The sequence below is a fragment of the Taudactylus pleione genome, unplaced genomic scaffold, assembly GCF_031769625.1.
Source record: "Taudactylus pleione unplaced genomic scaffold, aTauple2 ptg000095l, whole genome shotgun sequence".
NCBI classification, from domain to species: Eukaryota; Metazoa; Chordata; class Amphibia; order Anura; family Myobatrachidae; genus Taudactylus; species Taudactylus pleione.
In genome coordinates, this window is record NW_028284497.1 from 31174708 (window position 1) to 31318886 (window position 144179).

Genomic DNA, 144179 nt, shown 5'->3' on the forward strand with positions numbered 1-144179 from the left:
GGAACACTAGAGCCGCGGCAAAGGGTCCTCTAGTGAATGGACACCAGAGCTGCTGGAACCCGCAACTTCCGGACATGTGACTGGAATGTACTGTCATAGAAGACTAATGGAATGGATGGAACTTGTATTTAATATGACAAGTGATTCACTACTATAGTGTGGAGCTTGTAATAAATATAAGGAAGGATTACTATTTAGGTGTGAAAACTTTAATCCTTAATTCAGATTAGTTAATCACTTAAGGAGGGTATAAAAGAAGTTCCCATAAGACCATCCCCCATGCCTTGAAAAAGATCTGGGATTGCAGATCGAAATGCGTTGGTGAGGGGTGGACTTCTGGATTTGGCGCTCTGGACATTGTGAGACTATTTACCTTTGTTGGACTGTAAGGAACCAGACTTTGCAATCTATTAAGTTTTACCATCTGTCTTTAACTTATGTCCAGAAAACCAAACCCTTTAGTTGTTTGAGGATTATTTTTTAAAGAGTTGGATGTTTTAATCCAAGGTAATAAATGACTTTATACATTACCGTTTACCAATTTCTACCCAATTTGGAATGGGAGACTCCAAAAACGAAGGGAACAGTTGGAGGAGGACAGTAAGGACCAAATTCGGCCTATTCTCCTCCCTAAAGATACCATTGATGTGCAGGGCACCCCTTCTACTTACCATAAGTAGGGTACGCCATGTTCTTTTCCCATAGTAAAAATAGTTGTACATGAAGAATTTCCTTTGGTGAAAATAAAGATACCTTGATGCAATCATCACATCCACTTTTTTAGTGAGTGGGGTACGCTACTTCTTAGTAACCAATATAAAATTGATGTGAAAACCACATTTTATGACGAAATTGTTGAGATTGTGTTTGTTCCCTTTTTTTATATATATATATATATATATATATATAATATCTACCATCCTGAGAGTATCGCATAAGATTTGAATATTCAAGTGGGACAGACCATATGAAAATGTAAGTACTCTTCCACATTTTACTATTCATCAGCACCTTTGCACCTGCAGTCATTTGTTGTGTATTTTATTTATATTTCTGTGAAGGGCTTGTGATACCTTTTCACTCTGTTTGGTGATTAGGCAGCAGACGTTTTGAGCGCACGGAGGTGATTTCCACTCTTTTATCTACTTCATCTAATTAGTTTAAAAAATATGGAACAATATAGAATCATTGTTGTTTGTCCATTCGAATCTGATGTACTACATTTTGTTAAATAATTTCATTGTTTACAACAAGTGCTTGGCACTAGTACATTCCTTATTTAGGTATATGTAATCTCTTTGATTATTTTTAGCGCCCCCTTTCAGACTAACAGGGTGCCAATTAGGAGTTGCTGCTTCTATCTAATTCTTCAATAGTGTTCAGATTTTACATTAAGCGCACTCTAGGGGCATTCTTTGTATATATATATATATATATATATATATATATATATATATATATATATAAAATGTGATCTAGTAATGCCTTAACAACTGTGCATATATTGCAGTCGGTGTCACTGGAGAAAGGTACACACATTATAATATATATATGTATACACACACACACACACACATATATATATATATTATGACGCGTGTATATAATATGATGTGTGTATCTTGATTCAGCGACACCTACTGTAATATATGCACAGGATTGTTTGAGGGAGGGGCCCCAGACCAGTATCTTGCCTAGGGCACCGTGAGATCTAAATCCGGCTTTGATGCCATGGCGTGACTCAGTTGCACCAAGTGTCTTTTCATGTTACTTTTTTCCTTCAAATGCGTCTTATTCGCATTGTGATGTGAATCGGTAGCACAAGCAGCTCCTGTTGTTTAAAATGATATGCAGCATGCAGTGATCGCGCTGAGCGGAAAAAATTGTGGGTCCCACGGATCCCTCACTTTGAAGAGTTGGGGTCCTACTCCACCATGTTTGGGTCCCATCACATATTATGGGGGGTGAGGGCAGGCAGCAGTTGGGACAGTGCTGGGGACAGGTAGCAGTTGGGGAACAGGGGGTAAGGGCAAGCAGCAGTTGGAGTAGAGCTGGTGTAAAGGCAGGGAGAACTTGGGGCAGAGCTGGGGTTAGAGGGGAGTTAGGGCAGGCAGAGCTGGTGGCGGTAGGGAGGGGTAAGTGCAGACAGCAGTTGCAACAGTGCTTGGGTCAAGGATAGGGCTAGGGTCAGGTAGCGCTGGGGTTAGGAAGGGGGTAAGTGTGAACAGCTGGCGAAGTATTGGGGGCAAGGAAGATAAGGGGTAGGCAGTAGTAAGGTAGGGAGGGGACTAGGGTAGATAGCTGGGGTAGTATTAGGGGCAAGGGTTAGGTTAGGGACAGGCAGTGCTGGGGGTAAGCTGGGGGATGGGAAATACACATAGCTGCACAGTTGAGCTAGTGAATGAATGCATACAGTTACAGTCAGGGAGGATAAACACAGTTATATAGTCAGGATTGGGGGGGTGCACAGCGGGCCAGTAACAAGCCACAGGCAATATGTGCAAAATGAACATTGTTATTTTTTTTTTTGCAAAGTAAAACCAGCTATTGTCAAGTAACTAGAAATACAAAACCTGATAACATATGAATGACTGCTATTACATTACACAGCACCACCGATACCAACAGGCTGTCATTTGTGCAGGGTGTTAAAAAATTAGGAATTATTGAAGGGAAAGCTACATAACTATAATAACGCCTATGCCGCTCCCACCCCTGGGGTATACCTGTCACTGGAGACCGGTGGATCCGAGCCCTGCATAGGATTCAGGCTGTGCATCCAGCATGCACACACCGGAGACGTACTGCTGCGTAACCAAATTACCGGACATCAATGGAGGAGTCAACAGCAGCAGTATCCATGACAATGCCCCCGCGGGAGGAGAGCGCAGGCTGTGCTGCAGGGAGACGTGGAACGCACACAGCGGCCACCCGGAAGTGTGCACTGAGTTTTCTCAGAGGCTTCTTGTCTGAGCACTAGCGGGGAGCAGCAGCTGCAGAAGGCGAACACGGGGATTCTGGGAGCTGTAGTTCAACTTATCGCATCCATCTCCAGCCAGCTGGTCTGTGCCCAGTGGGGGAGGGGACGCTACCGGCAGGAATAGGTTGATGAGAATCTGCCGGAGTCAGTGATAATTGAGGCAATGCACACAGCATGTCCTGCAGGACCTGCTCAGTTTTAAAAACTGGGTCCCCAACTTCCTGTAGCGTGTAAAAATGCGCTATAGCGCGTATTTTGCAATCACTGAGCATGCCTATGTTTTGTGCTGGTCACAGAATATACAGCCATATCCAAAAGTTTTGAAAATGACACAAGTATTGGTTTTCACAATGTTTGCTGCTTCAGTGTTTTTAGGCCTTTTTGTCAGATGTTATTATGGTAATATTACAACCATTTAATAAGTGTCATAGGCTTTTATTGACAATTACATAAATTTTATGCAATAAGTAAATATTTGCAGTGTTGACCCTTCTTTTTCAAGACCTCTGCAATTCGCCCCCTGGCATGCTGTCAATCAACTTCTGGGCCACATACTGACTGATAGCCACCCATTCTTGCCTAATCAATGCTTGGAGTTTGTCAGAATTCGTCGGTTTTTGTTTGTCCACCCGCCTCTTGAGGATTGACCACAAGCTCTCAATGGAATTAAGGTCTGGGGGGTTTCCTGGACATGGACTCAACAATTCGATGTTTTGTCCCCCGAGCCACTTAGTTATAACTTTTGCCTTATGGCAAGATGCTCCATCATGCTGGAAAAGGCATTGTTCATCACCAAACTGTTCTTGGATGTTTGGGAGAAGTTGCTCTTGGGAAGATATTTTGGTACCATTCTTATGTGTTGCGCGACTTGTAGCACAAGGAGAATAGTATGTGGACACATCTGTAAGTACCCAAGTTTTTAATTTAACAAAACAAAACATTACATTACACAATAGCAAACTAACACCATACATTAATTTGTGCCACCTACACATATGACACTTTAAGCCAGTCTCTTTTCGGAACTTGCGAAATTGGCCGAGTTAGAGTGATTGCGTACACATTGGCACAATAGGAACGGATGCAAAATCCTGCCATGTTAGGCCAAGATGATCAAATCAAACACAAAATGCGATTGAAAATTAAGGATGGTTACAAATGATTACACCATCGATCAACACGAATGACAACAAATCGGCAGCTTAATAAATTCAGTAACCTGTTCGAAAAATGAAACATGAATACGGACGATGTTATCCGTGATTGATCTCGGCTGACATAGAATAGAAATCGACACCTTATTAAATTTACTCCTTACAGTCCAGGTTTTAAGTATATCATGCTTGTGCACTGATTGTATATCAAACTGACTGAGGTACTAATTAAGTCACCTGTGCTTAAGTATGGCTATCCTTAAAACCTGGACTGTTAGGGTGCCCTGAGGACCGGGTTTGGGAACCACTGAGTTAATTAAAGCTGTGACCACCCAGACATGCCCACATCACTTTTAACTTAAATACAAATAATTGTACATAACATTCCCTTTGACGTGACACCTAAAATATGGTTTGCTAACTTTTATCTGTTATTTTAGCTGCAATATGAGTTTATGTAAATATGATGCATTGTGATGTGGGATTCGTGAGATAACTCATATTTCTGATCCCACGTCTCCTAGGGATTTTCACATCGCTCCAAACCTGCGTGTCAATTTCAGACAGTTTTATATGATTTTGCTAGCTCCCAGCTATTATAGAAATATTAATTTTAGGTATAAAACTAGATCAACTATGTTGCAGCTTTGATCTCTGCTTATTTCTAATTACACCTGTGGGACGAGACTAAATGGATTACTGCCCTCTGGGTTTAGGAGACAGACTGACAGCCTGTCAGGAATGTCCTATCAGGTAATGGCACATTCCTCCTGACAGGGTTACCTGAATTTGCATATAGACTGACACCCCAGACAACCTGCTCAGGATTTCCTGAGGAATTAACATGCTAATGAAAACTTGGCCTGGCTCTTAATTCAATAAGATTTGATATTATGATGTGACTTAACAATAGGTATTCCTATGCCCTTTCGGTTACAAAATTTGTATCCTGTGCATCATTGGAATTAACTATATCTGTATGGGGCAGCAAACAGTACATCAACACAAAACATAACTTGCACTATCATAATATCTATATTCTCTACAGTCTGGTTGTTAGTCCCAAATGCATTAAGGCACAAGGACAGGTGAGTATATATCCTATGAATACCCTTATATCACTAAAGAGAAATGATCGCTGTCCAGACAATAATTGTGTTTCCAACGCACAAAAGTTCTTATTGTAATAAAAGTTACACGCTTTCATCTAGCACAATTAGCGCAAAGGCAATGAAATACAGAATACGATACAACCCAATACATACGCGTGCACACTGGTCCCAGCAAACAGTCATCAGTCCAGAAGTCTGTGGTCATCCAAGAAAAAATGGTTGTAGACTAGGACCAGCATGCAAGCTACAGTATATACCCACCCAGACAAAGGAACTAGATAACCGTTTCCATTGGATCTTGCTCGTGGACATTCTGGTATGATGCATGTCATTGGACGGTTCATATAGCATTACTAGGGGTATGTCCCAGTTCCTCAGACATTGCTTTGTGTGGTTTTCCCGCCGAAGAACTGGTTTAAACTAATAAATAAACATTTCATACATTTTCACATTCTAACCACTATTTTCAGATTGTTCATATCTTGCGAACACATGATGCGATTTCCTTGCGGGTCGAACTGGAAATCTGCAAACAAGCAGTGCATTAGAATGGTACCAAACATGACATGTTTACTAGCTTATGTACCTCAAATATCGTATACATTACATTTCACAACATGAATATTCGCTAATATAACCTCTAGTATAAATGTAGAGGAACCTTTTATGAGTGCGTGTATATTTGTGATTATATGCAAGTATGCGTTGTGTGTCTTCATGCAGCGTAAAAGGTGCGCTGTATGCAGGGGTTGTTCACAGCGCAAAATATGCGCTGTGTTTTTATTTACAATAGCAACTGTGTATGTGTGCATGCATTGTGGATACACATGCGATCGTTTAAGTATATATATATATTAATATACATATATATATAGCTTTAAACAGTAACTGGTTTTATTATTACTTCTGTCTGAACTACATTATCAGAGATGGCCTGCAGACACTTGATGGAATCACAATGTAATCAAAGGCCTCTCCAGCCTACTTGGAATGCAAGTTCGTTTAGGCATACAATGATAGTCAGACTTAAAGACAATGGTTAAGTTAAAACACTCGTCTGTACCTCACAGTATCTTTGTGTATTCCAAATACTAGCCCCAGACATGTCCACAAGACTTGCCTGTCAGCACTGAATATATAAAATCTTTAAATATATATATATATATATATATATATATGTGTATTCATGCACATTTATTATGTAAAGACTTTAACAGTGTGCAGTAACACGGCAGATGTACACGATGCTAAAATAGCGCCGTGCACAATATTATACTGACTACACCAAATGGCGTCGTGCAGACAACGCAAACATGGCATCTTCAGATATTTTTAAAGATCTGATCTCAGCCAATCATCCGGCTTCGACAATACTCACTAGTACAGGTCACGACTAAAGATAATTGAATGAGCCAGTATTCATACCCTTGCAGATTATATACAAGTAATGCATCTGTAGCAACCCTTTAAACAATATCATGCCAACCTTTTGTTGTTCTTATAGTAGGCTCCCAAGGCATAGAGTTTATCAATAGTTGTTTGAGATTAGGTTCTCTATGATAGGAGTTTACATTTTTTAAGCATGGAAGGGAATGCAGGATACTTTGACACTAGTTCTTTTGAATTGCATTTTAACACCCAATGTCTGTGTGTCATACGCAGGGGTGTAAAGAGGCCGGGCGGCCCCAGGTGATTTTTGCAGAGGCTGCGCACTGGGGAGTGGGGTGCTGTAAACCCATCAGCGCGGCGCAAAGCTGCGGGGGGGGGCGCTATCAGCGCGATCACTCCCCCTACAGGCATACTAGACTTCTGTGGCTGCTGCTCAGCAGCCGCGAGCAGTCTCCCACTGCAGCCGCAGCATACAGCAGCGGCTGTGATTTAAGAGGGAGGGGGGCGGTGCCAGACCCAGGCCCCTCCAGCACCACGGGCAATTAGAAACCGCCCCCCTCTTGGCGCCCCTGGTCATACATGGTAGTGAACATGACCATATCCCCAGTTTTCTGTTTAATGTTTGAAACTATATTGGGACAGCCTCTTATGTGCTTTCACAATAGTCCACATGTCACGCTCTGGACTTTTAGAACCACTTTCTTTCCTCTCTGGTGCCTGTTCAGGATAGCGCAGAGGTCCGCTCAAGCTGCACATCGCTCCCGGCTGGTGCTGAGGTCTGTTTGTGCTACTCCTGCCCCGTCCGCTCAGTGTCCTGTTACTGAGCATGGAGATGGGTCTGCGCAGCCTCTTGATCACAGCGTGTTTTCCCAGTATTATGGCACACAGGCTGCACGCCAGAGTTCCCTCCTAAACAAAAGTATGGGTGCAGCCATGTTGGAGTGTCACCTGACGTTCTTCCTCCACTCAGAGCACTGCTCCCAGACAAGCTGATCGCAGCATCCAATTCCTGGGGATCCCCCCCTATAAATTCAATATCCTGACTAGCCTCTGTGCCAGTACGTCGCTTCTTGCTGAAGTTACAGCTCAGTACTGAGCTCCCAGATACTCTGTATCTGGTTATATCCAGTTCCTATATCTGGTAAATAAGACTCCTATACCATCTTGCTCACCAGTCTGGTTTTTACCACTGAGACTTGTTCTTACAGCCACTATCGGTTCCAGATGATACCTCCAACTCGGTCTCATTTGATGCTTCCAACATTGGACTCTTATCAATTAAGTTCCTCAATTCATCAACAACAGACTCATATCAATTCCTCAATTCATTAACATCGGTCCCAACTGATCAAGTTCATCAATTAATTAACATCAATATATTCTTCAACATCGGTCCGAACTGATCAAGGCCCTGATTCAGAGCCGGACGCAATTAGCGCTCGCTCGTCCAGAAAATAGGGGTGGCTATTCAAATTAAACGTTCGCTCTTTGCGGTCTGTTCGCGCCTCTAGGTCTGAACGAGCGAACAAAACTTGCGGTCGTTTTTTGGGAAACTACGCCCCCTGGCCGCTCGCATCCTACGTCATGTCCGCTATTTATTAGTTTAATCGAGTACATCGACCAGGGTATGAGCTGCTCGCTAATCTTGTGGTTGGTTTTTGCTACCACAATTTTGCGAGCAGTTCTGGCTATAAAATAACCCAGTGACGTGGTCAATGACGCTGCTGTTTTAATTATGCACACCCATAAAACGCCCGTTTTGACCTTTAAGCACGCCTGCGATCGGATCTCCACTCCCCGTTTTCAAGCACCTTCCCCTGTTACCACCCACATACGCCTCTTTCTGTCACTCAAATTATCAGGCTCCGCTATTTTGCGAGCACATGAATTTCGACCGCAATGACTGGTTCGCGCATGCTTATAACGATCCGTACGCATGCGCAGTTGGGCAAACATCGCTCGGAGCGAACGAGCGGCCGCTTACGAGCGGCTCTGAATCAGGCCCCAAGTTCATAAATTCATTAACATCGGACTCGTATCAATTAAGTTCTTCAATTCTTCAACATCGGATTCAAATCCATCAAGTTCTTCAAATCATCAACATCGTTCTCAAACCGATCCAGCTTTCAATCCAGCATAATCTGTCCCAATCTGATTCTGCTCATTCATTCAGTATTATCATCTCCAGTCCTCATTCCAACCTGCTGTGAGGACTGGATTCTATTTCTGTCCTCGCCTTCGGGCCCATCATCCACTGCCATATCTCTATCTCCTCACTTTATTACATGAGGAAGTCCTGGCTCAAGCCACCCAAGTTCCTTCACGCATCTCTGATCTCCCCTTCAGCATCCCACCCTGTTCCTACCCAAACCAACCCTCAGGTGTGACACCACAACTGTTCTGGAGTAGTCTCCCTTGATAAATCTTGTTTTCATCTGCTCAATTTGTACTTCAGCTTGAAGTGATTCTGTATTATTTCTAAGTACTAGTAGCAGTGTCCCCCAGATGAATGACAAGGCAAGGACTTTACATTGAGTACATAAAAAATTTACTCATTATCCGATCTGGGAAACACTGCTAAGCTGATGGTGATATTTCCCAAAGCAAGCCTAGTGGGGAGGGGGGGGCTCACTCGGCAAGTTTTCATGCAACACATGGCGACCAAAACCAGTCTTGGTATAACCAAAAGTATAAAAAAGACCAGATTGCCGCACTGCACAACTGTTCCACTGAAATCCGTCCAGTGGTTCATGAGATTAGCCCGAACGAACACACAGGGGTAAATTTACTAAAGTGACAGTTTTTAGAAGTGGAGATGTTGCCCATAGCAACCAATTAGATTTTAGCTATTACCTTCTAGCAGGTGCCAGTTAAATAGAATCTGATTCGTTGCTATGGGCAACATCTCCAATTCTAAAAACTCTCACTTTCTTAAATATACTCCACAGACCCCAGAATCAGGAACTTTATTTTATATATAGAGAGATATATACTTTGAACAGCCATAACATTAAAAGCAATACCGATACCTCTGACAAAGCCGTGGGTGGAGACACGGGGAAACGCGTCAGTTGCATGTTGCTGATGTTTTACCACTGTGGATCTACCTGTGTCCCAGTGTCTGACAGCGTTCAGGCTGTGGTCCGGTTTTTATGTGTATATCTTTATTGGCATCTGCGTTGACTTTCCTACTATAGCGGCATCTCTGTGTGTGTGGTATATGGTCTGGCACCTGTCAGCGCCCACGGGCTTCTACAATCTATTCATCGTGAGCTAGTGCTGTGAGCACATGCAGCTGACGCTCCCTGCTGCTATAAACCTCCACAATTAGCGCTGCCATCTGGTGTTCATTGACACACAGAAGCCGGACCACCTACATGGTGGTGAACTGTGTGTTTTTTCACAGATTACAACCTCCTGTCCGGAACAACCTGCCCTGGATGTTTGCTATTGCCACCCTCACATCACCTTAATATCGGTCAGTCATCCAGGATGAATACAGATATACTGTACCTTTGTCATTTGTACTAAGGACCTGTTTGAACAAAATATACCATTAAAGATCATTTAGAGAAAGTTTATTTGTTAATTGGACTTCTCTTTATTGCACATTTGGACTGCTGGTAACTACCATTATTTATAGACACCATCATATATAGCACTATTGGTTTGTAATTGTGCTTATTATCTGCAGATTAGCATAGGTTAGTGGTTACTTTTTAAAATAACTGTTACTTTAATAAATTGTATCCTTATTGCACGCTTGCTTCAGATTATTATTTCAATTCATTCAGTACTGCTACTAGCGCTGTGAGCTTTTTATTATTTGTCTATTGGATTGGTCAGATTCCACATCTAGGGGGCTCACATCCCACTTCACAGCTGCAGGGCATTATTGATTTAGCACCTAAAAGAGGGTCTATTTCTTGTTTTATTGATAACAATAAAACCACCTGCCTAAAATTGTGTAGGTCCCCCTCCTGCCGCCAAACAGCTCAGATCCGTCAAGGCATGGACGCCACAAGAGCTCTGAAGTTGTTCTGTGGTACCTTGACGTTATCAGGTGGGGCCTCCATAGCTCGGACTTGTTCTTCAAGCACATCCCACATTTGCTCGATTTTATTGAGATTTGAGGAATTTGGAGGCCAAGTCAATACCTTGAAGTCTTTGTCATATTCCTCAAATCATTCCTGAACAATTTTTGCAGTGTGGCGGTGCGTATTATCCTGCTGAAAGAGGCCACTGCCATCAGGGAATACGTTGCCATGAAGGGATGTACTAAGTTTGCAACAATAATTAGGTAGGTGGTACGTGTCAAAGTAACATCCATATGAATGCCAGGACCTAAGGATTCCCAGCAGAACATTGTCCAGAGCATCACACTGCCTCCGTTGGCTTTCTTTATTCTCAAGGTGCATCATGGTGTCATCCCTTCCCCAGGTAAACGCACACGGGCATTCCAAATGATGTAAAATAAAACATAATTCATCTGACTAGGCCACCTTCTTCAAGCAGTGGACAAGGGTCAGCAGGGGCCCTCTGACCGATCTTTGGCTACACAGCCCCATACGCAGCAAGCTGTGATGCACTGTGTGTTCTGATACCTATCTATCATAGCCAGCATTAACTTTTTTCAATTTGTGCTACAGTAGCCCTTCTGTAGGATAGAACAAGTTGGCTAGCCTTCGCTCTTCACGTGCATCAATGAGCCTTGGGTGCTCATGACCCTGATTCCAGTTCACTGTTTGGCCTTTCTTGGACCACTTTTGGTTGATACTAACCACTGCATACCAAGAACACCCCACAAGACCTGCCATTTTGGAGATGCTCTGACCCAGTCATTTAGCCATCACAATATGGCCATTGTCAAAGCCACTCAGATCTTTACACTTGCCAATTTTTCCTGCTTCCAACACATCAACCTCAAGAACTGAATGTTCACTTACTGCCAAATATATCCCACTTGTTAGGTGCCATTGCAACAAATAATCAATGTTATTCACATCACTTGTCAGTGGTTTTAATATTAAGGCAGATCGCTGTGTATATATATATATATATATATATATGCACACACACATACACACACACATATATATATATATATATATATATATATATATACACACATATACATACATGCTATAAAATAAAGTCCCTGTTAGGCATCTGTCTGTTTGTTCGGGCTAATTTTGAGTTTGATGCAGTTTTCACTATTATATAGAGTATTTATGGAGGAAGGTTTAGGTGTATGAAACATTAATTTATGACAAAAGGGAGCCAGGAAGTGACTATTTTAATGAATCATTAATTTAAAAACCGGACGTCCGAGCACGCTGCCTAAACCGTTAAAGATATATCACGATTAACTTTATTTTATACCATTTATAGATTGATACATATTATCCGGTTTCTCCAGGAAAATTGATGTAAACCCTGTTTTCTGATACAAAATTCAGTTTCTCTCTGTTTTTCATTTATGTGAAAAACGATTCTTTAATTTCCAACCAGTCCAATTCCCGGTAAGAGTCTGCTTTGGCAGGACAATAAATAAAGCACAGGGACAGACACTCAACGTGGCTGGGGGTGACCTAAGTGGAGACTGTTTTTCCAATGGACAACTTTAAATGGCCCTTTTGCGTGTCACATAAAAATAAAATAATTTTGTGTTGATGTCAGGAGGAAAAATGACTAATGTTGTCTACAAGGCAATCTTGTAGGAGCTTGGCTAAAAAAGACAATCAGCGTAAATTTAAAATTTCTCCTTTGCGGGAAGGGGGGCTGGTATATATATATAACTCCAGTTATGGCGGCACTCAGGTTTACAAAGTACACATAGTCGCAGGTATCAATATCAACGTTTCGGTGCTCAATTTAATACACCATCATCAGGGCATAAACATACATTAAACATAGTGCATACCTTTATACCATCACCAACACCGCGTGCATGCCTCCGGCTTCCGGAACCCGGCGTGTCGCGCCCACTGATGACGTCAACACCCTCCGTCCATTGCCGTGGCTACCATTAAAACAAAAACAACACATGGTGTCATAGGGAATTAATGCGATCCCATCCTAAATTACCTGGATACATAGGGGGTCATTCAGACCCACTCGCAAGCGGCAGTACGCTCGCAAGTGGGTCGATGTTCCCCACTGCGCATGCGCACGACGGAGGGAGCTCCGTCGTGCGCATGCGCGAGACCCGGCGAGCGACGGGGAATCCTTCGCTCGGAGTCTCTCACCAAAGGGGGCGTGCTGTCGATGGTGACTGACAGCACGCCCCCTTTGGTGGGCGTGCCGAGTGCGTGCCTGTCAGACGGAGGCGTTCCCATTGGAACGCCTACCGTCTGAAGCCGGCCCCACTGACATCACTAGTGATGTCAGTGGGAGTGATTTTGGCTCTGATAGAGCCAAAATCACTCCAGGGCTTGTGGTTGAGAAACCCGACCGCAGGGTTTCACTCGCAAGTCCGATGGTCGCGATGGTCAAGACCATCGCGACCATCTTTTTGGATGCTCGTATATGCTGTGGGTGGTGACCCACAGCTATACGAGCGTCCAAGAGGACGCTCCATTTTAATGGAGGAGGGCCCTGATTCAGAGCGAGCGCTCTGGTCAGAGCGTCCGGCTCTGAATCAGGGCCATAGTAGCCACAGAATATAAATACCAGCAGAAGACATAAATACGGTTAAAAAAAATCACATTACTATAACTAATAAAGAGATTATTATAGAAATGCAGACATATGTGTTATATCCTGAAAACCAAACTCTACGGAATCAGGATATAACACATATGTCTGCATTTCTATAATAACCTCTGTATTAGTTATAGTAATGTGATTTTTTTAACCGTATTTATGTCTTCTGCTGGTATTTATATTCTGTGGGTACTATGGGGGTCATTCAGACCCGCTCGTGAGCGCAGGACGCTCGCAAGCGGGTCGATGTTCCCCCACTGTGCATGCGCACGACGGAGGGAGCTCCGTCGTGCGCATGCGCGAGACATGGCGAGCGACGGTCTCTCCATCGCTCCGAGTCTTGCACCACAGGGGGCGTGCTGTCGATGTTGATTGACAGCACGCCCCCTTTGGTGGGTGTGCCGGGGGCATGCCTGCCAGACGGAGGCGTTCCCATGGGAACGCCTACCGTCGAGGAGGGCCCTGATTCAGAGCGAGCGCTCTGGTCAGATCGTTCGGCTCTGAATCAGGCCCCATGTATCCAGGTAATTTAGGATGGGATCGCATTAATTCCTTATGAAACCATGTGTTGTTTTTGTTTTAAGGGTAGCCACGGCAACGAACGGAGGGTGTTGACGTCATCAGTGGGCGCGACACGCCGGGTTCCGGAAGCCGGAGGCATGCACGCGCTGTTGGTGATGGTATAAAGGTATGTACTATGTTTAATGTATGTTTATGTCCTGATGATGGTGTATTAAATTGAGCACCGAAACGTTGATATTGATACCTGCGACTATGTGTACTTTGTAAGCCTGAGTGCCGCCATAACTGTAGTTATTATTGATGTCTGTTTGGATATCGGTGGAGGGCACCTGGGATCATCATTATATACATGGGAGTGCCACCCGTTTGGAATGTATATATATATAATCCAAAAAATGTGTTTTTTTTTCTTTCTATAGCACCCCCACAACCTTCTCACCCTTTTCTCTAACACTCTTCCCCCTTTAATGTGTTTTGCTTTTTCTCCCACTACTGTCTCTCTTGCATCATGTCTTCACCCCTCCTGCGTCTTGCTATTTTCTCTCATCTCGCTCTCTTGCCCCCCAGTGTGGTTATCTCCTTCCCATTCCCTCTTTTCTTCTGTCTTTTTTTAGACTTCAGTATCTCCTCCTCCAAAGACCTATCTCGTTATACAAGTTGTTGTTGTGCTGACCTTACACTGGCTGCGTGTACTGTGCACATCACTGAGTTGGCCTGCACACGTGTGCATGGTGGACCTAACGCACATATTCACATGTCTGGATTGGGTTTTAAACTTTACAGAGGGCTATTGTAAATATTTTTTTTATTTGTTTAGGGGAAAGGGGACAGGTTTGCTGAATGCTCAAAGCATGTGGATGTTTTTGTAATAAGATTTGCACAATGCACATTTAGGGGTCAATCCTATTAGGTGCGAATTGCGAGTTGCGAATTTCACCTCAAATTCGCATAGCGATTCATTTTGCAATCAAATTAGCAACTCGCACTGAATCAGTCAGACTGAGGGCCTGATTCAGAGCCGGACGCTCTGACCAGAGCGCTCGCTCTGAATCATGGCCCTCCTACCTAAAAATTGTGCGGCCTCCTGGCCGCTCACATAGCTGTGGGTCACCATCGACAGCACGCCCCCTTTGGTGCGAGACCGATAGCGACAGCTTGGCTGTCACTATGTGGGTCTCGCGCATGTGCACAACGGAGCTCCCTCCGCCGTGCGCATGCGCATTAGGGCACCATCGACCCGCTTGCGAGCGCTCAGTGCTCCCGAGCGGGTCTGAATTAGGCCCTGAATTCGCAACTTTCCACTCGCACCTACCTGAGGGTGAAAGATGGAAAGGAAAATCTTTATTTTAAGGTTAAAATGTGGGGAAACTGGGCCTGATTCAGAGCTGGACGCTATTTGCGAAACATGCGCTCGCTATTTTTTAAAAAACGCCCCCTGGCCGCTCGCACCCTACGTCATCTCCGCTATTTATTAGATCAATCGAGTACATCGAAAGGCGTATGAACTGCTAGCAGTGCTTGTGGTACGATTTTCCTACCGCAATCATGCGAGCAGTTCAGGCTAAAAGACAACCAAGTGACGTGGTCAATGACGCTGCTTTGTTAATTATGCACACCCTTAAAACGCCCGTTTTGACCGTTTGGCACGCCTGCGTTCGGATCTCCACTCCCCGTTTTCAAGCACCTTCCCCTGTTACCACCCACAAACGCCACATTCTGTCACTCAAATTAGCAGGCATTCGCTATTTTGCGAGCACACAATTTCCGACCGCAATGATTGGTTCGCGCATGCGTATTACAACCCATACGCATGCGCAGTTGTGCGAACATCGCTCGGAGCGAACGAGCGGCCGCTTACGAGCGGCTCTGAATCAGGCCCACTGTGCTGAACCCCTTGGACATCCCCCCTAATGACCAATTAGGCAATTTGAAGTTTCTAATTATCTTATTTAGTCCAATAATTACATGTAATTTTTTGGGGTAAAAAAAAATGTCCTCAAATTACCCCCAAATCAACTTTTTCTTTAGTTTAGGCAATCCAAAGTTAATTACAATAATTTTTAGTTTAAAAATAATTGTTTTTATAATTTTTTTACATTTTTCAAGGTGCCCTTAAAGTACCCCAAAATCACCCTTTTTCCTATTTTTTTTTTTTTCATTTTTTGTTTGAGATTAAACGAATAAAGTTTGTTTTTTATCATTTTCTTGCACTAAAAAAAAAAAACACAAATCAGCCATTTGACACAATTTCAAAACCTACAGTAACTTCCTCATGGCCACAAACAGCCGTCTATGCAGTCCTGCTAATGAAATTATCTATTTTGGGGGGTCCAGGATGGTCTCCCTTATATTTTCATGCATTTCTTGCAAATCTCATTCGGCAGTCAATTCGCACCCCTCCGCTGCGAGTAGTGCGAATAGGCATATTTAATTGGATTGGAGAATTCTCTGTAGCGCGCTTCGCGGCGAAATGTGCGAGTTTAAAGAAACAAACTCGCTACTTTCAATTCGCACCTAATTGGATCGAGCCCTAAGTGTGATTATATCATTTTATCTGCACTTGATCTTATTACATAAATGTACTATTGTACTTTTTGTGACATCCTCCCTTTTTTTCTGTACAAATTGTTTTTGCTGTTTGCTGTTTGTTTCCCATTGATGGGAAGCAACTGATGGTAAATATAGGGAGTGCTGGGTACATTATGCACATGCATGGAAGCGGTCTTCACTTGTGCATACACAGAGCCGTCAATGGTCATCCCTAGACCAATAGTCATTAAATTTGAACATTACATAATTTTTTATGAGCAATTTTATTATATACTTTCTAATATAGCGTACAGCCTACTTGGAACATTTCTAATACTGTATCTCAGCAATTCTTAAACTGTGGGTTGCGAGTCCCCTGGACAGGCTGTCTCAAGGCCCAGTCATCACAGGGCTTCGACACAGCCGCCCTCCTTCTCAGGGGACCGCTGCTGCCCTGACCAGCAATGAGTTTTCCCCTGGGCAAGTCTGACGAGCCCAGGGGAAAACTCATTGCTTGTCTGAGCCGACAGGGAGTATGGTTGGACTGCTTTGAGAGACCTGCCCTTTACTTCAGGAAGGTGGGACTTACCCCCCAGTCTGTCTTGCAATTGCTTTTTTCCATGAAAACAATTGACGGCTGGTGCAACACCACCATGGTTAATAGGAACGCAGCAAGCCTGGCCGGCTGTCCATGTCTACCCAACCAGGCATCCCCCACCACTCACTGCGTCCGGTGAGTGTGACAACCTGGCCTCATCTCCAGACCCACGGTGACAACTTGAAGAGGTAAAGTGAAGGGGGGGGGGGGGGGGTCATAACGTTAATGAATATATAAGGAAGGACAAGGGACACAAGTTAAATATATATAGGGGGACAGGGGGCACAAATTAAATACAGTATATCTATTATATAAGGGGGACAGGTAGCACAACTTAAATATATATATAAGGAGCAGCAGTTGGCACAAACTAATTAAATATGTAAAGGGAGGGCAGGGGTATAATTTAATTAAACATGTAAGGGGCATGTGGCATAAATTAAAGCACACATTAAATATAAAAGTGGACAGATGGCACACATTAATTAAACACCCTCTGGCTCTTCCTAGTCACCTACTGCCTCCCTGTCATCTGCTGCCACTCCGTTACCCACTGCCTCTCCCTGCCACCATCTGCCTTTCCGTCACTCACTACCTCTCCCTGTCACCTTCTGCCCATCAGCCACTGACTCTCCCTGACACACACTGCTTTTCCGTCACCCACTGACTCTCCTGGCCACCCTCTGCCTCCCCGTCACCCACAGCATCTCCCTGCCACACTCTGCCTCTCCCTGTCACCCTTGCATTAGAGGTCACTTCACTTCTGTTTTGTCCATCTGCAGATCTACTGTGCATGTGCGGTCTTGTTGACGACGCACGTGTGGCGCCCATTCTGTGGTAATTTTCTGGGGTGCTGTAATCATTTTTATTGTCAGACGGGGGCCCAGAGGACAATAGTTAGAAAACTCCTGCAGGATCTGAAATATTTCTACAAATAGTGTGAAATCTACCTGTAGCATATCAATTACAGCAGGGGTATTCAAAATGTGGCCCTCCAGCTGCTGTGGAACTAAACATCCCAGCACAGCCTGACAGTTTTAGCATGCACTAATGGAAAAACTGTGGTAGGGAATGCTGGGATTTGTAGTTCCACAGAGACTGGCGAGCCACATGTTGAATACATATTTACCATAAAGTGCAAAAACTAATTATCTGAATCACAAAATAACTTTTTATCAACATGCTCCTTGTATATAATTTAAAGTGAAAATTAACAAGATTTAATGTTAAGATTGCATTGTAATTTCTTGTTTATGTCTGTATAATGGGAAAAAGCATTGCCTATACCAACAGAGTGCCTAATTCAGAGATTTACGCAATGCCTATATTTACGCAGATTGAACGATTTTTAGCAATTGCGCATGCATGAAAGCCTTACTTGGCACACGCAGCGAATGGTTTGAGATTATGCAGGCAAAGTGAGTGACAGGTAGCCAGCGTTTGGGGGAGATAATAGGGGGTGGCTAGATAAACGCAAGCATGTTGGGGTGGTGTATATGCCATTTCATGGGCATGCATAAATTAGCCAATGCGATCTCCTTCGCAGGATGAGAGCTCTCAGAGTGTCAGGAGACACGCAGTGTTTATGACAAGTCAGAGTTCAATCAAAAGCTGCGTGGCTGCCCAATTTGCATCGATGTTCTGCTGATGCACATTGTCGGACGGATATGAGAAGAAAGCAGTGGGCGTCCCTATGCTCGGGTAAGCTTTGGAAGACATTTGCATATTTTCGTTGAGATCCGTAAGGGTGCTCAGTTGCGATGGCATTAGCGCAAACCTAGGTATCAGGCCCAGATTCTATGTCACACGCAATGCGGATTTTTTTGGTACTGTGCATGCATCTAAGTTGTATGCTGCATGCGTCCCTTTGAGCGCATGACAGAAGAGCAGTTGTGATTGAGATGCACATTATTTGAAAAGTATTGGAAATGTGCTGGGAGTTCCTGGGTGGTGACTGGGATGTGGTTATTCAGACACATGAAAATGGTCTGTCTTACAGTATGGGCATTTGTCACTGAACTGGTTGCGCACACAGGCGCTTAACTGCTCACATTAAAGACCATACTAAAGTCAGAAAACCTGCACCTATCATTGGAATGGTGCAAGTTTCGATGGTGCCACCAATGGTGGTGTCTAAGGATGCAGCAAGTTGTATTACGTTTAAAGATGCTCAAAGTGGACATTTCAGTCCTTGCACATTCATACACACACTCGTACACCAGGCAAAGGGCATTTACTTGTATTTGCATATAGCTGCAGACGTAAGTGCAGCAAAAGCAGTAGCAGCAGTGTGCAACTGAGAATCAGACAGAGGCCCTCATTCAGAGCCGTACGCTCTGAGCAGAGCGCACGCTCTGAATGAGGGCCGCCCTCCATAATTATGGAGCGTCCTCCTGGACGCTCGTATAGCTGTGGGTCACCACCCACAGCCTATACGAGCGTGCAGTTTGATGGCCGCGATGGTCTTGACCATCGCCACTGCGAGCCGGAGCCTGCGGTTGAGTTTTTCAACCGAAAGGCCCGGAGTGATTTTGGCTCTATCAGAGCCAAAATCACTCCCACTGACATCACTAGTGATGTCAGTGGGCTGGCTTCTGACGGTAGGCGTTCCCTTGGGAACGCCCCCGTCTGGGAGGCACGCCCCCGGCATGCCCACCAAAGGGGGCGTACTGTCAATCAACATCGACAGCACGCCCCCTTTGATCAGACACAACGAGCGAAGGAAAGTCCTTCGCTCGTCGCGTCTGGCGCATGCGCACGACGGAGTTCCCGCCGTCGTGCGCATGCGCAGTGCACAACATCGACCCACTTGCGAGCGGACAGCCACTTGCGAATGGGTCTGAATCAGGCCCAGAGTGTGAAGTTAGGTAACCTATGAAAAGGCCAGTGAAGTACATCCCCACTTCTGTCAGGTTTTCTTTTTCCTAGCATTACAGCAGTACACCGATGATAAGGCTCTGCTTCAAGAAGTGGGCCGGGAACATTATGTTCACGTAAATAGGCAACCCTGCTGTTTTTGGTCAAACTGACACCTTTGCAAAAATCTTTCAACAATATTGTAATGGTAGCACTTCAGCAGGTAGACCGCATGCTATAAAATGACATATCAGTTGGATCAGGAAGCAGTTGGCATGCATGTCATGACAGTTGGTAGGCTGCAGGTCAGGCTATGAACTTGGTGCGATCACTGTGAATATTTAAAAGTGAAAACTTCAGTGCAAACCACTGCTATTTCCACACACCTCCCCTGGGGGGCGGCAGTGCTAGATCCACGTCACTGTTCGGACTTTACGACATCACCTGTGGGGCGGTTTCAAAGGCACAGAGGATACAAGCCGAAGCTCTTTGGTTGGCAGCAAGCTGTGTGGACAGGATGAACACCAGCTGCACTTAATGGCCTCTCTGACTGGCAGAGTGTCCCTAGCTTACAGTAAGTGTCTTCTTGTGACCACGGTAAGCAAATACACAATGGGGTTGGGAAAGGGTGTATGCTCAATGGGAACATGCACACAGTTGGCCTGATTCTGAGTCCAATGCAAGTGAAAACAAGGACATATCTTGCGAATATCTGATTGCGCATCACCGGAGCACTTACAGTGAAATGGGCAGGAACCATGCAGACACACATTACTGATTCTTCACCTGGGAGTGTAATGGGTGTTTAAACAGACTTCCGTGCTTATTGGTAGTGTATGAACACAGATGGGACATCTGTTTTTGACTTCATGGGATTGGTTCTGATACTCATTATTACAACTGTGGGCAGGTTGTATTCCACATGCCAACACATGTATATTCAACATATATTAGCAGTTTCTTGCATTAGTATAAGCTAGTAAGCAGGCTGCCAATGGATACACAGACATGCGGCTGCATATATGCATCCGACTCAGAATCAGCCCTAGTGGGGGGTAACTGTCCCCTGTAGGGGAATGGATGCTGCGGGACACATGAATGGGGGGGGCGCTTAGGTGTGCAGTGTTCTCCCCAGGCTGTTTTTTGCAGGTGCACCACCCGGCAACAAACAGCCTACCACCCGGCACTTTGGAAGCCTGCAAGTGGGGACAGTATCTCGGAGCTGTATAAAAAGGACCAGGTCCTACAGACTTTGCAGCTTTTTCAGAATGAGACGACTGGGCCTCTAATAAAAGAGAATTAATATATAAAATGTTATTTCAAGTTTAAACCATTATAAGGTCAGGGTTTAAAACATTTTTATTATTGTGAAGGCCTCCATCCAGCTACTTCTTGATGCCATCCGGCTGGAAAAATTTTCTGGGGAGAACACTGGTGTGCATGTTTTGCACAGTGGAGGAGGGTTGGGAAGTGTGCCCATTAGGAACACGTGGGGTTGGGCAATGCTCACAAAGCTCTGTGATGCGATACATCAACATTAAGGGCCGTATTCAATTGCCGTGGGAAAAGCCGTTCTTGGCGAAAAGTTTTCGCTGATGACGTCATTTCGCCTGTCGGAAACTTTCCGCCCAATTCAATTGCAATGACTTTTCGTCTAAACGGAAAGTCAATGCATTCAGATAGGCGGAAAATATTTGATTTGCCTCTGAAATGAGGCGGAAAAAAGTGCAGTTTTTGGGTGCAAAGTTGCGGGAAGGCCCGTGCAGTGTTAGGACAGTGCCCCAAAGGTAAACTGTGTCAAATTTTTTTTTTAAATAAATGATTAGAACACCCCCAAAAAGTACTTTTGTTTAGGAAGCGAAAAATTGTAAAGTTGGGGGACAAACATAAAAACTAGCGAAATAGCATCCAGGGGGGTCCCCAAATATGCCCCAGGTGGTTTTTCCATGATTTTTAAAACTTCACTTTAGCAACTTTTAACTATGCTAGCCCCCATTTTCAGGTACCCCAAATATGCTGGGACTTGTTATTTTGCTGAAAAAATATTGCAAAATGCTATTCTTCACCCCATATGCAAATACGCTAAATAACTCCTATTGAGACCATTTAAGTACCCCACATACCTTCAGCAGGGCTATTCAGGGGTCTCCATAGTGATCCCCCATGTCAATGCATCTTTTGGGGGGTGTCACGCTGATTACCCCAAATCTGCCAGCACTTTTTGCCTATCTAAGTTTCGCTGCGACACGTTCTCGCTTCTTTGCAATTGAATAGGGCGAATCACGGGGACGAGCATGATTATTTTCCGGGGGCAAAACTGGCGATGATGGCGGAAAGTCCGGGACTTTTTGCAGGCAATTGAATATGGGAATAAAAATCAAACCTCTGAAATTGCAGTTTGCAGAGGTTTGATCGCATTTTCCATAGCTTTCTGGAGCTTGGACCCAGTAGATCAGGGATGGGGAACCTCAGCCCAGGGGGCCATATAAGGCCCGCAGAATCATTTGGTCTAGCCCATTGAGCTTTCTTTTGCTAGCCTCATCTGAATAGCAGGTTACCTAGATTGGCACCCTGCAGCCAGAATCTATGCAGCAGTGCCATCTGGAGCGTCCTTAGGTCATTTCATACGGTCACACTGCTACCCTTACACTTCCCAGAGCATCCTCAGGATGCTCCAGGCATTGCTGTAATCACCGGCGATTGTGACCTCACCCCCGTGTGGCATCACACATAGGGGGCATGGCCTGCACTGGGCCCACAAATAATGTTATGTATACCAAAAAGGCCCTCAGGAGAAAAAAGGTTCCCGACCCCTGCAGTAGATGATGCATCTATAGCTGGCATTGCCTAGAAGCCTATGGGCTTCTTTTCTGAACTTTTCCCAGAGGGATCCAATTGCATTTGCATAAATGTACATGCACACAGTGTAACTAAATGCCGGTATGCATGCAATCAAAGGCGGGATGGCAACTTAAGGGGAAGTGAAAGTAGACTACAGGGTGGAGTAAGGAATAATTGGTTATTCGCATCATTCCCATTATACAAAAGAAAAAAGAGAAGCCCCTGTTGCAGTGTTCACTATTGTATTACTGAGGCTGGCAGGTCTTACTCCTGGGGGTAAATTTACTAAAGTGAGTGTTTTTAGAAGTGGAGATGTTGCCCATAGCAACCAATCAGATTCTAGCTATTATCTTCTAGAACAGTGTTGGCTAACCTTGACACTCCAGCTGTTATGGAACTACATAACCCAGCATGCACTGCTACAGTTTTGCTATTAGGGCATGCTAAAACAGTGGCAGGGCATGCTGGGATATATAGTTCCACAACAGCTGGAGTGTCAAGGTTAGCCAACACTGTTCTAGAAGGTGCTAGGTAAATGTTAAGTCGAATCTGATTGGTTGCTATGAGCAACATCTCCACTTCTAAAAACTCTCACTTTAGTAAATACACCCCCTGGTGTCTCAGCGCAGTTACTACTGTATGACACCACCCATACTACTCTGCTTGCTGGTTCACAAACACAGTGCATGTAAAGACACTGCTGCATTGATTCATGTTTACACTAACCCTTCCTTCCTGCATGCAATGGGGCAGCGGTGACAGTGGCGCACATGCGCACAGCGGCGGCTGGGGATAAGGAGGACGCGCAGACGCCGGGAGCTCTTCCTGTGTCACCAGCTGCGTCCTTCCGGGTGGAAAAATCCGAAGTGGACGATGAAGGGGGGCAGATAAAAGCCGGCTGGGAGAGGAAGGGCAGTGGGGCTGATAGGCAACTGAGCGGCGGAGGATTGGCCCGGTTAGTGCGCTGCTCCGTTGTGATTGTTGACGCTGTGCTTTAGGTTTCCAGGTTGTTGCTCTCTCTCTGCCTGCGCCGCAGCGTCCCGGTGTCTCTGTCCTGGCTGCTGCCCTTTGTTGTTTGCTCCCGGGTGGTCTGTATCAGGCACGGGCTCCCTGCAGTCGGGACAGTGAGTGGCTGCCCGGTCCCTCGGGTGCCGCCGCCGCTGCTACTGGTCCCGGGCTATGAGCACCCAGGACTCTCATCGACGCAAACTACCTTCCTGCAAACCAGTTTTCCTGTATACCTGCTCTACATTTAATTCCTTGCAGATCCTAATAAATAACTATTCTGTTCTTCTGGGCCAATGGTCCCCAAACTCGCTCCTCAAGGCACCCGAACAGTCGAGGTTTTAAGGAGATCTGTGCTCAAGCACAGGTGATTTAATTAGCACCTCTGTTTGATTATATCACCTGGGCACAAGCATGGATATCCTTAAAACCTGAACTGCTAAGGTACCTTGTGGAGTAAGTTTGGGAAATCATGTTCTGGGTGATGCATAGTATCCTGGTTTTACCCCAAGTAACCGCTTTACACAGGACAGACAGCAATTATATTTCAAGCATTTGTATGGCTCTTTTTATATTCTGTGACATTTTAAAAATCAACTTAACATCATGTTGACAAATAAGTCTTCATTGTGCAGCATCGATAAACATTCTGCCTGCTTTGTCTGAGATTGAGATGTTTGTCTTCTTTATAACAATGACTAATTTCTGTGGTATAAAGTCATCTTAATAATGGATATATTCTAGGTGAAACTCCTTTTATCTCCCAGGGTGTGTGATTTGTGGCTGCAGCAAGAACAGCTGGCATCATTGACCCCTGAGGAGCAGGAAACTCGTACAATAGGAAATGTTGCAATGTAAAGCGGCCATACATGGTGTGATTATAAGTTGGTAAGATGTGTTGTACGATTGCCCTTGAAATTCTCCATGCGATGTGGTCAAAAGGTGTAGGATTGATTGTTACAATGTAAGAATGTAAGCTCTCATGAGCAGGGCCATCTACCCTCTTGTGCTTCTCCTTACTATAGTGTCATTTACTTCTTACTCACCACTAGGGCACCTAACACTTGGTTGCTTATCTAGGTGATATGGTCACTAATGTAGCAATATATATTATCCATGTCCTGTATTGTATTGTTCTGTAAGTCACTTGTATACAATTTGTTTTTGTACTTTGTAAGGCGCTGTGGAACACTTGTGGCGCCATATAAATGCTAATAATAATAATACGGTAATGTATTACATTGTACACAATAAATCGTAATCTTACGGTTTTGCAATAAGATCTACGATCCAGCTATACAACTGCGGGGATGTGCATCGGCATCGTAAACCCACAGAAACACACTATGTGCACGATCGTTACGATTGATTGAAATCGTGCAAAAAAATTGCAGAGAGTATGGGCCGCTTAAGTCATTTATTTACTGTGATGCTTAGCTGTGCATGTTGTGGTAAAATATGGTAATGTTGCATTACCAATTTTCCTGTGAACATTAATGGTGGTCATGAAGTATCACTGGGGGCGATTCAATGCGAATTGAATAGCGCTGGGAGCGAGCTCCCGGAGCTATTCAGTGCGCTGTGGTCGGAGCATGCCGGTTATCGCGGTCAATGCGCCTTAACAATGACGTTAAGGTGCGGTAACCGGCATTCTCTGACCAAAGTGCCGGGCGCTTGGCTGTTAGCGCCGCGCTATGTAGAAAAACAGCTGCGCACCTGGCACTTTGGTCGGATTTCTCTTCGCATCCCCAGGGGGGTGCAAGAAGAAATCCTTAGTGCGCCCAAACAGCACGGTGTATTGAATAGCTGCGGGAGTTCCTCCCGTCGCTATTCAATAGCGCGTTTAATTGAATTCCCCCCACTGTTTGAACATCACTTTGTGGCTAATTCAATTGTTTCCTAAGGGGCAGATTCAATTAGCTGTGGTGTTTACCACGGGCAGATAACCTCAAGCTTTAATGCCTGTAGTCATTCAATTCTAAACCTTTTTCCTCCCGTGATAAACCTGTAGTGTCTGGGTTAATGCACTTACAGAGGCCATGGTAAGGGTTGAAAGCTCTTACCGCAGATCTCTGCTTGCACCTCAGGAGGGTGTGATCAGAAATTCACAATTTAAATTAGAAATGAAGAGATGTTGCTCCAGGGATGAGTACCAATTGCCTGCACTGTAATCTCACGACCTGAATTTTACATAATTTTATCCACCCATGAAGTAAAATTCAATATGTTGCTTGACTCCATTTATACCCCTTTCACATCGCAAACCTGGCTCTGACCTGGGATTTTGAACACTGGTCCAACCTGGGTCAGACCCCTTTTCACACTGGACCTTCGACCAGGGTTATTCCTGGGTTGGCCCTGTTCACACTAAACGCGGGTCAGCCCTGTAAAATCCTATGGATGTAATTAAAAAAAATTACTTTTTCAGGCTCACAAAGATAAGATCACAAAAGGGAACACAAGGGAGGGATGGGGACTGCTCACAGCATTGCGGGAATCATGGCTGATGGATTACCACTGTGTAGCTCTGAGTTCGAGTGTTTGCTTCAGCCAGTGAGAGCATGATGCTGCTTCTGGCAGCATAGTGTACAGTTCACTTCATCACTCCAATTAGCCATCACTGTAGTGACAGTTGTGTTTTAACCCCATTGCCTCTGCTGTTGTCTGCAGTGTACTACCTGTGTGTCTGGCTGCTGACATCAAGTGAGACCCAGGAACATCCAATCAGTGTTTGCTCAGTCCCAGGTTGGATAACCCGGGTAGGGCCAGTTCACACTGCACTTCAACACGGCTTGTTCCCGTGTTCAACCCTGCTCGATTGCACGGTTGAAATGCCAGGTTGCTCGCCCTGGGAATTTGGTGGTGCATTCACACTGTACCTCTACCTGGGTCGATCCGGCAATATCCCGGGTTATATTTGCAATGTGAAATGGTTACTGCTTGCATACAGTGCACATAAGAACTCAATGTTTATCTATGCATTTTTAAGTGGATTTATGCTGTTTCTTTTACTTTTTTTTTTTTTTTGTTTACATGCAATGTTTCAGGGCAGCCAATACAGTTGAAAAAATCCATTTCTCTCGATGTATTGCGAACACGGCCATCTGCCATTAACGGTTTACTTCTGTGCTTAACAGGAGTTTGGCTTGAATGTGATGAAAGTGTTTTTTTTTTTTATTCTGGTAGGTCTGAGAGATGCATGTTGGTAAAAACATTTTTCAGCACATATCGAATGCATAAAGAAACTCGTGGTTATGGTGTTCCTGCTTGCATCTTTAGGTGTGCTAAAGTATATTAAATACCAGTATGTACCTCACCTTAGGAGCCAGGAAAAATTTATATAATTAAAGTTGTACAAAAAGGGGCCTGATATGCAGCCATGAAGTCAACACTGCTTTGCTACTATGTGGTATGGTAGCTGATGGATCCCCTTCAGTAAATGTACCCTAACAGCATGTTACTGTCTGTCATTGGTTACTATTCACGTGGACATAGAGTGGGAATAGTAACCGAGAGAAGCGAGCCACCATGCCTGAAGCATGACGAGCGAAGAGAGGGTATATATTTCTTCTTTTGGTGGTCTTTATGGGCATGGAAACGCACTTCCTCCCACTCTCCACGTCACTTCCAGGTAAATCTACTGAAGGGGATCTATACACCACCGGTACCTTCATACCTGGAAACATTTTGATGTTAATTCATGTTTGTAACATAGTGCAATAATTATACATGCATACATATTTACAATGTTAAATATTTTTTAAAGGGTTGGCAATCCTATAAATATAGATGAGCAGTTCAGTTTTGTCTCTGATCTTCCCACCAATTTCGGGTCTCAGGACCATGATGTTTTGCCTTTCTCTTAGATCTGAGCCAAGACTGAACCGCTCATCTTAATATATAAAAACAAATATCCTGACTCATTTGGTTCTAGTTCCAGCCTAAGCACCTGGACATAGAAACTTGACATTTGGAGAGTATATTCCTTCCATGACCAAAGCACCCGACAAGCAGGGATTTTTTTTGAAATTCGACTTCTATGAAAAGGGGTAAAATGTTTCCTCTCTACTGGGGTGATTGGGTGACAAAGCAACATGGCCCAAGTGCTGTGGGGACTGTAAGCTCATTGTCTGGGACGAGAATACCATGCTGCGTTTTGAGGCACTGAGCATAACCCTTAAAGACATCAGGGGTAATATGATTGGGGGTGTCGTCGTGCTGCTAGCTGGAGACTTCCGGCAGATTGCCAGTAGTACCGAGAGGAACTCAAGCTCACGAAATTAAGGCATGCGTCAGGGCATCATACGTGATTCCTCATCTGCAAACTCACAGGAAGAACATGGGGAGCCCACTTGAGGGGCGATGTCTCTGCTGGGCAATTCTCCAAACTCCTCTTACTTAAAATAGAGGATGGAGAGTATTCTGTGTCTGAAGGAAAGGTGACCGTACCTGCAGACCTATGCTCAGTAGTGTAGACCATAGCAGACCTCGAGCCAGGATATACCCTAATATTGCCGATTATCCAAATAAACGTCCATAGCTGTGCAAGCGTGCCATTCTGACAAACAAAAACTCTACTGTCATTAATGACGCTCTACTTCAGTTGTTTGAAGGGGCAGAAATGGAGTACAGGTCTGTTGTCTCTGTAGTGCAAATAGATGACGCTGTCCACTACCCTGTGGAGTTCCTAATTACCCTCCACAGGAATGTCATTGAGGCCAGTGTTCACTGGCTGTGTTCAGTGCGGAAGTGGGTACTCATAACTCATACCATCAGAGTATCCCTTAAGTTCAAGAGGCTGCAGTTCCCCCTGAAGGTCAGCTTTACAATGACCATCAACCAGTCTTGGGGGCAGCCGCTGAAGATGGCAAGAATTGACTTGAGGGAGGACTGCTTCTCATATTCTACATGGCCTGCTCCAGAATGAACTCACCCAGCTGCCTGGTGATCCTAGCACCTGAGGAGAGAACCACCAATGTGGCTTACAAATAAATCCTTAAGTAGAGATAAACATTTACATACTGGCTATAACCCACCTTCAGTCCATTCACATTTAAAATTTAAATGGATACTACCACGCTCCTTTATCCCAGAGGCAATAAAATGAACTAAATAAAGCCTCATACACACGGGACGATGTGCTGTATGAAAGTTATTGGTGAAAGATTTCCCTTGAACTTTCTGTAGTGCAGGACATATTATATATGGTGTACACACTGATGGATATCTTTCAGTGAAGTCATCCTGCCACATCTCTGAACATGAACTTCTTGACTATATTGTCCAAATTGGCCTGCATGTACAGACGACCAAAGATATCGTTATTGTCCAGCGGGAGCGCGCATCGTTGGTCATTCATTGCATACACACGGAACGATATATCGTTGAACTATATTGTTATCGTTCAAAGACATAGTCTCGTGTGTATGCCACTTATATGCTTAAGTTAAAATGGGATGAAGGAAATAGTAAATATCTAAGGTCTTCCTGGTTGAAACCGGGCACATCAGCTATCTCAAATAAATCATTTTGTAGGCTAGAGGGCAATTTGGTGCGATTATCTCGCACCTACGAGTATGTGTAGCTACACTGCCGTTCAAACGTTTGGGGTCACTTAGAAATTTCCTTATTTGTGAAAGAAAAACACTTTTTTTTTTTTTCAATGAACATAACATTAAATTAATCAGAAATACACTCTCCTACATTGTTAATGTGGCAAATTACTATACTAGCTGCAAACGTCTGGTTTTTAAAGGAATATCTACATAGGTGTATAGAGGCCCATTTCCAGCAACCATCACTCCAGTGTTCTAATGCTACATTGCGTTTGCAAAGCGCATTAGAAGACTAATGGATGATTAGAAAACCCTTGAAAACTCTTGTGCAATTATGTTAGCACAGCAGAAAACTGGTTTGCTCATTAGAGAGGCTATAAAACTGGCCTTGCTTTGAGCTAGTTGAGTGTCTGGAGCATCTCATTTGTGGGTTCGATTATACTCTCCAAATGGCCAGTAAGAGAGAACTTTTATGTGAAACTCGACAGTCTATTCTTGTTCTTAGAAATGAAGGCTATTCCATGTGAGAAATTGCCAAGAAACTGAACGTTTCCTACAACTATGTGTACTACTCCCTTCAGAGAAGAGCACAAACCGGCTCTAACCAAAGTAGAAAGAGAAGTGGGAGGCCCCGGTGCACGACGACAAGTACATTAGAGTCTCTAGTTTGAGAAATAGATGCCTCACAAGTCCTCAACTGGCATCTTCATTAAATGGTACCCTCAAAACGCCAGTGTCAATGTCTACAGTGAAGAGGCGACTCCGGGATGCTGGCCTTCTAGGCAGAGTGGCAAAGAAAGCCATATCTGACACTGGCCAATAAAAGGAAAATATTTAATATGGGCAAAAGAACAGACATTGGACAGAGGAAGATTGAAAAAAAGTGTTCTGGATAGATGAATCAAAGTTTGAGGTGTTTGGATCACACAGAAGAACATTTGTGAGACGCAGAACAAGTGAAAAGATGCTGGAAGAGTGCCTGACGCCATCTGTTAAGCATGGTGGAGGTAATGTGATAGTCTGGGGCTGTTTTGGTGCTGTTAAAGTGGGAGATTTGTACAAGGTTAAAGGGATTTTGAATAAGGAAGGCTATCACTCCATTTTGCAACGCCATGCCCTACCCTGTGGACAGCGCTTGATTGGAGCCAATTTCCACCTCCAACAGGACAATGACCCAAAGTACACCTTCAAATTATGCAAGAACTATTTAGGGAAGAAGCAGGCAGCTGGTATTCTGTCTGTAATGGAGTGGCCAGCGCAGTCACCAGATCTCAACCCCCATTGAGCTGTTGTGGGAGCAGCTTGACCGTATGGTACGGAGGAAGTGCCCATCAAGCCAATCCAACTTGTGGGAGGTGCTTCAGGAAGCGTGGGGTGAAATTTCTTCAGATTACCTCAACAAATTAACAGCTAGAATGCCAAAGGTCTGCAATGCTGCAAAAGGAGCATTCTTTGACGAAAGCAAAGTTTGAAGGACAAAATTATTTCAAATAAAAATCATTATTTCTAACCTTGCCAATGTCTTGATTATATGTTCTATTCATTTTGCAACTACTTTCATAAATAGTCAGTTTTCATGTAAAACACGAAATTGTCTGGGTGACCCCAAACTTTTGAATGGTAGTGCATATGCCGCACTTGCGGTACCACTGTACTCAGATTGAGTTGCGAGCAAAAATGTGCAAGTCCAAGCTGCAAGGGGGGAAAGGTCAGATGCTGTTTTCGGCATTTACACGTACCAGCAACTTGTACCCCATGCATGTGGGTGCGAGATGGCACCTAATTGAGTTTTCCTCCTAGTGTAAAGTGTTGGAAAGAAAACTCTGCAAACTGAGATTTTTGTACAAATTAATATACATATAAAGTAGATAAATCTGTCCCTTTACAACTATGGGATCAAACCAATTGGGTGCGAATTGCGTAGTCAGTTGTGTGTGTGTTGTGTTTTTTTTTTTTTTTTTTGTTTTTTTTTGAATTTGCATAGTGAATTAATTTTGCAGTCCAATTAGCAACTCGCATTGGATCAGTCAGACTGAATTCTCATCTTTCCATTCACACCTACATGAGGGTGAGAGATGGAAAGGAAAATCTTTATTTTACAGTTAAAATGTCAGGACACTGTGCTGACACACCCCCTAATGCCTAATTAGGCAGTTGGAAGCTTCCAATTAGTTTAATTAGTCCAATGTTTTGTTTTTGGGGGGGGGGGTAAAAAAAATTGTCCTCAAATTTACCCCAAAATCAACTTTTTCGTTAGTAATTACATTTGGGTTGCTTAAACTATTTTATTTGGAATTTTTTATATATATATAATATATATATACACACATATACATATACTTTTTGTTTAACTCGTTTGAGATTAAACGGGTTGGTTTTTTTTATATAATATATATATTTTTTTAATTTCTTGAATTTTTAAAATAAGTCACAACTCAGCCATTTGATACCATTTGAAAACCTACAGTACTTTCCTAATGCCCACAAACAGCCTTCTTTAGGGTCCTGCTAACAAAATTATCCATTTTGGAGGGGTCCAGGATGGTCTCCCCACTTTTTCATGCACTTCTCTCAAATCTCATTTGTCAGTCAATTTTCACCCCTCCACTGCGAGTAGTGCGAATAGGCATTTTTAATTGGATTGGAGAATTTTCGGGAGCGCACTTCGATGCGCAGTCTGCGAGTTTTAAGAAACCAACTTGCTACTCACAATTCACACCTAACTGGATTGACCCCAATGTTCTAACAATAACTTGTATGCTGTATATGAACACTTCTGGTTTTCTATTCTAGTCAGATTTACTTAAAATGGCACAGTTCTTTTCTTGCTCTGGGCAGTATGTTTTTATACAAATTTGTTTTTTTCAGACCACAAGACGAGTACAAACTTTGTGGCGATGTCAGGAGGTTGCACCAACTACTGAAAATAGGGGATAAAATAGATACTTTGTTTTTTTTTTTTGTAGGAATAAATGGTTTTAATGTTAAAATGTGTTTTCAAACAATTGTATTTGCAATCATGCCTTTAGATTTGTCTATTCTGTGAGGTATGGGATGTTTGTATTTCTTGTGATCTGTAACATATCTGTGACTTAAGGGTTTATTAATAGTAGTTTTTTTATTTTAGGTTTTTGCCGTGTGACTTAAGCTGTGTACACTCTAGACTATCAGGGGTATTCAATTTGTAGCGAAAATTTTGGAATCAGCGATAAATTATCGCTGATGTCATTTTTGCAGGTTTTCAGTTATTCCCGCTATTCAATTTCAAAGACTTTTTTCGCAGGTTCGAAAAGTCTTTGAAGAAAAACGGGGATAACTTTTCACCACTGAATAGGTAGCGAAAAAAAGTGCAGAATTGGGGTTTAGGGGTGCAGGCTTAAAAAAAAAAAAAAAAAAATAGCCTGCACCCCTGGGAATGACATTTTAATAACTGTCAAAAAAAAAGTGTAAAAAATAAAATAGGGACACCCCAAAAAATTGATTTAAAAATTGGGGTAAAAAAAAAACGGAAGAAAATGTTTAAAAATGGGTAAAAAGGTTCAGGGCTATTCTGCAAGTATGCGGCAGGTGTTTTCTAGAATGGGCTATTAGCGGCAGGTGCATTTTTGCAGATTTAAAAAAAAAAAAAAATAATTACTTTAGGGACATAAAAATATGCTAGTACCCAATTTCATGTACCCCAAATTTGATGGGACCACTTACAAAAACGAAAAAAATTACCTAAGTGCTCTTCTGCATCACTTCAATGTCGGGAAAAAAAAAAACCTAACGTGGCTATTTGAAAACCCCGACTTTCATTTGCAGGCTAAAACGGGGGTACCTATAGTGATCCCTCCCATGTTTTGACAGCTTTAGGGGGGTCCTACAATTCCAGGTAAATCCATGTGTTTTTGTTTTTTTTCGCCGGCTCCCGTTTTCTTAGCTTTTTAATTGAATACGGGGATAAAGCGGGCTCGCGCCCGATACTTTATCCCAGGAAAAGCTCAGATGTGGAGCAAAAAGCCCAGCATGGACTTTTCGCTCCCATATGGAATACCTCTCTATGTATATTGTGCACATCGTCTAGTGTGTACTCCCGCGCGTTGTCTGCAACAATGCCAAATGCATCATGGCCCCCACCGATGGCAGCATCGGTAAGTGTGTATGCACTTGCCGATGCTGGCACCCCGTCTGGTCTCGTCGCTTACGGGGTCAGTACACTCTAGACACTGTCTAGTGCACAGGTTCACAAACTCTGTCCTCAGGACCCCACACAGTGCAGGTTTTCCATGTCTCAGAATCACAAGTGAAATAATTAGCTCCACCTGTGAATCTTTTAAAATGTCAGCCAGTAATGAATACACCAGTGCACTTGCTGGGTGACCTGAAAAACATGACCTGAGTACAGAGTTTAAGAACCACTGGTCTAGTGTGTTGCTACCTTAGATGCACAATCAGGTGTGTTTTTGTATTTAATAGTGATGCTTTAATCTAGCAATGAACTCCAAAAAAAAAAAAAAACTGCTTTGAAAATCACCCCGTATTCAATTAGAAGCGAAAAGCTGTTTTCGGCGGATAAAGTATCGCGGATCGGGGCTTTTTGCTTGGCCTGATCTTATCTCCGTATTCAATTCCAGCCAGTTTTCGCCTACGCGGAAAGTCAATGCAATGTAATAGGCGAAAAAGATTTACCTCTGAATAGCAGGAGAAAAGAAGCCCAAAATTGTTATTTTGGGCTGCAAAGGTGGGGAAACCACTCAAAACCCTTGGGACAGCCCCCCAAAGGACAACTAGCGTTCCCGCTAGGCTGTTTTAGCGGGGCGCAGCGCCCTGCCCTCTTTCTGGAAGGCAAAAAGCGCCTTGCCCTCCAGAAGGAGGCAAAAAGCTCCCTGCCCTAACAGCCTGCGGGAAGCGTCTACACCCGCGGGTCGCAGTTTCCCGCGGGTGAAGAAATGTGCGGTGACCCGGTCACCGCCCGAGAATAGACGCCGGGCGCATGCGCCCGGCATCTATTCTTCCTGTCTGCAGGGCTTGGGGGCTGCCCGGCGTGTCCGTAAGTGCCGGGCACGCCCCCAAGAGTGACGAAAAGGGGACGCGTCTTATAGGCACGCCCCCTTTTCGATGACCACGCCCCTTCTCGGTCGCGCGCCTTCGGAGCGCGCACGGTCATGCCCTCTCTAGCTTCGGCGCCCTGCCTCCAGCTTGAGCTAGAGGGAACACTAGACAACTGCGTCAAAAAATCCAGGGAAAAACACCTTTTTGGGGGGTTCAGGCTGATTTCCCCTATTCTGACAGCACTTTCCATTTGTTTTGACTTCGCGGCTTGCTGTTTTTGCGTGGTTTGGAATTGAATATGGCAACTAGCGGGGCCGCGCGCGATAAGTTTCTGCCTCCAAAACACACTATGTTTGCAAAGTCCGGCAGGCAAAACTTTTTCGCGGACGCAAAACTAATTGAATACCACCCTTGGAGATGTGTAAATCTTGCTAGTGCCTGTACTTGTTTCTGTATTATATTATGTTGGTCATTATGTAGACAATCACTTATGTTAATTTTATTATCTATCTTTCTATTCCAATAGTAAACTGTTTGGCTAATATTTGCCACACTTCATACAGAAATCATGATGTTTAAAACCAAATGGTGAATAACCAGAAAACAACAATTTACTGCATATTGTAGATGAGCTGTGTGATCTTTGAATGAAGAACATTTATATTTATACAGAAGTTGTTCAATGGATAGTGTGTTAGAAATCTTCCAGGTCACAGAGTTGCATCAACAACAAAAAAATCTTATTTGTCCTTTCTAATCGTAATATGCTTAACAGATGAAAAAGCCACATGCGTGTTAAGAAATAAAGTATAAAAACATCTTGGTGGCCTAAGTAATGCTATGTGCACAAGCTTGCTGCCACCCATATCAAGTAATTAGACTGATTTTAATCTGCAGTATAAATATGACATCACCTGGCTGCAATTTGTTTGTATGTTGCCTATGTAAAAAGTGCATAGATCTGAGCAAGCTTCTTATTTTATGTCTCTCCTTCTAGGTATGAGCTAAGTCTGAACGTGTGAAAATGGGAGATGCTGCCAAGCAAGTCAGAGGCAGGGGAATAATGGATGAGGATGACTTTAAGAGAAGTCCTGTCAAGCCGTCTTATTTTGGCCATGATTGCTATGGAAAGAAGCCCGAAAGAGACTCTCCGAAGCCGAAAACAATCACCATAATTTACAACAGCAAACCCAGGAACGGGCCACATCAGAATGCTGTAAAAAGTTTCAGCCCTGGTGGGCGAGAGGGCACTAATCATAGGGATAGCGTCAAACAAGAGCAGCGAAGCCATTCTGATAACTGGAGGGAACGCAGACAGCAGACTTATAATCGATCCCAGAACAATTCAACTAATGAACCAGGAGATGGCGGTAGACGGCAGGACTTTGGGGAGAGACGTAATCCAGCTGGAAGAAGGCAAAATCACAAAGATGGAGATTTTCATGGTGTTCATCCTGAAGTCTCTGGTAATTTCACTTTATTATATATTGACGTTTACACACTGTGACTATGGGGCAGATGCATCAAGCCGTTGCTTGTCCACTCTTTAGGTGGCATGGTACATCTCCACCCTTTATATTTTAGTTGCTGCAAAAGTCTTTCACAGCTCAGAGGGGAAGTCTTTACTTCCTCCAATTGTAATTGTATTATAATCTTCTCTATCCCGGCGGTCATTATCCCGACACTGGCAGCATGACAAGGTTAGGTCGGGTAAGTACCCTAACCCCAGTACTTACCGTCGGGATGCTGGCGCTGGGGTTCTGATGCATTAGTGTGTGTGTGTGTGTGTATATATAGTTACACTTAAGATGGATCGAATAAACCGCATTTTGCCATGGCGTTTGAGGGGCTACACATCAAAAGTTATTAGACATACTGAACTGAAATTTGGTAGGTCCATGTAAAACACTCTGTGCTGCATGCCAAGTTACAGGGTAAAAAATGTTTGTTTTGGAAGGCATAACCCAGGGCAGAGAATGACTATAGACTAGGGGTTTGTTTTGTTGGCTAGATCTTGTTTTAGTTTAGGGCTTTTGGGGGTTAAGGTTTGCAAAATTTATTTAATTTTTTTTATTTGGTAACATATGCCCCATGTTAAAGATAGGGATTTTCATAATGTTACACATGTTCGCTCCTTTCCGAGACAGACATGAGACGTCTGCACTGCAGCTGTCTGTCTGCTCCTGGGTACTCCTAATGCTTTGTTTAGACAATCCTGCGTATTCGGTGGAATAGGGTAGCAAGCACACTTACAGTGGTGTCCTCATACATCTAAACTCAATACGCTACGCAGTGTGACTTGCCTGGCATGAGTGAGCCACCAGGTCCTGTGCGCTCTGTTTGCGTCGGGCACCTTTTTGCCGAATATGCATTTAAGACGCAATGTGATGCAACTATGATGCACCAGCAGACTGTGCTGATTAATTTCATATGTGACACTTGTATAACTGTGTGCACCTGAGTCTGTATATGAAGAACATGGATTGAAAAAAGCTGGAACCACTACATTGTAGCACTAGGATATACAGGTGTCACATATCAAATTAGTACAGTCTGTTGGTGCGTCCTTGTCGCATTGCATTAGATGCCTTTTCAGTGGAGACGCAAAAAAAATGCAGAGAAGGGCTTTTTGGCAAGAATGCAGCACAGATGGACCCCCACTTGCTCTGTTAACTGGCCAGAGTGTATTCTGGAGCAGAGACATGCGAGAAAGCACACTCCTCCCCTTGCTCTGCTGATTGGCCGGAGCATGACCTGGATCTTTTTTTTTTTTTTTACCCCCTCTGTCATTGCGCGTGACACCAGGGACCAACTTATGAGACATTAAGGTGTCCTGACACAGGCTCCTTTAGAGCAGTGCTTCTCAAACTAAGTATAGAAAAATGGGAAGCTGCTTTATGAAACTACGGGGTCTATGTACTAAGCCTTGGTGAGAGAAAATGTACCAGCTCCTAAAACTGGCTACACACTGACGGCTATATCGTCCATTCAATTAAATGGGCAATGTATCTGTAGTGCATCGGCGGGTGTGTACAGATGTCTGTGAACAACGTTATTCAGACATATCGCATCTGCCCTGCAGCACAGCCGATGCCAATATATCTTGCGGGTATATTGGCATGTCTGGCTGTGTACAGGAGACCCACCAACCGCCCGTACACTTCCTGCAGGGACCCACCGGTCACTGACATCTCAACTGTGCGGCCAAATTCAAATGCCCCACCAGTTTTGATGTCTACGCTGTCAGTGTAGACAATCGCCATAATGGTTGGTAAGTGTAAGTTGGTAAGTGTATGCACTTGGCAATCGTTCGATGGGTCGGTGGGCTGTTGTTGTACCCAGTTTAACTGTCACTTTACAAGCTGTGTTTGAAAAATTACAGGAGCTGATTGGTTGCTACTTTATTTCCACCCCCTTTATCTCTCTCCAAGGCTTGGTACATAGACCCCTTTATTTCTTTAAAGACAATTCTTCATTCCAATGTGGCTATTGCTTTTGCTCTTAAAAATAAGAATGAGGGGGAGATATTTAAGGCATTTCCCCGTGGAATTATTACAGTACATCCTCCTTGCAGTAGAGTATGGAGGTTTCCTTACTTCAATATTTCTTTAGGTGCTTGCACTATATCCATATTGTCGCCGCTAAACCTCAGTTTCCATTGTTATATTGAAAAAAAATATATATATCATACAAACTCGGCACTCACATGCTTTTCAAACTGCAACTCCTTTGAACATAGGGAATGTTGGTTCCAAAATATTGCAATAATTTGTTAAGCTGGCCACCGCTTCACGGTCATTCCCATCTAGCCAGTCCCTACACTGATTCTCAGATAAATGAACTTGATCTGCCATCTTGGCCTCAAGCTTGCATACATTTTAAACAGAAAACTGGGTCCTGCCTTAAAGAGACAGGACCACACCCAGGGCTATCAGTTAATAAGCACCTGGAAAAAGAAAAAAGTTTGTCTTACATTTGAAAAACAGGGTGCCCTAGCAAGTGTGACCACAAAATTTAAATAAACGACAGGCTCAATCCACAGCACTCGACCATCTGGGGTGCCCTTGGTATGTGACCACACCATCTACATAAAAAATATATAAAATATCTTACAAACTCGGCACTCACATGCTTTTCAAACCAACTCCTGAAGCGGTGGCCAGCTTAACAAATTATCGCAATATTTTGGAACCAACATTCCCTATGTTCAAAGGAGTTGCAGTTTGAAAAGCATGTGAGTGCCGAGTTTGTATGATATTTTTTATGTAGATGGTGTGGTCACATACCAAGGGCACCCCAGATGGTCGAGTGCCGTGGATTGAGCCTGTCGTGTGTGTGTGTGTATTTTGATATATTATTTTTTTGTACTCTTCCATCATTTCTAGTTCAACAGTCTCCCTTTCTTGTTCACTTCTCCAAGGATGACATTAAAGAGCTGGTAGTTCTTAGGACTGTTGTCAGAAAACAGGGGATAATATACGGGGGAGGGAGTACACACATTATTTCGACAGTCACAATGTTGACAGCGACCTGTCGAAATGACAATGCAATGCCATTATTCCAACGCGGTTGTACTGCTACATAAAGGATTTTAACAGTGCAGGCGTTGTAACGTTAAAGTTATGCCTCAGTTAAAATGCTTTACGTAGCATTACAACAGTGTTGGTATAATTACACTGTCGAAAGAAATAAAAATTAACCACTGTATGGCCTTTAATTTGGACTTGTAATGGCAAAGTCTAGAATTCTTCTTCAGACATACAACCATCAATGCGGTGAAATACTTAACAGGTAAATGTTTTTCATTTGTATTGATGAAACAACCAATCTAGTGCCTACTTAATAAAATTGTCAAAGGGTACAATAGACATGGCAAAAAACAGTGAAGAAGGAAGCCTTGTCTAATTTCAGCATTTAGCTTCTCTTCAGTTGTAGCAAATGGTGCCAATAAGAAATTGTCAGTCTCCTAGGAATGTTCTGATCCACTGTAGGTTTTCTTTGGAAAATGCTGCGTGAGACCTGTTCAACTAGACCAGGGGTGGCCAATCCATGGCTCTCGAGCCGCATGAGGTTCTTTTGAGCTTCTAATGCTGCTCCAAGGCTCGCGGCTTGGCAGCCCCCAATTATTACTGAGAATACTGGTCTCTGAAGACATCAGAGACTAAAGAAGCTTCTGATCGCATCAGAGGCCAGTGTTCCCAGTAATGCAGTGCGCGGTCATGACATCAGCTGCTATGTGAGGAGCCCGCGCATCTGCTGGATCCAGTTAGATCCTGCAGAAGCAGCAGCGACGGCGGGACTCTGGAGCCCTGACAACGTGGAGCGATGCCAGCATGAAGGTAAGTTTCTTCGTAGCGGGGAGGGGGAGCTAGTGCTGGGGGCACAGCTACAAGGGACATTGCAGAAGAGGCACAACTACAGAGGGCATTGCACAATGGGCACAGATACAGGGGCATTGCTTAAGGGCCACAACTACTGGGGGCAATTGCTTAATGGGCACAGCTACAGGGGCATTGCACAATGGCCACAGCTACTGGGGGAATTGCTTAATGGGCACAACTACAGGAGGGCACTGCATATGGGGCACAGCATAATAGACACTGGCATTCTCAATGTATATTATGTGAACGTGGCTATTTCTATGTTGATCTGGCTTTTTCTTTCACTTCAACAGTGAAAAATGTATATTGGGAAGGTTAAGTAAAATGTGTTTTTTCAATGTCCTAGGCTCGCCCCTAGCGTGGCTAAAAACGAGAGTGTGACACAAGGTCACGCTCCTGCGAATGTCAGACCAAAGGCCTGCGCACAAAAATGGGGAGTGGCCTTGACAGCTAGGCCACACACCATTTTTTTTTCAGCGCGCCTGCTATCTGCTCTTTCGTTTGACTACATATCTTTTTTGGCTCTTTGCCTCCGACTGGTTGGCCACCCCTGAACTAGACCTACTCGATTGGGGATTACAAGTCCCTCTCTAAATGAAGTTCTCAAACATACGAATGTCTGTTCATTTTTGCTTACCATGGGCTCCTCTACTTGCGGAAGTGACCTAAGAGTATAGTTACAGAATGGGAAATGACTGAACCCAAATATTCTAGAAATTACTGTAAAATATTATATCCTTCTTTGTGTTGGATGTAGCTGGCAAAAGCCACAAAAAAAGCATATTCTCAATATGCAACAAGTCCTTTGATAACAGCGCACTCCCTCCCACACTGGATTGTTTGACCAGCCCGATCAGCGGAAAACTGGGAGTGGTAAGATCCTGGGATGAGAAGCACATTCCCCCTATTAATTAATCACAATACCGCTTCACCCAGTAGGGGCTGTTAATCAATAATACGAAGGCCCGTATTCAATTTGAGCCGGGCCGTGATAATTTAACGCGGCCCAGACTTAATGCTGCCTTCGCCTGTTTTGTAGGCGTTAAAGTATCGTGTACGGGCCCGCGTATCCCCGTATTCAATTTGAAAGTAGGCGAAAACGGGACCCGCCGTTACTTTGATCGGCGTTAAAAAAAAAAAAAAATATCAAAAAAATAAATAAAAATTGAATTTTCGGGAAAAAATCCTAGGCCCCCCCCCCCCCTCCTAAAGATGTCCATACATGGGGGATCACTATGGGTACCCCCATTTTTGGCTGCAAAAGAAAGTCAGGTTTTGAAATAGCCGCGGCAGGTGTGTGTTTTTTTTTTTTTTTTTCCCGACTTTGAAGAACTGATGCAGAAGAGCATTTAGTTTTTTTTTTTTGTTTTTTTTTAGTTTTTAAAAATGGTCCTATCAAATCTGGGGTACATGAAAATGGGTACTAGCATATTTTTAAGTCCCAAAACTCATTATTTTTTTTTTTTTTTAAATTTGTGCAAAAACGCACCTGCCACTACTATTTGAAACCCTGACTTCCTTCAGGAGTTAAAAATGGGGGTACCCATAGTGATCCCCCAAGTCTACACATCTTTAGGGTGGTCCCTAGAATATTTCCCGAAAATTCCCGTTTTGTGTAACCCCCCCCCCCCCCCCCAAAAGCCAAGCCAGCTCCAGGCTTGCCAGCCAGTGGTGGTGTTTAAAAATATGCGGAACAAAATGTGTAGGGTTCCACCGTATTTTAGAAACCAATCCAAGGCTGCAGGGACCAGTTCTAGTTTTAAATATAGGGGTAAAAAAAAAACGTGGGGATCTCCATGTATTTAAGACAAGCACCAGACCCAACCGACCTGGGTGTAATGCCACAGCCCGGAGACCTAATCACCAGGGCTCCAGGTCCAAAGCATTAGCACCCCAAATCGGTCAGCGCAAGCCGGTGATCTCGGGGGAGTCGGGGACCTCTCAAAGAGCCCCCCGACCACCACAGGCTTACGCTGTAAACCTGGCTTGGTGGGTATGGAGGTAATGGGGAGGGGGGGGGTGCAAATGATGTAAAACTATAAGTGCCAGCATGCCTGTCATTTTGCACTTGTGGAACAACAAGTGCCAGCAGACATGCGGAACCTGTAACTTCACTGTAAAATAAATGGTTAAAAAAAGACAAAACACACACACCGTGACCGTATAACTTTATTACACACCCCTACCCATTCACACATACTTACCTATACCAGATGTATCTGTCCCCTTTTCCAGTAGAATATCCTTAATACATGGCTCTGCAAAGAAAAATTCATACTCTCCTATAGCCTGGCGCTGGTCTCCGCAGTAATCCGGGTAACTGGCAAAACAAAAAAAACGAGTATACACGACCCACGCAACAGCTATCAGTATGTGTGTTGCCACACATACTGATAGCTCCCGAATGCCAGCTGCTGTATGCAGAACAAATTGAAGCAGTAGAAGTCCTAAGGGCAGATTCAGTAGTTTGCCACATGGCTGTTACTAATGGGCGCCCGATGGAGCAATTCAATTGTTGCCCCAGTCGGCTGCGAATGGCTGGTGCCTTCAAGATTTCAGCTTGCGCCTGCTGACAAGCAGAAATCTGTGAAAAGCTCTGGTTTTGGGCGTCCAAATGACTCTTTGGGTGTGCTAATCAGGACTTTAGACTGGTTTAGTTGTGTTATGCTGCTAAACCTGGTCTATTTGGGTGCGCAATAAGGCATGGCCGTATAAAAAAACATTGAATATCGCCCCTGATCTCCCGTCACCTTTAGATGGTCAGGCGAGATTTAACAATTGAATCGCACATACAGGGGTGCCTCTGGTTTGGCTGCATCAACCATGTTCTGCAGTGCCTTGTGGAATGCTTCTGTAACAGCCTTGCCCTGCCGCCTCAGTCAGATCTGCTGCATCAGGCACAGCATGCACATACCAGCTCAAATGCTTTCTGAAGGTGTGGAAATTGAGCAGTAATTGTGAAGATGCAAAGGAAGGAGTCTCGGAAAAAAAATTGTAGTCTAGATTTGTCAATTTACCATAGGATTTAAAACCCTTTTAATTCTGAGGTATAAATCTAAATTATCTTGATTACTTCAGTATGAGTTAGACAAGGGTCCCTGCTACCCTGAAGGCTATATACCTTTTTCTGAACATGTATATAAATAAAGTGCTGTTGCAAAATAATCATTGATTAATACCTAACATAGTGTATTCATTTCATATCCATCAGGAGATAATGCTTCCAGACATTGATTACATACCTTGAGTATTTGGAGTGCAAGACATACCCCTCACTACAGAAAGGAATCAGTCAGTCCCTTTCCTGCTCACAGCCTGATGAGTAGTACAAGGGTATTGAGCCACCCTTCAAGATTGGTCGAATGGGTAAAGAATTTCCCTGGTGCATAGGAACTGGAGAAAAGAAACCATATAGTGTACATTGTTGGAGTAATTCTATCTCTGTTAGTCAATGATTCAAATCTGTTTTGGTGAGACAATTAAGAAAGATTAATGCTGGCCATACACTAGTACGACCAGCATAAGATGAGATTCATCTTACGATTTCCCCTGAACTCCCTGGCAGTCCCGGCTGCACGATTGACACACGATGTACATACGATCTCGCGATACGATCTATCTGCAGTTTAGGAGGGAAGCTCATTGAAAGAACACACACTACTTCAAAGTGTAACTCAAGTTACGCTGGTCGGACACACGATGCATCGCATGCACAAATACATGACATGATCTGCATACTATTAGGATAGATAAGGGCTACACATCAGATCAATCAATACGTTGTAAGAGCGGCGGGAGCACGCATCTGATCGTATCCTACCTAAATACTACACGATTCATCGTAAGACTCGCCTAAAATCGGGCAATCTGCCTGAAATCGCATTAGGGCCATGTGAAATAATGACAAACCTAAGAAGAATTTTATCCATAATGTCTAAATTACACTCCGTTTTTTAAAGGTGGAAAGAATGTATAATTCCCCACTAGTATTCTTTGTTAAAAATTTCCGATTGATTTTATTTAACCATTTCCAACCTCCTCGGGATGACTACTGTGATCAGGATTATTTCCAACCGCATCAATGGCTGTTATCTGCATCTTCATTCATTCCATTCATGCATTTGTCATCCCTCCAAGGATTGGTGTCAAAACTATCTTAAAAACTGCATACCAATTATGACAATAGTGTCCCTCTTATGTTACATTCACAATTAGGTAGATCTACTTTCTGTTCATTAAATGGAGCGGTCTGTCTATTAGGGAAGCTCTGGAATCTATGTATTGTCCCAAATTATCGCATACTTATTTTTGTATCCTGTAATTGATGGCATTATTCTGTGTCGGTTGTTTGGGAGAAAATGTATGCAGTCTATAAAGATTTCTGACTAGGATTGCTTGTGAGTACAGTTCATAAAGAGATCATCACATTCGCAGCATTTTCTGCGACCCTTCCAAGGGAGGGGACTGCAAGGTAAAGGTATCAAGTTATAAAAACTGTTATGGCGCATACACACGGTCAGATCTTTCTTCAGATCTGAACGATAACGATTTAAAAAATCGTTCATATCTCAAGGAAAATCTGACACATCTCTCAGATGAACGATGCGCGTTCCCGATGGTCAGATAACGATATCTGACATCTGATGTGTTTGCAGTCAGACTTGGACGATTCTATTAATTTTAATGCAGTCAAAAATCGTTCAAATCTTTGGTAAAATCGTTCAATCGTTTGACAAATCTGTACCTGGTTAAACTCAGGTGGTCAATTGGTTATGGTCCATTTCTTCACTTTACCCAGCACCAGATTTCCTCTACAAATGTGTTTTTTGTTTTTTAAGAAACCTGTATGAATACACTACATGATTGAAATACTGTTTTGTTTGGTTTAAGATGACTCTGGTTAGTTTTAAGTTTTGATTTGTAAAGGGTAATAAAGCCAGGAGAATATGAATGTATGCATTGTTGGCTTTGAGATCTAATCTTGGTGGCAGCAGTGTTTAGCTAGGTACACATTATACAATTTTAAATGAATTGTTTATTGTGTGCGCTTTGTAGTGTGTATGGAGATTGTCCAATCCTACATTAAAAAGTCAACAATGATTTGAAGTCCAGGTGATCGTTTCAAACAAAGCAATTATTGTTTAGTATGTATGCTCCACATCTGGAGTTATCAGGATCGTTGGGGTGGTTTTAAATGTTATGCATAGTGTTGTCTCCCTACTGTATATCTGATACTTTATATAGTACACTTTATCTGGTGCATTTCATTTAGTGCTTATTAATCTAGACTGCATAGCAATCTCTGTGGGTATAGATTTATTCTGCAAAGCACTATTCCTATTCTTTATGCCTAAATGCCTTCAACAGCTTATTAGTTAGCACTGCATTTTGTTTTCCTTTCATTGCATGCCACAGTTAGTGTGAACTACAGTCTCCCTCACTGTCTACTTTAAGTGCCCTCTGCGGGTGTTGCACGATTAAAATGAACGCTAACGTTATCAATGTTATCGTTCATATCGTGCATTTTTCGGTGCATCCAACCCACCAATGACCTGCGATACGTGGGCATGCATCGCCCGTGCATGCAGGCCAAACTTGTTGATACCGACCAGGTTACTATAGGGTCGTTGGTGTGCTAGTTGATCGATATCGATCATCCGGGAGATCATTCAACGATATTGTTATCGTTGACAATCGTCCCGTGTGTATGCACAATTAGGTCATTCTGCCAGAGCTGACCCTGAGAAGGGTGCTTCAGTACATTTTGGTCCCTTTCCTGCAAAAAAGTGTCAGGATAAGTTTTTGTGGTGCTCTGGACCACAGTTTTCTCGGTGATGCCTGCTCCACCAAGGAGAATCTGTCGGGTCCCCAGGTAGCAGGCCCTCTGCTAGAGCCAGGCGATGTTGGAGCTGTCAAATCAATTGGCCTTATCCAGACAGTCCCCTCTAATTTCAACTTCTACTGGGCCCTCTCTTTTGTCCAGTGCACCACCTGTGTTGAACCTCCCTGGGTGCAGTGTTTGTCTCAATCTGTTCAGGGTCTTGTTCAGGTTTCAAATTCTTTGCAACACATTCTGGACCCTGCAGCCCCCTAGTTAGGAAAGATGACCTGTATAACAAGGCACTCATTTCAGAAACCCTCTGAGCTGAAGAGATGGTCAGGAGGAACAATTTCCCACAGAACTATTTGCGGTTGCTACTTTATCTCTCTCCAAGGCTTAGTACATCTCCCCCTTTATCAGGTGGGAACCAGTATCCCATTTTCTTAGGAAACCTAGCAGTATATTTTGCGGAGACAGTAACCTGAATAGATTAACATTAAGTTACTTGGTGCCTGCGTATTCTGTTGCGCTTTACAATTAGGAACAACACAGTAGTAAAACGAGACTAGATAATAGACAAAGAGGTTGGATTGCTCTGCTTGCAAGCTTACAATCCTATAGATCTTAATAGAAAAATCAGTATGAAATTGGCACTGAAATTGCTTGCTGTAGCTGTTCACCCCCATTTCTCTGTAAACGTCCATACGTTTAACTTGTGGCAATTTTTACTTTTATCAAGATGGCATAGTTATCCAATAGACAGACTACCTATATCTGTGTCCGGCGGAGTGTGATGGTTTTGCTTTTGGGTTTTTTTTTTTCATTTTTTTTTTTCATATTATCGTATTATCCATTAATAGCATAGTAATTTGCTTTCTCTTCAGACTTTAAATAGTCCATTAAAACCAAACTGACTGGTTTTGTAAGCTGTCCAAATATGCTATTAATACTGATCATAAAGTTATGGCTATTTTATCACTTAAATTGCATAATGTACCACCTTACCTACAGATTCACTGACACAGGTGAAAGTAAAGCATGAGAGACCTCAACATCAGTCAGAGAAAGATGAGGATGACTGTCTGGAAAGCCCAATCGTAGATGAGTCTGCGTTGTCCAAAAAGGAGCTGCTAGGACTGCAGCAAGCTGAAGAGCGCTTGAAGCGGGACTGTATTTACAGGTTGAAACGGGTAAGAACTTTACACCAAATATATTCTTCAATCCCCCAGCGTCTCTTCTAGCGTTTCTATGAATAGATGAGACTTAATACTTTGTTCTAGATCCTGAAACCTAACTCTGAAATGTTATACAGCAGTTTTTCATCATTAAACCTAGATCCTATTAATTACAGGCCTATTTTTAGATTGTGCTTGTCTGGTGTATGAAATGCAAACCATACAGTGTGGGTTTGAAGTTTTTGTCCACCTTATTCTGTTTTGAAATGTAGGTCCATCTAAAGGTGTGTATCCACTACACGAGAAAAAATCGCTCATTTGTTGTGCTGTAATTTGTCAAACGACCAGCGATGAGCGCTCTCGCTGGTCGTTGGCATTTGTCATCGCCTGAACATGCAGGCCAACCTCTCGATATCGATAGGTTGTGCATATTAGGGGATGAGGGTGGGTGGCTGCACTGTACGACATTGTTCAGTGTGGGCACATTATCCACTGCACAGGATGATGAACAATTGCATGATTACAATGTTGTAATCATACTGTTGTGTAGTGGATACGCACCTTAAGACTAGGTTTGAGTCATTGACAAAGTACAGGACAAACACGCAGGAGCAGACTAATCCAATAGTACAGTGTTTACGGAGATCCTGTGCAACAAATAAACAAAGTGCCTAGCAGCTGTATCTAGCAAAGGATTCTGCATTATTTTTAGTAGAAAACACCTATTGCAGTGTAGTTGCATGTGATTTTTATTTATTTTTCCTCCTCTTCTTAAGCGTCCTCGAAAGTATCCTACAGCTGTGTATACTTGCAAGCTCTGTGATGCCCTTGTTGACTCTATAGCATCTGCTCATAAACACATCAAAGAAAAGAGACACAAGAGAAATTTAAAGGTGAGTTTGGTCTTAAATCTTTGCTACCTATGTAGATAAATCCAAATCAATCACTGTAATGACCCTCTATTTTTTTTTTTTTGTAGCTTTGTTAAAACAAACTTGCATCTTTCTCTAACTTATGTTAGACATAGAGACTTTTAAATGTTCACCAATAAACAGCTGGCTTTTAGTTTTGCACTTAGCCAATATGTGCAATAAAGTAAGAGTCTGGTGTAAGATTTTACCAAAATGGCACATGCTTATACACGTTGCATAATTACATTTTAAAACACCCTTTGCCATTCTACTGGTGGTGTGTTCAGTCATCCGGATCCACTTTTTCTTTGATTCCGATCTATCACTACGCAATCTGTTTTAATTAATCAACAGCCCAAGCTCATTAGTGTATGTCAGACCCTTGCATTACTGAGATCTCAGGAGACGGAATCAACACACATCAGTCTTTGTTTCAAGATTCCCTCTGGCTATATTTGCGTGTCGTACAATAATATAAAGCAGTGTTCTTACTTTGCAACATATCAGAATATTCACACATTATATCTCACTACAGCAGTCATTGTTGGCATTCATTACATTATTATCTGTAAATGTGGGAGTGTTAGGGGGGGGGTAAGGATACAGTCTTATTCATAACACTATCTGCATGTTTATACATTTCAAGGTTCTTCAGCTCAAAGTTCAGCAGAAATCAGTTTCTGTAATATTATACATTTAAAGCTATGAATACTTAAAGGCACACACCATCTTGTGACAAGATGGAGTCTTATGTGGATAGCTTAATAACAGATTTATCAGTTGTCATGCTGTCTTGAATGGCATATATCTTACAATGACTTGGCTTACATTGACTAACTTACAAATGTTTTGTGACTGCAAGTTTAATGTGAAAGGTATTTGTACAGTTGTTGATTATAAGTTGAGACTGATTGTCCTGCAGGAAAAAAGGGAAGAGGAATTGCTGACTACTCTACCACCACCAACACTGCCACAGATACAAGCAATAGATATTGCCATTAGTAAAATAGTTAAAGACAATGGCTTGCATGAAGAAGACCTGGCTAAGAGACTGTCCATTCTAACTGCCATGGAAACTCTCATTAAAGAGAAACTTCCAGGTACAGTATAATCAGTCTATAGTTTCCACATCCAGCCCACACCTTTCTCCCTTGTTACAGAGGGGTGTTTGTGTGCTATGTATTTTTTATTTTTTTTCTCGTGTATGTATAAATTTGCTTTTTCTTTTCCAGAGTGCTCTCTGAGGCTTTATGGATCCTCCTGCAGCAGAATGGGTTTTACAAATTCAGACCTGAACATAGATATTCAGTTTCCTGCCAATGTAAGTTTATAACTCCTTACTCCATTAAAATTGATGAGCTATTTACACTGTCTAAATTGTAATAAAATAACTGACCAGCTTCTTAGGCAAGTGTTTTACTTGCTGCATATTAATGAAGAGGTGTTGTACACAGATTAAGGTGTTCTTTTCTGTCTGGTGGTGGAGGCAGCAATTTTCTTGTGTATTAATCAATAGTTCTGAGAATGCACCTCATCAATTTACTGTGGAATGTGATCTAATGGATCCATTGGTTCATGCTACAAGGTGGCTATAGGTTCAGGGACACTTCTTCCAAGTGACAAAGTTGGTATTTAAGTACTCTATCTTTATAATGCTCCACAACTAAATACTTTTGAGAATTAATAATTTAATGTATAAACTCTCATATCATCCAACTATTGAATTGCTGTATTACAGTATTTATACAGTAGTCGTAACATTGTCATAATTAACTTAAAGTGGACATGTAAGTGCTATAATACCAGACACAGTCCCTGAATAGTCTGTTCTCCAGTCACTGTTGGGGCCTTGATGCCATTAACTGGGGTTAAGCTTCATTAACACTTAGGGCTCAATTCAGTTAGGTGCGAACGGCGAGTAGAGTTTTTCTTGAAACTCTCACACTTGGCATCGATGCGCGCTCCCAAGAGGTCTCCAATCCAAGTAAAAATGCCTATTCACACTACTCGCAACAGACTGGTGCGAATTGACAAGCAAATGAGAAATGCATTCAAATGCGGGGAGACTATCCTGGACCCCCCAAAACGGATAATTTTGTTAGCAGGGCCGTATAGAAGGCTGTTTGTGGGCATTGGGAAGGTACTGTAGGTTTTCAAATGGTGTCAAATGGCTGAAGTGTTTTGTTTTTGTTTTTTTTGTTTGTTTTTTTTTACATGTAAAAAAAAAAAAAATTAAAAGGTTATTTTGGGAAACTGAGTGCACATTGGAAAAAAAAAAAACAAAGTTAGAAAACAATTTTTCAACTAAAAAATTATTGTAATTAAACCCCAAGTGCCTAAACTAACGAAAAAGTTGATTTTTGGAGTAATTTTGAGAACTTTTTTTTTACCCCCAAAAATAACATATAAGTATTGGGCTAATTGGAAACTTCCAATTGCCTAATTAGTCAATAGGGGGGGTGTCCAAGGGTTTCAGCACAGTGTCATTTTAACCTTAAAGAAACACTGACTCTTAATGTGCCTGTGGCACAGGAGGCAACAGGTTTGGGCTGTTTTTTTTTTTTTTTTTTTAAATGTGTATTTATATAAATTTTTACTTTTAAAAGGTGCATTGCTGGTGTCTGTGAGGACAAGAGAGCATTGCCAGGCCCCTTTCCAATTCTGGGAGTGGGTTCTGCTCCACCCCTGCCTTTCAATTTTACATTCTTATAAACTGAACTGGCACAGCTCACACTTCAGTAGCAATCTATGTACAGTACTCCCGTTATTATTTTATTTAATAGATAAACGCTTCCCAGGGCTGCCATCAAAAATTGTGGGGTCTGGGACTGACAAAATTGGCAGGGCACCCCTTCCCCCACTAAATGGTTATCCAGCAAGATCTCCCTTGTGTCCGTACAGCCAGCCCCCCCCCCGTGTGTGTGTGTGTGTGTCCGTACAGCCAGCCCCCCCCGTGTGTGTGTCCGTACAGCCAGCCCCCCCCGTGTGTGTGTCCGTACAGCCAGCCCCCCCCGTGTGTGTGTCCGTACAGCCAGCCCCCCCCGTGTGTGTGTCCGTACAGCCAGCCCCCCCCGTGTGTGTCCGTACAGCCAGCCCCCCCCGTGTGTGTGTCCGTACAGCCAGCCCCCCCGTGTGTGTGTCCGTACAGCCAGCCCCCCCGTGTGTGTGTCCGTACAGCCAGCCCCCCCCGTGTGTGTGTCCGTACAGCCAGCCCCCCCCGTGTGTGTGTCCGTACAGCCAGCCCCCCCCCGTGTGTGTGTCCGTACAGCCAGCCCCCCCCGTGTGTGTGTCCGTACAGCCAGCCCCCCCCGTGTGTGTGTCCGTACAGCCAGCCCCCCCCGTGTGTGTGTCCGTACAGCCAGCCCCCTTCTCCACTTTCACAAGCACAGCACGTTTAACCTTACCATCTGCCGCTCTGCTGAGTCCCGGCCCCCAAACACTGACGCGCCTGCATGTGTTCTCGGGTAGCCGAAGCAAGACTGTTAGAGCCGCGGCGGGTCCTAGTGCCCGCCGACTCAACTTATTCTGACGGAGGCAGCAGCGCTGCTGCTGCTCAATGACAAAGGAGTGGATCAGGCTCTCCCCTTTCTGCCAGGTGTCCGGGACTCCAGTCCCAGCAGCCAGCCCCGATCCCCCGATGGCGGCCCTGACTCTTCCTCTCCATATTTATATAGCCACCCAACAAGATGGTAAGCCATTGAAGGTGCCACCATCCTGCTAGTATTTGCAGGAGCGTATCATCACTACTGACCCAGCTGTATGTACGATCTAAGGATGCTTACCAATATACCCACTTGCACAAGCAACACTGTCCTCCTTTTAAAATAATTCTATTATAGATTGGTGAATCCCTCCCATATCTTACATTGCTAATCTAATGAAATATATTGTTCTGCCAGACCACAAGTTGATCAATCCCCACCCATATAGAATTTAGGACGTAGTGTGAAAAGGCTAAATCCATTAGCTGGGCGGCCCTGGTTGAAGTATCATGCGTTTGTTTTTGCTTCATATTTCGGAAATCTATTCATGCAACTATGAGCAATGTTTTCTTTTTTGTGTTATGTGCAGAAACCTAATTTATTACTAGATTCTTGCAGCTAATTGAATCTTCCCCAAAGACTGATAAGTGTCCTGAGCCTCTAATAAGGCATATACATAGCGCGCCTATAGGTTCCAAAGCCTAATGCCATCTAAGATGGCATTAGCTGATGGAGCCACGTGAGCTTTGTAAATGTTACAATATAAGTGCCCCCCATAGACAGTCATAGCGGCTGCTTTTGGCAACAAGGAAATCACAGCAGATATCTCCGATATATTTGCTGCGGTACCCCTGTAATACTGTACATGAAGGGGATGCTTACATTTTGCAGGTATCCCTGAAAACTTAAATTTTTGGTTTATTTCCTGTAAAATTTGTTTAATATGCTGATAATACACAAAATGCTCTATATTTCATTGAGCATAATCTATTGGATTTTGATATTTTCACTTTTTGCATTTTTGCTTGTTTTCCAGATGACTCAACCAGATGTTCTTTTGTTAGTTCAAGAAAGTCTGAAACAAAGTGGTAAGACTACATTGCGGTCTTTCATATGTGCAGCATTGACCAAACAATTAGCCCATATTGGAACACTTCATAAAGTATACTCCTTTTACTGCTGAAACAGACCTTTGAATGATGTTCACCTCTTATAAATTACTCTCTTAGGCTGGGTGATTCATTTTTTTTTTTATTATTTTTTTTTCTTAAGTGGTCTGTTATAGTACCTATATTATTGTTTGGTTACTGTTTATCTAAAATGTACCTAAAGTGCAAATATAAGCCATTTTTTTAGTGTGTGTTATATTCTCCTCAGTAGCCATAACTCATTGTAATATTTTTTTCTTTCATTTAGTTTTTCACTCTCTTGTACAGCTGGATGAGAGGGTATATCTTTGGCCCCATACAGCCCACTAGATACGTAAAAAAAGGATTTTGCACAGTTATGAGTATGGCTGTATCCCGTTCAGAGACTCTGTATATATTCTGTAGTCTAAACCAAGAAAAATGAGGGAGCGCTCATTGTGCACCACATCACTAGGTTACTGAATGTCAGAGAAATATTTGTGCAGACTTGCAGTTCACATAACATGTGCTTCCCGGAATAATCAGTATGTCTTTCAGCTTGAATGAAGAAGCAGGACCACAGACTGTATTCAATTTACAAATAAAAATGTCACTCTATGTACCAATAAATTGGTAGCACTTCACCAGACCAAATGTGGGAGGTCACCCAACACATTTTGTCAGGTGTATTTTAAAACAAGTATATTTATTGATCATGTTTGCGTTCCAAAATAAAACATCCAAAATAAGGCTAAGATTAATGGATTACTCACATATAAATGTAAGGACCTATTGCGAGAGAGATGTCAACCAAATTCATGCACGCTTAAAATACATTTTATTCGGTGACCTATTGATATGGTGTACTATGAGAACTCCTTTGTACTTGTTTTAGATTGTTGTGAAAAAACCCTCTTGTGTGCATTGCTACAAGGAGATGCTAGCTGTTAAGGACTATATTGTTTGTATAATAAGGGCATTGTTGCACTAGAAAGGGTCATTTCTTATATTCCATAGTACACAAGAGTGATCACAATGACGGCATTTTTTTTTTTCTTTGGCTGAAAAATTAGGGTGCAATGAAATATTTTGAAAAGAAAAATCTAAGGCAAAATTGTTAACAGGAGCTTGCATTCCTAAATTAAATGCCATGGTTAAGTGGGAGTTTGTATCATGACTCTCATACATCATGTGAATGTGCGCACTCAAGAAATGCAAGATTCAGTTAGGTATGCCAATTTGTGGTACTTGTGAAAGCTGAGTTAAGTTCATGGGTAAATATTGAGGAAATCAACCTGGACCACTGAGATAGCAGAACCATATAGAAGCTGTAAGTGGCCATAAGGAGAGTATTTTTAATACGATTATGGAAAAAATGCTCTTTAGCTCCCATCTGCATGGTCTAAAACCCCTCTCCCATCTATACATCACCTCCACATACCTGTGACACATTAAACCATTGATTTTTTTTTTTTTTTTTTTGTAAGAGTAATTCACCTGGAAACTGACATGTCTTTATTAGCCAAATTCTATTTAAACCCTCCAACTGCATGATTATTCATTAGTTCGGGTATATCAGAGGTTCTGTACTGTCCTGACATTTTCACCTTTTTAAAATAAAAATGTTCCCTACCTTTTAACCTGCTCAGGGGGGTGCGCACAAAAATGTGATTTTTGGAATGGAATTGTGAGTTTGTGATGAGAATCCAACTCGCACCTAATAGAATCAATGTAAATTCTTCCTTGATTTAAAATGAGAGAACTTTTGCTGTACAGTATGGGGTTTTTTTTAGTACCATTTTTGTTTAAAAGAATAGTACAGTGTATTGGTTGAATCAATAATTTACTTTCTGATCATCTTTACAAATTTCTTCTTTTAGATTTGTTCATAGACTTTGATGCTGATTTCCACGCCAGGGTGCCTGTAATAGTCTGCAGAGACAAGCAAAGGTCTGAGCAGTAGTTTCACAACACACTTTGGTTTTGGCAATGTCCAGATTAAAATAACCTTAATTGACTGTGTATGTGCGTTCTTCTAGTAGGTAATCAGTGGGGGCTCCGGTGATTTTTATTTTATTTTTTTTCTCCCCCTTATCCTCTTTCGGACGAAGTAGGATATTTCTCCCGAAAACCCTAAGATTCATGATAAGTTCACGGACCTATGTGTTTTCGCCATTTTCAGGGGCAAAAAATTGCACTATTCGTGAATCTTTTCCTCTGGACAGATCAGGTTCGGGGCTAATTGGATATCTCTTAAGCTGGCCACACACTAGACCAACTTCCATCCAACCATCCAACTTGTTGATTGGTTGGAATGAAAATCTGGTAAGGAATGAAAGCAAATGACAATCAGCAATTTGCTCCCAAATGCCGGAAGATGGACAAAAACTGTTGTTGTAAACAAATTGTTTAGATCAAACATTTAACAAACTTGTCTGAATGACCATTTTCATCTGTTTTCTGGCATTTAGGAGCAAATTGCTGATCTGGTAACGTATGGGAGTAAATGCTGACTTTTCATTCCAACTGATCAACTAGTTGGCTGGTTGGATGAAAGTTGTTCTAGTGTGTGGCCAGCTTTAGACTGTGCTGCAGCCCCCACCCTCTGGAGCCGCCACTGGTCATCATACCGAGTTACCATAATGCTGTATTCTGACATTCCACTGTAACCTTTTAATGAATAACCAAGTAACAAGCAGGTTGTTTCATAAGATATAGCAAACATTTAAGCATGTTTAGACAATTTGGAGCTGAGATTTTTAGGTTCATATATGTGTAGATATATATGTATGTGTGCTACTATTATTGCTTAATGTGATGCCAGCAGAATGGGCGCTGGCAACTTGTCTATTTAATCTGAAGCTATCCTCTGTACTACATTCAGTTTATACAAATTACTAGCTTTTGAGTAAACGTGTATAAAGTTTGGCAGCCTGAAATGCGTACCTAAAACTCCATGTGTCATTCCTTCCATTAGTGGCCTTCTATGTAAAGTGAGTGCAGGCAATGAAAACGCTTGTCTTACCACCAACCTCCTGGCTACATTGGGCACATTAGAGTCAAGGCTCCTGCCACTTGTGGTGGCACTCCGCTACTGGGCAAAGGTAAATATTGTTATACGCCAACTTGAGGTTTCTCTACATGGTTACAAAATGTTTCTTCGGCTTTAGTTTCTCTTGTTAATCTATGTATTACATATTTGGTAACCATGTTTGTAATATATTTCTGCAGTAGAATATTCTAAATTAAACCAAGGGAAATGATTACACAGATTTTTATAAACTGCATTTATAATGTAAGAATGGTCATACAGTACATAAGTTTAAAAAATAAAATACTGTGATGTGCTAAATTTGTGATGACCGCTGAACTACATGTATATGACCTGCACATTGTATTACTGCTCTAGAGTCCCCTCAAACGTAATAGGAGTGAATTTCAATTTGAATGGTTCTCCTTTTGCATTAAGCTGATCACATGTAACAACTAGAGGGGCCACTGTAGCCTACTAATTACTATACTGTATTATTCAGCACACTTGGAATATAGATGACTTGAGGCTTCGAAGCCTGTCTCCTCAATCCTAGCCAGTCTAGGAGAACACATGGACATTCACTGAATTGATATTACAATTTTAACACAAACAAATCAAAACATCCATTAACAGGATACAAATATATTGGTGTTTGTATAAATATAATAACATTACATTGACTCACTTATTGAGAACACTGAGAGGGTGTTTCAAGCAAGGAACACGTTTATTGAATGTGCTTGGTACCCCCTCTACTAGCATTTGAGGACAGCAGGAGCACCTCTGACCATGAGAGAATGTGGCATCATTGTGAGTGTCAAATGAGTGTAATGGAGGGTACACACTGTCACACTTTCTGGAAGATATGAATGATTGTAATAATCATTACATCGTTCATATCGTTGGCATGCATCGATTAACGATGCGCATGTCAGATAACTATATCGGATATCGACTGTTTGCAGTCAGATTTGGACAATATCATTAATTTAAATACTGTCAGAAATTGTTGGTAAAATCGTTCACATTGTTGATCTAGTAAGTCTGACCGTGTATGCACCAGAAGAACTTTTTTGTTTTGCACATTGGCCTCAGATTTATGGGGAAATGTAAAAATCCCTTTGAGTTGCACTAAATCATTGTTTTGTCTACAGCTGTGTTGTATTGACAGACCTGAAGAAGGTGGCTTACCACCATATGTGGCAGCTCTCATGGTTGTGTTCTTCCTTCAGCAAAGAAAGGAACCTATTCTTCCTGTCTATCTGGGGACATGGGTAGGTGCAACAAACTCCTTTTGTCTAAAATCATGTTGTATTAAACATTGCAAGAAATAAAATGTTTGTGTAAGAACATATAGTATGGACGTCAGAATAAACCCAGCTGAGTAGAACGTTTTAATAATCCTGGTTTCTGCTTCTGTGGATGAGCTACTGTATCTACGGGATTCTCATCTGCCTTGTCTGGGTGTAGTAGATTTTATTGTTTTAATACTTTGAAAATTAGAGTTATACACTATGATTGTTTGGGGTTTTTTCTCAACTAAAATTATTTTTTTACTTAAAGCTTAGCCTGTTTTTAGCACTAGTGCATGACCACAAGTGCATCTAACATTTATAGATGCAAGACTTCCTAGGCTTGTGAGTATTTCTCAGAATTAAGGTTGTGTGAAATATGGGGACTATGTTTGTAATATAGTATTTTCTTTTGTACATGAGCTCTTTGAGTAAAAGGGAATTTGAATCTGCACTCCCTGATGTGGATCCTACTTGGCAAGCCCACCACAATGAACACACAACTTATTTTCTTGGTGCAGTCCATAGCAGCAGCTCATTCTCCTCCTTGTCTGATGGGTAGTAATGGTGAAGTGTATTGGGATGCCAGGTCTTTATGTGGATACTTTAGAGTTTGACATCTCTTTTGAAACTCCACATCCTCCTGGGATTTGCAGATGCAACTGTCTAAATATTTTTTTATTTTTTCCCTTTGTCTGCCTGTTGGAGGGACAGTTGCAAACATTTTTACCTACTCCAATTTGCCTTCTCTCCAGTTCAGGATGGAATACTGTGCACAGCATGTGATGAGGAGGACAAACTCCTGCACTCACCTGCGCAGCAATGGTGAGGTAGAGAACAATAAATCAGGAGGTATAATTATTATACTTTCCTTTTGATGTGCTTAACTCTGTCTGGCTCCGGTTGTTTAGTACATATGGAAAATTTAGAAATGGGTCTACATAGTGTATTACCATAAAAAATAAAAAAATTAATAGAATTCACACAAATCAAAAATGGTTATGTAAGAACCACATACAAATAGAACACAGTAAAAACTGTACAAATTGAGGCACTTGTAATTAATAGTGCAATGGAGAGGTATAGGTACTCTTTACCATAAAGTCTCCCACGATGGCATAGGGTGCAGGCAGAGGGATCCCAATTCCACTCTTCGTGTCTAACTGGCATCAATCGTAACAGTCCAGGTATTTCAGTATAGCAGCAAATGATTGGTTAGAACTGCGCTCTGCTGTATGGGCAGATGGGATGTGAGATGTATTGTTTGTGTCGGGGTGCTGCACCTTCCTAAAAGCAGGAGTACCGGGTCCTGTGTAACGATATAATGGGGTAGAGGGTGCGGAGGGTGCGCTCGCCCTATGGGTGTAATGCTGGAGTAATAGTGTGTTGTGGTCTTTTGTGTTCGATGTTTGTGGAGTGATGGGGTGTAGGGAGGGAAGGGGGTCTAATGGACTGGAGGTGGTGGGTGAGGAAATGAAGACAGTGGCAGAAATGGGGGCCAAAGGGTTTATTGATCACCACTCCACCTGCTAGACCCAGGCGACCACGCACCGCCCCCTGGGAGCAACCAACACCAGCTCCACTCACAGCTGTTCGTCCAGCAGCAATCCCTAAGCGATCCACACCAGCAGGCACCGGGAACAGAACGCCAGCAACGCGGTGCACCAAGCCCCACAGTGCACCAGCAAGCCACTACCACACACAGAGCTTCCTCCAACCGCTGACACCGCAGCAGCCATCCAACACCGCATCTGCAAAAGGAAACTAACACCAGCTACCAGCAGCCCAAGCCTTTTTCACCAACAAATCCTACCGGTAGGTAAGTGACTCCGAGACTTATACCCCTGCGTGGGACGCCGCCAGGGTGTACATCCACAACCGCCAGACCCGCTGCCAACCCACCACTCCCCTCCCCCCCGAGACATCCTAAGACTGTTGACCAAAGGTCCAGCAGGGGTAACGTGCCGGTCTATTGAACTGCACGGAAAGGAGCCCCCTAAAAGGGTCCACTCACCTCCCCAGTCTCCACCCACACACACCCCCAAGTGGATCGCTCACCCCACCTGGGTGCCTGGGACCGAACAGGATTAGTACTGTTTTTTCCAATAAACCCTTTGGCCCCCATTTCTGCCACTGTCTTCATTTCCTCACCCACCACCTCCAGTCCATTAGACCCCCTTCCCTCCCTACACCCCATCACTCCACAAACAACATCGAACACAAAAGACCACAACACACTATTACTCCAGCATTACACCCATAGGGCGAGCGCACCCTCCGCACCCTCTACCCCATTTCAGTATAGCAGCAGTCAGTAGGTCCAATGCATTTCGAGCTCCTTGCTCTTCAGCAAATGTTTAAAATGTTAAAAGCTTTTGTCTGTATGTGCACAATACATCATTGGAGAAGCGTCGGGCAGGCTGAAAAGGGATCTAGAAAAGCGCTCTCCTTTCTCTAGCCTTAGTGCACAGTCCCTTGCCCGTGGAGCTAAGAAGTTATGGGTGTATCTCGCACATAAGAACAGTCCTCCGTAAGGAATTGGTACAGGTGGGGGAAAAACCTACGTATTGGCTAAGAATGGAATGCATTCATCCATTTAGGAATTACGAAATGCAAAAATAGTTTTGGGCCTGATTCATCATAGATCGCAATTGCCATTCTGAATACGGGCTTGATGCAGCGTCTCCCCTCCCATACAAGAGAGGATGTGTGCTGACAATCTGCCCATCAACAGGGCTTGAGCGGAGTTTTCCCTAATCCTGGGAAGTACTAAAGTTCTGCAGAGCATGGAGAAGGAGGGGGGACGGAGCTTCCAATGCTGCACTAGCCCCCCCCCCTCCTACAGCAGCCCCAGCACCGTGTGTTTGCAACACAATATAGCCTGTGCTGGCGTGCATATTTTGCACAGATTATCACACTTCGGCCCTCCTCGAGTTTCTGCGTGTGAAGGATACCTCTGCTTCAGTTACAGACCTTCCTAGATCGCTTGTTTCAAGTTCTTTCGGACCAGTCCTGTATCTCGACTTTTGCAAGGTCTCCATTGCTTTCTTGTCTGCGCCTTCAATTCTAGAGAAGGCCTTCGTCACCTCTCTCCAGTGGTGCATTCTTGCGGCAGACAGTGCTGGGCTCCCTACCGAGCTTGGTCTCAACGGTTTGTTCGGTGCCATTAAGGGCCCGTTAAGTTGATCAGGCTCTACTCGTGGGAGTACCAGTGCGTAATCCTCCAAACTTGGACGGGTTGCTCGGCATCCCTCTTGTCTCGGGTTCTCGTTCTGTCTGTCAGCACTCGTCACTCTCAATGGGTGGAGGCTTTCCGTTCTCCTCCTTCAGGGCCAGTCCTTGGTCCTTCCGGATTGGCTCTTTGATATCGGACACGAGTCTCCTTGGTTGAGGTGCCTTGAAATTGCTTTTTTTCAGCTCCGGGGAGCATCCAATCACCGCTGGCAGCTTTTCAACCAATAGTCACCGACACATTCTCCTCACTACAGCTCCCAGAATCTCCATTGTTTGCGGCTCCCCCTCCCCTCTGTGTCCGCGTTCTGCAGCGTGCCGTGCCGCCCACTCCTCTGTCTATTAGACAGACTGTCACACTTCCTCCTATGCCCCCTGTGCTCCCTGCTCACATAGCCACACTCCGGCCCCTCTCACACACTCTGCTGCCGCAGCCAGTCTTTCACTGTGCCTCAGTGGGGAACTCCGCCACAGACACCCCTCCCTCTTCCTTGGGTCAGTGTCAGACCGAGGCAGGGAAATTGTTGGCTGTAGGCGGGAGAGGATGTCTGCCGTGGTGCAGAACACTTCAGACCTGTTGGTGCTGTAGAAACAGGTGAACACAGTGCTGGTGGCAAGGTGCAACCTGAAAGTCCCTAGTGTTACTCATTGGCCGGCTGTGTAGCTCTTCCCCTAGTATTACTGGTTGGCTGTGTGCCCCCCCACTAATCCTGACTGTTTAACTGTGCATGCCTTCACTATCCCCAACTGTGTAGCTGTATTTCCCATTTACCATGACTGCTAACACTGTGCTGCCCCCACCTTACCCCCAGCATTGCCTGTCCCTAACCTCCTCCTTATCCCCAATAATGCCCCAGCTGTCTACTCTTGTACCCTCCCTACACGCAGCAGTCCCTAACTTCCTCCTTGCCACCAGTACTGCCCCAGCTATCTACACTTGCCGCCTCCCTACACCCAGCACTGCCTGTCCCTAACCACCTCCTTGCCCCAGCTGCTATCTATCCTTACTCTCTCTCTACCCTTAGTACAGCCTGCCCCTCACCTCTTCCTTGCCCCAGCTGCAATCTACCCTTGCCCCCTTACTACCCCCATCACTACCTGCCCCTAGCACTTTCACAATTACGGTCTGCATTTATCCCTCCCTGCCCCAAGCTCTGCCTGCCCGAACTCCCTATCTAGCCCCAGCTTTACCCCTACTGCTGATTATTCTTAACCCCCTCTATCCCAACTGCTAACTGCCCCAGCTCTGTCCAAACTGCCCTCACCCCCCCCCCGCCCCCATAATATGCAATGGGATCCAAAAACAATGGAGTAGGACCCCGATTCTTGAAAGTGAGGAGTCCCTGGGACCCACAATTGTTTTTCCGCTCACCGCGATCACTGGTGGAGGTAGCCCGAAGTCTTTCCGTCATGTAGACCTTTGTTCAGACTCTTATCAGTGGTGGTCATACCGATAGTGGAGAAATTGGACAGCGGACTTCCTCAGCAGAACCACATTTCTCCCTGGGTTGTGGTATCTCCTCCGGTGGTCTTCCTAGCATTCGTTCAGATGTGAGGCCTGCCGTATGGGGATCATATGGCCACTTGACACGTTTTCGAGGCTACACAACTGTAATGATCTAGCTCTGCTAGTCGTGCTGAGCTCTGCAGATTTCCTTGGACACGTCGTCTTTGGTATGGCGCACTGTTCTCTGTGGGTTCTTTAGGACGCGCATGAACATGGTTGGCCAGCTATTCAGCACACCAGGGTGTGTTGGATCTGCTCGGTCATCACTCATTGAAGCCTATTCTGGTGCAGGGCTACCTCCACCAGACCGGTTGTCAGCGCCTTCTGCCAGGGTGGCGGCGATCAGTGCAACGCGGGAGTTCAGCAGCGCAGGACAGTCATGCGCCTGTCTGGTCCCCTGTCCGCAATTTTGCTAATTTTTTATTACGGTTTTCAGGTTTTTTTTCTTCTCCGGTGACACCCACTTTGGGTGTACAGTTTCTCCAGTCAGGCAGCCTGAGTGTTCACTCCCCTGGGGGTGGCTGTTGAATGTCCCATTGTCCAGTGTTCCCCAACTCCGCTTAAGAGAAAAGGGTTCAACGGTAAATTTACCAAAAATCCTATTTTGGAGATGAGCATCCTCTTAGAGACCACATGTATAGGAAGATGGAATGCATTTTCAAAAAGCATATTTCTACAGAAATCACATTGAAATGTGATAGTGGCTAGATTTTGGGGAGGTACACTCCATGTAGATATTGCAGAGAAATTAATTTACAGTTTGGAAATTATACAAAGGCATGGAAAAGCTTATTTACAGTGCATCCGGAAAGTATTCGCAACGCTTCACTTTTCCCACATTTTATGATACAGCCTTATTTCAAAATGGAATAAATTAATTTTTGTCCTCACAATTCTACACACAATACCCCATAATGACAACGTGTAAAGGCTTTTTTTTTTTTTTTTTTGTGCAAATGAAATAAAAATAAGTATTCCCAACCTTTGCTCAATACTTTGATGCACCTTTTGGCAGCAATTACAGCTTCAAGTCTTTTTGAATATGATGCCACAAGCTTGGCACACCTATCTTTTGGGCAGTTTTGCCCGTTCCTCTTTGCAGCACCTCAGGCTCCATCAGGTTGGATGGAAAGCGTCGGTGCACAGCCATTTTCAGATCTCTACAGAGCTATTAAATTGGATTCAAGTCTGGGCTCTGGCTGGGCCACTCAAGGACATTCAGAGTTGTCATGAAGCCACTCCTTTGATATCTTGGCTGTGTGCTTAGGGTCCTTGTCCTGCTGAAAGATGAACCGTTGCCCCAGTCTGAGGTCAAGAGCGCTCTGGAGCAGGTTTTCATCCAGGATGTCTCTGTACATGCTGCATTCATCTTTCCCTCTATCCTGACTAGTCTCCCAGTTCCTGCCGTTGAAAAGCATCCCCACAGCATGATGCTGTGCCACCACCATGCTTCACTGTAGGGATGGTATTGGCCTGGTGATGAGTGGTGCCTGTTTTGCTCCAAACAGAACGCCTGGCATTCATGCCAAAGAATTCAATCTTTGTCTCATAAGACAAGAGAGTCCTTCAGGTGCATTTTGGCCATGTGCTTTTTACTAAGGAGTAGCTTCCGTCTGGCCACTCTAATATGCAGGCCTGATTGGTGGATTACTGCAGAGATGGTTGTCCTTCTATAAGGTTCTCCTCTCTCCACAGAGGAATGCTGTAGCTCTGACAGAGTGACCATCAGGTTCTTGGTCAACTCCCTGACTAGGGCCCTTCTCCGATCGCTCAGTTTAGCCGACCAACTCTAGGAAGAGTCCTAGTGGTTCCGAACTACTTCCATTTACGGATGATGGAAGCCACTGTGCTCATTGAGACCTTCAAAGCAGCAGATATTTTTCTGTACCCTTCCCCAGATTTGTGCTTCGAGACAATCCTGTGTCGGAGGTCTACAGATAATTCCTTGGACTTCATACTTTGTTTGTGCACTGTCAAGTGTGGAACCTTATAAAGACAGGTGTATGCCTTTCAAAATCATGTCAAATCAACTGAATTTACCACAGGTGGACTCCAATTAAGCTGTAGGAACATCTCAAGGATGATCAGTGGAAACAGGATGCACCTGAGCTCAATTTCGAGCTTCATGGCAAAGGCCGTGATTACTTATGTACATGTGATTTTCTTTAGTTTTTTATTTTTTTAGTTTATTAAATTTGCAAAAATCTAAAACTACATGTCATTATGGGGGTGGGGGTGTGTGTGTGTGTAGAATTTTGAGGACAAAAATTAATTTATTCCATTTTGGAATAAGGCTGTAACATAACTATGTGGAAAAAGAAGCGTTGTGAATACTTTCCGGATGCACTGTATATATAATTGCTTCAGCAAGATCTATGGCATCAACTGTAGTGGCTAGAAGATTTGGTTAGTCTCCTTAGCTGCAGATGCTTAGTATAAACATGGCTTGGCTAATCTCTCATTCAAAGGGGTCCTTCTATTTGCAAAAAAATTCTTTAATCCTAAATCAAAAACATACGTTTCTCAACTGGTGGCAAAACCCAAGATTAAAATAATGGGGAATGTCACTCATGGATCCAACTGATTCCAATGATGCACAAATTTAGATCAGTTCAAAAAGTTACTAGCGAGGCAACTCTGTGTATTCTCAGACAACTGAACATTGTCGGCCTTCATCAATCATGAGAGGCACCGTAAGCAAAACTATAATGGTCTAAAAGAAACCTAAAGTAACTTTCAACCTACTATATTACAGACAGGAAGAATGTGGTAGCTGGTTGCCTGGACCAGGCAAATACTTTCAAGGGATTGTCTCTACGTCACAATCTTTCAGATACTGATAAAAAATATTTGGGTTTCCTCATCAGGAGTGAATGATTACAAATGCCCAAGAACTAGGATTCTTCTGTCAACACCAAATTTCAGGGACAGGAGTAGTGAAGGCATTTCCAGTCACCAGAGTTTCAACTAGCTTTTATTTCTTAGAGCATTTTTTGATACTCTCCATATTGCAACAACTTGCAGGCACTCTAGATTGCACTGGTCATGCCTATCGCTAATGCTGGGCATACACTCTACAATTATCTGTCAGATATCTGTCTAATCTGTCTGGTGGGAAGGAAAATCTGGTCCCTTTTCTAGTGTTTGGAAGCAAATTTCTATTGTTATTTGCTCCCATACATTACCAGGTTTTCATTCCAACCAGCCAGATTGGACAGATATCTGACAGATAATTGTTTAGTGTATGCCCAGCATTAGCTGTAGGCTGAGTGGAGGCTATGTCAAAAGAGTTTCCTGTTTTATTTTGGAATTGGATAATTGTCACAACAGATGCTAGCCTCTGTGGCTTACATAAATACATCAAAGGTGCCCTGGCCACGAGACACGTGACAAGCATCGGGTTAGTGAAGCAAATGTTCTAGCCATCACAGCGGTTTTCATCCCTGTTGTGGAAAACTGAATGATCTGCTGAGGAATTCCGCTTCCCAGTCATCCTGGGGAATGGTCCTTCACTTCAGGAGTTATTTCTATAGCTAGTGAACCAATGAGGACAACCAGATGTCGGTGATTACATCTTGCTTAAACACTGAGGAGCACTTCTGTTACAATGGATAAGAAGGCAATTTCTGATAAGTGTCATGTCAGTATGTTGGAGTCTATGGGCCTTTTTCAGCGTGCACTGCTGAACGCGGATTTCCGATTATGTGGAATCTGCGCTTGCGCAGGACCCTTTCTGCGAGTGTGCAGAATGGGTCCTGCTAATGGTGCATACACGCGTAGCAATCAGCCAGCTATACGATATCACTGGCTGATCGTCCTGCACCCTCCCTGGTGTGCTGGATGATCGATATTGATCATCCAGCACACCACCAACTCAGTTGATTACGAGTCGCTATAGTCTAACGCGGGTCCCTATAGTAACCTGCTCGATATTGAGCAAGTTGACCTGCATGCACAGATATCGCTATCGTCCATACGTCGCCGCACATCGCTGGCCGATGGGGACCAAAAAATTAACAATATCATTATCGTTCAAATCGCTTATTTATATCGCTACATGTGTAGGCAGCATTACTCTCACAAGCCCTTGAATGCCTCTGCCTGACAGGCAGAGGCATTTAAGGGGTGGGGGTGGCTGGCCTTCCCAGAAACGGGGCGTGTCCACTCAGGGACTGCGTGGATGTACGCAGTATGCTGGACTCGCAAGCCGGCCAGCCTGAGTAAGTTGAGGCTTATTCAGCTGGCTAGCCGCACAGCGCCGTCAACCGTCGCGACCATTGACCACCAGTGGCCGCAATGGTGATCCTAGCCTGCGACCTCCTGCTACATTTGCATTATTGCAAGGATCTCAATTGCAAAGCTCCCTGCGTGCAGCTTTGCAATTGCAATTCTTGCTGAATCAGGCCCTATATCTGTTCCCTTCAGTAGTGTTGCTTTCATGGGCCATCAAAATGGTAAATAGAGGGCGTTCTGCTTATTCTGCTAGCATCGGACTGGCCCAGAAATTAATAGTACACAGATATTGTCAGTGTTACGTGTTTTGAGTGAGTTCACCTCGGTAAACGTTAAGACTGAGGCTATATCTACTGGTGTGAAGTGGTTTCCGATCTTTCTTTTTGATTGGACCAGTTGCTGCTCTTTCCGTGAAGACTCTTGAAGGGGGTTTAAAACTCTGCTTTCTGAAGGTTCAGATCTCGAGCTGTTTTTGTTTTTTTGTTTAAGTGCTGTTACCTGAAGTGCCGATCTTACAGAGAGTGATGCATGTGCAGCTTCCATAGCTTCTTGGGCTCTCTCCTTCTGGACCCTTTTTATTTGGTTCAGTATAATTTCCTTACCTGGTCAGCTGTTTGGTCTTCAAACCAAACAATTTCAGTAGAAAGTGGTCTCCATGTTCCACTTTGATCATGATGATGTGATCCTGGCTTTAGACCATAAGTCTCCAGAAGGCTTTCATCGTTCTCTCGTTGTCACCAGAGTACTGGGGCTCTATTTCCATAGGAGTTGGGACGTATGCAGGACGGATAACCTTTTTGGTTATGTTTGTCTGGAAGCTGACTAGCTTCTCTATTGGTCAGACTACTGCCAGGTGGATTACATTGATGACACATCAGATTTACCTGGTGTAGGACTGTCCATTCCTGAAAATGTGAGGGTCATTCCACCAGGACTGAGCATCCTGGATACATGGTCACGGGCCTCACTAGCCAGTCACCTGCATTTAAGCAATAGAAGGATACCAGCGCTCAACTAGAAATATAGTCCCATTAAATATACATCATAATTTAATCATGTGCAATTAAAAACATAATCCATATAAGATACACAAATAATAAAACAAATACCTTTGAAAGCTGCGGCTTCACGCAGCGAAACTCTTCAGTCTTGACCTATAGGTGACCACCACTAACCGCTAGGAACCCACCCACCTTCCTGCATTTTGGTGAGACTACCCACTACTGGAGATTGCTATTTGGACCAGGAATCGTGCCCAGGGGGATTATCTATATGCGATAGCTCTGCCAGCATTGCTAAACAAGACCCTATACTACATATGGACACTGGAACCGGTAACTATAGCTTCAATTGGGAGTGCACATCCCTTCTCGCCCATTAACATTTTGGGATTTGGAGTCTCCTAAGATCATTTGCGGTTTATTGAACTATCACTGCGACTGCAGTCAGATAATGTGGACTATCGATTTGCTATACCCATCTATTGGGTAAATTACATGCAGCTTGCATGGTGGACCACCTAATTATTGAATGCTGCTCAGCACGCTATTTTTATATATATTTGTTTTATGATTTGTGTATCTTATTTGGATTGTTTTTAATTGCACATGATTAAATTATGATGTATATTTAATGTGACTATATTTCTAATTGAGCGCTGGTATCCTTCTATTGCTTTATTTTGTTAAGGGACTGACCCTCATATTCCAGGTGCTCCCAATTAATCAGAGGTAACACCCACTACAGCGCTCCTATTTGATAGCATAGCTATCTTCTATATTGTCCAATCACCTGCATTAAATTTGACTGACTTTTAGTTATTTTGCATCTAAAGATGGACTAAACTGTTGTGCATCTCACCATCTAAGTGTATTCTGCCTTAAGGAGCTTTGGGACTTCTCAGTGGCGATTGCAATGTCCCACAATGGATACTCTGAGAAGATGGGAGTTTGTAATGGAATAATGGATTTAACCCATGTACACTGTCTTCTTTCTTTGATTTTCATTTACAGTTTTCCTAGTTAGGATTATTGTTCTCATTAGAAACTTTATCTTTTTTTTTTTTCTCCTTTTTGTGCTGGGTTATTTGTTTATTCACTGGGGTATAAAAAGGAACAGCCTGAGCTTTTTGCATGTAAATTTAAATTCAGGGGCCCCTGCACATCACAAATTATGCCCATAGTGATTCAGTGACCCCCTGATGTAGTTACTTTTTTTTACATGGTTAATGTCTTAACTATGACACCATACCAATTTTTATTTCTGATTTTTTTTTTTTTAGATAGAAGGCTTTACAATTTCTAAACTGGGGCACTTTAGTCTGCAAGAACCAGTGAAAGATTATGTGAATTGGGAATACATCACTACAGGACATGGCGAGAATCTTCAGAAAGACTGCTCTACTAAAGGGAAGGTGAGAAGTCTATAGTTCCATGAAGTTTATAAAGAGGTGAGGGAGCCCTCTGCAAAATGTGAGTGACAGGACTTTTGTTATTTGTATGTGTTCCATCATCCTCATTTGGAAAATGGTATAACGTCACTGTTACTATTTTGGGTATGCATTTCCTAAATGCCTGTTCTACTGTATGGATTAAATTGTCAACTTTAGAAATGAACTGTAATAAAACAAAATACATAAGTTCTAAAACCTGAAGTATAATAAAAATAGAAAACCTAAGAAAATGTTGCTTGTTTATTTTGCACCAAGTTCAAATATTCTCTTCCGATCTGCTCTATATAGTACTAAGCCAAGTAATACCTGCTAATACACAGGTACTTCTGAGTTACATTTACCTTTTCAACACTGTACAGTATTTAAAATCCATATCTTTATATTCCATGCTTTAAATAAATCCCTGTCTTGCTATGGCTACTAATATACCATCTCCGTTTATTTTATTATGCTATAATCTTTTCTAGGTTCCACTCGTCTTTGATGCAGAAAAACAATGCTCTGCCTCTGTAGGTCAGCTGTGGGTTGATCTGCTAAGATTTTACGCCCTGGAGTTCAACATGGCTGACCTTGTCATTAGTATTCGTGTTAAAGAGAAGATTTCAAGGGAATCGAAGGACTGGCCCAAGAAAAGAATTGCTGTAGAAGGTAACATTGCTATGCTTGTATTTTTCAACACACCATGTAGATCATACAAAGTGTAACACTAATCATTTTTAAAATGCAGATCCATACTCTGTAAAGAGGAATATTGCAAGATCCATGAACAGCCAATTGGTGTACGAGTACATGCTTCACTGTCTGAAAGCAACCTATAAATATTTTGCCATGCCCCAAAATAAATCTGGAAAATCAAATGCTAAGAAACCCACTGATTCTGCAACAGCAGCTGACCATGAAGCTACACCAACTGGCACTGCTTCCGTGAAGTCTCCACATTCAATTGCTGCTGAGAAAATAAGTAGGAAACTGGAAGACTTGGCTATTGATAATCATGATGGCACTTTTGGACATTCTGTCATTAATCAAACCCATGGTAATAAAGAATTGGACCGCATGGTGAAGAAAAAACTAGTTTATGAAACCAATCCAGATGCTACCCTTGAAGATGCAGATTGTATAATGGAGGAAGTTCTTTTAGGTGAGCCTGAAGACTCATTACAAAGCTGTGAAGAACTGGATAGTCCTCATGAAGAGTCTGATGATGACCATTCTTTTAGGGAGGATAAAAGTCAAAGCAAATATATCATGATTGATCAGGGCTTTGATGAATATAGTGATAATGGAGAGGCACCTGTGACAGGCAATGAAGAAACAGACAGTCTGTCTGATTGTGAAGGTGGTGTTGTGGCTGAAGGTGAAGACTTTGGTTTGGAAGGCAGTGGCATATATACTGGAAAGGTTGACTTTGATCAGGAGAGTACAGATGAACTAGAGGAAACGCTCAATGAGTTCACAAATCCAGATTTTAGTTTGGCAGCAGTTAATAATTCAGCTGATGATGAAGACGATGAAGAAAATAGTTTGCTTTTGAACCACAGAAAGCATTTAGATAGTCTCATAACTGATGAGGAGTTAGAGAATTACACTGGCTCAGTAGGTGATCTGTTGTCTGAAGATGATCAGCCTGGACCTGTTTTTGCTGACTCTTTAAAAGACGTTAAAGGCACACTGGATATTTCGGACACTGGCCTTTTCAACGCTGAAGACCCTAACATTTTGGTGGCAGTTGACAATTGCTTGTTTTATGAATTCGACAAACCTACTTTCACAAAAGGAAAGGTAAGAGTGATACAATGTCCTTCCAAAATAAGGATAACTTCATTGGAAACCAAAATATTTTAGGGGTTTCAGTCAATAAATAGACATCAAAAAGATCGACAATGTCTAGATAGACAGATGTTAGACGGGGACAAAAGGTTGACACCTCTTTTTAGCTTGAGTCCAGAGTGGTTTAAAAAACAAACATTAATATACTAATCTTGGACATGCCCATTACTGGTGGATGGATGTAGTCGTCCCACACCACACCACAGTGTATTCCCTCCCTCACTAACTTCCCATTTGTGGCTATAGCAAGGTTGCAGCTCAATAATATTGACACTTGCAGTAGGAGTTGAGTGGCAAGCTACATAGGACCACTTACCATCTGGATACTGGCAAATGAAAGAACTACTTATCCATGTGATGTATAAATTTGTAATGTATGCAAATTTCTTAAACTCCACACACAAGTAACACAAGATTGGTTCGTAAATAAGAGTAACCGGGCCATCTGCATACTGTAAAAGGAAATGAAAAGCACTTTTAGAGAGATTAATTTGAGAAGACCTTTGTATTCTTTCATTAATTAAATTCTCGGCTTCCTCTTGGAGGCTTATGACCACTGAGCAGAACTGATTCCTAGTTTTGGATTAAAAATGTAGAGGTTTACAAAAGAGGTGTATAGTATCCATTGTATTTGAAATTAAGTATACAATAAAGTGGAATATCCTGTCTTTTTGTCTTGAATTCAGCTACCCACAGTTGTGTGTTACTTGTGCAAGAGAGAAGGACACCTAAAGAAAGACTGTCCAGAAGACTTCAAAAAGATTGAGCTAGAGCCTTTGCCACCCCTCTCCTCTAAATTTCGACAGCTTTTGGATCAAGTCTGTATGCAATGTTATGGTAAGTATTAATGAGTTTTATGGAGATTGAATTTAGTACATTTTACTAACATGCTCTGTGATTGTGTTTCTCATAAAGGGCCCTAGTATAGTGTTTTACAACTCCAGATCTCAATGACCTCCCTAACAGTGCATGTTTTACAGATCTCCTCAGTATAGCAAATTAAATAGTTAGCACCGCATATGGTTCTTTTAATGTCAGCCAGAAGTACAAGACCAGCTCTTATGCTGGCTATGATATTGAGTGGATTGTAAAATGTGCTTTAGTATGGGCATCTGAATCTAAACACTTCAAATAGCTTGGGTGACTAGAACAAAAGAAGAATTATGCAATTCTCTCCTTTCTTTCGATTGTTCTTGTACAGAGGATTTTGCTCCTACCACTTTAGAAGATAAGGCCCGTGAACTTATAAGACAGGATCTAGAGGACTTCATCAGGCGTGACTTTCAAGGTAATTATGCATTATCTTCATAGCCCTACTTGGCATAGACCTGCCCCAGTCAAAGGGAAGTACTCCCCTACTCTCTGCTAATAGAACGTCACAGAACAGACTTTCACAGCTTTTCTTGTCTGCCTCCTGCATGGTATTTTGGAAGAAATTAATATCTTGGGACCTCAATAAAACAATGGCTCATGTTGTTCAGCACACACCTGGAGAGTATGAAACCAGCATTCTTTTTATTTTGCAAGTTTGATGTTGAGATGACACTCTCCTAATGGGAATACACTGGTAATCCTAGCTTGAAACCATGAAAAAGAAACATGCATGTATGATTGTGCAGTATGCAATATGATTTCGATGAGCGATCAGTTTTCTATCACATGCCTTTCTTCACAGAAGTCCACTTAATTCTCCAATTTTTTATTTTTTCTGTGAGACTCTGTACGCAGGATATGTCTGATTATCCAACTACTGTAACATGGTTTGTTACAGTATTGATGTCTTTCAGAGATTGAGCAGTATAACTAGTGTAGTGTTTATTGCTCTATAATAACTCTTAAGAACTGTAACACATCACTGAAAGGTAGTCATGATACATTCGTGCATCGAGATACAATACAATTCACATGAAATTTACTGCCCTAAACAAGTCCCGGTTGACCCATATGGGTTTGGTATGAAAGCCTAGCAGTCAGGATGCCAACTGTCAAAATGCAGACAGTGGCATCCCGATGTCTGGTAAGTATGTTAACCCCTCCGCGCCCCCTCTCCCAACCCTCCCTTCTTGCACCCTAATCCTAACCCACCACCCTTGGTCCCTAACCTCCCCACATCTCCCCCCCCCCCTCCCACGTCTGTATTTTAGCTATATTTTAACTACATCCTGATTCATATCTTTCATGTGAATTAGACTGGTCCTATGAGTGTATATAAATCTTCTATTCACTATAGCTATAGTCTATAGTAAAGATAATATAGTGTGCAAAAGTTTTGTTTTGGTTTTTTCCCCTTTTTTCTTTAACAAGGTCTGTGCTTTTTTCTTTCTTTTTTTTTATACAGGTGCCAGGCTTAACTTGTTTGGTTCATCGAAGAATGGCTTCGGTTTTAAACAGAGTGATCTAGATATATGCATGACATTTGATGGCCTTGAAACTGCTGAGGTAATTTTGAAATGGCACTGTGAAATTGTATTGGTAATTGGCAAACCTTATAACCTGTGTCACTCCTACCTTAGGAACTAGATTGCATATGGACTATTGAAGAGTTGGCAAGACATCTTAGAAAGCATCAAGGTATGTTCGAACTTTTACTAGAGGAGTGGTTTTGTTCTACTTGTACGTTTTAATCTAAAAAATATTGTGCTATTTGGCAAAAAGAACAGAGTGGAAGCGAGCCGTTCATCTCTAACTTTTACACCTGAATGTCTGCTTCTTTAGTATGGTAACACAAGTAGACTATATGCAGCAACGTCTATGGAAGTTGTCAGTTTTTGTACCCTAAAGAAAGATAAGAGTGCTTGTGAACAGAACACTGTATGCCTGGAATACCTCATTATACCTCTAGTATATAGATTCATATTTATATCTTGCTTAGAATATACTGTACATATCCGCTTACAGCTGTTTTTTTTTTTTTTTTTTTGTTTGTTTTTTATTCCAATAAGCCTAAAATGTTTAGTGCAAAATATTGCCCAAAGATGAGGCCGCCCTGCCCCCCTCCTTTCAAAAAAGAATAACCTTTGATTTAATAGACTGTACAAACTATCAATCCAGCAAAAGTAATGAAGTGTGAATGTTGGTTAAGGGGCGAACAACAACTGGCCATGAATAGATGTTAATGGGGTGTGTGCATGGCTTTTTTTCGAGTAAGTAATGAACACAGTCAGTCAAGGAATTGTCAGGTGGGGCAATGTTTGAAATTGCAATAATCCTTTTAAGGGGCACAAGTGGTTTTTTTTTTTTTTTGTTTCTTTTCCCCGAGTAGTACAATTCGTTAACCATTCTTGCAGTGTGTATCTGTTTTTAAATCTATATTCTGTGACTAAACTACATTCCGGTTATTCTACATAGAAGGCATATAGGACTATAAATTTGCCAGAGTACCCCTCATGATAATTGTTCATCATTCCTCCCCTAAAAGCCAAATATTAAAGCGATAATGCCCAATATTGTCTTCAAGTGTTGACGATTCAAAATTAAGATGTTTTGTTATATTAGTTGGTAAAATTTAATGAGTTAATGGCAGGGGCGGATTGGGCCGCCGGGTCAGTTCCCGCTGGGCCCGGTGCCTTTGGTGGCCAGCAGCCGATCAGCATACCCTTCTCTAACTGGACCCCCTCCCCGGGCTTTCGCGATCAGAGCTCCAGCGGCCGCTTAACCCACCCTTCACTAACTTCACTAAATTAAACTGCTCCCCGCGTTTCCGCTGCTGCGATCAGGGTCGGGCAGCTGCACAGCTTGCTGTATGTAAAAGCGGCACGGCAAAACAAGCTTAGTAAAAAAAAAAAAATGGGTGACGGAGCGTTTGCTCCGCCTCCAGCCCCTCCGAAGCACCCCTCCCACAAATGTCACGCCACACTACACCAGACAGACAGCAGATGCGATGCAGCTTGCAGCACTGTGCCATGCTGCCGGCACCCAGCGAACTGCCCCTTATTACAGTTATTATTGTGTGCTGCGGCAGCAGGTAGGCACCAGCAGAATAAGAATAATTAATAAAGAATATTAATATATAATAAAGTAAGTTTACATACTGTATGTGATTTATATATGATATATACATGACATGTATAGTGTGTGTGTATATATATATATATAATGTATGTAATCTATATATCATACTGTACCACCAGCAAAAGCTATTAGGAGCGCCAGTCAACACAGAATTTTATATATATATATATATATATATATCTCCCACCATGCCCCCTAGACATATAGTACCACTCAGCCCAGAGACATACACCCACCACCACCCCACCCCCTCCCTCCTTCGGCCCAAGGCATGTACACTGCTCACACTATTTTTTACTTGAGTAGCCCAATGTGTTTTTATATTTTTTTCATTCAGGGCCAATGTGTTTTTTTTTTTTTCCTATTGGGACCAAGGTGTTTCATTAATATCTTTAGGGGCCATTGTGTTGTTTTTTTTTCCAGTGGGGACCAATGTTTTTTATTTTTCTCCTTCCTTGACAATTTTTTATTTTTTTTTTTCTTGTGGGGACCAGTGTGTTTTATTGTTTTCTTTAGGAGCCAATGTGTTTTTGTTTTTTGTGGGGGACAATGTACTTTATTTTTCCTGTGGTGGCTAATGTGTTTTATTTTTTCCTATGGGGGAGTAATGTGTGGTGTGTTTTTTTGTCATGTTTTGTTTTCTTTGGGAGCCAATATGTGTGTTTTTTTTGTTTTTATTTTCTCCTGTTGGAACCAATGTGTTTTATTTTTTTTCTTGTGAATTGTTTTATGTCTGCGCATGTGCCTGAGTTACACCGCGTTGCATCCCGATGGTGTTCCTACAGAGTTGCAGTACAAGTTCAGACGCACGCACAGGAAAGTGTACTAAAAATGTGTTGGGTGTTTACAGAGGGTTGGCTATAAAGACACTGAATTGCTCATATTGGCCTAGCAGAGGCCTGGTGAAAGTTCTAATGGTGCGACTGATGGTGGCATCAAAAGACAAACAAAGACCATTGAAGCGGCATTAGCCTAAAGACACAACTGCAGCAATAGACGCAAGGACAGCTGCAACTGTGTCCAACTCAGAATCAGGCCCTATGAGGAGGGATCCCGTACCCCTCCACAGACCCCTCCCCCCTCAACAGACACACCCCCATTAGGGCTGCTTCTATAAATTTCCTGGGCTGGTTTTCCATCCCAATCCGCCCCTGGTTAGTGGTCAGCTGTCTGCTATAGTGGTTTCACTGTACAAAAACGATTGTGTACAGTAATCATTTTGTTCCCTACGCGTATACTGTTTTAGAATGTTTGCTCTACTTACACATTTCGTCTTACAGGGTTGAGGAACATCCTTTCCATTACCACAGCTAAAGTGCCAATTGTAAAGTTTTATCATGTAAGAAGTAGCCTTGAAGGAGACATCAGTTTATACAATACACTGGTAAGTGTATGTACAGTATATATGTGTATATTCATATAGTAGTAGTAATGTTCCCCTGTAACCTTCTCCAGGTATCTGTCTGAAGCTAATGCCTTTAGGGCCTGCTTCAGCACGGATCACTATTGCGATCGTGGCTGTGTAATCACACGCAATTCAGTTGCGAAAATATGCTAATGTTTGCAACCGCTCAGCCAGCATAGAGAGGCCCACTACTGCTTTCTCATACCTCATAATACCTCAGTCCTGCATACACATCTGTAATATCGGCCCATCATGCACAATTACAACAGGTCTGACCTGTCTCAGAAATTGCAAGTCTCATTGCAAGCAGTGAGTACACAAGCTGTGTATGCAGTCGCAGTGGCTAATTTATGCATGCCCATGCAACAGCGTTCAAACGAACAGGCACGCCTGTGTTTCTCCGACCACTACACAGTCCCCACCTGCCAAACTCTGACGTTGCTCTACAATGGCTTCGCGTGATCGCAGTGTGGTAGCAATGCTGTCTCTGCACATGCGCACTGCGGTGAATGCGCAGTACGCACAATCGGCCGATCTGCGTACATTTGTGCAATTGCTATCCATGCTGAATCAGGCCCTTGGTAGGTTTTTTTTGTTTTACCAATTCTACCAAATTCATCTGTTTGCATAAAGGCTAGATCCATGTGATGTAACAATGTTTGTTTCTTTTTGTTCAGGCTCTTCATAACACTCACCTTTTGGCATCCTATGCTGCTATCGACCGTAGAGTCAAATACCTCTGTTACATTATGAAAGTGTTCACCAAGGTAGTTTATTATTTTTAATTTTAAATTTAAACATATGGCTGACTTTTTTTGCCCTAATCTAAATAAAAACTTTACTGTGTTTTCTGAAGATATGTGACATCGGAGATGCTTCACGAGGCAGTCTGTCTTCATATGCATATACACTTATGGTGCTGTACTTCCTTCAACAGAGAACCCCACCTGTTATCCCTGTCCTCCAAGAGGTGAGCTAAAATGTGTACATACTATTTCTTCTTCAGGATCCATAGAGATCCACAGGGATACCAAGGGGATATTATGGTTGGAGAGATCCAGGCACCAAACGGTTAAAGCTTCAGCTCCCAGGATGCCTTGTGTCCTTCTCCATATATACCTCGCCCCTAGCCATAGGCCTTCAGTTGTTCGTTTGGTGCGGCAGGATCAAGACGCACCTTTGTAACAGGAAACTACTCAGGCAGTCCTAAGCTTTTATTTTATGTTTTTTTTTTGATGTTTTTGGGTTGGCAGTACTAAGCGTCTGAATTAAGACTCATATACTGCGACTCCATCTACCTCTGCCAGGCCGCAACACCAGTAACTGAGCTGGTGATTTCGGCGGGTCGCGGCTGAGCTTGCTAGCAGCAATGCTACGACCTGGACTGCAACCGGTTGCATGGAGCTGTCCGGTATGGCGGTTCCTCGCTTACGGGGAATCACGCGCAGCAGTCCTTGCTTCTGGTGTCAGACGCACCAGAAGCAGCTGCAGTCAAAGCCCGGGATTGTCCACGTGGTCACTACACTACCTGGGCCTTATCGTCTGACGCTGGGGATCGGCAGCAGACGCTTCTGCTGCCACGATGCCAGCGTACCCGGCTGGTTAAAGCAGCTTAGGGGAGGTAGGCGCGCCGAGCCAGATGCAGCCCCTATGAAGAGTGTTGGGCGTCTGAGTTGCTCCGCCTACTCCATGTGTATATGAGATGCACAAGTGCGCTGCTGTAGCTGTTGGTCTCAGGAGGGTTTGGGTCAGTCTCTGTGTATACCTCTCCCGTGGTTAAGATATACAGGGCTCTATATCCTACCATTCCTGGTGTTTGTGTAGTTGATTTAGATTCCATTGTAATTATATTACATATGCATTGTATGTGACTGTTTGCTAGCTGCTATTTTGACACTTTCTTTTATTTGTCTGTCAATTATCACTATGGGGTGGAGGTTTTTCTTGAGTACTTCGCATTCATTTGAGATTTTGTGAAGGCTGTCATAGTATTGCATTTATTACCTTTATGAACAGGTCTAAAGATACAGGGAAACAGGAGGGAGAGCCCCCTATGCTGGTTTCATGTAAATCATGTATGGCCTGTGTCTCCTCTCAGTACGTAAAGGATAGTTTGTCTGTTATAAAGAGACACCTCACCAGTCCAGTTTACCTGTCTCTGGACAATAGCCATCTTGGGTATCCTCTTTGTCCCAGGTAATGAAGCAATTTGTGGATCATATGGCTGCTCCCACAATGCCTCCTTGGATTGGGGTGTCCAGAGCATGCTATGTTTGCACCTTCTATGCATCCTTCCTGGAAAGATGTTTATGGCCATTCTAGTCAGAGTATGGCATCATCTAATGTTGAAAGCAGACCAGTAGTTACTAAGGCGCCTAAGCGCAAGTTATCCTTTTTTATCAGTCTGCTCAACATATGGATTCAGATGCATCATCCGAGGAATCGGATGATGCGCAGGGTTCTTCTTCAGGGTCGAACTCTGGAGAGGAGGACCATCCATCCACAGTGGATGTTCCTCCTTTGAGGGCGGTTAAATCAGTCCTAGATATTCAGGATGATGAACCAGCTCATAGTAAGAAGGCTCCAATGTTTAATCCCCACCGGAAGACTGGTTTTTCTTGTATCTGAACAGCGCACTGAGCTTATGGATGAGGCATGGGGTGACCCGGATAAACTATTTTATGTGAATAAAAGAATAACGTTGTACCCTTTCCCAGCTACTGTATGTACCTCCTACTATGGATGCTCATGCTACACATTTAATCAGAAATGTTACATTGCCAATTCTGTTAGCATCTTCTCTGAAGGATTCCACAGATAAGAAAATTGAAGCATGTCTTAAGGCAATATTTTCATCTGCAGCTGTTACTCGTCCAGCTATGGCTGGAGTCTGGGTAGCCAAAGCTGTTGAAGAATGGATGGGGGCATTGGAAGACTCTCTACCAGATGCTAGCAGAGAACAGAGGATGTATATCTCCGACATACGTGAAGTGGCTTCCTATCTGGGAGGAGCTGCGGTAGATGCTGGAATTTTAGCTTCTAAAGCATCAGCAGCTTCAATAGTGGCAATCAGTGCCCATTGGTTAAGATCCTGGAAAGCTGATACACGATCAGAGAGGGTTCTAGAAGTCTTACCTTTCTGTGCAAAGGTACTTTTTGGAGCAGAGTTGGATAAAATTTTAGCTACTCTATTGGCTTCAAAATCTGCAGGTCTGCCATCTACAGCAACTACAAAGTCTAAGCAGGTTTCTTTTCGGTCCTCTGGGACGAGTAAGGGAACAGTCTTCCTCTATGTCAACTAGTTTTCGCAAGACAACAAGGTGTCAAACTAAGAGATCTGGCCCGCCAAGACGTCCAGCTTCTAAACCAGAGGACAAACCTTTGGCCTGATGGGACTGGCCTCCTCCTCAGGGATCCCAGGGTGGGTGGCCGACTTCAGTTTGCGGATTATTGCCATCAAACAGATGCCTGGGTCCGAGAAGCGGTCTCTCTGGTATGCCCTCACTTTCAGGAGGCATCCTCCTCAGAAGTTCTTTTGCACAGATCCTCCATCAGATGCGTTCAAGGCCTTGGCCTTTCAGTAAGTAATTCGCTCTCTGCTATAGGCAGGGGTAATAATCCCGATTCCTATGTCGCAACAGGGACGGGGTTATTTCAATCTATCTCTGGTTCAGAAACCAAATGGGGCTTATTGCCCTATACAAAATCTAAAAACTCTCCAAGTTTCGGATGGAAACTCTCCTGTCAATTATTTTGGCAATGCAGTCAGGAGATTAATGGTTTCCCTGAATATTCAGGATGCATATCTGCCTGTTCCAATTAAATCATCCCACCAACAATTTTTACTGTTTACCGTCCTTCAGCAGCATTACCAATTTCAGGCTCTACCCTTTGGCCTATCTAAGGCTCCCTGGGTATTTACCAAAATAATGGCAGTCATGACTGCCTATCTCAGGCATCAGGGAGTCAGAATTCTGCCATATCTGGACGACCTTTTGATATTGGCACAGACTCAATTTGTTTTACAAAGCCATCTTCAACTGACCATAGCCTGCCTACGAAAGCACGGCTGGATAATCAATTGAAGAAATCATTGCTTTCTCCAACATAGCAGATGGTACATCTGAGAGCGTTGCTGGATTCTCGGGCACAAACGGTAATTCTGCCAGAGGACAAGATTGTGGCACTGTCATTACAAATATGCAAGCAAAGGGTATCCATTCTGTTAGCAATGCAGGTCCTGGGATCAATGGTTCCCACCTTTGACATGGTGGCGTATGCTCAGTTCCATTCCAGGCCTCTGCAAAAATTGGTTCTCTCCAAGTGGAATGGACAGTATCATCTAATAAGGTCTGAGGATCATTCTCACTCCAGAGGTTCGTCACTCTCTCCTGTGGTGGCTGAGAGAGAATCATCTGAACAAAGGGCGCCCATTCTGGATTCCAAAATGGGTGCTTCTCACCACAGATGCCAGTCTTCGCTGAATGGGCGACAGTGACCGGTCATCACACCTTTCCAGGGAAGATGGACAAATCAGGAAAGTCATCTGCCAATAAACATTCTGGAACTGCGAGCAGTGTGCAAGGCACTTATCATGGCACTGGACCTGCTCCAGGGCGGGCCGGTCCAGATTCAGTATAACAATGCGACTACAGTGGCCTAACTCAATCATCAGGGATGCACAAGAAGTTATGCAGCCATGAAAGAAGTGAAAGGTTCTGATTTGGGCAGAACGTCCTCTTCCGGCCATCTCGGCAATATACTGGGCGTACTCAATTGGGAAGCAGACTTCCTAAGTCGACAGGACATACACGCCGGAGAGTGATCTCTCCATCCGGGCGTGTTTCAGCTCCTGGTAAACAAATGGGGTCTACCAGAGATGGATCTTATGTCACGTCACAACCGCAAGGTTCCCTGGTCCAGAGACCCATCAGCAGCTGTTGTGGATGCACTGGCAGTAAGATGGGACTCAAGCTGGCGTATCTATCTTCCGATTTTTCTCTCCTTCCACCTTCATGCTTTAATTTCCTGAAAACTCTTGGAACAGTAATACTGGTGACTCTGGCTTGGCCCAAACTTCATTGGTTCACCGACATACAGAATCTTTCCGTAGACAGTCTGTATCCTCTTCCTCTATGGCAGGATCTGCTAACATCCCTGGCGGGATACGAACTTGCCTCATTTGGCTTTGACGGCGTGGCTCTTGAATCTTCCATCTTAAGAGCAAAAGGTTTTTCTAGTTCTGTATTTCAAACGATGCTTAGAGCACGGAAGCCTGCCTCTGCCTGCATCTATTACAGAGTTTGGCATTCTTTTGGTCAATGGTGTTTCCATATGAAGTATGATCCTAAGGTGTTGAGGATTTCCAGGGTACTGGCTTTTCTTCAGGGGGGGGGAGTTAGACGGCGGTCTCCGCCTGGCCACTTTGAGTGCAGAAACATGCACTCTCAGTCTGGTTCCAGAGGAAGTTTGCCTCATTACCAGATGTTGGCATTTTTTTTCAATGAGTTCTGCGAGTTTAGCCTCCTCTTGTTCCTCCAGTAGCACCGTGGGATTTGCCTTTGGTTCTTAAGGGGCTACAAGCTTCCCCATTTGAACCTCTACACTCTGTATATTTGAAGGGGTTGACTGTGAAGACACTGTTTCTTCTTGCTATCTCTTCTGATCGCAGAGTCTCTGATTTGGCAGCGCTTTGTCGCTCTCCATTTTTGCTTTTTCACCAGGATAAAGCTGTTCTTTGTACAAGGGGGGGGGTAACCTTCCGAAGGTAGTGTCCCATTTTTTCATGTAAATGAAGAAATTGTAGTTTCAGCTTTTCAGGCTCCAGATCTTTCTGTAGGTGAAGCCGCCCTGGATATAGTTCGTGCTCTCCGAATCTGTGGAGTGAACAAACTCTCTGAAAACCATATAATACAAAAAGAGCATCTGATTTTAGCCGGCTCTAGCGAGATGGCTACGGTTGACTAATGCTGGGCATACAATATACAATTATCTGTCCAATCTGGCTGGTTGGAATGAAAACCTGGTAATGTATGGGAGCAAATGACAGTTGACCATATGGTCTTAAACACTGGAAAACTGACGAAAAACAATTGTTCAGACAAATTGGTTAAAACACACAAATTTAACCAATTTGAATGACCATTTTTGTCTGTTTTTCCAGTCATTTGCTCCCATACATTACCAGGTTTTCATTCCAACCAGCCAGATTGGACATATATCTGACAGATAATTGTATAGTGTATGCAAAGCATAACTCTCAGGTGTACACACAGGCTGATCTCCCTGTCCCAAGCACGGTGACAGCACATTCTACTGTCTGTAGGGCCATCGTGGGCATTTATTTGTGGTGCCTCTGCTGAACAATTTTGCAAGGCAGCCATGTGGTCTTCTGTCCACACTTTTCTTAGGTTCTATGCCTTTGATACTTTTGCCTCTCAAGATGCGTCCTTTGGGCGATGAGTTCTCCTTTCTGCTCAGGAGCGTCCCCCACCCTAGGGGAACTGCTTTAGGACATTCCCATGGTATTCCTATGGACCCTGAAGAATAAAATTAGAGTTATGGTAGACTTGCCTAGATAACTCCTTTTCTTCATGGTCCACAGGGCACCCACCCTGACGCACCTGGCTGCATGGGTAGTTTCTTTTTCTTTCGGTTACAGATGCCCTCATTATGGAGGGGGTTTCTGGTGTACGATTGCTCTTCCTTCTCTTTCCTGCCTTGAGGCTTGTTAACTAACCTGAAGGCCTATGGCTGGGGGCGGGGTATATATGGAGGAGGACCCGAGGCTTCCTGGGAGCTGAAGCTTTAACTGTTTTGTGCCTGGATCTCTCCAACCTTAATATCCCCATGGTATTCCTGTGGACCATATGGACATCAAAGAAAAGGAGTTATCTAGGTAAGTCTACCATAACTCACATTTTTCTGGCAATCTTCATCTGCTAATGGATGACTTTGGAGAGTGGCTTGTGGAGCAGTTGTTATAACACTGACAAAAGGGGTAAAACCTTGGTCTACTAAATAGAGAATGGAATGTTTACGTACCCTCTGAAGATTTTTTGATACCCCTTTCTATTCTGTCTCTTCCTGGGGTGTACTAACTAGGGTATGGGAAAGGAATAATGTCGCACAGGTAACATGACCACAATTCCAAATATTATGGGTGAAAAATGTCTACCTTTTATAAAAGTAGCAGCAGTGTTCTGTAGAGTAAATAATAGTCAAGGTTGGAAGGAAAAAAAACTAAATTTTTTTGGAGCACTCTTAATGATATCTGTACTACAAATGGAGGAGCTTATTTTGGTTCAATACTCTATTATTCAATGGGGTGTAAATGCTGAACTAATTTATTCACTCCATCTCACATAAAATGAAGCTCCGTGTCTGTCCCTTGTTAATCCCAGCAAAAAGATGCATATCCAAAAGTTAGTGCTATAACATATGTTATTATAAGCTATCAACATGCATAAGTTATAGCACTAGCACTTTTGGATATGCACCTTTTTGCTGGATTTGCACATGCTCTGATTGTTACCAAGTCTTTCATGTCTAAAATTAAACTTGTTAGGTAAAAGCAATACTGGTGCAGCAGAAAAGTGTGGTCACTGTTCATTGAGAGCACCTTTGTTATTAACAAGTGACAGACAATGAGCTTGATTTTATGAGATGAAGTGAATAATTACTTCAGCATTTACACCCCATTGAATAACAGTGTACTTTACCAAAATAAGTTCCTCCCTATGTATGGATAGCATCAACACTTTACAGTTGGCATTTTTTTTTCTGCCAGATTTGTACATGATTAGACAATTGTATAATTGATTGCAAATTTACACTGATACACCAATACAGAATGTGACACATAACCTCAGGCTTTTTTGAGACCACTGCATGTACTACCAGCTATGTAAATGAATATTAGAACAATAGATTGTGGATATTGAAGAAACATATATAACCATTAACCAGAGATTGCACAGATACATGTATATGAAAGTGAATCTGATGTTTGAATGCTGATTATAATTAGACCAGTGGAAATATCACCTACATAATCGCTAGCGGGTATCTATTCCAGTGGTTCTCAAACCCTGTCCTCAGGACCCCCCACAGTTCATGCTTTCCAGGTCACCCAGCAGGTGCACAGGTGTATTCGTTACTTTCTGACACATTTTAAATGATCCAGAGGTGGAGCTAATTATTTCACTTGGGATTCTGTGAGGAGACCTGGAAAATATGCACTGTTTGGGCTCCTGAGGACAGAGTTTGAGAACCTGTGCTCTATACTGTACTTTTGTCTGTTGGACATTATTGGCAGAGTAACTCTCATTATGTGTTCAGTGCCTAGAGTACAACACAACAGCAGAAGTGAAAACTGATTTGTACTCCGACAGTCCTGTTTCCAAGGCCTACCTGTTTTCTCTTAGAATCTCTTAGGGGCAAATGTATCAAAGCTTGATGTGAGAGATATATCACCAACCAATCAGCTTCTAACTTATATTTTGCAGGTTGTGTTTAAGAAATGATAGTTTGGAACTGATTGGTTGGTGATATATATATTTCACAATTTTATCTCACATCAAGCTCTGATACATATGCCCCCTAGTCCAATGCCAGATGGTATGACAAGATGCAGCAGAATTCTATGGAGACTGATCCTCTTGCCCTGACTATCTCCTATATTCTAACCTGATTCCACAGATCCTAATAAAAATTTGATGAACTTAGGGCTATTTAGCCTAGATGTCTTAGTTTTGGTGTATTTTACCTATATATTTGTATTTAAACTGTGTTCTGTATGTACTCACCTTGTACTTCGCCATCTGTTGTACAATGGAGAGAATGTGTTTTTACACTTCCTCACCACCCCCCCCAGGCACTATGCACTTTAGTATCTCACCTTTCACATTTCCTTTTTGATGTTATCATTGGACATTTTACTGTAATAAATTTAATGAAAGTTATGTTTTATAATATGTAGCGATTGAAGTGATTATTTAGTGTGCTCAAAAAATAGTTTTTTTTTTTTTTTTTTCTCTTCCAATCTTCCTGGGGTGTGGCATTATTGGTTGCTATGGGCAACATCTCCTCTTCTAAAAACTCACTTTAGTAAATATACCACCTGATTTTAAGAGAGGTTTTGTTTTTAATCTTCTTATAATGTTGATACTTGCAGGTCTTTTGTACTTTATATATGGACTACTTACAAAATAACTGATATTTACACATTTAATCTATCCCTTTATTCTAGATTTACACCGATGACCATAAGCCTGAACTACTTGTTGATGGCTGGAACGTGTATTTCTTTGCCAAGCTGGAAGAGTTGGTAAGTGTATGCAATGACTTCCCCCAGAATGTCTCCCAATGAATTTGTTAAGGCTTTACTTTCAAGGACCTGCACATTTTATTAAAATTATAGCATATGAAATCTTCTCTGTGCAGAATAAGCTGTACTATCAATCATGTTTACTTAGGGCCTGATTCAGAGATGGACGCTAATGCGATCGCAACTGTGATTTCCTACGCAATGCAGCTGCGAAAATATGCTATGGTTCCAACGTAAATAACAATGATGCACATCGAGCAGCCATCTTGCCCTTGCGACAGGTCTGACCAGCCGAAGACTCTGCAGCTCTCCTGACTCACAGAGAGCTCTCATGCTGTATGGAGATTGCAAGGGCTAATTTATGCACATCCATGTAATGGCGTTTAAACGGTCAGACATGCCTGCATTTTATTAGCCACCCCCCTGTCACCACCACCAAACTCGAGCAACCTGTCACTCACTTAGCGATGGATTCCTCTGTGTGTATTGTAATGCGACAGCAGCGCACATGCAGTGCGGCTTATACTCATACGCGAGGGCAAACAATCACTCGATATGCGTGCATAATCGCTTTTGCCTCCATCTCTGAATCAGCCCCTTAGTCCAGTACTTCAGGCTGCATTTCAAGAAAATATTGCTGATTGAAAAGTGGACATCTGCCCAGTTGTACTAGCAGCCAGGGTCTATATTCTGCTAAACTGTTCATGTATTTGCATGTACCCTCCTTCAGGCTTCTCAAGTGCAATCCTGACATGCCTTTGGCAATATCTCTCCACAAGGCCATTAACTGTTGGGCATCCTTACCAGATATGCCAGTAGGTTGGGCGGCGTGTCTCTCTCGCCACGATTTGCTAGACTCCAGCCTTTTCTGCCTAACCTCTTTACCTAGCAGTTTCTACTTAATGAAAACCCTCTTCTGCATTCTCACCTGGATAGCTAGTAATCTATTTACATGTTATTTAGTACTAAAATTTTTCAATGATCTTTATCCATGCACACTGGGTAAGTCATGTAAGCAGCTGATTTAAATCGGCAACATATTAGACCAGCGGTTTTCAACCGGTGTGCCGCGGCACACTAGTGTGCCGTGGGCAGTTGTGAAGTGTGCTGCAGCGGCTGTCGGACCCGCCAGGCACATTATACATTAATGTATGGTCCGGGCTGCCGCTGAGCTCCTCTGGCCCGCGCTTTTGACAGCCATTGCTCCCTTCCCGCCCCACGACAGTGACAGCGCTTCCAGCCCGGGGGCAGGGTGAGCCAATCTGCTTTTTTTTTTTTTTTTTTTTTGGGGGGAGCAATGTGTTTTATTTTTTTCTCTGTGGGGGCCAATGTGACTGCTTTATTTTTATTTTTGTGGGGGCCCAAAAATGTGATTCTTTTTATTCCTGCGGTTGCCAATGTAGTGTGTTTTATTCCTGCGGGGGCCAATGTAGCGTGTTTTTCATAGGTCGCGCATGCCAAATCGCCGGATGGTGTGCCTTGGCAATTTTAAAATCTTGTGTAGTGTGCCTTGATTTAAAAAAGGTTGAAAATCACTATTAGACTGATTTACATTTATGCTAATTTATATTTTTTTGAAAGCTAAATGGATATGTTGCAGGTTAGGTTTGTAATGATACTGAGGAATGATTAGTGCAGGCCTGGCCAACCTGTGGCTCTCCAGCTGTTGTGAAACTACAAGTCCCAGCATGCCCTGCATTAGTTTTGGTATTTCCTAATAGCAAAACTGTAGCAAGGCATGCTGGGACTTGAAGTTTCATAACAGCTGGAGACACACAGGTTGGCCAGGCCTGGATTAGTGGGTTTGGCTGTACCAATATGTTAATGTTTAATCCTTTGCATTAGGAGCTTTAAACATTCCTTATCAATATATGTATTTCAGTTTGAATAGATTGAGCGCTTGTTTGAAGCAATGAACACCATATAAAACATTTAACACCACTATACGCAAATGTAAAAAATTTTACGATATTCAGAATTTGCAATAGTTTGCTCAAAGCTCAGCAGCAAAGTTTTTAAATCGGAAGTTTAAGATCGCTATTATTCAAACACTGTTAATCTGACGTATAAGCATGTGATCCGGTACCTCCAAAAGATATTTTCTCCTATATATTACTTTATGGCAGCAGTTGTCCTTGTCCTATAGCAGACCCAGCTCGATGTATTAGAATCCTGGGGATTGATTACCTATGAGACTGATTCTTACCTTCACATACCCACAACATAAAAATTGTTTTTAAGTGTACCAGTATATTTGCATACACAGTGATCGGCACTTGGATACAGGGAGGACATCCTGCGTGTGTGTGTGTGTGTAGATTGGCACCTGCACAGTGAGTAACTAATTTTCAAGTGATCTATTACAGTAATAAGGACAATTGCTGCTATAAAGTAATCTATCTGAGATAGGTCTATTGGAGGTACCGGATCTCATGCCTGTATGTCAATGACTATAACAGTGTTTGAATAATAGCGATCTTAAACGTCTGATTTAACTTTTGTGCTGAGCTATGAGCAAACTATTGCACCAATTCTGAATATTGTCAAATTTTTTACATTTTTGTGTATAGTGGTGGTAAATATTTGTTTTCTTATTCAGGGTCCATAGGGCTCTACAGGGGAGACAATGGGGTGGAATTGGGACCTGGAGGACCAGACACCAACAGCAAAGCTTTTCAATCCCAGGATGCTCCGGTCCTTTTCCCTATACCCTGCTCACATCCTGAGGGCAACTCAGTTTCGTTGGTGTCCGGCAGGAGCTGGGTCAACATTTTAACAATGGGGCGGCTTTAAGAATCCCAAGCTTATTTTTTCGATTTAATTTTATTTCTATTTATTTTGCTAACTGAGCAGCAGCGCGAGACAGTCTTTTGGATGTCTGCACTGCTGCTCAATCACCCCTCTATGGCGCCTTGACACCAGCCCGCGGCTAGGTACTTCCGGCGGGACTAGCTAGCAATCTCCCTGGACCCCAGACTGCAGCCCGGAATCCAGGGAACTGGCGTCTTTGTCTCCGGAGACCAGAGGCAAGACTGCGCAGACTGGAGACGCTGATGTGGACACTGGTTCGCCCAGGACTCAACTATACCACCAGGATATATAGATCACTGGCGCAGGGCATACTTTACAGGCCAGGGGGCTCGGTGGTTAATGTTGGCAAGGAGAGAAGGCTCCCTCCCTGCAGCCTCTCTTCCAGCTCAGGGCACCATTCCATTGCGGTCTTGCTGCTCCTTCCTCACCCTACACCCCTTCTGAGACTCACGGCAGTCATTTTCTGCAAGCAGGTCTCTGGGAACGCTGGGTCCAGTCTCCCTGTATACCTTTCCCAAGGGCCAGGTTATACAGCACTATATCCTACCAGCCACTGCGGTCTGTGTAGTTTATTTTAGTGCCCACTGTAGTTATATTGTATTTTATGCATTTGCATCTGTCTTGTCCTAGCACAGATCTCTATATTCTATACTGTCAAGCTTATACCTTTCCCTTTATTCTACTATAACCCTGGCATACTAAGGTATAGGGGGGTTCATTGTACCTCATATCTCCATAAATTTGTGAAGGCTATCACATACTATATAGCGAGGTTGCGTGCTACACGGTGCAATAAAACATATGTCTGAGTTGCTCACTGCACTGTCAGATTGTGTATTTTATTATTCTTGTGTCTGTCTGGCAGAGGAAAGAATAACAAGCAGGCTGCTGCTGCTTAAGTCCTGCTCAACGGGCTTGGCCCCAGAGGACCTCATTCAGGATGGTCTTTGTGCAACTTGTATACCCAGCCCCGGCCCATCAGCCCCAGTATCCTTTCCTGAGGACCCACCCTGTGCTACCTTTTCACAGGTGCTGGCAAAAATTGCGGACTACATAGCGCTCCCCGTGGTAGCTCCCCCTATGGGATGGCCACAGCAGGTGCTCCCTGCAAATCCTTTGCCTCCCCCATGGGTAGACAAGTTAAAGGTCCATCCTTTTTCCAGGCATCGACTAAGGCCTCCAAGCCGAAGACCAAACAGACCTGGGCTACTAGACGTCCACCTACCAAATCGGAGGACAAACCTTCAGCCTGACGGGACGGGCCTCTGGGGGATACCAGGGTGGGAGGCCGACTACTTCACTTCACCCAGTTTTTGGCGTCGGCCAACATCAGACACCTGGGTAAGAAGTGGTTTCACACGGATATGCCCTAGCCTTCCTGAGGCGACCTCCCCAGCAGTTTTTTTGCACAGGACCTCCATCGGACCAAAGCGAGGCCCTGCTGCTCTAAAAAGCCATTTAGTCCTTACTGACTTCAGTAGTAATAATTCCAGTCCCCTCATCACAACGAGGCAAGGGCTATTATTCTACCCTTTTCTTAGTTCAGCCTATCCTGAACTTCAAATCTCGGAACAAGTTTATCAAGGTGCCCAGGTTTCATATGGAAACTCTTCGCTCTATCATCCTAGTAATGGAGCCTGGGGATTTTATGGGGGCTCTGGACATTCAAGACTCTTGGCTACATGTACCCTATAGTGCCTTCTCATCAACAATATCTCCGGTTTGCTATACTACAGCAGCATTACTAATTTCAGGCTCTGCCCTTTGGCCTCCCAACAGCCCCTTGGGTCTTTACCAAGATCACTGCAGTTATGGCGGCCTAACTTCGTCAAGGGATCAGACTACTCCCATACTTGGACGATCTCTTGCTGTTGGCCAGATCCCGAGAAATTCTTCACCGCCATCTGCAGGTAACCGTTGGCTGATCAACTGGAAAAAATCTTCCCTAACAGCAGACAAGATCACAATACTACAGCACAGAGTACGCAGACTGCTCTGCACTCGCCAAGTGTCAATTTACTGTGCAATGCAGACCTTTGGGTCCACGGTGTCCACCTTCGACATGGTGGAGTTCATTCAGTTTTACTCCAGGCCCCTACAACACCTGATCCCCTCTAGGTGGAACGGGTTACCCTATCTGCTCAGATCCCAGACAATGGGCCTTCCCCTGGAGATTCGCCTGTCCCTAGCCCGGTGACTACGACATCCCCATTTAGACAAGGGTCACCCCTTTTGGATCCCGGACTGGGCTCTCCTCACCACGGACGCAAGCTTCCGAGGGTGGGGCGCAGTGGCCAGCCAGTACTCCTTCCAGGGCCGCTGGACCCCAGCCAAGGCAGTTTTTGCCAATCAACGTCCTGGAACTTTGAGCCATCTACAGAGCTCTCACTCTGGCTCAGAATATTCTTGAGGGCAGGCCAGTAAAAGTACAGTCCGACAACTGCACAGCAGTGGCCTACCTCAATCACCAAGGAGGCACTCTAAGTCGGACAGCAATGGCAGAAGTGTCCCACATTCTTACATGGACCGAACGCCATCTCTGTAGTATTCATCCCAGGAATTCTCAGTTGGGAAGTGGATTTCCTCAGCTGTCACGATGTGCATGCAGGAGAGTGGTCTCTACATCCAAAAGTCTTTCAGCTCCTGGTGGACAAATGGGGTCTACTGGATGTGGATCTCAGGGCCTCAAGACACAACCCCAAACTTCCAGTGTATGGAGCCAGGACAAGGGACTCCAATGCGGCCTTTGTGGACGCATTTTCTGAAGTGGACCTTCCATTTTGCGTGTCTCTTCCCTTTTAATATCCTTGCTTCCTCGAGTTCTTTGAAGGTTTAAGCAGGAAAGGGGCACTGTCCTGTTGATGGCTCAGGCTTGGCCCAGACGCCATTGGGACTCCGATCTTCAAAGTCTCTCCTTTAGATGTTCCTCTTTAACTTCCTCTACGAATAGACCTGTTGTCTCAGGGTCCATGTCTACATCCGGACCTAGCCCATCTGACTTTAATGGCTTGGCTCTTGAGACATCCCTCCTAATGGCTAAGAGATTTTCCAGCTCTGTGGTCCAGACTATGCTCAGAGCACGTAAACCGGCCTGAGTCAAAATTAATCGCCGAATATGGCATATATATTTCCAATGGTGTGCTCCTAGAAACTATGACCCTCAAGTTTCTAAGGTTTCTAAAATACTTGACTTTCTGCAGGCTGGATCGGATCTAAGCCTCCACCTAGAACCTCTGAAAGTACACGTCTCCGCTTTGTCCATCTGGTTCCAGCACAGAATTTTTTTTATTTTTTTTTAGGGTTAGGCACTTACCCCAACAGTTAGGGTTAGGCACCAAGGGGAGGGTTGGGGTGAAGATTTGGGTCAGGAAAAAGTGTCGACCTTTTGTACCTGTCGACCTATAGCCTGTCTAACATCTGGTGTCTATCTAGACATTGTCTACCTTTTTACTGTAGATCTTTCAATCCATAACCTTCTTGTTTCCACCTTAATGAGATAATTTTGGTTCCGGCCTTTCACCAGACCTCTCGGCAGGTGAGGCCTCTTTGGTTGTGGTCCATGCTCTGAAGATCTATGTGGACCATAGTACTTCCATCCGGAAATCTGACTTTGCCTATATGGATTCCACAAGAGATGGCCAACTAACAAACCGACTCTGGCCAGATGGATTTGCATGTCTATCTCACAGGCTTACATGCAGATTGGCCTTCCTGCACTGGCTACAGTATCTGCTCATTCTACTCGCTCTCTGGGTCCCTCGTGGGCAGCCCGGTGTGGTGCCTCTACTGAACATCTATGCAAGGCGGCCATGTGGTCTTCTGTCCACACATTTCTTAGGTTTTATACCTTTGATATATTTGCCTCTCAGGATGCATCCTTTGGGTGTAGGGTTCTCCTCTCAGCTCAGGAGTGTTCCTGCCCTTGAACAACTGCTTTGGGACATCCCCATTGTCTCCCCTGTGGAGCCCTATGGACCCTGAAGAAAAGGAGGGTTATGGTAAAACTTAACCTTGTTAAATCTTTCTTCGAAGTCCACAGGGCACCTGCCCTGACACACCTGGCTAATATGGATTTATTATCTTGGTCACTTGTTTCCTTCTCTGTGTGAGTGTGTGATTCTTCAGTGTACCAGTCTGCCTTCTCACCTATCCTGCTCCTGCCTTGGGATTGTTAACAAAACTGAGTTGCCCTTAGGCTGTGGGCGGGGTATAGGGGGAAGGACCAGAGCATCCTGGGATTGAAACTCTTTGCTCTTGGTGTCCGGTCCTCCAGGTCCCACCTACACCCCATTGTCTCCCCTGTGGACCCTATGGACTTCGAAGAAAAAGTTAACAAGGGTAAGTGTTACCGTAACTCTCCTTTTTAGATTTTATATTGTGTTCAGTGCTTCAAACGAGCAACTTCATCTATTTGAATTGGATTGTGTATTTTTAGCAGGTAGCAGACCCTGCTGGTGGAGCTGCCAGTTTGATTAAGCATTTATACCGAGTGATTGATGAGCACACCTGTCTTTTGTAATATATGTAATCTGTTAGATGCTTTGATGCTGGGCACTATTGTAATGAACTATACTGTAGTTTGCAGTATTGACCAGAATAAAAGGTTTGTTTTTTTACTATCCTAGTAGTAACTCCCTAAATAACCCATATCTAGGACCCTACATGCCCAAAGCAACTAATTACAATTGATGCTAGAAACAGTCCTATCTGTAGTGTTGACAAAATGAAAGTTTGATGTATAACCACTTGTGTGGTGGTTTGACAGCTGCTACCACGCCACCATAGCTGACCAGTAAGTTATCTAAACAGTGCAAAAAGCGCTATTTGTTTAATCCCCCAAAGGCAAAATCTGAAGAAAACCGTTCTTCTGCTAGCAGGGCTGTGTTACTGCAGAATTGCGGGTATCCCAGTTGTCTGTTTCTCATCGTTCTTCGGCCTCCTGGAAAGAGTAGGGGTGTACATAAAATAGGCAAGGATATTGGGAAAGTCTTATTTAAACACTTAGGGGCTTATTCAGTTAGGTGGGAAAAGTCATCCGCTTTTTGCATGCCGTACTTTTTGTTGTCATCGCTGGTTTTACCTGTGAAAGTTTTGCGCTTGTCCCCGCTTATCGGCCTATTCAGTTCCAAACGATGCGAAAATGGGACACAGCGAAACGCAAATAGGCAGTGCTGTCAGTTTTGGGGAAATCAGCCTGACACCCCCCAAAAATACACTAACATTGGGGATCACTATAGATATCCCTGAGTAGACCTGCTGAAGGTATTTGGGGTACTGAAATGCTCTCAAGCGTCTTTGCATAAGTGGTGCAGAATAGCATTTAGCAGGTTCTTTTGGTGAAAATAACTAGATCCAGCAAATTTGGGGTACATAAAAAAGGGTGCAAGCATGGTTAAAAATAGCAAAAATTAGGTTTTATTAAACGCGAAAAATGCACCTTCAGCCAGCACTTGCAATAAAAAAAAACCTCCTCCATACTTGCAGATAAGTCCCCCCCCAACCCAAGTCTATTTCACTGGTTGTCAGGCTTGTACCCCAATTTTGTACTTTTTCGCCCTGTTTTTCAAAGTCCTTTCTTTTGGGGTGTTTGCAATTTTTTTTAAGAACTTTTTTGATGCAGTTTACCTTTTGGGGACCTGTCATAAGGGTGCAGGGTGGTTTCCCCACCTTTGCACCCCGAACCCGCAATTATGCACTTTTTTCGACAGCTATTCATATGCAAAACTTTTCCGCATGGTACATTGCATTGCGTTTTTTTGCACCAGTGAAAAGTCGCAACAATTGAATACAGGGATAAGTTTCTGCTGGCAAAATTATGTCACCGACGAAACTTTTTTGCAAAAAACGGCTTTTCGCCGCTAATTGATTACGGCCCTTATGGGTAAATTTACTAAAGTCAGAGTTTTTAGAAGTGGAGATGTTGCCCTAAGCAACCAATCAGATTCTACTTAACATTTAACTAGCATCTTCTAGAAGATGATAGCTAGAATCTTTTTAGTTGCTATGGGCAACATCTCCATTTCTAAAAATTTTCACTTTAGTTAATTTACCACTTATAACTAATTACTTATAAACATAAGGCAAACAGATTGTAAGTAAATTTAAGATGGGACTTAAGGATTCTACCTTTGAACCTCTATATACCCCTGCCTATACCTTCTAATATCCTACCTATAAACTTCTAAGGATGACGCTAATTTGCGTACGCAGTCATCCAGTAAATAAAGACTCCAGACTTAGAACATGTGGTTCCAAAGCACAAAGTATTATTCAAGAAAAACTACAGCAGTTACACGCTATGATCCTCATTTAATCTTAGCGCAAAGAGATTATACAGACCCAAGTACAATTATACATACGCAGCGCTCTCTGGTCCAGATGTTAGGCATCAGCAAGAAACCCCTCGTCAATCAGCATTCAGCACAAAGACTAGGAACCCAGGGTCAGCACACATATTTATACCCCCCAGAAATAAACAACACAATAGAGAAGTTTGTTGCTAATACCATTGGTCCTAAAAGAGAGGGCATATGTTACAAGACATTTAACAGGTTGATTCAAATAGACACAACCCAGCCTCTAACAACTGGGGGTCTCTGGTTTCCTGACTCATGCAACATCCTATCAGTTGTTCATATAATGTACATTTTGTTGCTTGAAGTCTCTGCGGTCCATAAGTTGAGAATGCATGATGTGATCTCCACACCGATGGTACCGGAATACTGTTGAAAGAGTATGCATCAGAACAATACCAATCACGGCTTACTTATCATGTATAAAACCTTAGTTACCAAGTAATCTTTATTTCACAGCATTTATGCTAAATGAACAAACTTAAATCTTATACTTTACATATTCACATAAAAGGTTTAATAAGCTTTAATGTGTAAGTATGCGGGGTGTGATGTAAAGACGCTAGCTAACTTGGGGCAGATGCGTGCGCATGAAGCTAATAAACAGCGTTTTCATACAGGATCTTATGCATTCGCTAATATGCGACTAGTTAACAGCGCAATTGTGTGTGTTAATGTGTGTGAGAAATGGTGCACTTAAATCTCACTTAAACTAAGTGAACACCTTGCAGTGTGGAATGCTGAGCCTTATAGTTCCATGCCTTGCTCATGCCCCAGCAGCCCCCACCCTTTTCAGGCTCAAAAATACTGGTCTTTGTTCTCCCAGGGCCTGTGTGGATGCAAATTAGCACAGCTACAAGACCCAAACCTCAGATAACACTCTTTGCTTTGAAGGTATTTTATTGTAGGAAGCCTGCTAATGTAAGGTGCTACAAACGACCCTCTTGCTGTATTTGAGCAGAGCCACCTGGAGTGAGAGCAGACGTTATATCTATGAAGCTTGTCTACATAGGCTAGTTGTCACGTGGCCATTTGCTCTGTTTAGCTAATGCAATCCAATTTTGACATACTGTACAGCCATTTCTGAAATATATCCTTTAGGGGAATTATAATAATATACACTTTATCCAGAGCACCCAAACTACTTAAAGTCATGAAATAGGCTTTTGATGAATCGCCGTAACTTATGGCGATGGTCACAGATGCAATCGCATGATGCTAATAGTAATATCGCCACATGTACTAAAGTGTGAGTTTATCTAAAATGGTGCTTAGGCGGCCATTTGCAAAATTCCAGCTTCAATAGACTGCAAGCTGGTACTTAACTCAACATGTAGTTTTAACCCTAAGCTCCTCCCCTCTGCAACCCCATCACGTCAGTGTAGATTAAGTGCTTGGGAGATGGTAAAAAAAAAAAAAAAAAATACTAGCTACAAAACCCTCCCAAATCGTAATACTAGCTACAAAACCCTCCCAAATCGTGGCTTAGTTTGGTGCCTGTACGCTGCCTATTGCAGCACAAAGAGAGAGTGCAGCTACTGCTGGGAGTGCGGCCTGCCAGTCACAGCCGCGGTAGAGGGGTGCGCTCACCGGTGGCATCCCCCACAGCAATTCGGTCTCAGAGACCGCCTGGGCTCGGGAACAGAGCGAGCCTTCACCCTTTTAGAAGGTGTGGACGGCTGCTCTGTCCTGGGTGGTGGATGCCATCTTGCCGTGCTGGACAGAGGCGGCCCCTTCGGCAGTCCGCACTGGTGCACACCAAGTGTTTTCCCCCAGTAACACTTCAGCGCAGGAGAGTGGCTGTGCTGAACGGGGGGGTGGAGCCTAGGAGAGTGGCTGTGCTGAACGGAGGGGTGGAGCCTATCAGCGCTGGTCTTCCTCCCACCGTAGCCCCCCCCCCTGCGCATTCTGACTACTTGGCTCTGCCTAATATGCTGCGTAAGATGCTGAGACATGCATTCTGCAGCTTGCAACCTGAGTTTGTCTGCGGGTTGGCCAGCGTTATTTATGTTTCTGTACTCTGCTCCTCCGGGAAGTCTAAGTAACCTGTTTTTTTTTTTTCTGTTTTTTTTTCATATATATTTTAGCCTAAGTCTTGGGGTGCAGTTGTCTGTGACCTGTGTACTTGTACCGACTGCCTGGGTGGAAGTGATGACAAACTGAAGGCAGTCAGGGCGAAGAACGCTACTATGGCATTGTTTTTTACATGTGCACACTGTCAGATGACCTTTCCATGTGGACAGTTGGACTCCAGGGCACTGTGGGCAGACTCAGGCGGAGGCTAGTGGCACACAGGGGTTGGGAGGCACTGCGTCAGCCCCAGACGAGCCACCAAGGGCACAGGCTATGGGTCTGTCACTCTCAGACTTGGTGCAGCTTATGGCGCATCAGCAGGAGGAACAGGCTCGCGCAGCTGTGTCGCTAGCTATGGCTGGTCCGACCCACCTTTGCTTCGTACTATGGAGCGCGCGACGGCAGGATTCAAGAAAGTTTCCTCTTATATGGAATGTTTCTTTGAGGATTCTAAGCTGCACAAGGCGCGTAAGTGACTACCTCCTTCCAGGGGGCCACTAGATGTTTCAGAGGAGGGTGGTGAACTGCCGGAAGAGGAGGTTCTCCCCAAAGTGGGAGGATCCAGAGATCTTTGGGTTAAGATGTGGAAGTCCTCATTACTGTGGTGCGGCAGTCTCTGGACTGCCTGGACTTGGATACGCAAGCTCAAGCGGTGGGGACTGTTCAAGCGTAGGTGCAAAAGAATTGTTACTTTCCCTGCTTCCACAGAACTCTCATAGCTTGTGGAAGAGGCGTGGAAAACCGCGGATAAGAAGTTCTCCGTTCCTCACAAGTTTGCGTCCCTTTACTTCCGCCACACCATGTCACCAAGTGGGAGCAACCTCCCAAGGTTGATGTGGTAGTGGCACGTTTGGCTAAGCACACTGCTCTTCCGTTTCGGTGTCCATCGGCGGTGGTCGATGCCTGGGTGCAGGGCATTGTTTCACAAGAATATAATCGACCTCGGGGGTCCGCCATTGCAACGTTTTTTTTCGCAACTGCTCTCTCCCCAGACACTGAGAAGAGGGTGGCCTTGGACGAGGCTATTGGTTCTCTGCTTTTGGAAGGAGTAATTGTTCCGGCGTCAGAAAGGAAACTGATTCTACTCCCATCCTCTTCCTTGTTCGGAAGCCCAACCGCACCTATCACCCGATCTTGAATCTATGGGCCTTGAACACCAGGCTGTGAGTGGACCGTTTCCGCATGGAATTTGATTGGTTATCTGGGTAATGTCGGCCAACACATCTTTGGCTTCACTCGACGTCAGGGACGCGTACCTACAAGTTCCTATTTGGACAGATCATCCCACTCTCCTCCTGTTCATTGTTGGCCAGGCCCTGCCATTTGGCTTGGCTACAGCCCCAAACATCTTCACGAAGATCATGGCAGCTATGGCAAGCCTGCTGCACAAGGACAGGATAACTGTCATTCCCTATATGGACAATCTGCTAGTGAAAGCAGATTCTGCTTCCCAGTTGCAGGTCCATCTGGACCGTACGGTGCAGGTGCTTCAGGATCACGGCTGGATCCTGAACTTCGAAAGGTCTCACCTGACTCCTGGTCAGTGACTGATGATCCTAGGAGTGATCTTTGATGCCTACCTCCAGCGAGTCTTAGTGACAGAGTCCAAAGCAGGTACTGTTCATGCCTCGCCCATCCATCTGGCTGTGTATGAAGCTGTTGAGTACGACGGTCTCCATCTTTTGAGACTATCCAGTATGCCTGCTTCCAGTCATGGGAAATTCTCCGCAATTGGTCGGGACGCGTGGAGCACCTCTCATCTCCGCTTCTGGTTCTGTCGGACAGGACTCTGCAATTTTTGTCACGCAACTACCACAGGGTCTGGAAGATCTAAATCTTGTGGTGTGAGTGGCGCAATGTTCACATCCCGGTTTCACCTAACGCGGTTTTTAGCTTTTCTTCAGGGAGGCCGGTTTGCTGCTTCGCTCCTCCTTGAAAGTGCAGATTTTGTCTGTCCTATTTTCAGCAGCGTCTGGCCTTTTCTGCCAGAGCTTCGGACATTTTTGCAAGGGGTGTTTTGCGGGTTCGTTCAGCCGCCGGTGGCTCAGTGGGATCTTAACTTAGTCCTCTCCGCTCTTAAGCAGGCTTTTCGATTCCGTGGAATTCGTCACGTGGAAATTGACTTTCCTAATGGCCGTTGCCTCAGCTCGTGGGTTTCAGAGTTGAGGGGCCTTGTCTTACAAACCGCCGTTCCGCATATTGCACGATGATCGGGCGGTACTCCGAACAGTTCCCTCATTCGAACCAAAGGTTTGTTCAGCTTTCCACTTGAACCAGGAATTTTGTCTTTCCTGTATTTTCCCCATCAGAGACTTCCATGGACCGGGACAATCTGGCTCTTTTGAACGACGTTCGGGCCCGGCGGATTTATTTAGACAAAACCTCTGCCCTAGTTGTACGGATTCCCTACTGGTTCTCAACGACGCCCAGAAACGTGGCTGGCCAGCTATGAAGCAGACCATTGCATGTTGGATCCGCTCAGTCATCTCTCGGGCCTATGCTGATGCGTGGTGACCAGCACCTGCTAGGGTGTTGGCTCATTCTTCTCGGGCGCTGGCTACCTCCTGGGCAGTGCACCACAGGGCCTTGGCTGCACAGCACTGCCATGCAGCTGCCTGGTCCTCTGTCCACACGTTTGCTCATTTTTTACAGGGTTCTTGTTTTTGCCTCTGATGCCCACTTTGGGCATACAGTTCCCCGGTCAGGCAGCCTGAGTGTTCCCTCCCCTGGGGGCGGCTTTTGAACGTCCCATGGTCCAGTGTCCTCCAGCCTTGTTGAAGGAGAAAAGGGGATTTTTGGTTACTTACCAGTGAATCCTTTTCTCTCAATCGGGCTTGGGGACACTACGTTCCCTCCCTCATACCCTGTCATAAATACAATGCAAGACAACTAAGTTGGTCCCTGTGGTTCAGTTGTTTGTTCTAAGTTTCACTGTGTTACTGCTTCTCCTTACCAGGCACTTTTTGAAGTTGTATTGACGTAATGGGGTTGCAGAGGGAAGGAGCTTAAATGTTAAAGCTACAGGTTTAATAAAGTGCCAGTTCCTTGCAGTCCCATCTAGAAACCCATGGTCCAGTGTCTCTCCAGCCTGAAGGAGAGAAAAGGATTTAATGGCAAGTAACCAAAATGTGTTTTTTTTTTATTATAGGGGATTGTGTTGAATACAAAGGTAGACCTTTTTAATACTATTTTTTTTTTCTATTAGGCAAAGTATTGGCCAGATTATGGAAAAAACAAGGAATCAGTGGGTGAACTGTGGTTGGGCCTCCTTCGTTTTTATACAGAAGATTTTGATTTTAAAGAACATGTCATCTCTATCAGAAGGAAAAGCTTGCTAACTACTTTTAAAAAACAATGGACATCCAAGTATATTGTTATTGAAGGTACAACAAACGCCTCCCTTTTGACATTGGCATTTTAGTTTGCTTTGAATAAACAAATAAAAGTCAAGTTGTGTATCGTGCTAAATGTGGATCATTATATTTGCATGTCCCATGACGTCATAATTTTAGAAAAAGGTACATTAGTATAAATTGTTTGACAGATTGGGCCTATATTGTCTGTATTGATTCAAATATACCACTTACTGTCCTCAAGGTCAAACATCATTAATACTATAGATCCTGATCCTACAATCCTAATATAACTTGTAATGTAACCATTTTTCATACTAAGAGTTCCTAAATGCAAATGTTAAAAAGCAATGTTCTAAATACTTAACAATTACTAAATGTTGTTTTTTTTTTTTCTTTTTCTAAATGTAGATCCTTTTGACTTGAACCACAACCTTGGAGCTGGGTTATCCAGGAAGAGTGAGTGTTAAAAATGCATGCATAGTGTACTACACCGTGCCAAAAGACATGAGTTAGCGGTATGTAATGGTAGGTGGTGTAACCGTACAATGGCGTCTTGGAAATGCTCAGAACTGCTTCAGTTGTAATCTGATATCTCATGAGTCGGTTTGAACACCAGCTAGGCTGCTCATGGCAAGGTGATAAGAATTATTGGAGTTCGAACGGGGCATGATAGTGGGTGCCCGATGGATGGGACATTCCATTTCTGAAGTTGTGCGGACATTCAACATTCCTCGATGTACGGTGTCGTGTACCGGGAATACCTAATGGAAGGCATTACCACCCACTGTGGATAGTGCAGTGGCCGACCATGGGTGCTTTAATGGTAGTGACCACCGGCATCTGACCAGAATTGTCTGTGTTAACAGATATGCAACACTGGCTCAAATCGCATCCACATTCAATGCAGGAGGTAACAGACTCGTATCCAGCAGGTCAGTGCAGCGTTCTTCAGCTTCCACGGGTAATGGGAGCAGAAGGACCCACCAGAGTGCCTCTGTTAACACTAAAACACTGGTCAGTGCCTCACCTGAGCTTGCAACATCACTAATTGGACCTTGGAGGACTTTCAGCATGTGGCGTGGTCCGATGAGTCACGTTTCCAGTTGTTTCGGACTAATGGTAGGGTTAGGGTGTGGCATGGACCCTAGTTGTCAACAAGGCACCGTGCAGCCTTGTGGTGGTCCATAATGGTGTGGGTGTGTTCACGTGGCATCTGTTGTGCCTGCTGTTCTGCCTGAACGTGTCACTGACCAGTAACAGCTATGTTGCATTGCTTGATGACAATTTGCAGCTCATCATGGACTTTCATGTACTACCATAACGATGGCATATTCCAGCAGGATAAAGCGCTGTATAATCTGTCCCAAGTTGTCTAGAATTGGTTCGAGGAGCATTCTGGAGAGTTCCGACGAATGGTGTGGCCACCACGTTTGGCCGACATGCGCTCAATTAATCGTTTATTGGACGTGGTGTAGCGGTCCATATGCACCAAAGATCATGCACCTACAATTATCAGGGAGCTATCCAGACAGCATGGGTCAATATTTCTCTAGAGAGCTTCTGTCTGCTTGTGGAATCGATGCCACGTCGAGTTGCTGAGCTAGAGGGGTTCCTACACGATACTAGGCATCTATCACATGACTTTTGGCACTTCAGTGTATAAATATGTATGTTATAAAAATAGTACTTCTTCTTTCCTTCATAGTGACAAATTTTATAATGAAAGCTTTTATTAATGGAAGACGTGTGTTTGGCACCCCGGTAAAAGGATTCCCTAAAGAATATCCATCGAAAATGGTAAATCTCTGATTTTAAGGCATCATTTGTAATATCGTGTATGTATGTATGTATGTACATTTAATGTGTTTTTTTATAGTTTTTTTTTGTTTGTTTTTAACTACACATTGCTGGTGTGGTGCTTTTGTACAGATAGCACATGGAGGATAGATGTATGTTGACACACAAGTCACACTATACATAACGCGGGAGCTTCGTGTGACTTTCTCTTCAAATGCATCTTATTCGCAGAATAATGCGAATAGATGGACCAATTAGCTTCTGCTGATCAAAATGATATGCAGCATGCCTATGTTCAGTGTGTGACTACGGGTGTATCTGTATGTGAAACGCTGCATTACAGCCACTGACACTGTAACGTAGCATTTTGCATGCAGATGAACCCGCACTTGCTCACAGAACATAGGAATGCTGCATATCATTTTATTAAGCCGAAGATGCTTGTGCTGGATATTCACATCGCAGATAAGACTCATTTGAAGGGAAAAAGTTGCACAAAAAGACGCTCGGCGCTACTGAGTCACACCACAGCATGGCATGACTAGAAGGGCTGTTTAACGCACAAGGAGGCTAGATGTAGGAGGACACATCTATACGTTAGAATTTGAAGGGGGTGTTTTGGTGTCAGAAATTATATGAAGTGTACCATTATCTATTGAAAGACTCAAGGTCCCCATACATCTGCCTGCCATTTACCACATGCGACCATAACAGTCAATCGGAAACGCTGATCCCATGGCCATGGATCAGCGTTCTGCTGGGTAATCTGTGAAATTCTTCATGTTCAAAATCCACGTTTTGCTGATCGGTCATATTTTGGTCGGCATCTGCAAAACATGTTGAATTTCACAGATGACCCAGCATAAGGGGTTTGGGAAATTGCGAAGGTCTCTTGCTGATGTATTGGGGCCTTAAAACTTATCAGCTTCTCTTCCATATAACTGTAGTGTGTACCGAGCTTTATGCAATTCTCTTGCCGATCATAATGTGTACGCAAATACAGTATCCATTTATCGCAGATACAATCATGAGATGAGACTGATTTTTAAACATGCCTGAAGATAAAAGCAGAGAAAACGTATCTAAGATAATTTTGTCAGTTGTAATGATATGAAATTAAATTTGTACATTCAACTTGTGTTATCTTTTAAATTGGGGAACACTGGGAATGTCAGGATATAGTGGCTGTCAGCAGCGGCTCCTGCCCTCTTACCTGAGGGCGGGCTACCGCTACTGTTAGCTTGGGTCCCGGCGGCTGTACAATGAATCTGGCAGGCGTCTTGACCGGCGCATAAGTGGCGCTGTGCATGCTTAACACCAGCTTCTTGGGGCTGCATTGTTTGCAGCCTTGAGAAGCCCTGTAGGGCTGCCCAAAAGGCAGAGCAGTGGCTTCCACTGGAAGCCACTCTCTGCTGATCGCAGCCCGGACTGGCAGTCACCCCCTGGCTGCCAGTCTTCAGCGTGACTGTCGGGTATATAATTTTTTTTTTTTTTTTTATATGGACCAGGGCAAATGGCATAGTCTAACTTCAGGCTTATAAATGTGTAATCCTACATCATAGACTTAATGGGCTTCACAACACAGACTGGGTTATTAACAGTGTTCTGTGCTGTCTGCTGTTTCAGATATGACCTGTTGTAACGTGCCAAATGGGGAAAAAAAACATATCTGTTAGAGCTGTCAAGGCAGTAGGGGATACTGTTTTTTTTTCTAATTTTGTCTTCATTCTATATAGGTTTTACTTTTGTTACAACTTTGGATCTAAACTTAACACTGTACCCTACCCGAGGATAGGCTTTGTTTTTATTCAGAAGAAATTATCACCACAATGTCCTTTTTTAGATGATGTTTTTTTTATGCATGTAATCTTCACACTCCATGCAGAGGCAAACCATGCTATGCTTACATTTTACAGAATTCATTACTTAAACTAAATGGCAAGCTACTTCCATATCCTAATAAAGTAATATCTCTTCAAATAAAAAACTGTGGGGTCTATGTACTAATCTTTGGAGAGGTATAAAGTGGAGAGAGAGTACCAACCAATCAGCTCCTAAGTGTCCTTTTTCAAACACAGCCTCTTAACGTGACAGGAGCTGATTGTTTGTTTGGTACTTTAGGCTTAGTACATAGACCCCTATGTGCAGTGTTTACCAAGCCACCGGACTGGTCAAGACAGCATGTTACAAGAACTGGAAACCATTTCTGTAGGGTAAATGGTTAATCAAATCACTATGAAATCTACTGGACCACCATTAATAGAGGTGTCTTCTGAACTTTTTTGTTCTCTGGTTTTAGGAATATTTCTTTGATCCGGATGTTTTGACCGAAGGGGAAGTTGCTCCAAATGACAGATGCTGTCGAATTTGTGGCAAAATTGGACACTTTATGAAAGACTGCCCTATGAGGAGAAAGTAAGGCTTTGTTTGTTGCCCTATACTTGGCAATAGCCGTGTCAGCTGTGGAGTCTGTTTTTAAATATAGGAGCACTGACATAAGAAATATTTGTGTTGAGAATGAAGACTTGTACTCCACTGTAGAAAACCTATGTCACTGTTAGACTACTGCTTGAATATGTTGTACAGTCATCAGTCTTTCAAAGGCATGAGTACTTGAAGGCCTGGAGGCAGGCAGTCTTATTCATATATTTATACACCTAAGCTTTCTATTTCCTTAAATGGAAAAGCTTGTCTAAGAGTGTACAGGTGACAAGGCAACATCCAGCACAACTTGAAGAAAGATAGGCCAGTGATTGGGTCCATACACAAACAACCTGCAAAATCCAACATGTTCAAAATCCACGATTCGCAGATTCCGATCCAAATATGATTTGGAATCAGTAAAAATCAAACATGTTAGAAATACTGGATTTACTATTATCGTCAGATTGGTGAATTGAATTGGGCAATTGGTGTATGGGCCCCTTAAGACATTGGAATTGACTACAACTGGAGCAATGATGGCATATTCTATAAAATTGAGAGAGCTACCAAAACCACTTGTACAAAAAAAAGTGTCCAATCCACTACTAGTAAGTAAATAAGATTATCTTCACCTGGATTGATAAATTTGCTTCAGACTTTCTAGGGATTTTGCTTTGTGCTAATCCTGGATTACAAAACTAGGTCTTCGGATATTCTTATAGCTCTGTGCAGTGCCCCCCTACCTCCCTAAACATTACTATCTTACATGAGTTTTGACATGATTCTACATTTCTTTTTACAGAGTGAGGAGGCGAAACCATGAACCTGTTATAAACCAAAGATATCCAGAAAAACGACAACAAAGAAAAATAGAGGATAAGGAAGTAAATAGGAACAGTGAAGGAGATGGTTCTGGTATAGAGGGAAAGCAGTTGAACACCACTCCTAAAAAGCCCCAGCAGGGAGCCAGAGGCCCACATGATGCTTGCAGAGAGAGGACACCTAGACTTTCCACTGAAAGATGGAAGAGACCAGATGATCGAGAACCGAGGGAGAGGCGTTGCTTCATTTGTGGAAGAGAAGGTCACATAAAGAAAGAGTGTCCTCAGTACAAAGGGACAACAGGTGGGTCAGTTTTATTATAGAAAATGGTATTTCTGATAACTAAAGGGTAATGTTCGAGCAAAATCCTTATTTGAATGCACAAGTGAAACTAAGGTATACTATGTATAGGGGTCTATTTATCAAGCCGTGAAAAGTGGAGAGGTGAACCAGTGGAGAAGTTGCCGTTAGCAGCCAATCAACTTTGAAAAAGCATTTATCAAGTACAGTCTCTAAAATAATAGGTAGGAGCTGATTGGTTGCTATGGGCAACTTCTCCACTGGTCCACTTCTCCACGCTTTTCACTGCTTGATACATAGACCCCACAGAGTGCTGCCAGAAACTAATTTCTCACTTCCCTGTTTGTTTGTTTTTCCTTTTTTGTTACAGTATGAACCAGTTTTTGAGCTCTGTAATGTAATTTATTTCTGTTTTTAATAGGCAGTCCCAGGTCTGATGTATTGAGTGGCTCTCCATCGGCATCCAGTCCACAGAAACAGCAGGCAAGGTTTATCCAGGTAACTGACTGCAACATGGTGTAGTTATTAAAATGCTTGGTTTTTTTTAATCACTGCACACTTCCGTGACTGAATAAGCTGCAGTTTAATTATCAAACAAATATATATATATATTCTGAAAAACAAGTGTGACAATGTATAGATAGCAGCAATATGAAACCTTGAGGATAATGTTCTCAGAATAATAAATGGGGATGGTCAGATTTCAAAGTATAGTACAACCAGTCCAAAATTCCATGTACTGTAGCATGGTTAATTGTACCAATATAGAACACTGTTGAAACAATGACTAAAGACCATATTTCAGCAAGTTATTAGCAGCTAGTCTAAAGAATCCATACTTGGCAACAGCTGACGTATTGGCTGTGATCATTCAGTTTCCTCAGTATGCTAAAGTGGTACAATTAACTACGATACAGAAAATGTTGACCTGTTTGTACTGTACTTCCTTTTTTTTTTTTTTGCACCCGAGAGTGATAGAGATCTGCCCCTCACCATTGAATTTATTAGAGAACACTGTACTTGATATGTCGGTTTTCTGCTCTCTATACATACAATTATTTACATTTATTTTCAGAATATTTCTTAGTTTGAACATTTGCTTCTTGACTTTGTCATGTTTTACGTTACATATTTGCATATTGCATTTTGACTACAGCTTCTGCACAATCACAAATGTTTATTGTATTTCATTCAAGTGTACGTTGACTGCAGCTTTTTGTAGTTTTTGAATCTTGTCTTTTTGAGTGTGCCACTATTTCACATGTGCTTGGGGCTTGTATGTACAGTCAGTTGCATAAATATTGGGACATTGACAGAATTTTCATATTTTGGCCTCTATTCACCACCACAATGGCTTTGAAATGAAACAAACAAGATGTGCTTTAACTGCAGACTTTCAGATTTAATTTGAGGGTAATTACATCCAAATCAGGTGAACGGTGTATGAATTACAATGGTTTCTATATGTGCCTCCCACTTTTTAAGGGGCCAAAAGTAATGGGACAAACTAAACAATCCTAAATCTAACTTTCACTTTTTAATACTTTGTTGCAAATCCTTTGCAGGCAATTACAGCCTGAAGTCTGGAACGCATAGACATCACCAGACGCTGGGTTTCATCCCTGGTGATGTTCTGCCAGGCCTCTACTGCAAATGTCTTCAGTTCCTGCTTGTTCTTGGGGCATTTTCCCTTCAGTTTTGTCTTCATCAAGTGAAATGCATGCTCAATCGGATTCAGGTCAGGGGATTGACTTGGCCATTGCATAACATTCCACTTTTTAGCCTTAAACTCTTTGGTTGCTTTTGCAGTATGCTTCGGGTCTTTGTCCATCTGCACTGTGAAGCGCCGTCCAATGAGTCCTGAAGCATTTGACTGAATATGAGCATATAATATTGCCCGAAACACTTCAGAATTCATTCTGCTGCTTTTGTCTGCAGTCACATCATCAATAAATACAAGGGAACCAGTTCCATTGGCAGCCATACATGCCCACGCCATGACACTACCACCACCATGCTTCACTAATGAGGTGGTATGTTTTGGATCATGAGCAGTTCCTTTCCTTCTCCATACTCTTCTCTTCCCATCACTCTGGTACAAGTTGATCTTTGTCTCATCTGTCCATAGGATGTTGTTCCAGAACTGTAATGGCTTTTTTAGATGTTGTTTGGCAAACTCTGTTTTTGAGGCTCACCAATGGTTTACATCTTGTGGTGAACCCTCTATATTCACTCTTGTGAAGTCTTCTCTTGATTGTTGACTTTGACACATATACACCTACCTCCTGGAGAGTGTTCTTGATTTGGCCAACTGTTGTGAAGGGGTTTTTCTTCACCAGGGAAATAATTCTTCTGTCATCCACCACAGTTGTTTTCCGTGGTCTTCCGGGTCTTTTGGTGTTGCTGAGCTCTCCGGTACGTTCTTTCTTTTTAAGAATGTTCCAAACAGTTGATTGGGCCACACCTAATGTTTTTGCTATCTCTCTGATGGGTTTGTTTTGATTTTTCAGCCTAATGATGGCTTGCTTCACTGATAGTGACAGCTCTTTGGATCTCATACTGAGAGTCGACAGCAACTGATTCTAAATGCAAATGTCACACCTAGAATCAACTCCAGACCTTTTACCTGCTTAATTGGTAATGAAATAATGAGGGAATAGCCCACACCTGTCCATGAAATAGCTTTTGAGTTGATAGTCCCATTACTTCTGGCCCCTTAAAGTGGGAGGCACATATAGAAACCGTTGTAATTCCTAGACCGTTCACCTGATTTGGATGTAATTACCCTCTGCCATCTGAGGGTGGAGTGTCCTTGAGTGTAACCAATCATTTACCATAAATTTAGTTTTAAAGGTGCACTTAAAATTCCCATCATTTTGCCCCTCCCCAAAACTTGGGATTTATTACATGAATGGACTAAAATTGTGAAACTGCACTTAGTATAACATGTATTTATTTTATTTTTAAACTGAAGATTCAAATATAGGTTTCTACATTTTATGTCATTAATTCTTACCTGATTATGGAATCTTGTATGCACACTAACTTTGGTTCAGGGGGCTGATATGAACGTTACATAACTCAGTAATGCTGAGTGGTGGTTCTACTCTCCTTTCAATCACTAGATAAACCTGAGTTCAAAGGCGTGTATCCAATTGCCGATATAAATGAACGATTACGTTATCTCGTTCTCATTTAATCGTGCTGTAAAATTCCGGCAACTACCAGCGATGTGCACTCCCGCTGGTCGTCTGCATTGCTCATCGGCCGAACATGACGGTCAACCTGACGATATTGTCAGGTTGAGTATGTCCGGGGATGAGGGAGGGTGCCTGCACTGAACGACATATCGTTCAGTGTGGGCATTGCAACGTATAATGAACAATATCTTAATCGTTCAGTCCTTCATTGTCAGCAAGTGGATAAGCAGCGTAAGCCCTAGTTCTGTGTAAAATGCATTTAACTTCTGTGCCCACTTATTTCAGGTTGTACCATTACAAGATGAAAAAAAGAAACAGAAGATGTCTTTCAGTCCTCAGTCAGGTAAGTTAGTCTGTGATAGAGTGGAGGAAGGAGGGCTGGACTGCACACCCCAATTGTTAAACCTAATAAGAGGTGCTACAATGCTGAGACTTGTAGTGCCATGCCGAAAAAAAGAAAATGCACACACTAAGAATACTTCATATCAAAACAATTATAGTAAACTTACAATTAACATGGAGTATAAATAGGGTTCTTGGTACGTGTGGCCAAAAATGTATGCCCACCTACAAAACAAAGGTGAACCTCATGGTTCTTCAACATGCCTAATACTGATACCTTGTATAATTTATAGAAGTTAGTCTGATGAAAGTTAATGCCAGAGAACAGCTGCTTCTACTGTAGATTGGATATTTGACTGGTGTAATGTAAACATAGTTGCACCACAGTGTGTTTCTTGTAAATTTGTAGTATATGGGAGACTGGGCTTATTCTGACACAGGGGCGGTTTAAGAGAGGAGGGGTCCCGTGTGCAGCTTCCGTGTTGGACCCCCTCCTCTATCAGCGCAGGTGGTTTTTACTTGGTTTTAGTATCTACTGCTCATGTGCAGGTCTCCGAGGAAATTGCGTCCGTACCTTATTCCCGTGTACAGGTCTTACTGCGCAGGTGCAAGTCACCGGGAAAATGGCCGCTGCCATTTTCCCTTAGATTTTTGCTGTTCTGCAGTGCTGGCCTGGCGGAGAGGTAAGTACAACTATAATTGGGTGTGCGGTGTCGGCCCCCTTGGACCCAGCCTGCACCCATTATAGATAGCCATATTGTCAATACAATGGCACTTTAGCCCTCAGTATAGCTAGCAGCATGTCATTGCAGATAATAACAAAACATGTTCTCAAATTTTCTGTAATTCCCAGGCAGCCTTTCCAGTAAATACATGTCTCAGGGAAAAGCCTCACAGAAGAGGGCACAACAGGAATCTTGAGAGTGGAAGCATACTGCCAGAGCTGGGGTCTTAGGCCGTCCATGTATATGCCTCTCTACTTTTTTTTTTTTTTTTTGAAATGACGTTTACGTTGAGGAAAACATCCATGTTCACGGAACAGCAGCAGTGAAATGATATTGGACATGATTGATATTTGGGAACTTTTTTCTTTTTAATTTTCTTTTTTAATTTCAATAGGAAATGAAAATGTAAAGTCTTGAAGCATTGTTTTAATGTATAACTCTTACCATGGGCACCTGTTCTTAATTTATTTTTATTTGAAAATTTTAACTAAATACAAGGAAAAAAGTTGGACAATTTAGGATGCCCCATACCACCTACACCATTTTAATTGCAGCACAGCTTTAACATTCTCTACATTTAGTGCACCATGAAATAGAGATTCCCTGTTTTTCTTTTTACAGAAATGAAATATTTTTGAAAGGTAAATTATATTTATTGATTTATTTTATTTTTTTTGGTCCGGAATCCTTGTGTAAAATTGTTTAAAGTTTAAATAATTTGTGAACAGCTGCTGTATTTACAACCTGATTTTATTATCTGTGGATAGTTTGATTTTGAGTCCCCTTTTTCTGTAAATACCTCATTGGATATAATTGTTGCTAAGCCTCCCCCTTCTTCTACTCTGTGTGATCATTTCTCATGTATGTATCATTTCTCTAAATCCTGCAAACTGCTCTAGATTTATTTGCATGAAGTGTGACCCTAAATGCGAGTTGTTCCTGAACTTTGCTGCTAATTTTTATTTTATTTTTTGTCCATGAAATGTGACAAAAGAAAGTGGCGTGTAGCTTAGGGTAAAATAAATGGAGAAAACCCTCAAACAATCGCAGGAAGCTTCTTCATTAAGTCAGACCTGCAATAAATCAACAAACTTTCATGAGTTATTGCCTAGAAACAGTTCTGTGGATATATTCCATGTTGCAGTATTTTTACAGTACATGAACAGAAACATGGTTACCTAGTCATCCAACTATTGTGCTTTTACATGGAATATTTCAACAAAACTATGATGTATCTAGAACAAAATACTCTTCTGTTAATACAGCGTTAAATCTGGCCTTTTTTATTTTATGTTTTATTTGCGTTTTGAGAATCTCATTACCCATAATAATCTTTCTGGGTTTTTTCTTTTTATTTCACGATTTTAATGTCCAGTTTTTGTTTTTACCTAAATTTCTAAGTGGTATAATTCAATCTTTTGGGGGGTTTTTAAGGGAAAAATTAGTTTTAATAATTTTTTTTTTTTTTTTTCAGGGGTTTCCCATATTTGCTGCAACTGTATAAATGCATGCAAATCTACACAACTGTTCCTTAGCAATAGGGCCTCGGGTGGCTCAACCGATTTTAGTTAGCATTGGCTAGAACCTTTCAGGAGTTGTACATCTATAGCTAATTGATGGCTTACTGTTTAGAAAAGTTTAAGTGCAATCACCAGTGGCCTTAACAGTTGGTTACATTGTACCCCAAATTTGTTTGCATTATTGGAAACCAGCCACAGATTTTTATTTCTAGATTTTTTTTATTTTTTTTTGCTCTCTTCTTACCCATTGATATTTCTTTTTAAACATTGTAATTGCATTTCTAGTTTTCTTGTGTTAACTCTTGCTTCATTGGCTGAAAGGCAATTTAAAAACTGTCTGGGAAATAACTGATTAAATCTTTGTGCTTCCTTCATAAAATACATTTTTGTATATTTATTTCAGAATCTGCTACTATAGATTAGATAGGGAGTGTCATGTGAAACCAATATAAAGTAACTTCTCTTTACATTCACAAAGTAGGCTGACTTTGTTTCATTCAGTTGTCTATATAGACTGAGGGTAGATCGGTATGTAATTTATGTGCCAATGCCGATAAGTATTCTTGTTATCCATACCATCCCAGCTACTTCCCCCTTCTAAATAGAAATACCTTTTTGTAGCTAGCAAACTCATGTGGTATGGTCTTAATCTATGAAAATGTAGGAACTTGTTCTTATGTGACAATGGCATCTCTATGTGCTAGTGTAATTAATTTACATATTCTGTCTGTTTAATGGTAAACAGCATATGGTGGAAAAGTGATTGACTTAAAGGGACACTGATCTTGTATGTCACAAAAATAAATTGGCAACTTAAAGAATACATGGGTAAAACAAGTATTATTAATAACATTCCCCTCCCTCTTTGCATTTCCACTGAAATGGTAGAACTGTATGTTCAGGTGCACAGGACTCGAGTAGCTCAAGAACTGCTCAACCCAGCTGGGATTGGTACCTGCTTCTAAAACAATGGAAGCTTGAATAAGTTTGAAAGTGCAAGACTGCATCCTTGGTTAGGTTTGAAATGGCTAATATTTGATAACCATGTGGTGAAGATGCAATACATTATGCGTAATGTATTACATTAACCTCTTCTACCTGCTCCCTAGTTTATTTTTATTTTTTTCAGCTGCAATAATTAATGGGTGCCCAATGTAGTAATTTAATTATTTTGGGCTCCTTACGACATCAGGGCATGTAGTTTACCTGCTTGATGGCCAGATGTGATTGCTATCAAAAACATTTGAGAGAGACCTTTGTAATTGATTAAAGGAGTATAGGCCCCCATATATCAGCAATTGATTGCAGCAATCGTGCAATCTTTCCTTTTTTCAATCGATTGCAAATTGCACGATTGCTGCAATCAATTGCTGATGTATAGGTTCCTTTAGATGTTAAAGCATCTAGGACTCTATTAGAATTCCAAAAATGCCAGAAAAGGCTTAATACAAGGTCTCTAATTTTCAGTATTGCTTATAAAATATTTATCTAAACATAATACATTTTGTTTGTCTAATGTCCAAAATGCGAAGAGCAGTTACTTGAACATTCATGGTTGTCTACAACTTTTGTCTAATCCACAAGTTCTCAAATTTGTCCTCAGGACCCCAAACAGTGCATGTTTTCCAGGTATCCTCAAAGAATCACAAATGAAATAATTAGCTCCACCTGTGAATCTCTTTAACGTGTCAGCGAGTAATGAGTACACCTGTGCACCTGCTGGGTGACCTGGAAAACGTGACCTGTGTGGGGTCCTGAGGACAGAGTTTGAGAACCACTGGTCTAATCCATTCTGATGAAAAGCAAGAGTCTGTGGAATAGCCGCATCATCATCATGGTTTACATTTGCCCAAGAGTCCTAAAAAAAAAATTTGGTTTATTGCCTCTAAGCAGTCGATTAAGTTTTGAGACTTGTGTGTTTTAGCAACAGCTGCTCAATATCCATGCCTACATGGTATGGATGTCTGGATGCAGATGAAGAAGTCTGTACCTGATCCAGAAGATCTGACTGAGGTGGTAGAGGCAAAAAGCTCTTCAAGAAGCATTTACCAAGTCTACTGCTTCTCCTTTTATAATTTGTAGCTGCTCTATAATGATAGGAAAAGGAGGAAAAAAAATACCCCAGATGAATGACTGACTGATTTTAAGTAGAGTGAAGGGAGTGAGTGGAAAATCAAAGGAGGAGGCCAAGACTAAATGGATAAAGCTGCATACACACACAACGATTTAGTTAATGAACGATTTTAGTAAACGATTTTCTCCCTTGAAAAAATGAACTAAAATCATTTACTAAAGTTGTTCATTTACGATGTTCATTTAAATGTAATGAACGATTTTCTACTTCAGGGTCCATAGGGTATCCACAGGATACCTTGGGGTATAGGTGTGACGTCAGTCGCCGGGCACCATAGAGTTAAGCTTTTCAGCCTCCCAGGATGCACTAGGTCCCCCTCCTATACCCCGCCCCCGAGCCAAGGCACCTCAGTTTAGTTTGGTGCCCGGCCGGAGTCGGGTGCACCTGTCGGAGTGGGGGCTAGAAGAGCCCCTGAAGCTTTCTTCTATGCAGCTGTGGCTGCACATCTGGATGTACAGCATGGACAGTCAGTCCTGACGTCCATGCTGTCTTCCCTACACCCCCGCCGGTACCAGAACGCCGGTACCGATCCGGGGATGCTGGTGAGCATCTGGGGTCACAGCTAGCGGTGACCCCAGATGTTCCGGACCATGGCCGGATTCAAGGGGGATAAAGGTAAGCAGTGGGGTCCCGCGGTGGGTCCCCGCTGGTCACATGGTCCTAAGTCCCCAGGCAGGGGACTCCCTGGGGACTGGCTGCAGCGTGGAGCCAGGCGACCAACCTGCGCTTCCACTACCCCCTGGGACAGCGGACCGCAGCAGCGCGGTAGCGCTGTGGCGTCCCAGGGGTTAAATGCATGCCAGGGGAGCGCGCCTTCCCTGTCTCACAGCCGGCGCCTCCCCCGCTGCACACAGCCCTCTCTGCACGCTGCCGACTGGTCCTGTGGCAGCGCTCCTCCCCCAGGCCAGCCTCCTCTCTGCTCCTCGGCGGCCATCTTCTCTGAAACGCATGGTGAACGCTGCTGGAAGCCTGGACGGAAGCATCGTGGTCTGGGTCCCCCTGCATACCTCTCCTCCGATTTGGGTCAGGTCTGTGTATGCTGCGCTGTGTCCTACCAGGCCCTGTGTCTGTGTAGTTGAGTGATCAGCGCTGTTAGTGCAGGAATTTATATTTCTTTGCATTGTATGTGACTGTGCTAGCGCTGCTGCCTGTAACTTTTCTTATAACTGTCAGCTTTATTACTGTCCCTGTTCTTTCTGCTAAGCCCTTGCGGTGCGGTGCTGCAGGGTGGTCTCTCGCCTATTTAATATATAATTGGTGAGAGGGGTCACATACGTGGTGCCATCATGTCTGAAAGTGATTTTCCCCTCCGGCTACAGTGTACTACGTGTAAAGTACAGTTAGCGGAGGGGGAGGGTAGCGCGGAGGGCCTCTGTCGGCAGTGTTTGTCCATGGCGCGGCCTCTTACGGTTACAGCACCGGTACAGGAGCCGCCCTGGGCTTGTTTCGCTCAGGCGCTTACAGCCTTAGTGGGCCAGTTAGCTCCGCAGCCCGCGTTTACACCGATGAGTTTGTCCCAGCAGTCAGTGGTGTCGTCACCTATGCAGGGTTTCCCACGACAATTGGTGGTACCCCACAGTCTCCCTATTTCCCCGCTCCCGGTTTCTTAGGAGCCAGCGTGAGTTAACTCCCTGATGAGTTCTGTACAGCACTTGTTGGATGTTTTACAAGGGGAGTCTGTGATGCGGCCACATAAACGGCCGGTGGCGTCTCTGTCGACTCCTTATGAGGATGACGAGGGGACGTCGGATGATGGGGAGATTCTGGATCCTTATGATCAGGAACCTCTCCATACTAAGGACGCTGATGCTAAGTCCAAAGTATATATTCCTGGACTTATTCGGGCGGTCCGCACAGCCTTGGTGATTGAGGACGAAGTTCCCCCAGCGGCTAAATCTAAGTATGCCTTTTTCAAAGATGTGAAGGGCGATGCCACAGTCTTTCCTCTTTCGGGTCAGTTAGTGGACCATTTAGAGGAGGCGTGGAAACAGCCTGGCAAAAGATACCAGCCGCAGAGGCGCCTGGCGGTGGCTTATCCGTTCGCGGATAATTATTTAGCAAAGTGGGAATCCCCTCCACAGGTGGATTCTCACGTGACCCGTCTTGTCCGTAGTGCCACATTGCCGATGCCATCCATGTCCTCCCTTAAGGATGCTACGGACCGCAAGGTGGAGATCTGCCTGAAGTCCGCTTATTCCCAGGCGGGGGGGGGCAGCATGGCCGGCTATGGCCATTTGCTGGGTTGCCAGAGCGATGGAGCGCTGGGCGGATTCATTAGAGGCATCTTTTGATTCCGACTGTCCGGCCGAACAGGCGGAGTTGATTGGTAATCACCGTGATTCGGCCACTTATATCAACGAGGCGGCCTTAGACATTAGTACTCTGGTGTCTAGAATTTCTTCAGCAGCGGTGGCTGCTCGTCGCACCTTGTGGCTGCGATCCTGGAAGGCGGACGCAGATTCCAAAAAGGGTCTGGAGGCGTTGCCATTTACCGGAGAAGTTCTCTTCGGTCTGGATAAGATTGTGGCCACGCTGGCGGCAGCCAAATCGGCTTGTCTCCCGTCAGCCGCTGCTCCTTCTGGTTCTGGACCATCGTCCTTTCGGTCATCTAGGGCCCAGGGCAGGCCCAAACCACAGTCGTTTCCTCGTCAGGCTGGCCCTAAGAAATCGGCCAAGCCCCGGAAGCAGGCATGGAGTACCAGACGTCCGGCCCCCAAGCCAGATGACAAGCCTGCGGCCTGACGGTCCGGGCCTCCCTTTGGGGGATCCCAAAGTGGGAGGCCGCCTGCTGCAGTTCGCCCAGTGTTGGTCGGTCACTACGGCAGACACTTGGGTTCTCGAGGTGGTCTCCCACAGGTACGCCCTCTCCTTCTGGCACAGACCCCCGGCTCGATTCTTCACCACGGGTCTACCATCAGACCGGAACAAGGCTACGGAGCTGCGGAAGGTATTGCACACTATGCTCCAGGCTGGAGTTATAGTGCCTGTTCCATTCTCCCAGAGGGGCCAGGGTTTCTATTCAAATCTTTTTTTGGTACAGAAACCCAATGGGTTATATCGTCCGATTCTCAACCTCAGAGCTCTCAACCGGGCTTTGCGGGTTCCGACGTTTCGGATTGAGACCCTACCGTCCATCATTCTGGCACTGGAACCTGGGGACTACATGGTGTCATTGGACATACAGGACACTTACCTGCATGTCCCTATTCTTTTGCGCCATCAACAGTTCCTCAGGTTTGCAATCCGCAGCGACCACTTCCAGTTTCGGGTGTTACCTTTTGGCCTGGCGACAGCACCACATGTTTTCACCAAGGTGATGGCGGCTTCTCTGAGGCTGCAGGGAGTCCGCATGTTGCCGTACTTGGACGACCTTTTATTAGTGGCAGGATCTCCAGAGCTCCTTCTACGCCACTTGGACCTGACCATTGTGCTACTGCAACGGCACGGCTGGATAATCAACTGGCAGAAGTCCACTCTAATCCCGTCTCGGAGGATTCTGCACCTCGGAGCCTTATTGGACTCTGAACAGCAGAGGATCTTCGTGGCGGGGAAAGGTCCCTCCTTTCCAGTCAAGGGTGCGCAGTTGTCTGCTCAGCCGCCTGGTGTCTCTACACTCGGCGATGAGGGGTTCTGGGCTCCATGGTGTCAGTGTTCGACATGGTGGAATATGCCCAGTTTCACTCCAGACCTCTGCAGCACCTGATTCTGTCCAAGTGGAACGGGCTGCCTCAGTCTCTGAAGTCCCAGACGATTGTGCTCACCCCGGAGGTTCGCCTGTCTCTTGCCTGGTAGTTACAGACGACCCATCTCAGCGGGGGACGTCCGTTCTGGATTGCAAATTAGGTCCTGTTGACAACGGACGCCAGTCTTCGGGGCTGGGGAGCAGTTTCTGGTCCACACTTGTTCCAGGGCAGGTGGACACCGACAGAAGCAGAGCTTCCAATAAATATCTTGGAAACTCCGTGCGGTCTTCAATGCTCTCCAGCAGGCACATCGGGTTCTCCAGGGTCGTCCGGTACAGGTCCAGTCGGACAACGCTACCACCGTGGCCTGCATAAACAGGCAAGGAGGAACCCGAAGTCGGGCGGCTCTCGTGGAGGTCTCTCGGATCCTGGTATGGGCAGAGCGCGATCTTCCGGCCATATCAGCGGTCTTCATCCCGGGAGTGCTAAATTGGGAGGCGGACTTTCTAAGTCGCCAGGACGTTCATCCGGGGGAATGGTCCCTGCACCCGGACGTTTTTCAACTGCTGGTGGACAGATGGGGTCTGCCAGAGATCGACCTCATGACGTCCCGGCACAACAAGTTGCCGGTGTACGGGTCTCGCACAAGAGACGAAGGGGCGTCTCTGGTGGATGCTCTGTCCGTCCGGTGGACGTTCCGGTTCGCATACCTGTTCCCTCCGGTCTCCCTTCTTCCACGGGTAATCCGGAAATTCAAACAGGAAGGAGGGACGCTCCTGTTGATAGCTCCCGCGTGGCCCAGACGGCACTGGTTCTCAGACCTTCAGGGTCTGTCCGTGGACAGTCCTCTGCGGGTGCCGCTACGACCGAACCTTCTGGCTCCGGGTCCTTGTCTTCACCCGGACCTGACTCGGCTGTCTTTGACGGCGTGGCTGTTGAGACGGCCATGCTGAGGTCCCGGGGGTTTTCCAGCTCTGTGGTGCGTACCATGTTGCGAGCTCGGAAACAGTCTTCCGCGAGGATATACCATCGCGTGTGGCATACGTTCTTCCAGCGGTGTCGACCGAGAGGTTATGCACCGCGGGAGTTTCGTCTGTCTCGGATTCTCGCCTTCCTGCAAGCGGGACTAGATCATGGGCTTCGCCTTGCTTCTTTGAAGGTACAGGTTTCGTCCCTGTCTGTCTGGTTTCACCGTAGGATTGCTACAATCCCGGATGTGCGCACCTTTATGCAAGGTGTTCTCCGCATTCAGCCGCCCTTTGTTCCACCTGTGGTGCCTTGGGATTTGGCTGTGGTCCTGAGGGCTCTCCAAGGACCGCCGTTTGAACCACTGGGCTCATTGGATCTTAAATGGTTAACAGCTAAGACTGTTTTCCTTCTGGCTATTGCTTCGGCCAGACGTGTTTCTGAGTTAGGGGCTCTTTCTTATAGACCCCTTTTTCTTGGTTTTTCATGGGAACAGGGCAGTGCTCCGCACTCGGCCCGAGTTTCTTCCCAAAGTTGTTTCCCAGTTTCATGTTAACGAGGAAATCGTTGTTCTGGCCTTTAACTCACCGGGTCTTTCCGTGGGTGAGGCCTCTTTGGATGTTGTGCGGGCCTTAAGGACTTATGTTGACCGCACTTCTTCGTTTAGGAAGTCGGATGCTTTGTTTGTCCTCTATGGCTTCCGTAAAAAGGGTTGGCCTGCCTCAAAGCAAACTTTGGCAGCCTGGAGCCGTATGGCTATTTCTGAAGCTTATCTTTATGAAGGCCTACCGGTTCCTCCTTCTCTGAAGGCTCATTCCACTAGGTCTGTGGGTCCTTCGTGGGCAGCTCGACGTGGGGCCTCTGCAGTTCAGATCTGCAAGGCTGCTACGTGGTCTTCTGTCCATACCTTCGTGAGGTATTACAGGTTTGACACCTTCGCCTCTCAGGATGCTTCCTTCGGGCGGCTGATTCTCCTTTCTGCACAGGAGCGTTCCCACCCTTAAAGGATACTGCTTTGGGACATCCCCAAGGTATCCTGTGGATACCCTATGGACCCTGAAGTAGAAAATATGAGATATGGTAAGAACTTACCCTTGTTATCTCTATTTTTACGAAGTTCATAGGGTTCCACGGGACTCCCGCCCTGTTGCACCTGTGCTGCAGATGGGCTTTGCTCTGGGCACCGGTTTTTCCGTCTCCCTCTGGTGAGAATGTGATTCTTGTGTGTGTCCAGATCTTTTTTCTCTCTCTTCCTTTTCCTCCTCCGGCCTATGGCTTGGTAACTAACTGAAGTGCCTTGGCTCGGGGGCGGGGTATAGGAGGGGGACCTAGTGCATCCTGGGAGGCTGAAAAGCTTAACTCTATGGTGCCCGATGACTGACGTCACACCTATACCCCAAGGTATCCTGTGGAACCCTATGGACTTCGTTTGTAGTTCTAAAAAATATGAGATATGGTAAGAACTTACCCTTGTTATCTCTATTTCTACGATCTTTGCATATTCCCTTACTGAAAATCGTTGAGTTGACAAGTCTGACTGAACTACACACGTGAACGCACATGAACGAAAATCGTTCATCGTTCATCATTTGACTTAGAAAGTGAACGATTTTTACAAACTATTATCGTTTAACGATAATCGTTCAAAAAATTGTTGTGTGTGTATGCACCTTAAAAAGTGGATCTTTAATTTGTCCATGAAAGAGCTGGACACAGTCCAATGTCAAGTATTTGCTAAAAGAATTTTTTACCCATTACTGCTCCAAATCTATTTTGTCTCTGTATATCGGTTTTATTTTGTGAACGTCGGTTACCTTTGTAAGAATGTAATAAAAATATTTTAGGAACTCTGGTTTTGTTAGACGAGATCAGAAATGCTTTCTTACTAGATCTATGGGAAGGAAATGCTACAATTGAGGGTCCTTGTCTTAACTATACTGATATTTAACATATATGAAAGATCTTCTAAAATACAAAGGTATAATTTTTTTTTTTTTATTTCTTTTATTGAAACACTGTGTACAATATACAGAGGGAAAAAAATAAAACAAAAAACAAGAAAAATAATTTACATGTCAGTACAATGTTTGAGAGCAGAATCAAAAACAAAATAGTTTCAATTCATCACAATAATAGCATATATTCATAACCTTGAGCTAATTCTAAATGATTAAATCATTCTACCATACTGAGACAATAGTACCAATAATAATAAAGGCATAATTTAAAACAAACTAATCATTAAAAAAAAAAAAACCTAGAAGATTTTCAATTAAATTTTGGTAGGGAGAACCCCTCTAAATGTGAGAAGATTGTCCTTAAATTACAGGAATAGACCTTTGTAATAAATGCTGCAGATATGAAGGGGAGGGGGGGTTGTATTGCTGCACTTGTGTATACAACGGCTCTCGTTTTGTGAACTAAGCCACTGCCTAAGAATGCCCACTACATTTTCAATGCACTTCTCCGTCTGTGCCTCTGAAGTCGAAACTGTAACTCTCTACAAACACAGTCTAGGCACATGTGCAGAGGAAAACAAAAAATCACTACACTGTCAGACTTTGGCAGTGCTTGCGACTCACAATCAGGCCCTTTTTGTCCATCATGACATTAGCAGGCAAGGAGTTAAGAATACCCAAAAGCAGCTGCTGCTTTCTCTGCTCGACATTAGTGAAGCTCCATGGAGCTGCCAGCTATGCGGACATAGACGAAGAGTCTACAGTCTCCTTACCGCTATGATCACAATGAAATATCTAAAATAAGCCAGGGTTTATAGATGAAAAGTTTTAGAATGCCCAAACTATATCCAATAAGCTGGCCGAGCTAGTGCTAGAAATCTGTGACCTCAATTCTAGTGAGGGAAAAATTATATATTCAATAATTTGCCTTCCGATGCCACAGCAAATCTGTATTGTCCCATAAAACCACTATTCACTTGAAAGACTGGACCATTGAAGGACCCTAGGGCTAGGGAAATGAGCTGACAAAAATGAGGCAGTGCTGCAACGAGCCATTGTGTGGCTGCTATAGATAGAACAATAAAGCTAGAGCAGTGATTTTCAACTTTCGGCACACTAAACAAGATTTTAAAATTGTCAAGGCACCATTTGTGTTTTATTGTATCAGTTATAATATATAGCAAGTTAGCAACACACACACACTGGCCACCACAGGAAAAGAAAACCACCACATTGGCCCCCACTGAAAAAAAACACATGCCCCCCCCCCCTACCTGTCAGTAGCAGAGAGAGCTCACAGTTGTCCCTGTCCTTCAATGGCAAGAGCCTGTGCAGGCAACATGGTGTGCATGACCTATCATGTTGCGCTGCTGCATCTCAATAGGTCATGGCCTAGGCTGCTTCTGAACCACCCGGAAAAGCCCAGCGCTGCCCAGGCCTGAAGTTATAAGTTGATCTGGTAGCGGCTGCTGCGCACTGGCGGGCATCTCTGGCAGCACACTTTAGAGCCGCTCGCAGCACACTATTGTGCTTTGGCACAGCGCTTGAATCACTGATATAGAGCAACAACTTTGAGAGACGCTCTGTGGTTACCAAACTTTCTTAAACCATGGTGCTCTAGAGTATCGGCATTATTTTTCACTGCACTGTTAGGACAAAAGAAATTCACCAAAAATTGTTAAATGTAGTAAATTGCGATTACCTGTCATCCTTAGGTTCAGTTATGTGGTGGTGGACGGGGTTGCGCTTCACTGAATTTGTCTATAACATTGACCATAAATAATTTGATGTGGTCCTAGACCACCAACCTGAGGCACCCCTGCAAAGCATTTTTTTCTAAAGCCTGTGGGGAACATACAAAAAGAATAGAGTACCACAGTGAGGCGTCTTTGGTTGCTTAACAACCAGGAGTCACACATGCACTCATAGTCCAGCAGTGCCAGGAAGACCAAGTGGCAGACACACAGATTAACTCCGTGTTAATCACTGCTAGTGGACGAGGCTTATTGCGGAATCACCACGACTAGGGAAAGGTAGGGCAAGAGACTTGTTGGCGATCCTCAACCAGCCGCCTATGTCTGTTCCAGGGAACATGTAAATACACACAAATTATCACAGAAAGAGCTATAAACATGTTGCTATAATTTATGGATTGAGTGTCTTGTATATGCAAACATTACCAGTCTATCATATTAGAGTACAAGTAGTTAGAACTCTGTACTTTCATTTACAGTTAATATATATTTTTATTATATTTCTTCATTGCCAGTATCACAGTTCATTACAGGCATCATTACATTGTTATAGTTTTTCAAGAATACAAGCGCTTCTTTGTATTTTGAGATCTTGCATATTGGTTATCTTAGTGACCAAACTAAAAGCAGCTAAAACAGGTGGGAGTGCAAGATAATTTAGCACTTCTGGTCAGTGTATGCTGCTGTACACTACTTGAGAGAACTCCCAATGCTATCAAAAAATGTAGCTCGAAAAAAGAATAGTGGTGGCGCTGCAAACACAAGCCATGCAACCAAATACAATACACTAGTGATAAATATTTCTTCTTCCTCCCCTAGGGGGCACAGGGACAATACTGGGTATAGCCTGGAGACCAAACGCTTAATGCAAATTGATAAAGGTAATGGTAAGGGATGCGCTGATCTACAATGCTCTAATAGGATTGGTCGCTGCTAGGGGTAAATGAGGGCACTGCCAATCCTCATTTTATAGTTAGATGTGGTAGAAAGTAGGGAACACCCAGCGTGTACAACTCCTAAATTGATCCAAAAATGGATCAATAATAAGTGGGTATTAATATCCACAAATGCTGAATTGAATAATCATATAATAGCGTCAATATTACCTTCAATTAATACGTATTGTTTGAGAAACTGCGGTATTGCAATATGATATAACAACAATTCAATAAAAAATAGTAATAAATATAAATAAAATGCTCATGGATTAATTCTAAAAAAAAATCAATATTTATTGATAAAAATGAATAAACCACTTAATTGTGGTTAAATAGACAGACTAATATATGGAACTAATATCGGTATAGAACACAATAGGACAAACAGACATTGCATATAAACAAATACACATATATAGCTTTGGCGCGTTGAGCGTTTTATTTATATTTATTACTATTTTTTTATTGAATTGTTGTTATATCATGTTGCAATACCGCAGTTTCTCAAACAATACGTATTAATTGAAGGTAATATTGACGCTATTATATGATTATTCAATTCAGCATTTCTGGATATTAATACCCACTTATTATTGGTCCATTTTTGGATCAATTTAGGAGTTGTACGCGCTGGGTGTTCCCTGCTTAATGCAAATTACCCACAAGCCCAGCTCTGCTTCTCTCCTCTATACCCTGCTCCCAGACACTGGACCCCAGTTTGTTTGTTGCTGGCAGTAGCTGGGCACCAGGTTAAGGTTCTCAGGATCTGGAGAATGACTGTCTGTGTGTCAATTGCTTTGGGGCCCTGCAACAGGTCATCTCTCCTATGGCTTCTTCACAAGAACCGACTTGTCTCAGCTGACTTGGGTAATGTCACAGATGTTAGACCGTATGTCAATGTCAGTATCACCTGACCCTGGTGCTGTGCCACAGCTCCCCATGGCGGAGCCACCCTGGATGCAAACTTTTTCACAGTCTGGCCAGGGGTTAGCGCAGGTGTCCACGTCCTTTCAGCAGATGCTGGTTAAAGATAGGGCTCTTAGGCATAGACCTGCTTCACATTAAAGTTCCACTCCATTATCTACAGGAGGTTTGGATTCAGAGATATCCTCAGATGGCGAGTCTAGCGATTCCATTACATCAGACGTGGAGACATCTTCTGTCCCAGACTTTTATCAGAGCAGTTAAGACTATTCTGGTAGTTGAGGAATCTGAGCAACCTCCTAGATCCAAGGCACCCATCTTTAAAAGACAGAAAAAGTCAGTGGTGGAATTTCTATCTTCTATACAACTAGAGTAATCTCCTGGCGGAGGCGTGGACTATCCCTAGTAGACGCTTCCAGGTTTCTAACCTTATTGCTACCCTTTACCCAATTACTGCTGTGGATAGGGCTAGTGGGAGTCTCCTCCCCCAAAGGATGCCCACATTACTCTGCTTATTCGGTCATCTGTCCTACCTATTCCTAACACGGCATCTCTTAAAGATCCTGCAGATAGGAAATTGGAAAACTTCTTAAAGACCATTTATGTAAACGCAGGGGCTCTAGCTCGTCCAGCCCTGGTATCTGCTTGGGTAGCTAAAGCTTTGGGCCGCTGGGCAGACACTTTGGAAGACTGTCACACCTCTGGCGCACATAGTTGACTTAGTTTCTACAGTTGAACATATCAAAGAAGCAGCTTCTTATCTATCCGAAGCATCTATAGTTTCAGGCATTTTATCCTCTAAAGTTTCTGCTTCAGCCGTGCTGGGCAGAAGAGTTCTCTGGCTGCACAACTGGAAAGTGGATACAGAATCTAAGAAGGCCCTGGAAGCCCTTCCCTTCTCAGGTGACGTTCTGTTTCGTTCTGAATTGGATAAAATCGTGACTACTTCCAAATCTGCTTTCTTACCATCTGTCACCAATACAAGACCCAGAACTTCAGCATCTCGTTCCTTTCGGCCTCAGGATAAGGCCAGAGGTCAGCCATTCCCCAGAACCCAGTGTTCTGCTCCTAAAAGCTCCAAGCCCAGATGTAAACAACCCTGGTTCACCAGGCGTCCAGCCTCAAAACCAAAGGACAAGTCTGCCACATGATGGGATGGGCCTTCTCCCGGTGGACTTCAGAGTGGGAGGCCAGCTTCTTTGTTTTTCAGCAGTATGAATGCAGACCACAACAGATGCTTTGGTCAGGGGAGCGGTGTCTCAAGGATACGTTCTCACCTTTCGGAAAGCATCCACCTTTTAAGATTCTTTTCCACTGGCCTTCCTACACAGCCAGAAAAGGCAGAAGCACTCGAGGCTTCATGGGTCGTTATCCCTGTTCCCTGTTTCAGAAAGGATTTGTTTTTACGCCAATCTCTTTCTAGTTCAGAAGCCGGATGGATCTTTCCGACCCATCAATTTAAAATACCTGAAAAAATTTCTTCGGATTCCTAAATTCCACATGGAGTCCCTGCGGTCCATCATTCTAGCTTTGGAACCAGAGGGCTTTATGGCATCACTGGATATACAGGGTGCCTATTTACATATTCCTATCTGGACCAATTATCAACATTTTCTCAGGTTTGCTGTCCAAACCAGACACTACCAATTTCAGATGTTACCCTTTGGACTGTCCAAGGCCCCTTGGGTGTTCACGAAAATCATGGCAGTCATGGCAGCACATCTGCACCCCAGGGATGTATCTTGCCATACCTGGACGACCTGCTTCTCTTGGCACAGTCACCAACAGTTCTCGGGGATTACATCCATATGATGGTGGAGGTGCTTCAATCACACGGTTGGATCATCAATTGGAAGAAGTCCACGCTATCTCCATCTGGGAGCCTTGTTGAATTCCAGAGCTCAATCTTCCTCCCTCCGGACAAGATTGTGCCATTACAACCCAGAATTTGCACCTTTCTCAGTCAGCGGCGAGTGTCCATTCACTTGTGCATGCTAATTCTGGGGTTGTTAGTGTCAACTTTTGACATAGTTGAGTATGGCCAGTTTCACTCCTGACCTCTCCCAGGGTTTCATTCCAAGGTGATGGATCAAGTCACGTCCGAACCACAAGTAAGTTTGTCTCTCCCTACTGTGGTGGCTCCTTCTCACTACCGATGGAAGCCTTTTGCGGGTGGGGGCTGTAACTTGTCAAGTAACCTTTCAGGGACGTTGGACAAGTCAGGAGAGCCAGCTATCAATCAACATTCTGGAGCTTTGTGCCGTGTACATTAGCCATCGTGGTGGCTCGGAGGGTATCAGACTTTGTGTTCCATTCTGACAAGACTGTCTTAAGGACTTGCTTAGGCTACCTATCCAAGGTAGTGTCCCATTTTCATATTAATCAGGAAATGGTAGTTCCTGCATTTCAGATCCAACTCACCCTGAGGCTTCGTAGGATGTGGTGAGGGTTCGCCATTTGTAAGCAGACTCTTTTTGTCTTGTACGTTTGGGCTAGCCATCTACTAAACTGAGGTCCAGTGCCTGGGAGCAGGATATAAAGGAAAGGAGCCTGGGCTTGTGGGTAATTTGCATTAACCGTTTGGTGCCCAGACTCTCCTCTCCAGGCTATACCCAGTGTTGTCCTTGTGCCTCCTATGAAGTTGAAGAAACTTAACAGGTAAGACATAACTCTCCTTTTTATTAAAATAATCAATATAAAGACTCCTGGGAGTACAAACAGTTTATAAATCTAAAAATAGGTGATAGTTCCCTACTCACAATGAAATGCATAGGTGTAGAATATCTCAAATAATATTGCTCTCCAATTTGTCTCTATATTGATTTATTTTTATTTTTTTTTAAATCAAATATTTATTAATATATTGTATACTGGTTGCAGCACCACCCCTATTCTTCTTGACTTTGGTTGCTTAGTCTTTAAAGTCATGGCCTTAGCTGTTATCATTATAATAATGTTTGCAGTGCTTTGGAAATTATCAGCTTATTCAAATAACCAATAAACTACCCTTCCCTTTCAGGGGAACTACCTCCTCAGAGAAAAATAGGATACACAAGCTGCTGTTATGCAAGTTACTACTATCAGGGGTGCTGAAAGCGGTTGGTGGGTACTTATTAACCGTGCCAAGACTTGTTGGATGGGCTGGGCGGCGGCCTTGGTCAGCTGCTGAGTGGGGACAAATGTCCCCCTTTGCAGCAAGCATCACCACATAATGTATTTTTAACATTTTTGGAGAGGGTGTGGACACACAACCCAGATTTGGCCACACTTCCTAGTATCAGGGCACTTGTCAGTTCTCAACAGCCCTGACTACTATTGCTAATGTATAGGAAAAGCAAAAGCTGCTATTGGCACTCTGGCTGGAGGGCAAGCTAGAGTAAAGCAAGGTCTGGTAGTGCAGACAGCAACCAATATCAGAATTGACAACGTCAGCAGAATTTTCATGCTGTTAAATATAAGGACCACACAATAAAAAAATTATAATAATGTTTGTGGCACCAGTGGAGAAAATTTCTATGCAGTGTGTCTCAAAGATGCGGAGTCTTCGGTAGTTTCAACTGCTAGACTTAGGGGCAGTTATATTCAATACAAAAAAATGCCTGATTTTGTATTGAATATAAGCGTATACCTCCCAACTGTCCCGCATTTAGTGGGACAGTCCCGTTTTTCTGGGACTGTCCCGCCCACGGGCCGCATTGTCCCACGGTGAGGGGGAAGTTGGGGGAAGCATACATGCTGCTCTGCTATGCAGAGCTAGAATAGGCGCTGTGCGCATGCGCACAGCATCTTTTCAGAGTACGGGGGGAAGCCTGGGGGGAAGCCCCATTAGTGATGTAAATGGGTGTCAGACTACGCCCCCTTTACGATTAGGCCACGCCCCCTTTTCGGACACACGCCTTCGGCGCGCGCAGTTCCCGACTCCCTCCCAACAAGTGCTGGGAGGTATGTAAGTGCCCCTTTAAATCCAGCAGCCGAATCTCCAAAAAGTTTTTGCTCGCTTGTAATTGGATAGCTTTTCCACAAAAAGTTCTCTCAAGAAAAATGACCTATTTTTTTTTGCGAAAAACATGTAATGGGATAGGGAGAAAGTTATCTCACAAAAATTGTACCACGTGAACGTTGGTTTATGGGAGATAACGGATAATTGCATCTAATTGGATACCCCCCATCTCAATGTTTCTATTTCAGGTTTTCAATACTAAGTTACCATTTTCCATTCACAAGTATTCCCTCTGGGTTATCCCCAGTACCCTGATCAAATATATTAAAATATAATACACACATACAGTATATTGTTCAAATAACAATGCAGCTAATCAAAGGGAAGTCCAATCTGCAAATTTAAGAGCACACAGCTAAAATAATCTGTGGAAATGTTGCTATGGGGCCTCTATAGGGCTTGCTACGCCCCTGGGTAGAAGTAGTGGTGGGGAGAGCGGATAGACACACAAAGCATATTTGTCGATCTGGCTGCCCCCACCGGGAGGAGGCAGCCAGGTCTGCACAGCAGGGGGGTGGCGAGGGGGTGTGATGCGAGTTTGGAGATGGGGCGGGGGCATGATTACGTCATTGCAGACTCGCCCCGCTACACAATGCTGAGATTTACGGCACTGTGCAGCAGGGGCAGAGCCACAATTAAGCGAATCGCGTCATTTACTCCCCACCTTACCACCCACTTGTAATCTAAAAGTGGGCGGCTGCCGGGGTAAGGGGAGTGGACCGGGAAACTTGCCCACTCTATATGGCGGGCAGAAGTTCCACCCGATTTTGGGGAGCATCCCGGCCGTTCCGGAAGAGTAGGAAAGTATGACACAAAGAGAAGACAGAGACATAGGGGTATATTTACTAAAATGTGGGCTTATAGAAGTGGAGATGTTGGAGACTGAGAATGGTACAGATATAACAAACTGCAAATGTTATAACACTGAATGTTGATAAATCCTCTGAGCAGTGAGCATCAAGGCATTTATGCCTCGTGTTAGAAATACCAGCTGCCTTTTTGCTTTTTCATTTATTTAAGTTATTTTCTATTTAATGAAGTTTTTAAAATCTGTCACTCTGTGGATGTAGGATAATTATACCACACTACTTGGGGCATTATCCAGGAGCGCATGTGCACTGTACACCCTGCACCCAATATCAATATCTCACTGTTTGCACCCCTTCTATTGCCATATGGTATGCAATAAGAGAGTTACTTGCTTTTTTTTTTTTATTTGCTTTACTCCCACCGCAGAATCAGGCCCTTAGCTACAATTACATAGAACAGAGGTTCCCAAACTCTGCCATTACAGTACAGGTTTTAAAGATATCCATGCTTAAGCACAGGTGACTTAATTAGTACCTCAATTTGATTTAACCATCTGGACACAAGCATGGATGGCCTTAAAACCTGAACTGTATGGCAGAGTTTGGGAAGCTCTTGCATAGAACCAAAGAAGCCTTTAAAAGGGATTGATTACTAGATACACAACACCTTGGACTTGTGTTGCAACAAGTAGGTGAACAGGGCCCACCGCTGCACTCACCTGGGCTGTTAGCCACAAGGAAGCCTCAGCACTGACGCACAGCACGGGTTTGACTCTGAGTGCCGTACAAACGATGACATCACTCTGCTGCTGGGCCCGGCTCTAACACACTTCTCACACTGTGCTAGTGACAGGCTCTCTGCAGCTGCCCACTCGGTAATTCCACCATTCTCTTTCTCTCGTGCCCCTGGGTCTCTCTTTCTCTCGTGCCCCTGGGTCTCTCTTTCTCTCGTGCCCCTGGGTCTCTCTTTCTCTCGTGCCCCTGGGTCTCTCTTTCTCTCGTGCCCCTGGGTCTCTCTTTCTCTCGTGCCCCTGGGTCTCTCTTTCTCTCGTGCCCCTGGGTCTCTCTTTCTCTCGTGCCCCTGGGTCTCTCTTTCTCTCGTGCCCCTGGGTCTCTCTTTCTCTCGTGCCCCTGGGTCTCTCTTTCTCTCGTGCCCCTGGGTCTCTCTTTCTCTCGTGCCCCTGGGTCTCTCTTTCTCTCGTGCCCCTGGGTCTCTCTTTCTCTCGTGCCCCTGGGTCTCTCTTTCTCTCGTGCCCCTGGGTCTCTCTTTCTCTCGTGCCCCTGGGTCTCTCTTTCTCTCGTGCCCCTGGGTCTCTCTCTCGTGCCCCTCAGCCTTTCTCCCTGCTCTCCACCTCTTTCTTTCCTGCCCCTCAGTCTCTCCTGCCCCTCAGAGACCTGAGGGGCAGGAGAGAAAGCGGCTGAGAGTCAGGAGAGAGGGGGGGGCCGAGGGGCAGGAGAGGGGGGGGGCCGAGGGGCAGGAGAGAGGGGGGGGGCCGAGGGGCAGGAGAGAGAGGGGGGGCCGAGGGGCAGGAGAGAGAGGGGGGGCCGAGGGGCAGGAGAGAGAGGCGAGAGGCTGAGGGGCAGGAGAGAGAGAGAGGGGCTGAGGGGCAGGCGAGAGAGGCATGCTGAGGGGCAGGAGAGAGACTCTCCTGCCCCTCAGTCTCTCTCTCTCTCTCCTGCCCCGTCTCTCTCCCTCCCTCTCTTGCCCCTCAGTCTCTCTCTCTTCTGCCCCTCAGCCTTTCTCCCTGCTCTCCACCTCTCTCTCTCCTGCCCCTTGGTCTCTCTCTCTCCTGCCCCTCGGTCTCTCTCTCTCCTGCCCCTCGGTCTCTCTCTCCCCTGCCCCTCAGCCTTTCTCCCTGCTCTCCACCTCTTTCTCTCCTGTCCCTCATTCTCATTCTGTCCTGCCCCTCAGCCTCTTTCTTTTCCAAAAGGTATAACCGGTGGGGCCTCAGCTGCTGCAGAACTTCTTCCCGGGAGGGAAATGAGGAGCTCAGCTGCTGCAGAACCTCTTCCTGCCTTTGTATCATCATCATCTCCCATAGTGAGCAGCATGTGCAAGTCCTGTCCCCTCTCAGACACTATATATTGAGTGGCCTCCTGTCATATATTGTATATAGTGATGCATTATAGTGTGTGTCCTGTGTGATACATGCTATAGTGCAGGGGTTCCCAACCACGGTCCTCAAGGCACACTAACAGTCCAGGTTTTAAGGATAACCATACTTGAGCACAGGTGACTTAATTAGTACCTCCGTTATTTTGATTTAACCATCTGTGCTCAACTATGGATATCACTAAAACCAGGACTGTTTGCCAACCTTGGTCCTCAAGGCACACTATCACTGCTATAGTGTGTAACGCCCTTGTCATACATGATGTATAGTGTGTGTATCTCCCTGTCATACATGGTGCATAATACATGTCCCCCCTCTGTCATACATGGTGCATAGTGCCTGTCCTCCCTGTCATTGCATAAGGGGCACTGCTACTGGGGGTATTAAGGTGCATAAGGAATGGTCTCAGAGTGATGAGAAACAATGGTGTGTCATGTTGACACGCCCCCGCTTTCAGTGGCGTGTTGGGGTGAGGGGGGGTCTCAGCTCCGTATTTCATCTTGCCCTGGGCTCCAATTACCCTAGTTACGCCACTGACACCAATATAATACAAACCCAACCCAGACCTGACCCTGCCTAACCTCTTGGCGGGTGGCCCTCAGCCCTTAAGACATAGTAGCTGTAACTGCAGTCTGTTGTGCATTAGCCAACAGCCCTGAGGATGGAATAGAACCTAGATTTTAGATGTTCTGGAAATCTACAATGGGCCAGTGCTGTAGACTTATCTTGCTGAGATAGCTCTATTCAGTCTGCGACAAGTCATTATTATGGAGTACCGGAATTTATACTGAGCAGGGTACCTGTACAGAGACATAGAATGGGCAGTTATACCCATTAAAGTAGCGCTATACCTGTACAGTGCCAGATTAAGGTCCACATGGGCCTGGAGCTGAAATTTATGAAGGGCCTATTGTGTGCCGCTGCAGGGGAGTGTGACAAGCACTGTTGCGGTGTGACTAATGATGTGGGGGTATGCACAGTTTGTGGATGTGGTCTACACAGTGTGTGTGACTATGTCCATGGAGGGCATAGGTGGCATCTACCTTCACCCACTTATTAGTGGAACTATAACAAGAAAAAAAATTGTGACAGAGTATGAAAAGAAAAAATATCTAAATTGTTCACTGATATTGGCATACTTCTATAAGTGTCCATCCCATATTCCCAACCACTGCAGTAAATTAATACATTAACTGTCTATTTAGCAGTTGTTTTAAAAAAAAAATGATGGACGATGGTGACAATGGTTAACTTTTACCGCGTCTATAGCAAGGTAACAACCTGTTAGATTTGAGGTTGTTACATTGGTGTGGATGTAATCAAAATATTGGTGATGTAGTGGCCCATAAAAATATCTCTTCCTGGGTGGTGGAAAATACAAATTTTCGATCATGCAAGAAAGGGTGTGTGAGGTGTCTCGGATGCATATTTGGAGATGGGGAACACTTTTGTACATCCGCACTCTGATGTGAGAAGAAATTCAAAATCAATTACACTATTACCTGCAGGAGCAGTTATGTGATATATTTTATTAGATGTCCTTGTGTGAGAGACAGAGGGACTCTATAATATATATATATATATATATTATAAAGCAGAGAGCGTTACAGTGGCCGCCATATATTAGAGAGCAACACAGTAACATCCGTATAATATAGAGTGCAATACACTGCCATATGAAACAGAGAACATCGCAGTGACTGTCATGTAATATAGGGAGCATCACAGTGACCACCAGATAATGCAGAAAATATTGCAGTGACCATCATATAATTCTGAGTGCTTCACAGTGAACAACATATAATGTAGAAAACATTGCAGTAACTGCCATATAATATAGAACATCAGAGAGTGCCATATACAGTAATACACCAAGCATCCAATACACAGAGCATCGCAGTAAGTGCCATATAAAAGAGAGAGCATTTCAGTGTGTGCAATATAATAGAGAGAGTGTCGAAGTAACAGCCATATTCTGTAATTCATAGAGCATTAAGCAACCATCAGAGAGTAGTATGTGCCATATAATACAGACCATCAGTGCCCACCATGTAATGCACGAAGCATCCAAGTGGCCACCATACACTACAAAAAACATTGCAATGAGTGCCATATAATACGGAGAACTCCAATAACCACCACAAAATACAGAAGACATCACACCCACAGACTAAAATGGGATTAATTTGATAGCAAGCTGCTGGCAGTTCTATGGGCATGATCATGGTCAGATGGTATTGCACGGCCACAAGGAAGCAGCTGTGCAATGCCATATAGCAAATATTTAAATACCGCTGGAGGTGTCTATAGGAAGCAGACGCCTCCTGATAGCAATACCGATCTTAGTACAGCATCCGTAGAATTTGCATCGGATCACCATTGCGACCATTGGTCTCGATGGTGGCAGCAAGTAAGATCCAGGATATCTGCATCCACCGACACAGACCCTGACCCTGACCTCGGCACTCCTGGAAAATGGGGATGAAATGTCCCCGTTTCCAGAAATGCTGCTCAGGCATGCCCACACTCCACCTTCCCAAATGCTGCAGAATGTCACTCAGATCTCTTGGGAGATCTGTAAGCGATATCACAGAACCTGTTCTGCACATGTGCAGAATGGATCCTGTGCATCCGCAGTTTTCTGATAATTTAAAAATTGTGTGGGATTCCTCATCTGCATCTGACCATGAATCAGGCCCTATATCTATAATACAGCAAAGCCTTGCATCCTCCTATCTCCCCCATCCTTCACTCCTACCTTCCTCCATATAAGGGGCATATCTTTAATGGGTGCACATGCACCTTTCTGGAGGCCCACGTCGGCTCTGGTGTCTGTGCCTGTAAAAACGACTGGAAAATGGCCGCCGCAGCCATTTTCCCAGTGACCTGTATGCGCTATAGACTCTAGAAGTGCGGCGCTGGCCCTGCACCACTCAGTGCGCAGCCGGCCGTCGGACAGAGAGGAGGGGGCCCGTGTCAGAGACTGCACATGGGCCCCCTCCTCTCAAGAAATGCTAATGCTCCATACTGTGTGCACCGCAGCTAGCGTGTCAACATAGATATACACTGCTTTAGCGAAGCAGAGCCAGAGCAGGAGGCCAACAAAGCTGCCTGAAGGTGATGCAGCAGCCAGCGGTGCCAAGGGGGGGGGTACTAATTACCCGGGTACGACACTGTCCATCTCATTCCTGTCAGCTGGGCAGCCCAGCACACGCTGCTGTGTGCTGGGCTGCAAAGGGAGATTGCTTGCGGCTGCAGAACAGCAGCAGTCTCCTCTGCCTGTGGTGGTGAGCCATCATCCTGTGAGCACCTTCCCGGATATGCGCTGGGCTGAAGGGCTCACAGCGCCCCCAACACGCAGCACCAACAATGTTTTTTTTCTTTTCTTTTTTCTTAATAGAGCATGGCCATGCCTACTGCTATTAGGTCACACCCCCTTCACCCGGGGCCGACTCTATGCAGCCCTGGCAACAGCCCTATATATATATATATATATATATATATATATATATATATATATTAAGGATTCTGGATTTGAACCTTTATACATTCCTGCCTATACATTCTAAGATCCTTCCTATAAACCTCTAAGGATGATGCTATTTTGCGTATGCAGTCATACAGTAAATATAGACTCCAGACCTTGAACCTGTGGTTCCAAAGCACAAAGTATTATTCAAATAAAAGTACAGTCAGTTACAAGCTATGATCTAAGTACAATTTAGCGCAAAGAAATTATACAGACCCAAGTACAGTTATACATACGCAAGCGCTCTGGACCAGATCCCGGCATCGGCAAGATAACCTCCGTCAATCAGCAAGAAGACTAGAAACCCAGGGTGAGAGCACACATATTTATACCCCCCCAGAAATAGACAACACAATAGAGGAGTTTGTTGCTGATCCCATTGGTTCCCAGTGCAGGTGCATTTGTTACAGGGCATTTAACAGGTTGGTTCAAATGGACACAGAACAGCCTCTAACAGCATGTTGCCTCCTCTATGTACCCTGCATGCACAAAAATACATTTTGGTTCCTTATGTCTTTACGGTCCATAAGTTGCGAACGCATGTTCCGATCTTCACACCGTTGATACCGGAAAGCTGTGGATAAAGTATAATATCAAACATGGCTTACTTATCATGTATTAAATATTAGATACCAAAATAGTCTTTATTTCACAGCATTTGTAATAAATGAATAAAACTTGGATCTTTTACTTTATAGCCATGGAACCTTTTGTGTAAGTGTGCATTATGTAAGTATTAGGGATATGGGAAAAGACGCTAGTTAGGTTTATCTGATTTGGGGCAGATGTGCACGCATGCAGCTAATAAACAGCATTCACATGCAGGATATTGTGCATTTACTACTGAGCGTCATGTTAGCAGCGCAACTGTGCGTAATGTGCGGTGTTTATGCATGAGATTCTATCTATGATGGACGTAAAATATATATATATATATATATATGTGTGTGTGTATATATATCCATACACACACACATATCTCATTCCTTACTTACAGTTTCAAACTGCAATGCATATGTGTTACCCCCTGCTGTGAAGCCGGGGCCATTCTGTCTGGGTGTGGGACTAAAACCTGTTTAGGATTCAGACAAATTCAATTGTGTAGATCAATGTCTGGGTTATATTACAATTGCCACAACTATACTTGTCTATATACAGGGATTCCCAATTTGTATGTAAAACACTCACAGTATTCTGGTGTATTGTCTATTCTATTTACTTTTCTCAGGGGCTGTTTTTCTAGTTGTTTTTGGTAGATTATCAAAAACATTGCCATCTGTACTTAGCTCGTGAGTTGTAACTTAAAACGGCGCTGGTCGCAAAATGGCGTCTTGCAGATTCTTGTTTCTAAAATGGAGTCTAGCTGCCATTCACAACATGGCGTTGCGCACGCTAATTTTTATGCTGATTCCGTCTCAGCCACCAATCCAGCTTCGACAGTCCACCCTTTGATAGCGAACATGCTATCACATCCTGATGTTAAAATTAATTTTAGGCATACATACGTATATTACTTAATGTTATTAGGGGATGGCACAAGGTGGTTCTTAATCCATCAATAATGTGTCTCTAGGAGGGGACATAAAACTACCATTATATGCACACCGCGGACCTTGGGAGATCATGTGAAAGATGTGGGGATGCACCAGTCCTATAAAGGCAGTCTTGAAGGGAAATTGAGACTTTACATTATCTGAAGTGATTCAAAAGTAACATTTCAATAATACATTCTATGCATGTCTAAATATAATACATTAGATGATGGTATTTCCTAGTTCAGGGTTGTAATGCAGTTCTATATTTACCTCAGTATTCATATTGCCATTACTGACCATCATCATAATTTCGTTCTTTCGTCTTACTCTATTTTTACATTTTCCACACTTCAACACAATAGGAACATACCGGACACATAGGCCAATTACTATAATGACAATCAGTATAGGGATCAAGAATTTGCCTATGCTGGCGATCACTTCCTGGACCCATTCCCCTAGGCCTAAGAACCATTTCACTGGGTTCAACCATGAGACCCATCCTATTTTCTCCCCTGCTTCAGCCACTGAAGCATTATGGTTCTTACGAAACTCCCATTTTAGCTGTAGAATTTCATCCATCTTCCAGTCTATCACCTCTTTGGGGTCGCTGGTATCATTGGTGACATAGGTGCAACACTTCACTCCAAATTGGGTGGCCAAAGTTACGCAATACCCTCCAGTAACAGCAGTTAAATAATTTAACACTAGCCTGTGTTGCACCAGTTCTTTCTTGTATGCTTGCAATTCTCTCCCTGTATACCTGAATGTGTCATCATACATCTCGGTGATATCATCTATTAATTTAGCAAGTTCCTGAATATATCTAAAATTTAATGTACCCCGAGTGATTCTGGTGGGATCCAGTGCGACTAAAACTTGGAAGCCAGTTGTCTCACTAATTACCTGGCGACGTGCATAAAGCCACTCAGTTATCATATTTCGTTTGCCTCTGTGTTCATACTGCGTGTGAAGATATGGTGATGGTGTGTTTTCATGGATACCGAGCATTTCAACATGTGTGAGGGTCATAACTTTTGGGACTACTCTTCCCAGGTAACACAAACCAACGGAACTCGGGGAGAGCCACTTATACGCCTTTCTTCCACATATAAAATACACATTATCGGGGAGAACATAAGGAATAGTATGCATCATTATCATTAAACACATTTCCCTTGCAAACAATCCTATCTCAGGGTCTTCCATCTGGTACATGCAAGTCTCTGGTTGTATTATTTTAGCACAATAACCATCTGGTACCTTACCAATAATTTCTGTGGTGGAACTCAATGTGTACTGGTACCTAAAATGTTTCCCACTAGATTTAATTGAGCGTAACAGATCATGGTTTATGGACTCATTATCAGCTCTCTGTGAGAAGGTCATCGTCTGATTATTCCCCGTCACTTCCCAACTCCCGGGTTTATTGGGGTTGGTTAGTTCAGAAGTGAACTATCTACTTGGAATTGATAGAGTTTGAAATTAGGTGGTTTGGATGAGAGGAATTTTCCATCCAATGTTTTCCCTTTTTGTAAATCTAAAATTTCCGTGATATTCAACGGAAATGGCACCAACCCTACGTTATGCTGTCCCTGTGGCACATGTGAACACACCCAGCAATCAGTTTGATTTAACACTTTGCCTACCATGCTATGATAATCCTCTAAAGGATACCCACCCCAGTACGGGTTATATTTAGGCTGGCACCGTTGAATACAGTTCTCATCAACTAGGGACCCACAAAGCTCACAAATACAGGAATCTTCAGACAATAAACCTCCACACCGTCCCCGAGTATCCGGAATTATAGCTCTCTTAACAATAACAGTACTAAGATTGGTCAGACACTCCCCTGATTGGCATTGCACTTCTCCTGACTCCACTCCATCAGCACTGCCATCAGTTCCCATCTCCTCAATTGGTCCCCCGTCACAGAAACCGGGTATATCCCCGAACCAACCAGAATGGTGAAAACTCTGGAAAAGAATATGAAAATGAACACAGCAGGCCAGTCCATTGTCACAACAGAGACCTGCAAATTTCTTTTAGTTCAGGTATCTCACTATGACCTTTTCAATCCTCCCGGAACAGGCTCGCGATAGACAGGTCCACGTTATCAGCCTTGTCTCCGACTTGTTTCTCCACTGGTTGATTGACCTTTTTGCAGTGAGTAGAATGGACCCAGGTATCTCTCTCAGCCACCTTCAAAGATGTAGTACTTGTCAGCAGCACCTGGTATATACCTTCCCACCGGTCAGTCAAGCAACCTGAACGCAAGAAATTTCTGATCATAACATATTCTCCTGGTTCAACATCATGACAGTTAGTTTCAGGCATATCATTGGACAACAATTTCAGTTTCTGCTGCTGTTGTTTTAACTGCTTACTCATTGATATAAGATACCTTACAGTTACCTCGTTGTTACCCTTCAAGTCTTTCTGTGGACTTATAATCAAATGAGGTTGTCTACCGAGCAGTGGGCCTGATTCAGAGCTACTCGTAAGCGGCCGCTCGTTCGCTCCGAGTGATGTTTGCACATCTGCGCATGCGTATGGGTCGTAATGCGCATGCGCCAACCAGTCAGTGCGGTCAGCAATCGAGCGCTTGCAAAATAGCGAGTGCCTGCTAATTTGAGTGACAGGATGAGGCGTTTGTGGGTGGCAACAGGGGAAGGTGCTTGAAAACGGGGAGTGGAGATCCGAATGCAGGCGTGCCAAACGGTCAAAACGGGCGTTTTAAGGGTGTGCATAATTAACAAAGCAGCGTCATCGTCCACGTCACTTGGTTGTCTCTTAGCCTGAACTGTTCGCATGATTGCGGTAGGAAAATCCTACCACAAGCACTGCGAGCAGTTCAGACGCCTTTCGATGTACTTGATTAATCTAATAAATAGCGGAGATGACGTAGGATGTGAGCGGCCAGGGGGCGTCTTTGCAAAATAGCGAGTGCATGTTTCGTTCGCTCGCTCAGACATAGAGGCGTCAACAGACCGCAAAGAGTGAGCGCTCAATTTAAATAGCCGGCCCCTTTTTCGGAACGAGCGAGCGCAAATAGCGTCCGGCTCTGAATCAGGCCCTGTATTTCAAAGGGGGACAGATTTAAAGGGGGTCTAGGAGTGGTCCTTATACTATATAGAACCATATGGTAACGCTTCTGGCCATCCTAGTCCAGTCTCTGTCATGATTTTACTTATTTTGAATAGTTCCGTTCATCCTCTCTACCTTGGCGCTGGCTTGCGGTCGGTAGGGGGTGTGAAGTCGGCTATTAATACCCATCAGCTTACACATATTTTGAAAAACATCACCTATGAAATGAGTACCCCTGTTACTCTCGATGATTTTAGGGATACCGTACCTGCATACAAATTCCTGAACTATTTTCTTAGTAGGCCTCAACCCAGTTGGAAAATACGTCAGTGCACACTAGTACATACTTAAGATTCCTGCAGGGTGGTAATTGGATGAAATCAATTTGTATTACCTGGAAAGATCCATCAGTCGGTGGAATGTGGGATGGTTCGGTAGGGATCGCTTTCCCTATGTTCTTCTTCAAGCAGGTCAGACAGGAAATTGCTCTCTTTTATGCTTGGGAAGAAAAACCTGGTGCACACCAGTATGCCCTCACCAATTTACACATACCTTGCTTTCCCAGATGAGTCAGACCGTGGGCTGCCTCAGCCAGGCTGGAGTAATATGCTTTGGGGCTACTGGCTTACCTTTGTCCGTCCCTCCAGAGCCCGGCGGACTCTTGCCCACATCCCTTGGACTTCCAGATGGACTTTTCCTGGATTGAACACAAATTTGGCATCTCAATTAATTTCAGCAATTGTTTGAAAAGACATAGGCGCTCATTCAGAGCCACTCGCTAGCGGCAGTACGCTCGTTCCGAGCGATGTTCGCACATCTGCGCATGCGTACGGTTTTTAGTACGCATGCGCGAACCAGTCAGTGCTGGCGAAAATCGTTTGTACGCAATATAGCGAGTGCCTGCTATTTTGAGTGACAGAATGAGGCGTATGTGGGTGGTAACAGGGGAAGGTGCTTGAAAACGGGAAGTGGAGATCAGAACACAGGCGTGCTTAAAGGTCAAAATGGGCGTTTTATGGGTGTGCATAATTAATATAGCAGCGTCATTGACCACGTCACTTGGTTTTTTTTAACTCAGAACTGCTCGCAAAATAGTGGTTGAAAAAACCAACCACAAGAATAGCGAGCAGTTCATATCCTGTTCGATGTACTCGATTAATCTAATAAATAGCGAACATGACGTATGGTGCGCGCGGCCAGGGGGCGTTTTTAACAAATAAACGAGCGTATGTTTTGCTCGCTCGTTCAGACTTAGAGGTGTGAACAGACTGCAATGTGCGAACAGATCATTTGAATAGCCACCCCTTGTTTTTGAACGAACGCAAATAGCGAACGGCTCTGAATGAGGGCCATAATTTGTTCAGTTGGAGAAAACATTTTTAACCCTGCTGCCCATTTTGCAGCTTCATCGGCTCTGTTGTTGCATGTTGTATGGGCTTTACATTTAATTACTGCCACTGTTTTGAGCAGTTGAATTGCTTTTAATAATTGTTTTATGTGTCTAGATGGTGCAACTGGTGTGCCTGCTGCTGTCATAAAATTTCTCAGATGCCATAGAGCCCCGAAATCGTACACCACCCCGAACGCATACCTAGAGTCAGTGTAAATGTTAGCAGACTTGCCTGCTGCCAGTTCACACGCTCTTGTTAGTGCTACTAACTCTGCCACCTGGGCTGAGTGAGGAGGACCAAGAGGTTCAGCTTCTATGATGTCTGTTTCATTTACAACAGCATAACCTGTACATAACTCACCAGTGTCTGTTGTCTATGACAACTCCCAACCATGTAAAGTCACATCTACATTCTCTAAAGGTGTGTCACATATCTCAGATCTAGCAATAAAGGTCTGATTTAGATATTCCATACAATCGTGTGCATCATTATGTCCGCTGAACTCGCCTCCTTCCACCCTTTGTACATCATGTTGTACATATGGTAAATACGATGCTGGATTCAGCATGCTGCAACGTTTAACAGTGATGTTTGCAGGTGCAATTAGAGCTAGTTCCCATTTGTTAAACCTAGCTGAAGAAACATGTCTGGTTTGGGCAGAGTTCAGCAGAGCAGATACAGCATGAGGAGTGTAGACAATCATATCATGGCCCAATACTACGTCCTCACTTTTACTCACCAATAGAGCAGTAGCTGCTACACTTCTCATACAGGTGGGGAGTGATCTTGCCACAGTGTCCAATTGGGCACTGTAGTATGCTACGGCCCTACTGGCATCACCATGTTTTTGTGTGAGGACACCTGCAGCACAACCATCGGCTTCTGTACAATACAAATCAAAAGGTTTTTCATAATCAGGTATTCCCAATGCAGGTGCTTTTGTCAGACTATCCTTAAGATTAAGGAAAGCCTGCTCTATTTCCTCTGTGTGTTTGACACGATCGGGCTTTGAGGAAGAGACCAAGTCCTGTAAAGGCAAGGCCAAAATAGAAAAACCTGGGATCCACATTCTACAGTATCCACACATTCCCAAGAAGGTAAGAATTTGCTGCTGGTTCTGCGGGAGTGTCATGTTCTGTATGGCCTGGATTCTGTCATTTGTGAGATGTCGTAACCCCTGAGTTAGGCAGTGTCCCAAATATTTTACTCTGGATTGGCACGGCTGTAGTTTGTCCTTAGCAACCTTGTGTCCTGTATGCGAGAGATGAAGCAACAATAGTTTAGTATCATTCAAACATGACATAAACGAATCAGAACATAGCAATAAATCGTCCACATATTGAATTAGAACAGATACATTGGTAGGTTGAAAAGATTGTAAACAGTCGTGCAAGGCCTAGGAGAAGATACTGGGGCTGTCTATGAAACCTTGGGGCAACCGTGTCCATGTATATTGTACACCTCTGTATGTGAATGCGAATAAATACTGACAGTCAGGGTGGAGAGGCACAGAGAAGAAAGCAGAATAGAGGTCAATGACAGTGAAATGGGTTGCATTTGGTGGGATCTGCATAAGAATGACAGCTGGATTTGGCACTACGGGGAATTGGCTCTCTACTACCTTATTAACACCTCTAAGGTCTTGTACCAGCCTATAACCCCTCCCATCACTCTTCTTCACCGGAAAGATGGGACTGTTGGCTACACTAGCTGTACGAACTAAAATTCCCTGTTGCAAAAATCGCTCAATTATTGGAAAAACCCCTAATTCTACCTCTTGTTTTAGTGGGTACTGGGGAATTTTTGGAGCTTGCCTACCGCCTTTTAAATTTACCATTACGGGGCCTACGTTTGCCATTAATCCAGTGTCCTGTCCGTCCTTAGTCCAAAGGGAACCTGGAAATTGGGACATTTGATCTACCTGAGATGGATTTACATTTAAACTGGTAGAGTGATACATTATCCTTTGGGGAGTGTCCAACATATCCCGCACCTCGTTCGCAACTCTCTCTGGGATATCTAGAAATACACCATCAGGGGTGCAGTATATGACACATCCCATCTTACATAACAAATCTCTACCCAGCAGGTTAGTAGGAGCCGCTGCAGCCAGAAGAAAAGAATGCCTGGTATGCAACGGCACGATAGTAACCTCTGTGGACTTTGTTAAAGGATAATGTTGCACTTTACCTGTTACACCCATTGTTGGTACTGTCTTCTTGGTCACCTGTAAATTAACAGGAGATTTTATCACTGACCCGGTCGCCCCTGTGTCTACAAGAAAAGGATATTTAGTACCAGCTACATCAACCATCATGACCGGTTCTTCCCTAGTACTTCCCGTTAACCTGACTATCTGTAGACTACAGGTATGACCTGACCCCTAGTGTTGGCTACCATTCTCCAATAATGCATTTACAGCCACAATTGGAGATGGTGCCTGTTGGACATTTGCTGGTCTCTGTGCATATCCTTTATGGGGATATCCAGGTACTCTCTGGTTTGGGGGTCCTACCCTTTTTACCGGACAGTTTCTATTTAAATGTCCTAATTGTTTACAATTAAAACATGCTCGTGGATCAGATGAGGACACGGGTTGTGAGATTTGAGCAGGGGGGAAAGGTGGTGGATATGGGTAGGGATATGGAGGATATGGGTATTGTGGGGGGCATGAAGTTTGTGGGTAGTATGGGACCTGTGGTTGTGTAGGGTATGTGGGATAGAGCTGTGTTTGCTGTTGCGTGGGATTAGTGAGGGCGTATAACTGTTCAGGTGAAAGTGTGTGTGTGGGTGCAAGTGTGTCTGCTGGCTGTGATGTTACCGTCATTCCTTCCAGAGCTTGGATACTGACAGCCATTAGTTTTTCGCTCTGGGTCTCTCTCTTCTTTGAGATGTTTTTATCATGTTCTATGGCAGATTCTATGAGGGTATCTATTGTGACTCCCCTCCAGCCAGGTTGTGAGGTCTGAACCCGAGTCTTTAAATTCTCTTTCAGACCGTCCATGACTATCATTCCCCTGTGGTGAGTGCTATCTTTAATATCTTCTAACCCAGTGTACTGGGTGATAGCCTGCAGAGCCCAGTTGCAATAATCTTCTGCAGATTCACTCTCCTTTTGCTTAATGGTGAAAATTTTGTTCCAGTTACTACTGCTGGAAAATATATACCCAATTGAGTTACAATGTAGGAAATGTTACCTTGATTTACTTGGTCTGTTAAGGGAATGCCACCATCCAATACACAATCTGTGATAAATTTTGTCACGTCGATATTGCGTTTTAGACTTGCCTTTAACACCACTCGCCAATCTTTATTAGTTGGCTCATGAGAACTACCCAAATTCCTCAAAAATCTTTGACATTTGGCTTTTCGGGATCGGGGAAATCATTTATGATGGAATTTAGTTCTGCCCTTGTCCAAGGACAATGCATTACCACTTCCCTCGTGGGCACTACACCATTCGCAACTGCATTTCCATTCGGAGCAGTTATTGTCCGAATGGGATGCAGACCGGCAGCGCTGCTACCTTTGACCTTGTTACCTGGCTGGGGTTTAATCTGTTGCTACTACATATGGTATTAACAACTTCCTCTACGGCTGCAGAGGGTGTTAGCACTTCCCTTGCTGTTACCGATGGAGATGGCGGCACCACTCATGATTGTCGTGGTACAGCATCTATCATTTGTACAGCATGGGAAATGGCAGACATTACAATAGGCTCATTATCCACATCATAAACATTTTCTTTATGGTTTCTTAAGAGAGGGTACAAATTGCTTGTTACATTGTTATGGGTTTTTTCGATAACTGTACTTGCACCCCCATCCACATAAGGTGGCGGTAGTGCGCGTGAACTGCTGACAATACCTTCCGCAACGCTACCTTGCTGCACATACGCGCCATTTTGCAGCTCGCACGCATTGCAATCCAGCACTGTGGGTGTATTTTCTGGCAATGCGTTTGCGATGCTAGTTTGTGTCGCTTCACATTTTTAAGCCACGCATCCCCGTCATGCTGCCACAATTTTAAACATTCATAATATTTTACCTTCTTACCTCGAGACCGCATCAGACTGATGTGGTCCCGGACATTATCCAATACATCTTTATCAAAACTACCAATTCTGGGAAACGGTCTAGCACTCTTCATCGTTATCTTACACCATACATCACAATACCTTATTGCATAAGTACCGTACTTTGTATGCATGATACGACGGGCCGATCCAAGCGGCGCTTCCATTACCAGTACATCATTGTCTAACATCTCTATTGTTTGCGTGGCTCCCATCTTAAGACAACTCCTATGTTTTTCAATAAAGATTTAAACTGGTGAAAGACAGTCAAGATACTTTCACTTACCTGTGGACGCCTTTGAAAAAGGGTGTATCCACCAAATCCTATGAAGGACCTCTAGATGGCTTCACTCACCTATGGAAGGAAGATGCTCCCATACAATAAAATCCCTTTTCGACTATGTTTCAACTGCTAGGGGGCAGCTAAGAACCCTTTTTGTTCCAGTTGATTTCATCCACCCTCTCACCAGCTCACAATCAAAATGTAGCCAAGATTATGCGGTTCAATTATAATGTTCAAATAAGCCTAACAGATCACACACATCACGCTGGGAGGCGAACCCTAACAAAAATAACAAACCATACACCTGCTCTGTGTAAAAGTAAACGGTATGCTGCTACCGAGTCACTAGGCAACCTTCCTGCGCCTAGCACTTAAGGGTCCTACAATACCCTTAACATTTAGGTCCCGTGTTACACCCTAAACAAACACTCACAGTTACACACTTTTTTCCTGTGCAGAAAAATACACGTTAACTCAGTTATTGGCAACAACTGAAAAATGTAAACCTCAACGGCTTTGTTTAAACATGTGGCAGCACAACCGGAAATACGTATACGCTATTGTGCGACCAGTCGCATACACAATAATGCAACTACTACACAACCGTATGACTTACCCTTAGCTGCGTATGCAAAAGTGCGTCTTTATTGCGTGCAAAAATGCGACTTAGCCGCATTTGCAATACTGCAACACCCCTTTTAAACGCAAAATACTATCAACAAAGGAAAACAAACTTTTTCCTTTCTTGTCCCTGGATTCTAGTCAGCGTACCT

At 43.8% G+C, this 144179-nt stretch overlaps 1 protein-coding gene across 1 annotated transcript; it reads left to right on the forward strand.

Moving 5' to 3' along the window:
- Positions 1-23524: 23524 nt before the first annotated feature.
- On the forward strand, positions 23525-110995 carry TUT7 (terminal uridylyl transferase 7). Its single transcript, XM_088470086.1, has 29 exons — positions 23525-23641; positions 35278-35746; positions 46494-46672; positions 47434-47550; positions 48491-48668; positions 48801-48889; positions 52087-52138; positions 54058-54127; positions 55155-55281; positions 56366-56485; positions 67756-67887; positions 68394-68574; positions 68654-69708; positions 70443-70593; positions 70958-71044; positions 72095-72195; positions 72270-72327; positions 75048-75151; positions 75850-75939; positions 76029-76142; positions 84423-84500; positions 98943-99120; positions 99502-99549; positions 100799-100890; positions 103190-103305; positions 104117-104439; positions 104858-104934; positions 107922-107979; positions 108832-110995. Exons 2-29 carry the CDS (start codon positions 35305-35307, stop codon positions 108897-108899), a joined length of 4485 nt encoding a protein of 1494 aa, XP_088326212.1. The 5' UTR covers positions 23525-23641; positions 35278-35304; the 3' UTR covers positions 108900-110995.
- Positions 110996-144179: the final 33184 nt, after the last annotated feature.

Excerpts from the sequence above, each read along its gene's own strand:
- TUT7 (XM_088470086.1), top strand. The coding sequence starts at position 35,305 with ATGGGAGATGCTGCCAAGCAAGTCAGAGGCAGGGGAATAATGGATGAG. Across the intron at positions 75,152-75,849 it reads TCAGTTTATACAATACACTG|GCTCTTCATAACACTCACCT; the intron begins GTAAGTGTATGT and ends CTTTTTGTTCAG. Across the intron at positions 99,550-100,798 it reads AGCTGGGTTATCCAGGAAGA|TGACAAATTTTATAATGAAA; the intron begins GTGAGTGTTAAA and ends TTTCCTTCATAG.